At 38.6% G+C, this 144179-nt stretch overlaps 2 protein-coding genes across 2 annotated transcripts; one reads left to right on the top strand and one right to left on the bottom strand.

The window, feature by feature from the left end:
• Window positions 1-51385: 51385 nt before the first annotated feature.
• LOC134822277 (dynein axonemal heavy chain 5-like) lies at window positions 51386-143948 on the bottom strand. Its single transcript, XM_063833185.1, has 79 exons — window positions 143894-143948; window positions 143474-143655; window positions 141530-141617; window positions 131848-131898; window positions 110469-110558; window positions 108422-108587; window positions 108078-108250; window positions 107568-107711; window positions 107019-107117; window positions 106705-106830; window positions 106031-106207; window positions 105674-105895; window positions 105339-105470; window positions 104927-105126; window positions 104551-104750; window positions 104027-104223; window positions 102347-102472; window positions 99449-99556; window positions 99187-99285; window positions 98934-99036; window positions 98387-98504; window positions 97969-98065; window positions 97668-97763; window positions 97324-97433; window positions 96741-96969; window positions 96116-96254; window positions 95771-95897; window positions 95515-95629; window positions 95250-95421; window positions 94455-94565; window positions 93831-93955; window positions 93493-93730; window positions 93179-93313; window positions 92673-92820; window positions 92229-92469; window positions 85962-86063; window positions 85537-85634; window positions 85129-85282; window positions 84596-84759; window positions 84349-84451; window positions 83434-83563; window positions 82185-82398; window positions 81886-82036; window positions 80543-80675; window positions 80202-80321; window positions 78603-78701; window positions 77248-77435; window positions 76828-76925; window positions 75781-75877; window positions 75207-75303; window positions 74583-74693; window positions 74209-74456; window positions 73923-74010; window positions 73417-73799; window positions 73010-73268; window positions 71908-72194; window positions 70899-71061; window positions 70490-70595; window positions 69706-70363; window positions 69275-69559; window positions 68969-69133; window positions 68652-68830; window positions 67989-68155; window positions 63964-64541; window positions 63511-63696; window positions 61538-61704; window positions 59034-59202; window positions 58763-58867; window positions 58170-58217; window positions 57750-57779; window positions 56953-57037; window positions 56451-56521; window positions 56039-56254; window positions 55452-55589; window positions 55142-55329; window positions 54679-54869; window positions 54359-54488; window positions 52596-54207; window positions 51386-52452 (listed from the first exon to the last, which is right to left on the bottom strand). Exons 1-79 carry the CDS (start codon window positions 143900-143902, stop codon window positions 52039-52041), a joined length of 14268 nt encoding a protein of 4755 aa, XP_063689255.1. The 5' UTR covers window positions 143903-143948; the 3' UTR covers window positions 51386-52038.
• On the top strand, window positions 87179-91328 carry LOC134823123 (trace amine-associated receptor 8b-like). Its single transcript, XM_063834471.1, has 6 exons — window positions 87179-87279; window positions 87541-87679; window positions 88392-88546; window positions 88971-89094; window positions 89997-90094; window positions 91028-91328. The coding sequence occupies exons 1-6, from the start codon at window positions 87179-87181 to the stop codon at window positions 91326-91328; spliced, it is 918 nt and encodes a 305-aa protein (XP_063690541.1).
• Window positions 143949-144179: the final 231 nt, after the last annotated feature.

Below are 144179 nucleotides of genomic sequence, written 5' to 3'. Positions count from 1 at the left end.
AGATGAATTAAAATACGTATTACCGCTATATTGTTATGTGGGATACTGAATTCTAAAAAAGGATTATTAAAACAAATCTTAAATCTTAAGGGATCTTCTAAGAATAATGTAAGTAAAAACTTAAACAATGTTAATATGTTGGTTTGGCAGTACAAACCACAAACTTTAACAAAACTGGTAACTTCAGCAATATCTGGCCGTGATAACGGATAAATTACGATGATATACAGATCGAGCTGCACTTTGTCCAAATGATTTGAAACCAAGTAGGCACAGCAATATGAAGACAATGAAGAGATGTGTGAGGAGAATGATCCTTTGTGTGGTTGTGCATTACACACACTGACTATACTATAAGTGAACTAATGCGGCCTGTTTACAGCAAATAATTTCTGGATATATGCGAGATATATACGGATAGTTTATCGTATTTTGTATCACGAGACCAAAATTCGTGGCAACTGATTTTGATTAATGTGATCATTGTTTTATTTAACTTTTTACTTTTAATAGAACAGTTACTATTATATCCAGACGAAAACCTATTACCAATGCCTGTATGACCTATACTTTAGCACATTGTAGAGTTTCGTAGGAGGAACTGAGTATCAACATGTCTTTGTTTTAGAAACAGTAACGAGTAAATACGCGGCTCATTATTAAACTTCATACATAACAACAAAATGGAAACATTATAATAAAACAAAAATAAACAATAACAACCAAAGATTTTTTTAATGTTCCTTTTTTATTCCAGGGTTACCGAAACTTTAAAATCGCGATATATTGTCAACTTAATAACATTCCAAGTTACGACACTTTAGTGCTGGAAATTCCAGGAAACAGACGTTTTAACAATTAATCAGATTAATGTTTACAATGGTTCCATGCATGGGTGTATATTGCAACTAATGATTTTCCTGTCTAGATTATAAAGACGAAATTTGTACGTGATATTTTTACGTGGGGTAGGATACTCACGTGAATAGTTATTATTTCGACAGATTTTAACATGTAAATTCCCTAAAAGCCTAAATATCCGCAGCCTCTTCCGATCAGTAGGCATTTAAATGAGACTCTAATTTAAAAGAGAGCCCTCATAATTAAAAGATAGACCAAGTATTTCAAGCAATTCATCTCAAAGATATACAAAGAACGAAGCGGGTGCAAGCAGGGAACTAGGTGAACTCACGAGAAAAGATAATTAATCACCTGGTGAGCAAGTGGAATGTCGAAAACTTTTACTTTACAATTATGTGTGTCTGTGGGAGCGGATATGTTAAAGGATGCCGGTCACGGTTGTAGATAAAAACTATTTGTTGAGCTAATCAAGGGTGTTAAACCCTCGTTTTAGGGTGCCGCACTGTATTAATTTTGCAGGAAAAACGTTGTCACTTATCCAGGTTAAATAGATTGGATGAGGAATTGTTTCTTGCTTAACAGGCAGGCGTTAGTTTGAGCAAATAAAAGAAATAGTTTCAACAAAAAGTCAAGAGTTCTGAGGATAGTACAACTTTTATCACAATGTCTAGTGATATTCTGCACTACCCCATTGTAATTCCACGCCACGGGTAGGATCGGGACAGTTTCTTTAAACAAACTAATAATGGACATACCGAGACGAGCCTTGTTATCGTCCGCCATATGAGCACCAGTTGTTTATATCCACAAAGCCATACCTGAATCTATACCATATACATCTGCTCTACAGTTGATAGAATTGTAGGAGTCATAAGATTTTATCCAATTTCTCGAAAGTTAAAAACCATTCAAGTGCAAGTCCGATACCGGAAGTGCAGTTTTTCATCTAGAAGTGACCAAACTCTTAATATTATGGGAATAGGGTGGTGCACTGGTAGGTATGAGGACAGCTTGACATTTTATTTGAGAGGCATAGATACTGAAGAACCCAGATCATGTTAAATCTACATTTAATGAGTTTTTTCTTTGACTTATTGAATACTGAGTTTAACAACGGATCTTAATTATTAAGACTATGAAGGAACACCCAAATAGGATTTATAGCACTAAATCCCAAACTACAAACGCAAGTTATTGACTTAGCTTTAAGTATCATTTCCACACAATTATTATATATTGATGGAACAGAGATCTAGAATTGTGCGGAGTATGCAGGCCACTGTTATTAAAACATCTCAATATCTGTTATGAACTGGACGTGGGAACGAGGGAATACGTATAAATAGCTAGACTTCACTGGCAAGTGATCAGTATTCATGGAAATGAATTTCATTTGTGTAACATTTTGTTTAATCAAGACACTTATTATATTCGGGAGTATTCCAACAGCACAATTTTCACACAAGTGCAAACCAGCCAATTTCAGGAAGCCAAAGGATTTGCTTTTGGCCTGATCGACGGTTAAGGTAGTGGGTACCATACTTTCTTCGCCCGAGACTTTGCTGCAATGTGCAGCTCCTCATTTAAACCTCACACTCGATTTCTCGAGTATTCGAGTGAGTAGGAACGAAGGGTTGCCATAGACCATTTAGGATCCTAGCTGAACGTCAACGCACGCTTCACCCTCGACCAGACAGACAGTGGGATTCGAACTCGCAACCTCACGATTCGCAAAGCGGCGTTCGAACCAATGCGCTACCTGGCCGTAAAAGTATTCAATTATGCCTGAATCATGCTGTTCATGTCAACGAAATGTTGGCCCATAATTACGGCGATAGCGTGACTGTTGAGATATATGCTCTTGTACCCCGCATTTATTTTCAAAAATTGTTTTCGTTAATTAACAAATCTAAATCTGAAGTAAACTATTTTAATAAGAATACTGCAAACTAAAAACTCAAGCTAAACGGGGCAAATTGTCAATTGTGAGGCTGATTTCATGCATAAGGACGCGTAAATATGCGAGGTTTGTCTGGGTGAGACTGCTCTAGTGCCGTCCTACCGACTTGTAATTGTAAGGTGTTCCATTAGGTGGCCTGTATGGCAGTCCAACTTTCCTTAACTTTTCCACGAGAAGTTGGTATCATAAGGCCCCATATTTTGCCACTTTTTGCCACTTTCGTTGTATAAGTCGAATGTGTATCCAGCACGTTTAGCACGCTCGCTCTCTCACCGCACCTGCTAGTGTTATAAATCAATACAGTAAATCCCTCGATTTACCGCGCCCCGATTTACCGCAAACCCGATTTACCGCAAACCCCGAATTTACGCGGCCATTTCCTTCCCCCCAATCTCCGCGAGTATATCGGGGTTTCACTGTAGTAAGATCCGCCCCTTAATACTTTATAGATGTATAAGTACCAATTATTGTTACAATTACAACCAGAGGGCTAGAATAATTATGGTATACAATCTCAACCATCATTATTGCTTTTGAATAAGGCAACCATGAGCATCCTAGAGAGAGGTCATCAGTTTGTTTTACCACTAGTCCTTGTTAGCCTGTTTAATGTTTATTTACCCAGGCAAATGTTTGTAACTCATTGCTTCGTATTTTACTCATTAGTATGGACCACACAAATTTGCCCAAAACAATCGATTTACCGAAATAACGACCGTTCAGAAGATTTTTGACGTTTGGAGTTCCATTATGTGACCTTTACCCAGCAGCAATGTCCAGCAACGTCCACATTTGCCACTTTCGTTGTGTGTAAAGTCAAATATCTTTAGTTACGAACACCGTTGAAGGTTACGGATTTAATCAACGAGTGTTTATTTATTATCAAGTGATGTTTAAATATGGAGAAAAAACAGGATGGATTCAATGATAAACCAAGAGGGCTCGAGGAAAATCTAAAAGCTAAAGAGAGGAGAGGGTACATAGCGGACAAAAAGAAATAGTTTAACAACAACAAAAAATAAGTTTGACCAATAAAGAAATAGTTTAACATGTTCTCTAAATGGCTCTGGACAGACAATTGAAATACCCTAGCACTGACCCCAACCTAAACTCAATCCTTAACTCAGGCATCTGCTTAAACCTATACCATGACGAAAATGTCACCTACCTAAGATCGGACAAATTTAGTTACCATAAATTTAGTCAAAATTTTGCCTAACATTTTTGTAAAACCAAATTTATTGAGACTAATTTTTTTCGGAGGACTATTTAAAAAGCAGACCAAAATTTCAGTACTAGCTTATATGACAGGTTATTATTGAAGCTTAAATTTTTATTAATTTAATATAATGACATCACCGTTCCTACTGACTGAATACGTTGACTATACACGTGTAATCCACTGCTTTTTTGCTGTCATCACTCTACTTATTTCCTTTTTTAAGCATTTTATTTTTAAATTATTTGTAAGTACAAAGTCTGACTTTATGTGCGAAACCAAAAAAAATTAGCTAGAAATAATGGAAAAATCGAATAATGGAACGGGAAATAGTCTCGAAAGGTCGAAAAAAGAGACTAAAAATTGTTTGTAGCTAAAAAATTTGCAAAAAAATGGTGACTAAATGTGGATCGGATCATGTAAGACCCAATTTAGCTCAAGTGAACCACATAACAGACCCCTATTAGGGGGCCGGGGGGGGGGGGGGTGTCTACATCAAACAATTCTCTCGAAATCGACTTTATAGTTGTTCTGATCGAGGGGAGTAATAATTATCAGCTGCTTTTAGTCCCATGGAAAAAATATTGTTCCTAGCCGAAATTATCGCCGGTCTAAGGTCACCCCCCGCGTTATGTGTAATTGTATTGGCGAGCGATTTTCAATCGAAATCTGAGAAATCGAGTCTCTAAAAATCTATCTCTCCCACTATTTTTTGAGAATCACCCTGAAACTTTCAGGATATGTTTTGGGACATTTAGAAGAGACTGATAATACAAAATTTTGAGATAGGCCTTTAAAATTTTTTATTCATTTTTGATATCTTGGACCTCAAAAAATCGGAAAAAAACGAGGTCCATAGATTTTCAAAATTGAATAAAAAAAATTTTAAAGGCCTATCTCGATTGGTTTGATCGTCTCTTCTAATGTCACTAGAAAATATCCTGAAAGTTTCGGGTTGCCTTGCTCAAAAATTGTGGGGAAGATAGAGTTTTAGGACTCGATTTTCAGAATTTGCGATTGAAAATCGCTCGCGCAATACAATTACAATAAGCGCTGACCTTAGACCGGGCGATAATTTCGGCTAGGAACAATATTTTTCCAGGGACCAAAGCAGCTGATAGATATTATCCTCTATTAGAAACATATAAAAGTCGATTTCGAGATAATTTTGTGAAGACCCCCCCTCCCCCCGGCCTCTTAAGCTGTCTTTGATGAGGGTCATGTTTAACGAATAACAAATTACAGTCTCGCTGCTTGATAATGTGTGAGGTGCAGACTGGACGAAATAACATTACTGTTAACCCATGTTATTATTTTGAAAGTGGGTGGTAAGTACTATGTATGGTTTAGACGCTCTATTGTTCAGGTTTAAAACCAACTTTCAATGTGTTATGTAGTTTATTCATTATATAAATTACTCAGACGTCCATGGTGGCCGCTTCTTTTTTACACTAAACCACATCTTCATTACAGCTGGTGCCCAATTAAATTTTATAGTTGTTAAAGTAGTCAGTAATTTCTAGTTTGATTGTATAACCTGTATGGCGAAAAGGTACCGGCTAATAATAGTAGTTTCAAACAGTGAGACATTTTTGGTAGTTTCTTCTTTTTCGGTTCATGTAATTGAACACTTTTTTACACATATCTCTGAGATGTGTGTACTAGATTGAGGATAAATATCATCTACAATCTCTCCATGCTATGCAGAAACCTACGAAGGAAATATGTTTTAAATAGTCTCTCTACTAAGCTTATCCTGCTAGGCAACCACTTTGCCTGTAAAGACACGAGAAGTTGGTGAATGTGCACTATGAAGGTATGTTTTACCTCCGGGGGGTCATTTGGTTGTGATCCTCTACGTTGTGGCCTTTTGTCGGTGTGATGGAAAATTGATGATTCGTGCGTCAAACACGGTGAGTTTACACTTGTTGTTTATTCATTTTGTTTTTAATATCTGATATTGATTGTGTAGTCATATATATTGGTATCATCATTTTATTCTACTCCAACAGTTAAGATAATATGTGTTTACACCAAAGTTCGGTGATCGATCTCGAAGTTCTGGCTGGTAATCGCGATCGTTTTACTATCTGTTTGAATGAAATGCAAATATTACTAAGTTTAATTTTTATAAAAATTTCGCTCTTTCAGTATGTGACTGCTAACAGGGAAGATTTTGCTCGGATAGAAAAAGCACCTCTCTACTATTTATGACACGTCCAATCATTGATAAACAAAATGTTTTTAAAGATTTTTGTAATTCTAGATTCTAAAAAGCAGTATTTTCAAAAAGTATTTTCATTGAATTTTTATGATGACAGCGTATTTTCTGTGTTTTCATTCGTATTTTATTTTAATGAGGAAACCCTGACTTGAGTATTATCTCGTTAAATAACATGAATATCATAAACTTTCAGACCTATGTCATAAAATTTTATCTGAGGGTAGCTCTAATATTCAATGAGAGTTTGATTAAACTGCAACAAGTAACTAACTAAGTTATTCGTTATTATTACTACGTAGCTTATGGTGATAAAGTATATGTTTCTATGGTATTTATTAAATGGCACAAATTGCTGAGACTGTTGGTCACTGCTAATCTAGTTTACAAGTGCAGGGTTGGGGAGGAAGAGGGTGCAGGGGGGGGAATTTTACCAGTACATGTATATATTTATATATACTGGGTGGCCAATAGTGGATACCCACACGCAACCTCTTAATAACTCACGTAATTCGTCTCCGTTGATGATATATCAACTAAATGGGTTGAGATATAATCCCATCAAAGTTTTGGGCTTGTGGCGGGTAGCTTGTATATTGTATACTGTCTTTCTAAGTATGTATGTTCATTGTACATGCAGGTTTACATATCAACTATTCGTTAATCAACACATGCAATATAACGCATACATGCTAGTAAAGCCTGATAATTTAAGATTTAGTGAAAATAGCTTAATGAGATGTATATTACACTACACTTAAAAATGTATATTCAATACACTTATACATTGTATATACCATACACTTAACAGTTAGCAATTGCCGGGATTCACCAACGGACCGTGATCAGGTAGTACTCTGTAGCAGAGTGTAGTTTTAGAGTTTAGTGGAGGTTTAGTGCAGTTGAGGGTAGTTGAGTGTAGCAGGTGTAGCCGGAGTGCAGTGAGTGTAGCAGAGTGCAGTTGAGTGAAAACAGAGTGTAGTTGAGTGTATAGCAGAGTGTAGTTGAGTGTAGCAGAGTGTAGTTGAGTGTAGCAGAGTGTAGTAGTGTAGTTGAGTGTAGGCAGAGTGTAGTTGAGTGTAGCAGAGTGTTGTTGAGTGTTGCAGGTGTAGTTGAGTGTAGCAGAGTGTAGTTGAGTGTAGCAGAGTGTAGTTGAGTGTAGTGAGTGTACGAGAGTGTAGTTGGTGTAGCAGAGAGTAGTTGAGTGTTGCACTCAATGTCCACAATTTTTGACCAACACAAGATCTTTCATTAGGTCATCAAGTAGAAAATTATTAAAGTCACGTATAAGAAGTTTCAGTAGTTGATTCATATAGCAGTGTTGTATGTTTTCAAAGGATGTGCTATCCACACAATGTTGTCAAAAAACTCTATATAATATACCCCAAATTAAAACTACTTGCGAAGAAAAATTGTTTTCTCAAGCAGAACTTAATTACTACAGATAATATAGAGTTATAGGTTATTTATTACCCTTTTAGAATTAGTCCATCATAGATGCAAGATATTAGAAGTTTATAGTCAGGTGATTATCTATCTGGAGCGCATTTATCTAAGTATGGAGTGCTCTAAAATTTAACATATTTACCAGATACTACCAGATGAACGTTTCAACAAATAATGCAGTTTGTTTTTTTTTTTCATTACAAACTGAATTAAATTTTTCACCGCGGTTCCCTCTGTAAGAAAAATGCATCAAACTTCAGAGGCAAAATGAGACCAAAGAAGTCTAGTGGAGCTGGTGGAACTTATGAGAGGTAGACATTCTGTTTTAAAACTATGTTTAGTGTTTGGATCACACTACAATGTAGACCCGTACAGAAGGGGTATCCTAAGAACATTCTGATCTTTTGGCAGTAGAGCTTAAAATTGCTATGAACAATGAAAATGCAAATCTTATAATACACTACAAGTAGTTATGTATTTACCACACGTGGTGAAGAACTGCGCTGGATTACAAAGTTATAACTATATACACATGATGACGGACAAGGAGATGTGACCACCACGTGCAGGCTGAATCACTTGGCAAGTTCTGTATTTGGCAAGCAGCATTAACAGTGAGGACATGTTGTTTATGATTTTTAACTACTGCTATGAAACAAATGATTTGAGGAAATGAATATTTTGTGCATTGAACGTTGCGGCTTCGTTCAATTAAATATCAGAGCTCTCTTACGAAGAAATTTTCTGAAATATCGTCTTCAAGTACGTAATTTTTAACACAGCAAGCGCAAACAGGTTCTGAGTATAATATGTTCGGCGAATGTTGGATAAAAATAAATATTCCAATTCTAACAAGTGATTCTCATCATATCAGAGAAATCCTCTAAATGGTGTTGTTTTGATTGAGGCATTCCTAGTGTTGAACGTGTTTGAGTGAATGATATTATTATGTATTTTCATATGGTGCGTTTTGAACGATAATATTCAATTACGGGACTAATACAAATTAGATGAATTTAACAATAGTTAATAACCTTAGATCAAAGATTTATTAACGTGGTATTTATATATCTAACACATTCTACCAGAACAATATTATGCATTAATACTGCAGTGGTAAAGAAATATAAATTAAATTCATATATGATACAGATTAAGAATCGAAGAAGCTCTATGTTCGATTCTAACCGCAGCAAATTCTGATAGTATTTAATTAAAAGTTGGCCACCAACTCTAGCACAGACCACAGAGTTAAAGTGCTATAGGCATGTTTGTAGCGACTCCCTTGCAAACAAAATATCTCCAGACATGGCAACACACGATTCCGATAAACAAAGTATGAAATCGATTTAGAGCGTCACAAACTTAGCTATAATTGTGGGTTTATGTTTCAGGACGCCCGTCCTATGTTTAACAATACATTCTCTAAATTAAACAGCTATATGTTACCATCATCATTTGAAATCATCAGCTAGAAAACCCAAAGATGTTTAAGGAATTCACGTAAAGTTCATGTAAAATAAGTAGCCAGTCAGGAAACCAAGACGAAAAAAAACGTTAATGCGCACAAATTTTGATGTTATAAGAATAATCATTGCGAGCCCAGTGTACGTGTACCAATGCAAAACGTGCTGGTACCTCCCCAGTCCACTCTTTAATAATGGTTTAATTAACATAGTGTAGTTCAGACCAACCCAATAGAGACCAAAAATATTTTAAACCGGTGGTGAGGTGTTTAACTGTTTATCAGTTTTTAATTGTGGAGGAGTAAGATCGTGCGAAATTGGAAACCTCATGGATACTGGTATATATTGTTATAGTTTGTAAATATAGTTTATGTTTTTAGTCTTTGTTGAGTACCTTCTCGCTGTAACTTTTTGATGGGTTACAGTGTTATAATTATTATTGGTACAGGTGAGGAAGAATGTGAATAAAAAACAGCACTGACTTGCGAAATATTAAATGTTAATGGAACATTGAAGCCAGAAAATTTGAAAGTTAAACGACGGAATTACCACACTCGCTGTGAACTACCAAGGGTTATACAAGGCGACTCGTTCAAAAATATCTCGACAACGTTAGCACAGTAATCAAGATCGAGAAAATTTTAATTACCATGTTTGTTATAATGTCATCTTCTGATATACTCAATCTATTTTACTTTTCATAAGTTATTTAGGCGCAAAATACAACATTAAATTTAAAACGTTTACTCTCAAACAAAGAATTGTATTTTGCAATCAGTCATAATATCCCAACATAACAACAGCACAACTAAAAACAAAACTGGATGTAAGAAATCCTGCTTGCTGGCATTAGCCCGGCATCTTATGAAGCCAACTAATCCTAGTTCTCTAGTTCTACTTAAACCACGAGGACTTGGTCAAAGTGATTGTTAAATAACCTTAAAATGCCATTAAAATGAGATTTTGGGAGCCGAAAATGTCAAGGAAAATACACCTGTAATGCTGTGAGCATATGTGAAGATGATTCAAAAGCATCGCGGGAATACGCGGAAATGGGTTTGGTGATTAGAACGCCGTGAGTGTCAAGTTTTTACAGGAGATACCTGCACCATGCTCTGGCTGAAACGCACTGGGAGTCTTCTCACCTTATCTTAAAGAGAAAACTCGACCTCATAAAGTATTATCCTCATTAAATCTGGCAAGCAAGTTAACATGTTTAGTGTTTACAAGTTGTGTGTTAAAGGTACAAGCAAGCAGGTGAAACAGCTACAGAAATAAAAAGAGAAAGAGAGTGTCGTTTAATAAAAAATCTGTTTCTAGCACGTTGAGTGTTATTCTCAGTGATCTGTTAGTGTATACTTTGAAGCACACTGTGCAGTAACACACTGTAACATATGTAACACACTTAACAAACTGTAACACACTGTAACAAACTGTAAAACTGTAAACATAACTGTACCTTACTGTAACACACTGTAACACACTGTAACAAACTGTAACATACTGTAAACACACTGTAACACACTTTAACACACTGTAAACACACTGTAACACACAGTTACACACTGTAAGTGTAACGTGCTTCTATGTGGTGGGGAGATGTTCAAACTAAATTGTGCACGACCACACTTTATACGGACCTGCCACCCTCAGGGGGGCGCCCCCAACTTAGGTTATAACGTGATGAAACGTTAAGTGCAGACTGTTTGGAATAGGTGGGGATGATTAGTGTGTGGTATATAAGGTTCAGGGAACAGCAGCTGCTTTGAGTACTACTCGTTATGGAGTACCTTCTCCAAAATAATATGGCGCAGTTATCGATCATGTAACGTTTATCCAAAATGTACAAACTTCGAAACGAGGCCAGCAGAATGGTTGCAGGTCAAATGCATGGTCAAATAGTATGTGCAGTAAACCTTTTGTTACAAAGTAAACGAGGTCAAAAGGCAAAAATAAACTTTTAACTGCCAGAAACGGCAAAAAATAATCCTTTTAATGCTAGAAAACATGTACTTTTGTATAGATATTTTACCATTGACTATGATATTATGAAACTCTATGGTCTCCAAGTGCTAAAATTAACAATATTGAATCAGACCTGTAGTTGTATCAGTATTCAGTAAATAGACGAGTAACGGGCAGAGTACTAATATGCTTTAAACTTCTTAGTCCTTTGTTTGGGCACCTTGTATTCCTATTCTTAACGCCTTTATTGGGTGCTGTTGAATCCTGATTTGATTGACGACACTACTTCTTGATCTGTTTGATCCATAGATTTAAGATTAATTTATTATTCAGTTTAATAAAGAAATTTATTCGAACGCATTTTAAAACCAATTATCGTTTTAATATGTCCTCTCCCGGACACTTCATTAAAAAGTTATAGTTATTATAAAACAATACTTGGTTGGTTTTACTAATTCAGTTGAAAGTGGCCCTTTTTGTTGTTGAAGTTGACCCCATTACCGGTTCTGTTTTCTTATCTTTTCTTATCTATTTCATAATCAACTCATGGGCCACTCTAAAATGCGACAAAAACTTAAAAACCGCGTTAAATCATTAAGTACTGCATTGAAAATATAAATACCATATCAAGACATAACCACTTCAATATCCTCTTTAATCATTTAAAATTTCCTCGAAATAAAGACCAATCTCCATTAGCATGTGGGATATAAACAACAAAGCGAGCGTAGTACCCCATCAGCTTTTTGGTCAGAGTATAAGAAGTTTTTATAACTGGAAAGGAACACACCATGCCGTTGCATTGTATTAGCAGCATGACGGAGGCCTTTAATAGCAATTATACCGGATAATGTCACAGCGTGCCAAAACATGTTTACGGTGCTGTTTCCCAACCGTGGACGTCCAAAACACTAAATAAAACCTACACTATGCTTTGCAGGTTTTTTACTCCTGAATGTGAGGATATTTAATAGGAATATTTAATATTATGCTCGAGATGACTTTTTATACCGCGGAATGTATGTTAGGGAATTAATGGTTTTAGTATGAGGGACATTTTTTGGTAATAGGCTCAGAAAATTACGAGTGAATACGTATGATATTGAAAATTTTCCATCGATTTTTATAACAATGCATCGATACCGGGAAGCCGATCGGTTAGATCATATTCTAAGCTGTTCGTTCGCATTGGAACAAATCTAATTTACTATGATTTTTTTCTTCTGAATAGTTGATTTGAATTTTGAATAGGTATTCATTGTAGAGACCCCTGAGCCTTGTGCGTTTATCCCATTTGCTCAAAGCAAAAGTTGAGGAATGAATGATATGGGTTCATCAAAATTTGGCATGGATTTAATTTACTGATTTCTGGATATTATCCGGTTGGAAAGAGGACAGGACAAGTGAAACAAGGAGTTAGGGTAAGGGCAAATTTCGGCGTCTACGCCTTCTTCGGCTAAATTTTTGTTTTATGTAGTGTTGAAGGATTTAAACTTTGAATACTACTATATATATCCAGATTAGTATTTCCAATTCAGGAGACTAAATAAACAGCGAACTAACTCCGTTATTTGGATATAAGGTAACTGGATATAAAACTTTCATGCTTATAATATATAATCTAGATATTTAAATTAAAAGATAAAACTAAAGATCATCGCGATTAAAATCTCAGAGGTTATTGTTAGATTCTTGTGCTCTTCTTGTAGTGTATGTGCTCTTTCCCTCCATTCACAACATTTCCTCTTTCTCTAAGGCTTTCTAAGGTTGTTCGGAAAGCTCAACTTCAAAATGGTGCTTTGCTTCCTTTCGCTTTTTCAGACGAAAGCTTGGCAAGACCGGAGATTTGAGTTCGCGTTGCATAATCCTGACTTCCTCAATAATTTTCCCGTCCTCTTTTTTGGTTCTGAAGCATGCATTGTTGCGATTTCTTGACTCCTTTTCAGCTCTTGTCGTTTCTTCCGTATGTTTCTCTCAGCAATACTGTGTTTGATGAAATAAAGCGCAAAATTTTTTTTTCCAATTTGTCACTTCAGTCCTTTTTTCTTCTTGTTCGCAAACTTATCTTCCTCAATATCCGTCAGTCTGTTTGATGATCGATTTCTTCTTACGGTCAAAAGTGGTGATCATTTTGTTAAGACGGGCGTCCCAACGTCCTTATTCCATCTGGGAACGTTTACAGTTGTTAAAGTAAGAGACTAGTAATTAGGTTTAAATGATATGACCGCAGTTTGCAACTTCACAATTTAACGTTTGGAACATGTTCCCCTCAAGGGATCGGAACGGACACAAAAATACTAAACAGTCGCTACAAAAAGACTGATAAGCGCCCTCTGTCCCTTTATCGATTTCAGATTTAGCTGAACTCTTATTTGATTTGAGCGTCGACGAAAGCAGACGCCTGAGGAAGACAATTTCTAAACTTTATAATCCTGGTTTACAAGGTTCAATCGAGCTGTTTGTCGGAATTTTGATCATGAAAACCACCCAAATCCTTTGACACACGCTGGCAACCTTTTGATCGCGGTGATCAACCCCTTTTGATCACCCGGCCTACACGAGAGGTGTGCAACGTGTAGCAACCAAATCCGGCATTGAGACGTTAAGGGGAAGGATAAACTGTTGTTAAGTTTTAAATTAATCTTACATTGTTTTGGCCATGGATGAGGAGGTTAGTTATACCGGCTCTAAATTGTATCGTTTTGTTGTGAAAGAAAATCATTTTGGGCCACCCTATATTTCTGCAATTTTGGACCTAAATTACACCAAAATTCATTACTGTTTCTTTTTGTCAGTCAACTTTTTCTCCTTGTGTATCCGTTGCTCGATGACGTTGGACTTCTTCTCAACGGCAAGAAAGCTGTTTCTCCGGCAAAGGAACCACCTTCATCGGCTGTGGTGCAGAGACTCAGCAGCTCCTTTCTCGAAAGCTTTCAGTTGTTTGGAGTGTTTGCACCGGAATGACTGGCAAAGAATTTGTGGGGTCTCTTCTTCCGCATTCATTATTTCTCCTGCTCATTTTCGAGAATTTAAACCAATTATGGGAAAATAACCCGCTAATTTAATTTCCTGTGAATGTTACTAACACCATTTGTATTAATATTATAGAGAGCGGTACGACAATTCATTTAAGTTAGACTAAGGTTGGGGGAGCTGAAATTGAAATCAGTAACAGTGATCGCCTGTACACTCGTAGTCAGTGTGTTTAAAGGCTAAAGCAGCATAATAGGATAAGTTACAAACCACCAAGTGGGATCACAGATTTTCTTGCCCTGTTAAATCTCGTCAAACAAGAGCTGGTTTCAACATTAAACTTTTCTCCAAAAAACTGCTTCACAGATTCTCAGGAAAATTGTTCCATCACTTGTCTCTTCTTTGGTTTCACTGTTGTTCAATGCAATATGTAAGTGTAAATGTAATGTTATTTTAAACTTTGTTCAGGTGGTTGTCATTGACCACAAGTACTATCATAGTCATATGAGTTGCACTAAGTGACCCTATGAATAGATATGCAGAGTGCATATGATTAGAAATGTGCCAAGGAAAGAAACTGTTTTAAAAGGCATGACCTGCAACCAAATATTTAATTTGATATTTATTAGCATTAGAAGTTTTTTTAATTTACGTGCCTCACCAACCTCGGTGGAGGGCTGGCGAGAATGGGGTTTTAGTCCCGATAAGGTAATTCTTTATCAGTATATACTCTTTGAATGTTTGTAAGGCTCTCGGATAAAACTCCTCAGTAATAATTCCTGAAAGTTATGTGGAATTATGTCCAATAAAGCCATCTTAACGCTTCATACAGAATTTAGCATGGTTCAATTCTATAAACTTATAGTATTTCCCGTGCCAACGCCGTATTTTGTGTACAGAATTGATTATGTAAAAACCGTTGAGCGCGAGAAAAACTTGCTCAATAAGCTTTTCCTGATTCCAGGTTCTGCGAAGAAGTTTCTGAGTTGCTTATCGTAGTAGCAGCTATATTTGTAGCTGGTGCGTTGGGATTCCTTGAGGTCGAATGGGTGACGTGGTTGGTGTTTTGTTTGTTGATCACCCCCACCTGTTGAGTTTTGAACCATCTTCTCCTGGGTGGGAGGCTCGTAATAACCTACATTATAATAGGTTAACACATTACAACTTCGGTTTTGCATTGCAAAAAGTTATTAATATTAATCCAGAAAAATGTAGCAAACAGCTCGAACTGCAGTACTTTATAATAATAACCTTAAACGAGTCTGATCAGATAACTGTCACCAAGATGCGTTAGGCCTACAGCCTTTAATTTAGGCCTAAATCTGCGTTTAGCATAACTGGTTAGGCTATACGGCTCTTGGTAACAGTAACGGAAATTTTAAATCGAAGTAAATATTTTTCGGAGAATTATCAACAACCGGAATTTTAATCCTTGATGCATCTTCAATCCTCAATAATCGTTCATGAATACATTTCCAGGAATGTCTAAACTGTCGCGCTTCGATTTTCTCCTTTCTTGTGTGGTTTTAAATACCCTGGGCCAGAGATCTCCTTAAAAAATTTGTTGAGTTTGAAGTAATCTAAATTAATAATTTTAGTATTAGTCAACAAACTTTCTCTGTATGTGTAATTTAAATACTGATAGTTACGAAACCCAGTATCATTGATGAAGTCTATGGTAACATTACCGTGCTGTTTTTTTCTTTAACTGGTCTGGGGACTTAAATTGATTATTCGTCAGGGACGTTGCTAGCTGACACACTAGTACGGGCTTTAGTAAACGGGTGTTCAGACATTCTCGACATACATCTCTGCTTCGATCGGTGGCGGTCTCGCATTAGAATGCAAGAATGGTTGACGCCATGTCTGCTTTTATAAAAATCTCGTGGGAGAGCTTTTGTCTAAGTTCTCTGTAGCTAAAAGTTGATTTGGAGAAAATATTCCTGTAGGCAACGAGTTATGAGAACCGCATCAAATCTCAATGATGTGGCTTTCTCGAACAAATGATACCGTGTTAACTTAAATGCACGTGCATGAGCTAAAAAAGACTCCGTTTCTTAGCGACGGACTATCAGGGTGCGATCTTGACTGGCACCTAGTAAATTTATCATGGAACATTTTGTTGATGTCACGCTGCTGCTATCTTAAACATAAAATAGGCTTAAATATCACATGTAGCGATTGCTTGCGGCAGCCCAGTCTGTATCCACGTGAGAAAGGTGAACAATTTGGGCATTAAAACAGTAAGTGCGCGCCGCCGTTGAGGTTTACTCTGTTTCTTAGTTTAACTTGGGACGTTGTCAGCTAGTAGCGCTAGATGCTTTATCGTGTTGACAGCTTGGTCTATTCCGACTTTTAGGTACGCAAGTTATGCAGGTTGTGATTTGTCATTAGAAACTACTAATATGGAAGTCACGAATAAAAACAAGATTTTCTTCAATTTCAAAAGAAAACTACCATTTCTCGACCTCACAAAATCGATTGAAGCATCATTGCAATTTGCAAGGATGGCCATGCCTGGTATGCGACATTTTTCGCGGGTGTGAAAACCTTGTCATTGCAATGCTCAGTGATACTGGAAGATGATCAATTCATGACTTAGCTTAGGGATCTGCTACAAGCAACCAGCAATCTTCAAAAATCATTCGAAGCCAAAATTCGTGTTTCTCATTTTTACTAAGTTAACATTGCTATATAATTTTCGGGATTCTTATTTTGTTTGTACCATCAGAAGTCAATAAAATCTCAAGTTACCGGGTTGACATTTAAACCAAATCAATAAATCTATTTTTTGCTAATAAAAAACACTTCTCCATGGGCTTATGTAAAGTTATTAAGGATATGCTTTATAGCTCTTATAAATTATTTTCGGAAACTGAGGCAATTGAGTGATCTTTGATACGGTTGATTTTAAATGTAATTCAATTAATAACTGGAAATGACCACATAATGTTCCCATAGTATTAAAGTAATTTTATAAAATTATTTGTCCTGATCAAGTATACTGCTTCATACATTTTCCATGGCTTGCTAGTTTCGCAAAATTCTTTATTGTCTTCATTTAAATAGCTTAATCCAAATGCCAAGTTGCAGTTACACTACAAAGCACTCGTAAGTTCAAATTCTCAGAAATTGATTAGTCTATTGAAGGCATATTTACTAATAACAATTTCTTTCTCTGGATGGGGAGTTGGGTGCGTATCAAATTACTTGTTCAATAATGGACGGTAGATAGATAGAAGGGTCCAAAAAGGAATAATACGCACGTTTAAAGAATACATTCGCAAAATAGCAAATTGGAGTACTGCTACATAAAACGTAATATGAAGCCGCTTTTCTTTTTTAAAGGCATTAACCTGGGTGTAGATAATACAACTTGTGACTGTCAATCTTTTGTATTATTTGTTAGGCACTAAAACCTGAATTATCAATATTTATCTGTAATCAAGTATATTACTATTATACTGCACTGCACTCGGGTTACAATACAACCGTATTAAAAGGCGGGCATTTAATACAATCTTTCAGTTGTGTAGGCAGCACAACGTTACCATTTAATTAGAATTTTGACTGATCATTGTCTTATTTAACAATTTAATCATATGCTATCGTTTTCATATATGAGTTCAAAAGCAGTTCCTCATGTAATGGATTGATCTACGTTTTTTTACTCGGTTAACAGGCGGAGTGGGGAAAGTGATGTAGCCAACGTATATATCTTTATCACACAAAACAGTATAAGCTGCTCTGCTCAAATTAATCAAAATGACTTTTGTTTATTAAATCTCTTCTCTTTGTGTGTGTTATAGAGTATCATGATGATCAGACATGAAGACCTACTTTTAAAGTTTAAATAACATTCACCCTGGATTTACATGGGGAAATAAGAATAAGGTCTTACCTGTAGTTTTGATTATTTGCAGGTTTCTTAAATGGGCCGTGTTAATACCAAATTACTTATGTTAGGAGAAAAATCTACACATACTTAAATAAAGAGAATAAAAATCATCCGCGACATTGTTATCGTCGGATAGACCCATACTCCGCCCCATACGTCCGGAACCCTACTTTCAGCACCCATTTCCGTTTTCTCCTCGATGCTATCTGGCCCTCTCTTTTTTCTTCTCAATTGCCTCATTTCTTTGCTTCCATGTGCCGGATCATTAGATTTCTTGGTTTCCCTGAGTCCGATATGCTTGCCTTTTTCACACCCTCAGCAAGTTGAGCATACACTTCTACCTTCTTTCGTGGCGGGGAGCAAGTTTCAGTTTGGGTCGCCTGCATCTCCTCGGCGGTTGGTCTGAATCACATTTCCTCGCTCTCTGAACTGCTAGAGATCGGCTGTTGAGGTCCACCTCGGCCGGACCGGTCTCGTGCTCGTTAAGAAACCTGTTGTTGTTGCCCCGACTCTGGTAGGAGTTGCTACCAGTACCTCGCTCCCTGGTAGGGATTGCAGACCTCGTGGTTGGTTGCTACCTCTGATGGTGTGGGCTGAATCATTCATGGAGTTCGGTTTACCAACCCCGCCCACTGGGTGAACCATCCAACAGGAATCCTGGTTCCCGGAAGGACCCTTTGGGTGGTTCCCTTGGGTTAACCTACCCGGCCTCCACGGTCACCCGGTCTCTAATGAAACAGCCAATCCTCTGTTGTCCTGTCTGCCTCTCTGCTGCCTCCTCTGCTGTTAGCGTTTGTTCCTCTTGGGCCTCCCGCCATTGTCCACCATATAAGGGGACGCTCCATAAACTCAATGCTCCATGAAACGATAAAGACTTCCTTCAGCTCCTCCAACTCTTGAAACTCAACATAACAAAATCCCTTAAACTGATCAGTTTCTTATCTGATCAACCTCACGTTCTTGTTAGTCAGACCTCTGAATATTCATCTCCAAGTCCCCCTGAAACACAACCGTCGGCAGATTGCCCTCGAAGGACGATGTAAGGAAGGCTCGGTGGGCTTCGGTTTCTGTTGACCGCAGGCTGGTTGGCGACACGAAACCCTCCGCCACCTTGTCTGTTCCCGCTATTGTTACTGCGGTGCAAAACTTTTTGGTGTGACATCCTGTTGTTAGTTTGAAAAATAATTAGCAATACTGGGGTTTGATTTATTTCTTAATTTTGAATCAATGTTGTCAATTCAATATCCACTTTACTATTTATGATATTATGCTGGAATCATTAAATTTAGGTGACAAGCAAAGCCATTCATCTTTTTTTACGACGAAATTAAAACACAAACCATAATTACTGAATGATATATCGAAATATTCCTGTCATTTTTTACAAAGAAACGAGCTGGAAACTACAGCTTTTTAAACTCGACTTTCAAACATTAATGAACACAAACCCAGAACAGTCGGTGAACATAAATAAATATATCACAACCATCATTGTACAGAAATGCCCAAATGTGGAGCCACCTATCATCGGATGGAGGAAAGGCAAACATGATAAATTTATCGGTTTTTAATCCACCTAAAATTATCCAAAATTTACTTAATGATTGAGGAGCTAATATCATACAATTATGAAAACCAAAACCATTTTAATGCAAAACTCTGATCTGATAAATCTGAAAAGGTTTGAATGAATTTTTGACACTATGCAATCAAAGCTGCAGACATCTATGAATTAAAACTACAGAGGTAGGAGAGAAATAACAGTTCTAATTTCCAGTTCCAATCAGTCGACAAGATAATGGGGCTACATGATTTAAACATTATACATTTGCCTGCATTTACAATCAGAGAGTATCTCTAGGATCACGTGTCAAGGCAATTAACAGGTACAGTTATTAATTATTACTTAATATTAGTTATATATCTATCATCAATTAATTATAACTTACCAATCGTGCTAAAGTTTAACAAATCGAATAATGGTGCAATTTTTCTTTTGAAAACTGCAGCAATCCCTTTACAGTAACATATTTAATCTAATAGAAAACTTAGTTAACATACCAAAAATTACAAACACCCATGCTGTTCAGGCAACTAAATATACAAGAGCTTTTTGTTCAGCCACATTTTTTCTTGAGGAAGAAAGAAATCTCTGGAACGGTCTGTAGATTGCCGTGGGAATATATGTCCCAGGCATTAACTTGCCTAAATATAATTTAAGAGGCTAGGTGTTTTACTCTTCATTAACATCTAAAGTGAGCATAATTAAACCACGTAACAAATTGTACTGCCAATACATACATAACAATAAATTCATACTTGAGGAAAACAACACACAAAACAAACTGCCAAAACATGACCTACTGACGTTTCAGAGGAAACATGAACAATACACAGTATATGGACACGTTCATTGAAGTTTGAGGTTATTGGGAAATATTAGTGACCCTACTAAATGGTCGATGATGTAAAATGTGTCACACTATAAAATCTATATAATCCCTCAATGGTGAGGATAATCTTTTCTCTCTAGATTAAACTTTGTCGCATAACGATATCTTTATCAGGACGATAAGATATCAGCGTAAAGGCGGCCGGCAGTGGTTGTAATCTTTTGTCACACTATAAAAAGTGACGAGTTTATATGGACCCCTTGTTGCCCGTGTTGACCAAATTTTCGATTTCAAATTTATAGGATAGTTGCATATGGAATATTATCTTACAATATTTAGCGACTTTTTTCGTTATATGCGTTTTAGCACCATGTAAACTCTGTCACCATTTAAGAATTTTATGAGGGATGTTTTTATTGTTTTATGTCATCCTGACAAGAAATGCCGATAGTTCTAGCATTATTTTGTGAAGCTGAATGTGTTTGGAATTGTTCACATATTTCATTGTTTTAGGCAATTACAAATACAGAAGGCAGAAATGAGTAAACTTTGTCACATACATTTGTATAGGATCTGAGGTGGGTGTTCGTCCCGACACCACCTCAGTATCCTACCCCCGACCTGGCTCCCCTCATACAGAATATCACTAAACACTAGTGAGGCATGGAAGCCTCAGCCTCATATCAGGTCACCTCTGTTATTATCTAAAATTTACAATAAACGTGACATGACACCCGACAATTTGGACTCCAACAACAAATCGTACCGCTCTTAAAATCTTTAAAATCTAAGAAAATCTGGAATTGTATTTTCTTCCTGCTGATAGGGCAACGCCATGTTGTACTGACTCACGTCAATACATAACCATAGTTACGACACCACTTATCCTCAGGTAGTTACACCCTCTTAACGAAAGGACCCTCAATCCGTTAACCACTTTACTACAGAATGTTCCTCAAGAAAACTACCACCCGACAAGAAGGATCACGAACCGACCTATACCACAAGATGCGCAACCTACATCCAGATGGCTCAAACTTTCGGACAACCTAAGATATACCAAACCGGCGCACTTCCGTTTCCCGTAGTCAGCTTCTTCATCACCCCCACCAAGCCCCTCCCAAAAGTCCTCGCATCTTTTCCTCAACCCCATAGCCCAGAAACCCCTTACGCCTCAAGACTCTTCCGACTTCAAAACATATCGCTTCGACTCCTTCTTCAATCACCTGGCGTTACTAGAGGTGATATTTTTCAATAGCCTGTTTGTTGTCGCGCGTGACGTAAAGCTCGCTACTCTGCACTCGTGTTATAATTTGAATTCATCCATGAAGTCATGATTAACGGGTGATACTCGTAAAATATCTGTTCCACATATATATAAATATCTGTTATATATATACAGGACGGCTGACGGACAACTAGGGGAGGAACCCTTTCGTCACTGTCGACAGTTACTGACCCAAGGTAGATTTTCTCGAAATAATTTACCACAACCATTAACTGAGGATAGTTAGCTTGGATGTAGTATGTTATTTGGAGTAGATGTACCCGAGTAGATGTACCCGTCCGTCATCCGTGTCCACCAGCTGTTGAGATCCTCTCTGTCCTTAGATGAATTTGGAGAAAGCAGGCATGTTGAATTGAAACCGATACTCTTCATGTTCTCGTTTCAGTATATATACCAGAAGTGCGGTTGTATATTAACAGCTGATCAACTCTCGCACTTGTGATTGTATGTCTCGTATCACTCCCATTGCATGCTCAGCTCACATCCTTTGATCCTTGGATACGAGAACCAGCCCCTTTCGGACCCGGCTCACATCCGTAATGTGAACACATACCGAGAGCTCAAACTTCATAATACACAGCTACTTACTAAACTGTCATGTGAACCCTACCCAGGTTCTTGGTTGTCCGGCTGTTAGGATGGTTATAATATGGATCACATCACAAATGATACGTCACTGATTGGGCCATGTGATGTGATACCTGTGGGAGGCCGAAATGAGAGGTTCCTAGTTGTCGGTCACCGTACAGGACCGTCGACGAGTCCAACTCGGCGGGATTCTACTAATTCACTCGCCAGCGCGCTATCACGTGTTTTTAATGCCGTGATTTCATTGGTCACCTCTAGTAGGTTATAAACCTACAAAGTCATGACCGACAACTAATCATATTTTTTAATTTTTTAATCTTTTTTTTAATTGTTTTAATTTTTTTTATAAATTTAATTTTTTTAAACAACTAATCATATTAATTTGCAAAGTTATAAATGATAAAGCGGCGACCTTTTTGCTTTTATTCGGCCCAAAATCATACCTTTCGGAATAACTTAAAATGTACAATGTCCCCAATTTTGCTCCTGGGGAGGAAACGTTATTTTTACAAACAACAAAGCGATCATTTTTTCTAAAAACCTGAATTTGCTATATCTCTTTCGCTTTTAAGGTAACGCCCTAGCCAGTAAGGTTTTTTGGATAATTAGAACTACCAATTGTAAATTGGAAACCGAAGTGACGTAAACTGTAAACGCTATAACATATAAGAGCAGACCGCGCGCTGATTTTTAACGGGTGATACTTTGTACTTGTAAAATATTTGTTCTATATATCAGGACCGTCGACGAGTCCAACTCGGCGCGCGTCCTGGTATGTTGTAAACCTACAAGCTGATTTAAATTGTAAAATCTTATTATCTCAGCTCTACTATAATTCAGAAAATTCTGTACGTACGACCGCCCACGTGCAAATCAAACGAAAAATATGAACTTGCGTAGTCTAGTAACCATGCATGCATGGTAACGAGGGTTATTAAGTTGTAACACGCACGTGCACGTGCAAAGATTGTAAAAACGGCATTTTAATCTGTTTTGCTGATATTACGTTGTGTTTAGTGCGAGAAACTTTTTAATCGGCTGTATCTTCGGTTGTGTAGGATATTTTTTGACGCGATTTAAACTTACTAACAAAAAATACTATTAGCTTCCTCCCTGTGACCACGGGTTTTCTATATAGTTGTATTATAAAATCGTTGTTTCTTGTTTATGGACTAGCCTGGTGCGCGCTACTTCGTAGCACTTGCCTCGTGCACCTAACTGCTAACCATGTGCTTTCGCGCCACTGCGAGCGCGCTTGTTCTAGCTGGGAGGCGGGCGCCGCGGCGCGCGCCACTGTAAGCGCAAGGGCTTTAGATAGAGCAACTTGCTTCGGGCCAATTATATTTCGAGAAGAAATCGGCGCGCGCTACTTCGAAGAAATTTAGACGAGTAATATTTGTCAATAAAATCGCAAAAACGCGCCCGCTTGCGCGTTTGAGAAGGTTCAAATACGCCAGACTCTGTTTGTGAGCATAATATATAGCATGGGGTCCCCAGGTTAGTAAAACAACAAAGCACAATGGGGCCGGTCACGACGTGATACAAATATTTTTTACCTGGGGACCTCAGGCTATCATGTTCATTAACATAGAGATTCGGCGGATCAATGACAGGCTGAGCGCGGCCCAGGAAACATTTGCATTTTTTGGACAATTCTAGAAAATCTTAGTTTTCTCACCATTTATGTAGCGCGCGCCGGGCCAGACCATTAATGATTAACAATAGTCAACATTCGAACGTACTAAATCACTCTAAAATCGATCTTCGAGAAATTGTTCTAAAGGGGCTCCCGACAGTTCAAACCAGCTTGAATCGATGTATTTTCGGACGCTGATCCAGAATCACAAAATGCTCCCCTGCCGAGATATTGGCAAAAAACTGTCTTGATCACGTGATATGACCGCGCCGTATAAGGAAGTTGGTCGAATTTCTCGTTAGGGTTAGGGTTTTAGCATATGCTTTTGTTAGGGATTGGGTAAGGGTTAGTTGTCATACGTTGTATGACGGCTAATATTAAATACTAGTGGACTCTATGCAGCTCTCCCAGAGCCCCTAATTTTACTGATCTGGAGGTCACATTTTATTGAGCCAGTACAGGCTAATATTAAATACTAGTGGACTCTATGCAGCTCTCCCAGAGCCCCTAATTTTACTGATCTGGAGGTCACATTTTATTGAGCCAGTACAGGCTAATATTAAATACTAGTGGACTCTATGCAGCTCTCCCAGAGCCCCTAATTTTACTGATCTGGAGGTCACATTTTATTGAGCCTATGCAGTATATGCAATTCTGTTTTAGACATTGAATTTATTTAAAAAAGGTCTCACCCTCTAAAAAACTCCCATTGGAAATGTTTCTATTAATTTCACATTGGAAAACTTTTCATTGTGTTTGACCTCAACTTAGATGTATTTGTTTTTTTTGCTATTTTTAGCAACTCCAATTCTCTTTTGTAGAGCTGATTCTTGTTATATATAGAAGTACACTCGATACAGTTATCTTATATAACAAAATATATTGGACTGCCAAACTACTGGTATATCATTATATTGGGAAGAAAAATAATACAAGTTAGTATTCTTTTAAAAATAACTGTTCATAACATTTACTTCATTTTAGGTATGTGTGTGAAACATCAGAACTGAATAATGGACCAGAGAATTCAGAGATCTTTGGTTACCTGTTTCCGGTTTCGTCGGTTCACATTGCTGCGTTCCTGACCTAGCTTCGCCTGCATCATTAGATCATATTATAATATGCATTATAGACTATAGTTATACAGCTTGAATTTGAAAGAGCTACATGGTCGTTGTTTCGAGTGCTTTTTCATATGCTGTGACAGACAGCATCAACGGTTACCAACATAATAGGTGCATTGCAAGTTGTGCAATGCTGAATGCATACGTTTCGTCAGTGACTTCCTTCTGCCTCATTGATGCGAAACTGATAATAAACATGCAAGAGAATACAGCTATAGTTACTCTGGACTGCCATGATAGAAACATTGAAACAGATATTGACTGGCTTTAGGTATGTAAGACGTAAGTATTGAAACCTCAAATTGTTATGATCAGGTTCAACATACTTGCTATGATCCTTTATATAATAATATTAATATATTACATAAAATATAATATATTACATTGTATATTAATCTTGATATAAAATCCTCGCTTTTTGATGATTGTAACATGTTCTGTTTCGTTGAAACCTTGTCCCCTACATAATTATATAATACATCATTACTTCCATTTTTCAGGTTTTTATTGGTGTTGCAAACGATAAAACGATCACTAAATTCTGTGCCTAGATGTGAGATTTTTTGGTTCATCGAATAACATCAAACTTACAGTGTGAGTAATTCAACAATCATGCACTTCATATTTTATGTCCCCCTACTCGATGTTCACTCTCTCTCTTCATCAGTGTTACTCTACATTTCTCTCAGTAATTACTCTCCCACTCAGTATTAACTCTCTGTCTTCATCAGTGTAACTCTACATTTCTCTCAGTAGTTATTCTCCCACTCAGTATCAACTCTCTGTCTTCATCAGTGTAACTCTACATTTCTCTCAGTAGTTATTCTCCCACTCAGTATTAACTCTCTGTCTTCATCAGTGTTTCTCTACATTTCTCTCAGCAGTTATTCTTCCACTCAGTATTAACTCTCTGTCTTCGTCAGTGTTACTCTTTATTTCCCTCAGTAGCTACCCTCCCACTCAGTATTAACTCTCTGTCTTCATCAGTGTAACTCTACATTTCTCTCAGTAGTTACTCTTCCACTCAGTTTTAACTCTCTGTCGTCATCAGTGTTACTCTACATTTCTCTCAACTTAGTTATTCTCCCACTCAGTATTAACTCTCTGTCTTTGTCAGTGTTACTCTATATTTACCTCAGTAGTTACTCTCACACTGAGAGTTAACTCTCTGTCTTCGTCAGTGTTACTCTATATTTTGCTCAGTAGTTATTCTCCCACTCAGTATTAACTCTCTGTCTTCGTCAGTATTACTCTACATTTCCCTCAGTAGTTATTCTCCCACTCAGTATTAACTCTCTGTCTTCGTCAGTGTTACTCTACATTTCGCTCAGTAGTTATTCTCCCAGTTCCCACTTAGTATCAACTCTCTGTCTTCATCAGTGTTACTCTACATTTCTCTCAGTAGTTATTCTCCCACTCAGTGTTAAATCTCTGTCTTCATCAATGTTACTCTAGACATTTCCCTCAGTAATTATTCTCCCACTCAGTATCAACTCTCTGTCTTCATCAGTGTAACTCTACATTTCTCTCAGTAGTTATTCTCCCACTCAGTATTAACTCTCTGTCTTCATCAGTGTTACTCTACATTTCTCTCAGCAGTTATTCTTCCACTCAGTATTAACTCTCTGCCTTCGTCAGTGTTACTCTATATTTCCCTCAGTAGTTATTCTCCCAATCAGTGTTAACTCTCTATCTTCATCAGTATTACTCTAGACATTTCCTTCAGAAGTTATTCTCCCACACAGTATTAAAGTATTAACTCTCTGTCTTCGTCAGTGTTACTCTATATTTCCCTCAGTAGTTACTTTTCCACTCAGTGTTAACTCTATATCTTCATCAGTGTTACTCTAGACATTCCTTCAGTAGTTATTCTCCCACTCAGTATTAACTCTCTGCCTTCATCAGTGTTAATCTACATTTCCCTCAGTAGTTACTCTCTCATTTAGTGGTAACTCTCTGTCTTCATCAGTGTTACTCTAGACATTTCCCTCAATAATTATTCTCCGACTCAGTATCAACTCTCTGTCTTCATCAGTGTTACTCTAGACATTTCCCTCAGTAATTATTCTCCGACTCAGTATCAACTCTCTGTCTTCATCAGTGTAACTCTACATTTCTCTCAGTAGTTATTCTCCCACTCAGTATTAACTCTCTGTCTTCATCAGTGTTACTCTACATTTCTCTCAGCAGTTATTGTTCCACTCAGTATTAACTCTCTGACAAGTGACAAGTAGTAACGCTCTAGTTCTCTTCAAAACAGTAGACCAAGGGTTTCCTTCTCCTGAGAACAGTAAGTACTCTCTGTCTTCGTCAGTGTTACTCTATATTTAGCTCAGTAGTTATTCTCCTTACTACATTATATGTACTTTTCCACTCAGTGTTAACTCTATATCTTCATCAGTGTTACTCTAGACATTCCTTCAGTAGTTATTCTCCCACTCAGTATTAACTCTCTGCCTTCATCAGTGTTACTCTACATTTCGCTCAGTAGTTATTCTCCCAGTTCCCACTTAGTATCAACTCTCTGTCTTCATCAGTGTTACTCTACATTTCTCTCAGTAGTTATTCTCCCACTCAGTGTTAAATCTCTGTCTTCATCAATGTTACTCTAGACATTTCCCTCAGTAATTATTCTCCGACTCAGTATCAACTCTCTGTCTTCATCAGTGTAGTAAGTAGTAACGCTCTAGTTCTCTTCAAAACAGTAGACCAAGGGTTTCCTTCTCCTGAGAACAGTAAGTACTCTCTGTCTTCGTCAGTGTTACTCTATATTTAGCTCAGTAGTTATTCTCCTTACTACATTATATGTGCAAGGCGAATTTCTGGAGAATCGAGTATTTTTTTGTAGTAATAATTTGAATTATAAAGCGACAAAATATTATGTGTTCTCTCTTGGTTTGATTTTTTGAATAACAGCCAGTAATTTTAGAAGGTAAACGGTCAAGCAAAGTGTGCAAAGTCGTTGATGGAGTATTCCATGTGAAATCCTCTCACCAGTCTGAGCCCCACCAACTGAACATCAGAGGACCAACTTGCACCTGCAGAAACTTCAGCAGACTCACATCCCCTGCAGACATATTTTTCAAGCTATCGATGATGGTTTAATGAAATGGGAGGACCTACCTGAAGATTACAGAAACATACCGTTCTTCGTAAAAGATAAAGGTCTGTTAAATTGATCTGTATGCATGTTTACATTCCAATTTGAATAGACAAGACAAAATTGAGGTTCATAACTCGTTCATGTGCTATGGCCGTGCGTCCGCGTCGATGTAGGAGGTGTGGAGCCTGCTTGTAGAGAAAATATGAAGTTTCCTACAGTAAATATTATTATCAATATCAAAGGCAGGGCATTACTTCGACCTCCGAGGCGAGTTATCCGTGTGGACTCTGGTTGTTATCAGGGTTGGAAAGACAAAGATAATTTTGTCTGTTAAAGTGGGTTATCACTCTCTGCCATCAGAGTCATAAATCACATCTCCGCAGGGTTTGCAAGGTTTTCCCTATTGCTTTGCTTCCAATTCTTATAATAGTCAAAATATAAAATCCGATATTATTTTTGCAGGAAGTGATATTGGGATATGGCCAGCTGATGCAGATGTAAACAAATGCTGCGATTATCCAGCATCAGAAGACGAGGATGAAGAAGTAGAAGATGATGAGGTTGGAGGAAATGGGGATAAAAGAAAGAAGAAACGGGACATAGACTATATAAAGGAGATTGGTGGGAGCTTTCAAACAGAATAACTTCCTTCGTTAATGATCCCGAGTTTGACGTGATGGACGATGATGTCCGTGCATTATTATATAAGAAACTGTCAGATACCGCCAATGATGTGGCATCCTATATTTACAAAAGAAACTAATATAGATAACATAGATAAGATTATGTTTGATAATATATTACTTTAAAAGCCGTGCAATCATTTTAGATATTAGATATTAAACTAACCATATTATGATATTCTCCGTCTAACTATTCGATCTGTCACCATCTCACTATTCAATCTGTCTCAACGTTCATTCTCTGTTTAACTATTCAATCTTTGTCTCAGCGTTCATTCTCTGTCTCGACATTCATTTTCCGTCTGACTATTCAATCTGTCTCAATGTTCATTCTCTGTCTCGACGTTCATTCTGCGTCTCACTATTCAATCTGTCTCAATGTTCATTCTCTGTCTCGACGTTCATTCTCCGTCTCAATATTCAATCTGTCTCAACGTTCATTATGTGTTTAACTATTCAATCTCTTTCTCAGTGATCATTCTCTGTTTAACTATTAAATCACTGTTCATTCCTGTCTCGACGTTAATTCTCCGTCTCATTATTCAATCTCTGCATCAGTGTTCATTCTCTATTTTAGAGTTAATTCCCTGTCTTACCTTTCAATCTTTCTCGGTGTTCATTCTCTGTCTGACTGTTCAATTTCTGTCTCACTGTCCATTCTCTGTCTCGCTGTTCAATCTTCGTGTTTCTTTCAAAGTGTTACAGTGACAAGGAGACCGAATGATATTGTTGTAAAATAAAAAGCTTGTCCGCTTTAGTTATAGTGATATTAAAACATATACAACACAATGTATTATGAAATTTTAGATTTTGTTACAAAATATGGACAGTGAATTTGATGTTGTTGTCTAATAATACAAAGATACAAGACGTGAGGCGCGGCGACATTATAAATTTTAGAACTGCCCGCGCATTTTGCTACTTTGCCGCGGCTCCACTAGTTTTTAACGTCTACCTTGTATGACCCGCCGCGCACGAGTGCGCGGCTCCCCCTGTATCGTCGAAACTATACAGGGGTCGAAACTCTACAGGGGTTTCACAATAGTGAAGCGACAGTGGGGGTCACCACGTGATATACAAAGGGTTAGAGTTGGGATCAGATAATTACAAATTAAGAGGGTAAGGGTTTCGAAAAATCGTTCAGGGTCAGCTAGAGAACGGGTTGAAAAAGTTACGTGACATGACAGTCGATCGAGCGTAGAGTGATTAATCATCTTACTTGATAAGGTCTCCTCAATCATTCGAGTGCTAGTGGCCTACATGCCAAGGAATTGCCGCTTATGTCGTATCATCTCTCTCCAGTGCTTGCGGTTTCCTGACAACTCTCGGACCTTATCAAATACTTGTATCACGTGGTGACCCCCACTGTCGCTTCACTATAGTGGAGTTTCGACGATACAGGGGGGGGGGAGTTTCGACGATACAGGGGGAGCTGCGCACTCGTGCGCGGCGGGTCATACAACGTATGACAATCAAATACAATGTCTGGATCTCCTGTAAATGTTACTGCGTCTTCTAGGACACAGGTTCGCCAATTCTTTTTTGGCCGCCCACGTGATCTTCGGCCGTGAGCAGGTGTCCAGTCAAATAAATACTTTGGTAGCCTGGTGTCCGGCATTCTAGAAACATGTCCAAACCAGCGAAGACGGTTGGCACTGATGTAGGTTATAACCGGGTTTAATCATCATCCGTCAACATTCATGTCATAACTAAAATTTCAATAAATAACATTTTTAGTCTATGCTAGAAAATTTTTAACCGATATCTTAAAGGTATTATACTTTTTGTTAAATTTTTTTATATCTGACCGATCATAATTTTGACCATTGTTAGTGGTTTGGCCCAGCGTAGCACTTGCCATCGGGCCAATAATATTTCGAGAAGAAAGCGGCGCGCGCTACTTCGAAGAAATTTAGACGAGTAACATCCGTCAATCATAATCAAACTGTATTTGCAATTTGGTATTGATCTTAACACAACGATTTAGTTGTTTATTATAATATATATATATATATTTATTATCCATTTTATAATTCCAAAGCTACGTAATTTTCCAGTTTTAATTTTGAAAACGTGTTAAGTCCACAAGGTCGTTATAAATTAAACTACTTTAACCCATTAGGGACGATAGGGTCGTTTTTATGACCCACCTTTTCTAAACGAAAAACCAAATTACTAAACGCTATAACGAATCTATAGCATATATGCTCAAAATTTATTGGGCTACGTATAATGAAGCCCAATAAATTTTGAGTATATATGCTATAGATTCGTTAAAGCGTTTAGTAATTTGGTTTTTCGTCTAGAAAAGGTGGGTCATAAAAACGACCCTATCGTCCCTAATGGGTTAAAGTTGTGTGGAAATCATATTATATTTATAATTATAACTCCACTTTTGACCTATTTGGCGGCCACTTATTAATTCCATAATTGCACCGGTTTTGGTTGTCATACGTTGTATGACCCGCCGCGCACGAAGTGCGCGGCTCCCCCTGTATCGCGTCAGGACGATAAAGGGGTGAAACGACCGTGGGTGTCACAACGTGATACAAGGTTTTGGGTAGTTTTTTTTCCAGGGGGTGCGATTACAAAACTAATTGCACTGTTTTGAGAGTGACCGAAATCTTATTAGGTATTCATTGTATCACGTGGTGACCCCCACTGTCGCTTCACTATAGAGTTTCGACGATACAGGGTGAACCGCGCACTCGTGCGTGGCGGGTCATACAACGTATGACAAGGTATTGACGGGGCTACCGGACAACTGAACCCAATTTGGACTTTTCCTAGACAGGGTAGCTTGGGAAGTTTAGCTGCTGCCTGGTTTCTAGTGCTATAATTTCGGTCAGTTGAGGTTGGTGCTTCGGAGTGGTTGGCAGATCCGGACTTTTCTGCTCGTGATCGTTGGACAATTCTGGCGAGGGATTTTAGTTTAGGTAGTACCACGTTGATTTCGGATGGGCATGTAGATAAGGCTTCGGTGAGGAGGTTTTGTGTTGCTGGGAGGTGTTGGTCGGCAGCTTTCCGCTTCAATTCTGCTCTGAACTCTGCTTTCTCAGCTACTAAGTTGTCAGGGTATAACAAGCGTACTAATAGATGACAAGGTCTCAGGTGCCTTTCGATCGCGAGATCTGATCTAACAAGCTTACGTGTTCAAGAAGCGTGCCAAAAAGGATACGATCCACTGCTCCTCAAGCATCGAGATCCGACCCAGGGCCCTCCCAAAGCATCAGGAGTCACGAGATCTGAGTCAAGTAACCTGAGCCAAGTATCCAGCGTGCTAATGGTGCGTTCCATCAGCTTCGGAAGACATGAAACAGTGGAACTATAAGAACGCCCATCAAGATCCGTATCTACAAGGCTAACTTTCAAAGCAAGACGGACACGTTGTCAGAATGCCAGAGACACAGTTTCCCAATTTTTTACTGGATTAGAAACCAAACTATGGGAAGAGACTGAGAGGATGACTCCGTAAAGGCTGGATGGCCTGTGTTCTCGAGGATGCGGCTGACAGGTGTCGATAACATCAGCAGAGACGCAGTAAAACAGTTAGCTCTAAAACTAGTGGAACACCGTAGAAGAGATGCGTGTGATGCAGGCCACTCCAACGACTAGGAGGAGACCTCTTCAATCTTCATGTAGCATGTATGTATTGATATTTTTCCGGGGTAAGCACAGGGCTCCAATGCTCTAAAATACAGTGGTCATGATCTATCATATAGTGATAATGACCACAGTCATATCACTGAAAATCCGATCGTTGGTTTCAGTTGTCGTATTTCATTGGGTTCAGTTGTCGTATTTTCAATTTGGGCGCAGTTGTGATATGACCTGGGTTCAGTTGTCGTTTTGGGATTTAAGCTGATTGGTCACCCAATTAAGCTGATTGGGTGCCTGTTAACTGCGTGGGAACTAGGTTCAATTGGGTTCAGTTGTCTGCCACCCATTGACGGATGTTACTCGTCTAAATTTCTTCGAAGTAGCGCGCGCCGGGCCAGACCATTAACAATGGTCAAATTAGGTACGATTACTAAACTAATTGCACTGATTCCCTGAAAGATGCTGTAAATCATGGCTCAGGCAGATAATTAGATTCAAAGAGAGCACCTCGTAAAATGAGGACCTAACTCAAACCGAGTATTTTACTACTATGAGGTGATGATTCAAGTATTGACCTAAATCAACTACCTGAGGTAGTTGAGAAAGTTGATTGTTTGCTGCCGTGTTTGGTGTAGTTAACTAGTTTAGTAGATCCACATTCCACAATGTTGCTAGGCTTAAATTTTACATTTTAATATTTTAATTCACCGTTTTTTTGCCAGTTCTTAATTTTAATTTTATCTCATGCATCTATTTTATATTCGAACCATTACCTTCTTATCTATAGTTCTTCGGCCTTTTTTATATTTATCATGGCACGTCTTATGACGACAATATCGACTGGCTAACAACGTACTCTCAACCAGATCTACGCGCTAGTGTTCTGTATAAAGGTCCTATATTAGCTATTACCGAGCACAACATTAGTCGCATAACTTGCCCATCTAGCATTTTCTCAATAAGCATTTATAAGAAATCAGCAAAGCGTGTAATGATAGAACTACAAAGCTCAGGAAACGATGAAGAATGGCCAACTTTTCTGTTACATAATTTACCCGGGCTACGTAAATCAGCAAGATCAGGCACTCAACAAATCAACTACCGAGAATAACCTAAGGAATAAGTAAAACTTTAACTAGACGGTTAGCACACTAGTCACTATCAACCATATGCCACATTTTTCACTGTCTTCTCACTGTCAAGATAGCACAAGCAGGTGCTGATAAGACATGGGCTCAATTACTTTAAATATTTTAACTTCAAACAAAAAGTTTCCACTCCATAACTAACCAGGATTTCGTAAATCAAAAAGAACAGCCGACACTTAATACTAATAGCAACCTAACATATGCAGCTCAACTTTCACTATTATATCAGTGTCCACTGTCCCATCTAAATCACTTATCGTGCCATCCTGACAGCACATTCCATATTTCACTGCCAACTAGCGCAAACCTATACTGATAAAACACCTACGACATTATTATCAAGTAAATAATTTCATATAAAAGTTTAAGCTTTTAAATGTGTTTGCAGATCAGGGTCATCGACATCAGAATCAACTGATAAAATCTAGACGAAATAACTATGAGTTCGATGACATGTAATTTGCGTGCCCTTCGGGGATTAATATTGATTATTACAATTATTATATATTTTGAGTAAACATTGACTGGTGTAAAAGCCAGCCCCAAACAAACAATCAGATTTTGCGAGCCCTTTTTTTTAAGAGATAAGGTTTTTGGGAGATAAGCACTTCTGAAATTGTCACCGAGTATTCGTCGGGCTTTGAATTATTAAGTTTCTAGCGTTACGAGAGCGTTTCATTTAGTATTAGAACCATACTCTAAGTCTAAGTCTTGTTTAAATACAGACTCCGTTAGCCTTCCACCTTTCTTGTTTATAAACAGACTGAGCCATCACATCGGGAATTACAGCTCACCGGAGTTCACTGTCAGTGCTTCGTACAGCCACTATAACCGTCGCGAGTTACAGACTTCTCATCTCCTCGTTTATCGGGAGTTTAAATATTAAGATCGTATCACTATCTTGTTTTAGACAGGTACACCTGCACCCGTAGCTTGTTTCAGACAGTCACCTTTATTTGTTAACTCCTCGTTCATCAGGAGCAGCCAGTAGGTTTAAGACCTTGTTTAATACAGGTTCATTTTAGCTCTAGTAGTGTTATTTTCTCGTTCATCAGGAGTTGTCACTAACTTATCAGCGCATATCTCGATTCTCGTTTCAAACAGATACATCGTTCCTTACTCCTCGTTTATCGGGAGCTGCGTACGTAGATTGTTAGAAGTAGTTTGTTTGCAACAACTACAGTCGCCCAAGGCTTTGACCAGTCAAGCCGGTTGCCGTGTTATAGCCGTTTTCCAATTTTACACCAGTTGGGTGGTACAATAACATTTGATAGTTGCATGGAAATGTATTTTAATGCAATTGCATTTGATTGGCATTGTATTATACACATCATGAAACGGATCGTTTGCCCGCCAATTCAATTGCTTTCAATAGGGGGTCGTTCACATATTACGTAATCAGCCGAATGGGGGGGGGGGGGGGGGGGGGGGGGTTTCAAAATGATTGCTCTACTGCAATTTCGACACAATAACTATTTGTAAAACTTATTACGGAGAGGGGGGGGGGGGGGGGGTAAAAATGTTCCAAAAAATGAATTCGTAATATGTGAACGACCCGTAATATGTGAACGATCCATAGTTTGAAATAATAATATTAATACATTTTGATATTTTAATTGCAAGTAGTAGTACTGCGCCATATCCTAAGTTGGAACACACAGTCCAGCAGCACTGTGGAATTCAATGGTCATCATATGTCTGCGGCTGGGACAGAGGGCAAGAACTGAGCTGAGAGAAACCAGATACGGGGATTTGATAATTGAGGTGGTTGATGGGAACCAATTTATCACGTTGGATAAAGAACGCCTCAGTAAGACACGGCAGGGGGAAGATCCACGGAATATGAGACATGGACTATGGAGTCGGAGTTCTTTCTGCTGATCCGGACTGTTTACACTTCTGTCCCGTTGCGACCTTCTTGAAGTACTCCTCCATGAGACCAGGGGGCAGGGGTTGCCGACGATCAGGATGCGCCCATGTTTCTCAACCTGGCAAGAACAACGTCAAAAGATCCCCGTAAAGCTTGTCTGAAGGACGGTCCCTGGTTCATAAACAGCCCTTCGGGAGTGAACAAAATAGCAGGAGCTGTGAAAAAGATGGTTGTTGTCTCGGAGATTGATGTCGGGGATCGCAAAATATCCAATACCTCCATCAGGAAAATGGTGGTGTCAAGTTTGATGAGGAAAAATGTTCCGCTAAAGCAAATTATGGCCTACACCGGACATGAGAGCGCTACGTCTTTGATAAACTATATGACACAATGGATCATGAAGTCGGCACAAAGATATTTAACCTATTGTTCCAGACGAACAGCACATACGAGAGGCAATCAGCTCCGCCGGTATTTGTAGGATCACCTCAAAGTCCACCGCAAGCAAACAGAGGTTCCTTTGACAATACCAGTACCACTACCAGTGAAGATTTCACACCCAAATCAAGGAAAAGACTCTTTACGGATATATCAATGACTATCTCGCCAAAAAAGAGGAGGACTGTTAGCAGATTAATATCCTCACTGAGTGAGGCTGATAGCAGACCGTCATCTTCACATAGTAGCAACAGGCTGTCCCCTTCAAACAACATACTGTCTTCCTCACAATATTGTAAGATTTATGAAACATTGATCGACTTTTGAAATTTGTTTATCTAATGACTGTTTCATTTTTTTGTGAGTACACTCCGGAAATCAAAATAAAAACTTCTCAGCCTCTCAAAGTCAAAACAGTGCGATTAGTTTATAATCGCATTGTTTTGAGAGCAACTTTTAACAACAAAGTCGGTGCGATTACAAATAATTATAAACTAATTACACTGGTTATAACATCAGAGGCGTGGAGTTATATGCGAATCTAACTGCATGTATAATACGATTACACCAGTTATTGCACTTAACTCGGCTGCACCTCGTGACATAACTGTAAATGTAATAATCGAACTCGGCTTCGCCTCGTGCGATTATTGTATCAATTTCCAATCGGCTGCGGCTCGTGCAATTAATAGTGTAATCGCATTATACGCAGTTAGATTAGCGTATATAATTATGTTTATATACTTACTGGGCGGCGCTCAGCCTGTCATTTCGCACAATATAATTTTTTCAATACAATGTTCAAGGGTTCCCCCATCCCCCCTTGTGTGAAATTTTGAACAAATTTTTGAAAAATTTTGTTCTTCAAATATTATAATTTTGGTACCAAAAGTTGCGTCTGACTAAGCTTATTTGTTAATTGACGATGCAGATGTCAATTCATGGCAGCTCGGCGCGGCACAGTACACAGTAGCGCATTTCGCCGCCACTCGCCGATCTAGCCAGGAGAAGCCTCATCGAGTGCGCGGCGCGGCACAGTAACGCATCACGCTACATAACAAGCTTATCACAGTGCTGGCAAGCACGAGCGGTGTCTTTATTTGGGGTATACTATGTACCCCCTTTACTATTGTACCCCCTTTACTATTATACCCCCTTTGGTACACGTCGGAAGCCTCTTTAGTGCACGCGAAGCGTGCACTCCGGCCGGAGTTTTTCAGGCATTAAGACTCATCGGAAGTCGTTCAGCAGATTTATTTTTAGTTAAAAACATTCGAATTTGATGTCAAAGATGACAGGAATAAAAAATAGTTATGTTGAGATTTTTAAGAAATTTGCATAAAATACTCGCCAGCACTGTTATACGAAATTCGGTAAAAAACCCAAAATCGCCATATTCAGGTGCCTTAAAAACCATGTTAAAATTGAGTTAGAGATCTGAAATTTTTCAGGGCGTCTAGACGTTGACCAAATCGACTGCAAAAAAGTTTCAGGTTTCAGGAGCATCGGGAAATGGGTTTTCTAGAACCCCTGTTTTACGATAGATTGTCGGGATATATATCTAATAAAACAAATATTTATTTATTTAATAAAACAAATATTTATTTTTACGGCACAATCAAACAATATCAATAATAAATAAATCAGGGGAGGTTTGAAGAGGTTTCAAGTGCCGAAGGCCACTGCTTATCTTTAGGATTTGAGAGTGACCTGTGCTTGAAACCCCCTCAACCATCCACTACGTCAATATAATACTTATTATACAAATATAGAAAAATATAATTATCTAAGCTAAAATTGCTTATTGGTCTAGTTTGGTGACATAGGAGAGCCCAGTTGAGTTTTAGTTTAGGTTTATGTTTTAAATCATAGTTTGAAAGGTTAGCCATGTTTCATGGCAGAGAGAGATATCATGTGTGCAGAGCCGTACCAGATGTAGAATTTGAGATATAATATAGATTAGTTACCATATATTAGGGTCACCTCGATTTTGGAGGGATAGCAAGTGCTTTTTAAGGTTAGATTTAATAATACCTGACGAGGCTGATAAGTCTGAATTTTTGGAAGACCCCGGGATTATTATCCCATCTACATTAGCATCACATATTTCGAATACATAGGGGATGAGATCATTCCATATTTTCGTAGAGGTGTACAAAAAGTTCTGTTGGGAGATATCTAACCTCAGTAATGGGACAATCAGACGAAGTTTTTCATTTCTAGGACAGAACTTGAAAAGATCTTTAATCGACTGGGGACATCAAATTTAAGAATTTTGAATAGCTCCATAGATGTATGGTACATGTGCAGATTCTCCAGGTTCATAATTTTCTGCTCAGTGAATAGCGGTTTAGTGTGTTCAAGACAGTAGTTCTTTTTAGCCATATGTTCGTTATAAGTTCTTGAACGTGCACAGGTTAAGTAGTATTCTTTATGATCAAAATTGGGAATGTTACCAAATAGCAGTCGTATACATCGTTTTTGAATAGCAAAGATTTTATTCAGCTTATGTTTAGGGATCCCACCCCAGCAACTTATACAATAGCTAAGATGTGACATAAAAAGAGCATTGTATAGTTTCAAATATTCAGATTTGGGAATGAATTTGCAAATTCTCTTAATCGATACAATACTGGAGTTCAGCTTTAAAGATAAATGATTAAGATGTGGTTCCCAACATAGCTGTTCGTCTATTATCACCCCAAGAAATTTTGTACATTGAACTTTTTCTAGCTTTTTGCCATCTATTGAAATCGTTAGATTCCTGTTAAAGGGCCGTGTTCTAGCACAGGTCTGTGTTGCTCTTGACAAACCTGGCTGAAAATGCATAAAACAACTTTTCCCTGCATTTATATGTAACTTGTTAGACTCCATATAGTTACTGACCTGTTTCATTACATGATTAGCTTTTTCAAAAGCTTCCTGTGCTGAACGACCTATCACAAAAATATTTGTATCATCAGCAAACAGGACGAATTCAGCCAAACTTGAGGAGCTCACAATATCATTTATATAAATCAGAAATAGTAGAGGTCCTAACACTGACCCCTGGGGTACACCATACTCAACTGAACACTTGTCCAATTTTTCAGTTTGAAAAGAAGTTACTTGGCTACGGTTTGTTAGATAGCTAGCAAGAGTTTTTAGTGCAATACCTCTTACTCCATAGTGTTCAAGTTTATGCAGGAGTTTATCGTGCTCAATTGTGTCAAATGCTTTACTTAGATCAATAAATATTCCAATTACATGATTTTGCTGTTCAATCTCATTAAGTATTTTATTGACAGAATAGTTTACGGCATGAGATGTTGAGTGTTGTTTTCTAAAACCAAATTGTCGATCATAAATCACGTTCATAGCACTGAGGTAATTATATAACCTATTATAAATTATTTTTTCAAGTATTTTGCCAAATATCGGTAATGTAGAAACAGGTCGATAGTTATCAATGCATCGTGAGTCTCCTTTTTTATAAATTGGTGTAATAGAGCCCGTTTTAAGCTTGTTTGGAAAGACCCCATTGTCCAAGAACCAATTAAAGAATCTAGAGATATGACCAGACAGATAATTTACACTCTTTTTCAAGACTTTAACAGAGATATCACTTGCCTTCCCATTTTCAAGGCTACCAATAATTTTACTTATCTCTTCCTCGTCACAGGGGCTGAGAAAAAAAGAGTTCACTATTCTTTCTCTGCCCTTGAGGTATTGTTTAAACTTCGTTTTATTGAAATTGCCATCAGTTACCGTACGAGATGGTACAGAAGATTGAACTTTTGAATTAAGATTACGAGCAATAGACGAGAAGTAGATGTTAAATCCGTTGGCAATCTCACGGCGTTCAGTTACAATTCTACCATCAATTAAGAATGATGCTTTTATATCTTTTTTAGATTTACCCCTGAGTTAGTTGATCAATTCCCAGGTTTTTTAAATATTTCCTTTAGCAAGTTCAAATTTTTTCCCATAGTGGGCTTTTTTCGCAGATTTTATAGCTTTGTTTAAGATAGAACGATACTCCTTATACTTAAGATATAAAGTTTCCTCACCTAATGGGTTGATTTTGGTACACGAAGCCTTCCATCGCTTGTAGTGAAAGCCTTTAGTAAACACAGATTTAATTAACGCAGAAGTGATCCATGGATTCATCAATCTATTGCGTTTTGATTGAAAACCAGCAGTACAGTCCACTTTGAAATTCAGTTCGATTTTTTCGTGGACAGTTTCGACAAATTTTTCAAAACCTTCCTCATCATACGAAAAGTTCGATTGGTAGATATCCTTTCCAATATCATTAAGGAAACTTTTTATATTAGACTCACAGTAATCATACTTAGGTTTAAGTTTGGCAGTATTTGAACTCTCTTTAATATTACACGATATGAAACAGAAGATGGGGTTATGATGGGAAATCTTGGATTCAAGAATTCCAGATCCTAACACACGCTCAGTAGAGTTCACTAAAATATTATCAATTAAGCTTTCATTGCAACCCGGCTTGGCATGGGTGGCAATCGATATCAAAGGGATTAAATTGTTACTGTAGATAGTTTGTTCAAATTCAGCTATGTTTCGTCCCTGGGCCAAAAGATCAACATACATAAGTATAGAAGCTATGTCTTCAGTGATATCTTCAATTCCAGTCACTAATCGTTCTGTTCTTTTGGAGTGTTCTTTGAAACTGTCCTCCTTGAGTATGAGGTGTTTGATATGCTCGTTGAAGAACTCTATGGTTGTTGTACTTTCTTTGAGTTCCTCATTACACTTTGATATCTTAGAAATATTGCTAAAGAATTCTGTTAACGCTTTGGATTTTTCCTCCTCCTTCAATCTTCTTGTGTAAGGAAAGATAAAGCAGTCCGGGCACTTCCAGGAAGTGCTGAGCTTCTTTAGAGAAGTTGCTGTGAGGCCAGCAAGGTTAACACAGTTAGAATGGAAGGTCTGCTTACAAGTAACACATAAGATTGCAGGGTTCTTTGACTCTACAAAGCAGGGACACTTAGAGAGTAGCGTTCCTGGGATCGATGCTGGTTCGTTGCTCTCTACATCTACAAAGTCTCCATCAGATGTTAGATCTGCATCTGGCTCTGTGTTCCTATTATGTATTCTGCTAGTGACTTTTCGGCTTAAAGCTGGGCTCGAAATAGGGGTGGATCCAGCTGACTTGCACCCTCGAGACGTGGAATTAAAGAGGTCCGATCTCCTGTCGAGTTTCTTGTCGGTCTTTTTCATGATGATAATGGATGCGGAGTACAGGGGTGAGCTATCTATCTATCTATATACATATATTTTACCAAAACCCATAATCATGGGTAGAGTGGACCGTTGCCAGTGTCTCTCTTTCCCAAACAAAAGGAAATGATATTAATTTGATTGACCGTTCTCAAATGCAAAATGATACCGAGAATGAAATCGGTCGCTCGCTTTTCCCCATAATCTTTGGGCAACGGTCCACTCTACCCATGATTATGGGTTTTGGTAAAATATCATCTCTTTTTGATTATGATGTCAGGGTACTTTATAAAGTCGAAATATAAACTGATATCTTCATTAATAAGGAGGAAGTTTCAACGATTTCGAAATTTTTCCTTTAAAAACATTTCCTTGTGTTTAGGGAAGCATATTGGTCGATCACTGACTGAATCTGCCACTTAATACTCATTTAAGTTGGCATTAAATTCATATATAATGACATTAAACTGTCGTGGCAAAGCAGAATTTGTTGGAAATCACGAATGAGCAAAATTCTCACCTTTCGCACGTGCAAACTTTGAGCGGACGTTGCGTGCGCATTCAATATTGAATCGCCGTAAATTTTTGCATGTAATTGTTTTATATATAGCTTGATAAGCATGCAAAGTTTCAAAGTATTTCAAGAAGAACTGTAATCACAACGGCACTCTAAAGTTGACAGAAAATGACGAAAACAGCAATTTTCAGTGATTTTAGCAATTTTTTATCAATTTGGGCGTGTCTCCACGTGTGCAACTTTTCGATTTTTAACTTTAAAACTAGCCTAATGCACAATTTATACCTATAGAAAGCAGAACGGAGCTCCACAACCCAAGGCATGGCCCAACACCAGAGAATACTAAATCGCAAAATTGACGTTTTTATAAAATAATTCTTCAAAAAAGCACAAACTTCAATGACGAATATTTTTTTGAAGGAGCAAGCTAGAACAACTTTCCGGTAAATTTTCAGAATGCTTGAACAATTATCTAAGGTGAAAATTTCCTAAGATTTTGAATAAAATTACTCCTTAATGGTTTAAAATTAATTTTAAAAGTTATTACTTTGTCAAAAATCAAGTTTTAAAAACGGTTAACTTGATGACGTCATCTATTCCTGTTAAAGGGCCGTGTTCTAGCACAGGTCTGTGTTGCTCTTGACAAACCTGGCTGAAAATGCATAAAACAACTTTTCCCTGCATTTATATGTAACTTGTTAGACTCCATATAGTTACTGACCTGTTTCATTACATGATTAGCTTTTTCAAAAGCTTCCTGTGCTGAACGACCTATCACAAAAATATTTGTATCATCAGCAAACAGGACGAATTCAGCCAAACTTGAGGAGCTCACAATATCATTTATATAAATCAGAAATAGTAGAGGTCCTAACACTGACCCCTGGGGTACACCATACTCAACTGAACACTTGTCCAATTTTTCAGTTTGAAAAGAAGTTACTTGGCTACGGTTTGTTAGATAGCTAGCAAGAGTTTTTAGTGCAATACCTCTTACTCCATAGTGTTCAAGTTTATGCAGGAGTTTATCGTGCTCAATTGTGTCAAATGCTTTACTTAGATCAATAAATATTCCAATTACATGATTTTGCTGTTCAATCTCATTAAGTATTTTATTGACAGAATAGTTTACGGCATGAGATGTTGAGTGTTGTTTTCTAAAACCAAATTGTCGATCATAAATCACGTTCATAGCACTGAGGTAATTATATAACCTATTATAAATTATTTTTTCAAGTATTTTGCCAAATATCGGTAATGTAGAAACAGGTCGATAGTTATCAATGCATCGTGAGTCTCCTTTTTTATAAATTGGTGTAATAGAGCCCGTTTTAAGCTTGTTTGGAAAGACCCCATTGTCCAAGAACCAATTAAAGAATCTAGAGATATGACCAGACAGATAATTTACACTCTTTTTCAAGACTTTAACAGAGATATCACTTGCCTTCCCATTTTCAAGGCTACCAATAATTTTACTTATCTCTTCCTCGTCACAGGGGCTGAGAAAAAAAGAGTTCACTATTCTTTCTCTGCCCTTGAGGTATTGTTTAAACTTCGTTTTATTGAAATTGCCATCAGTTACCGTACGAGATGGTACAGAAGATTGAACTTTTGAATTAAGATTACGAGCAATAGACGAGAAGTAGATGTTAAATCCGTTGGCAATCTCACGGCGTTCAGTTACAATTCTACCATCAATTAAGAATGATGCTTTTATATCTTTTTTAGATTTACCCCTGAGTTCGTTGATCAATTCCCAGGTTTTTTAAATATTTCCTTTAGCAAGTTCAAATTTTTTCCCATAGTGGGCTTTTTTCGCAGATTTTATAGCTTTGTTTAAGATAGAACGATACTCCTTATACTTAAGATATAAAGTTTCCTCACCTAATGGGTTGATTTTGGTACACGAAGCCTTCCATCGCTTGTAGTGAAAGCCTTTAGTAAACACAGATTTAATTAACGCAGAAGTGATCCATGGATTCATCAATCTATTGCGTTTTGATTGAAAACCAGCAGTACAGTCCACTTTGAAATTCAGTTCGATTTTTTCGTGGACAGTTTCGACAAATTTTTCAAAACCTTCCTCATCATACGAAAAGTTCGATTGGTAGATATCCTTTCCAATATCATTAAGGAAACTTTTTATATTAGACTCACAGTAATCATACTTAGGTTTAAGTTTGGCAGTATTTGAACTCTCTTTAATATTACACGATATGAAACAGAAGATGGGGTTATGATGGGAAATCTTGGATTCAAGAATTCCAGATCCTAACACACGCTCAGTAGAGTTCACTAAAATATTATCAATTAAGCTTTCATTGCAACCCGGCTTGGCATGGGTGGCAATCGATATCAAAGGGATTAAATTGTTACTGTAGATAGTTTGTTCAAATTCAGCTATGTTTCGTCCCTGGGCCAAAAGATCAACATACATAAGTATAGAAGCTATGTCTTCAGTGATATCTTCAATTCCAGTCACTAATCGTTCTGTTCTTTTGGAGTGTTCTTTGAAACTGTCCTCCTTGAGTATGAGGTGTTTGATATGCTCGTTGAAGAACTCTATGGTTGTTGTACTTTCTTTGAGTTCCTCATTACACTTTGATATCTTAGAAATATTGCTAAAGAATTCTGTTAACGCTTTGGATTTTTCCTCCTCCTTCAATCTTCTTGTGTAAGGAAAGATAAAGCAGTCCGGGCACTTCCAGGAAGTGCTGAGCTTCTTTAGAGAAGTTGCTGTGAGGCCAGCAAGGTTAACACAGTTAGAATGGAAGGTCTGCTTACAAGTAACACATAAGATTGCAGGGTTCTTTGACTCTACAAAGCAGGGACACTTAGAGAGTAGCGTTCCTGGGATCGATGCTGGTTCGTTGCTCTCTACATCTACAAAGTCTCCATCAGATGTTAGATCTGCATCTGGCTCTGTGTTCCTATTATGTATTCTGCTAGTGACTTTTCGGCTTAAAGCTGGGCTCGAAATAGGGGTGGATCCAGCTGACTTGCACCCTCGAGACGTGGAATTAAAGAGGTCCGATCTCCTGTCGAGTTTCTTGTCGGTCTTTTTCATGATGATAATGGATGCGGAGTACAGGGGTGAGCTATCTATCTATCTATATACATATATTTTACCAAAACCCATAATCATGGGTAGAGTGGACCGTTGCCAGTGTCTCTCTTTCCCAAACAAAAGGAAATGATATTAATTTGATTGACCGTTCTCAAATGCAAAATGATACCGAGAATGAAATCGGTCGCTCGTTTTTCCCATTCATTCACGGCTTACGAATTGTATAAATAAGTTTCGATTGATTACATCAATCAGATGCTGTAAAAATCTCTTTGGGTTGCGTTCGGGTCGATACCTAGTATTTCGGGGTAAGGGACAAGGGTGGTAGTTATTACTTATTGAACAAGCTGAAGTTTATTGAATCTTCATTGCCGAGTACAGCTGCCTTTGGGTAGTTCTTCTTAATCTATTACAATTGTAAATGAATGGGAAAAGCGAGCGACCGATTTCATTCTCGGTATCATTTTGCATTTGAGAACGGTCAATCAAATTAATATCATTTCCTTTTGTTTGGGAAAGAGAGACACTGGCAACGGTCCACTCTACCCATGATTATGGGTTTTGGTAAAATATCATCTCTTTTTGATTATGATGTCAGGGTACTTTATAAAGTCGAAATATAAACTGATATCTTCATTAATAAGGAGGAAGTTTCAACGATTTCGAAATTTTTCCTTTAAAAACATTTCCTTGTGTTTAGGGAAGCATATTGGTCGATCACTGACTGAATCTGCCACTTAATACTCATTTAAGTTGGCATTAAATTCATATATAATGACATTAAACTGTCGTGGCAAAGCAGAATTTGTTGGAAATCACGAATGAGCAAAATTCTCACCTTTCGCACGTGCAAACTTTGAGCGGACGTTGCGTGCGCATTCAATATTGAATCGCCGTAAATTTTTGCATGTAATTGTTTTATATATAGCTTGATAAGCATGCAAAGTTTCAAAGTATTTCAAGAAGAACTGTAATCACAACGGCACTCTAAAGTTGACAGAAAATGACGAAAACAGCAATTTTCAGTGATTTTAGCAATTTTTTATCAATTTGGGCGTGTCTCCACGTGTGCAACTTTTCGATTTTTAACTTTAAAACTAGCCTAATGCACAATTTATACCTATAGAAAGCAGAACGGAGCTCCACAACCCAAGGCATGGCCCAACACCAGAGAATACTAAATCGCAAAATTGACGTTTTTATAAAATAATTCTTCAAAAAAGCACAAACTTCAATGACGAATATTTTTTTGAAGGAGCAAGCTAGAACAACTTTCCGGTAAATTTTCAGAATGCTTGAACAATTATCTAAGGTGAAAATTTCCTAAGATTTTGAATAAAATTACTCCTTAATGGTTTAAAATTAATTTTAAAAGTTATTACTTTGTCAAAAATCAAGTTTTAAAAACGGTTAACTTGATGACGTCATCAAGGGGTGTTTATGACGTCAAATAATTTTGTTATTCAATGTAAACTAAAGTGTAAACAATTATTCGCAAGACATGTGGTCGGAAATGGCTGTATCTTTTATACTTTTGAATCTATGGACACTTGAATACAGGCTACAATTGACTGGCAAAGCGTCTATCCCTGAATATATATATATAACTTGAATTGCTGAGTTACATAAATTTCTAAATTTTAAATTTCTTTTATTTGATTGATTGATGGATTGATATTTTGAATAAATTTACTAACATGTCTTTATATCAGGATGACTGTAAAGGTACATTTTACCGACATTTGAAGTCAAGGCGTTGTTTTACTGATAGTTGTGGCTAACTAATCACAATGCTGGCAAGCATGACCGTGCCTCTTATATTCACAATACTATTTACCCCCTTTACTATTTACCCCCTTTACTATTTACCCCCTTTACTTTTATAACCCTTTATTGTTTTTCGGGCATTAAGACTCATCGAAAGTAGTTCAGCAGGTATATTTAAGTTCAAATCATTCTAATTCAATGTTAAAGATGACAGGAACAAGAAATAGTTATGTGGAGGTTTTTAAGAAATTTGCGCAAAATACGCGCCAGCATGTTATACGAAATTCGGTAAAAAACCCAAAATTGCCATATTCAGGTGCCTTAAAAACCATGTTAAAATTGAGTTAGAGATCTGAAACTTTGCAGGGCGTCTAGACGTTGACCAAATCGACTGTAAAAAAATTTCATGTTTCAGGAGTATCGGGAAATGGGTTTTCTGGAACCCCTGTTTTACGATAGATTGTCGTGATACATATATTCAGGGATAGACGCTTTGCCAGTCAAATGTAGTCAATTGTAGCCTGAATTTAAGTGTCCGGAGATTCAAAAGTATAAAAGATACAGCAATTTCCGACCACAGGTCTTAAAGATAATTGTTTACACTTCAGTTTTAATTATATCGAAAAATAATTTAACGTCATCATCACCACTTGATGACGTCATCAAATTAAGTGTTTTTAAAACTTGATTTTTGACAAAATAACAACTTTTCAAACTGATTTTACACCATTAAGGAGTAATTTTATTCAAAATCTGAGGACATTTTCACCTTAGATAATTGTTCAAGCATTCTGAAAATCTACCGGAAAGTTTCTCTACCTTGCTCCTTCATAAAGATATTTGCCATTGAAGTTTGTGCTTTTTGAAGAATTATTTTATAAAAACGTCAATTTTGCGATTTAGTATTCTCTGGTGTTGGGCTATCCCTTGGGTTGTGGAGCTCAGTTCTGCTTCCTATAGGTATAAATTGTGTATTAGGCTAGTTTTAAAGTTAAAAATCTAAAAGTTGCACACGTGGGGACACGCCCAAATTGATTAAAAATTGCTAAAATCACTGAAAATTGCTGTTTTTACCATTTTCTGTAAACGTTGGTGTGCCGTTGTGATTACAGTTCTTCTTGAAATACTTTGAAACTTTGCATGCTTATCAAACTATATATAAAACACCAACACGCGAAAATTTACGGCGATTCAATATTGGATGCGCACGCAACGTCCGCTCATAGTTTGCACGTGCGAAAGGTGATAATTTTGCTCATTCGTGATTTCGAACAAATTCTGCTTTACCACGACAGTTCAATGTCATTATATATAAATTTAATGCCAACTTGAATGAGTATAAAGTGGCAAATTCAGTCAGTGATCGACCGATATGCTTACCCAAACACAAGGAAATGTTTTCAAAGGAAAAATTTCGAAATCGTTGAAACTTCCTCCTTATTAATGAAGATATCAGTTTATATTTCGACTTTATAAAGTACCCGCTGACATTAATCAAAAAGCGATGATATTTGACCAAAACCCATAATCATGGGTAGAGTGGACCGCTGCCAGTGTCTCTCTTTCCCAAACAAAAGGAAATGATATTAATTTGATTGACCGTTCTCAAATGCAAAATGATACCGAGAATGAAATCGGTCGCTCGCTTTTCCCATTCATTCACGGCTTACGAATTGTAATAAGTTTCGATTGATTACATCAATCAGATGCTGTAAAAATCTCTTTGGGTTGCGTTCGGGTCGATACCTAGTATTTCGGGGTAAGGTTGGTAGTTATTACTTATTGAATTAGCTGAAGTTTATTGAATTTTTTGCCGAGTACAGCTGTACTCGGCAAAAAATTCAATAAACTTCAGCTAATTCAATAAGTAATAACTTAATAATAATTAAGAAGAACTACCCAAAGGCAGCTAGCTGCCTTTGGGTAGTTCTTCTTAATCTATTACAATTGTAAATGAATGGGAAAAGCGAGCGACCGATTTCATTCTCGGTATCATTTTGCATTTGAGAACGGTCAATCAAATTAATATCATTTCCTTTTGTTTGGGAAAGAGAGACACTGGCAGCGGTCCACTCTACCCATGATTATGGGTTTTGGTCAAATAATATATATATATATATATATCACGACAATCTATCGTAAAACAGGGGTTCTAGAAAACCCATTTCCCGATGCTCCTGAAACCTGAAACTTTTTTTGCAGTCGATTTGGTCAACGTCTAGACGCCCTGAAAAATGTCAGATCTCTAACTCAATTTTAACATGGTTTTTAAGGCACCTGAATATGGCGATTTTGGGTTTTTTACCGAATTTCGTATAACAGTGCTGGCGAGTATTTTATGCAAATTTCTTAAAAATCCCAACATAACTATTTTTTATTCCTGTCATCTTCGACATCAAATTAGAATGTTTTGAACTAAAAATAAATCTGCTGAACGACTTCCGATGAGTCTTAACGCCTGAAAAACTCCTGCCGGAGGCGGCGGCCGAAGGCCGCCGCCTCCGGCCGGAGTGCACGCTTCGCGTGCACGAAAGAGGCTTCCGACGAGTACAAAAGGGGTTATATTAGTAAAGGGGTATAATATTAAAGGGGGTACAATAGTAAAGGGAGTACATAGTATACCCCCAACAAAGACACCGCTCGTGCTTGCCAGCACTGTGATATTCAGGGATAGACGCTTTGCCAGTCAATTATAGGCTATATTTAGGTGTCCGTAGATTCAGAAGTTATAAAGATACAGCCATTTCGGACAACAGGTGTTAAAGATAATTGTTTAGACTTTAGTTTACATTATGTTAAAAAGTAATTCAACGTCATCATCACCACTTGATGACGTCATCAAGTTAACCATTTTTAAAACTTGATTTTTTACAAAGTAATCATTTTTCAAATCGATTTTACGCCATTAAGGAGTAATTTTATTCAAAATTTGAGGACATTTTCACCTTAGACAATTGTTTAAGCATTCTGAAAATCTACCGGAAAGTTTTTCTAGCTTGCTCCTTCATAAAGATATTCGCTATTGAAGTTAGTGCTTTTTTAAAGAATAATTTTATAAAAACGCTAATTTTACGTTCTAGTATTCTCTGGTGTTGCACCATCCCTTGGGTTGTGGAGCTCAATTTTGCTTTCTAAAGGTCTAAATTGTGTCATAGGCTAGTTTTAAAGTTGAAAATCGAAAAGTTGCATACGTGGGGCCACGCCCAAATTGATAGAAAATTGCTAAAATCACTGAAAATTGCTGTTTTCACCAATTTCAGTCAACTTTGGAGTGCCGTTGTGATTACAGTTCTTCTTGAAATACTTTGAAACTTTTCATGCTTATCAAACTATATATAAAACACCATCATGCAAAAATTTACGGTGATTCAATATTGGATGCGCACGCAACTTCCGCTCAAGGTTTGCACGTGCGAAAGGTTCAAATTTTGCTCATTCGTGATTTTGAACAAATTCTGCTTTGCCACGACAGTTCAATGTCATTATATATGAATTTAATGCCAACTTGAATGAGTATAAAGTGGCAAATTCAGTCAGTGATCGACCGGTATGCTTACCTAAACACAAGGAAATGTTTTAAAAGGAAAAATTTCGAAATCGTTGAAATCACTTCCTTATTAATATTAATGAAGTTATGAGTTTACATTTCGGCTTTGTAAAGTACCCTGACATTATAATCAAAAAGAGATGATATTTGACCAAAACCCATAATCATGGGTAGAGTGGACCGCTGCCAGTGGCTCTCTTTCCCAAACAAAAGGCAATGATATCAATTTGAATGACCGTTATCAAATGCAAAATGAATCCGAGAATGAAATCGCTCGCTCGCTTTTCCCATTCATTTACAATTGAAATAGATTTCATATATAAATCGAAACTTATTACAATTCGTAAGCCATGAATGAGTGGGAAAAGCGAGCGACCGATTTCATTCTCGGATTCATTTTGCATTTGATAACGGTCATTCAAATTGATATCATTGCCTTTTGTTTGGGAAAGAGAGACACTGGCAGCGGTCCACTCTACCCATGATTATGGGTTTTGGTCAAATTTGTTATTACAATCCTGTAAAATGATTTCAAATATTTGATATTTTAGGAGCTATATCAATATGCATTTTAAGCAAGAAATTACCTGTTTTTCGTCCTTTTTACACTCTTGCAATGCACAGGAGGCCCACATACAGCTTGATGTTATCGTGCTACACGGTGAATTTTCATTATTCACACTGCACTTAGGGGCCACTTTTGATACCAAATTTACCAAAATCAGAAACAAAAAGTTCTGTGCCAACTCATGGCGCTTATTACATAAACTATTGATATTTCATGACATGAAGAGCCTCTTTCTACCGGACCACATAGTGGAATTCACCAAGTTCGTCGCTCCGCTATGCAGAACACGATTTCCTAAAAAGAAGAAACACGAACATTAGTGTCACAGTTCGAGACATCACCTTTCCTCCGCAGCCCCTTCATTTGCACTCTACTCCACCACAATCACATCTTTAACTCCTTTACCACACCCACACGGACATAGCTCAAGCATCTTCATTCTTCACTTCGTTTTTTTTTCTATAAGGGTTTGCGTGCTTTTCTATCTCTTTGTTAGCTATAAGCTTGGACGATATGCACTCGCCTTTAGAACGACATGACTTTCTCTTGGTTTAAACACCTTAATGGTAACGGATTTTCTACTTGGATTTTGGACTATGACTTTTTAGCAACTCTGATCTGACATTATTTCACTGCAATATAGATCAATTTTTTGTAAACTTTGTAAACTCTCTAAACCTTGTATGCCATCTATAGTTGGATGCGGGTGAGAGATTCAGTCAAAGCTGTAAAATTTTGGTCGTGGAAATTTCATCTTCAACAGAGAATGAAAGCTTCTCGCTCGAACAATCAACAACGCAGTTTATTAATCTATAACATCGAAGAGGGTAATCATGTAATGACTGAAACAAAAATATAAAGTATTTCCAATTCAAGACTGGACTATACACACGGAATTATAGTTCAACGATTTAAGATCGGTAAAACAGAAACGCTGATACGGATAACTCATTGTTCATGTTTTCGAGCGTAATGCTGTATACACTCAAATATTTTCTCCTTTTTAATGGTTCCTTTGATTAACAATGAAAAAAATCATTATTCTACTTTTATGTTTCATGTATGAAAAGCTGCTCTAAAATACACCCAACTGCATTCACTGTGAAACTATAAAGCGTAAATTAATGAACAATAAAAGAATAAACAGTTCTTATTAATATTATTTAATACAAATTAAGGTACATAAGAGTTTGCTATAAACACAATCTTTGTACAATGTACATGCTGGATAAAAATTGAACTGTCAGTGTCAATATCTGATTCTGACGACATACTTTCTTGTTTGCTACTCAGCTGAAGCTCACTTCAAAATTTGAAATTTTCACCCGAAGAACTTGAGAATCTTAAGGCAACACAAGACACCTGTCAAGATGAACAACAGTTCAATAATTCAACTTGATAGTTGATGTCATATATTACCAAAGCTTGGCCTGATGTGGACTGGTGGCTGCTCTCTAGGTCTACTTGATATCACACAAAAGAGCCACGCCCCTCATGATCCACTTCTCCACATCGGCAGTGCCGTGTCTCAGAACGACCGTAGCAATGAACGTCAGGTCCGTTCTCCGCGGCTTCTTGTAGATCGGACACTCGTACATCTTGCTATCCTTCGCCATGACCTGGTTCTCCGCGAATATCCGGATAACAGGTAGTGGAGCGGACAGGACCTTGGGAGGCGACTCTATAAGCCGTGAGTTCCGCCTGTCCCAGCCCGCTCCGTCCAGGAAGAGACCGTGAACAAACACTCCCTCGGGGGGAGGGGCCGTGATATCGTCCTTTGTTGACTTGGTCATCTCGTTATTTAGGACCACTTGATCTAACGCCCACCCTTTGTGAGCTCGCGTAACTTCCTGTCTCATAGCAGTTAAGAAACCCTGAAATTGTGTGCAAACTTAGGGGATACAATAATCCAGATTCGAGATAAACTTATCCCAATCTAAAACAAGACGAATCAAAATTAGATTTGATTATAATAGATTGTTATAAACAAAATCAGTGAGGAAATTTTATGAATTACCTGAGGGTTGAAGAATCCAGTCATCCAGAAGACGTGAGGTCTTCCATTAAAGCACCAAGTGTGAAACTGGGAGTTTCTCTCTATCAGTTCAGTGAACCAGAAGCCAATAGTGCTGCTGTCCCAGGAGATCCGGGTCCAGAAGGGCGGCACTTTGGCGTCGTAGATATTATCGAGTGCTTCCCTCAACTTCTCGCTCATTATTATGGTTCCCTCGATCGCCAACTTGAGATCTGTCAGGGTGCTCCTAACACATGTTATCACTCGCTGCATCCTGTCTATCTCTTGCTTCAGGAAAATGTTCATCGAAGAAAGAGCCCCCATCTCGTTAATCCTATCTTTGACCTGATGAGCGATGTAGTCGTCAGGTAGCTTTGACAACATGTCGTCAGCCATTCTGGAGACGGCAGCTTCCCTCGTCTCCCCCAGTCCCCCACTGCTCTCTTTTGGCTGGATATTCAGGACAGTGTCCAGGATATCTCTAGCTGTTTTACTCTGGTAGGTGATGTTCGCGTTCGGATGCATCCCAAACACTTCTGGGGAGTCTACTGGAGGGAGCTTCTCAATGAAGTCCAGGTACTGCTGAACAGTTTTACATTGTGGGATGGTATAAGGCTTGCCAGCATCGCAGTTGTTCCCAACTGGTGTGAAAAACTGGAAACCCGGAAGAAACATCTCCTCCCTGAACCAGACTTTACAGAAGGTTTTGAGGAGCCTCTTGTCCATGTCATCAGTAACCCTGCCTCCGTACTGAACCTCCCCTATCATGTACTGCACCGTGCTCCAGTTCACACCGTGTCTAGGATCCATGTCATCTAGATGGTTCTGTAAAAACTGGATAGAAGCTGTCAGATCAGCCTGGTTAAACTCGTATGGGATATTCCAGCCGAGTGGTCCAAACTTCCTTCTCTCCTGAACGACTGTGTGGAGGATTGCTACAGTGTAGAGCATGGGCTTCCACTGGGGCATGTTGGTTATGTCAAGCTGATCTTGGGTCACTCCGTTGTACGTTCTCTTAACTCCAGCTTTAACCCCTTGAGGTGGTTCGTTGGTGTATTTCAGACCAATCTGAAGGAGATTTATAGGGAAGTGAGGGTGTCCTTCTGTTGTCATCCACAGTCTGAAGGTCTCGTGTACTGGACCTGCCGGCTCTGTGATCGTCTGAAGTAGTTCGTCCATGAAGTTGAGTCCCAGATGACAGTTTTGCAGCAGGACCCATCCTCCCTGACTCATCGAGTTGGTGAGGAGGCGTCTAGCGTGGATCTCCTGACCTTGTCCCATAGACACAGGTTTACAATCCACCTTCAGTTTCTTAGCTAAGGTGTCAATCTGAGCAGTAGGATCGGATCCCATGCTCAAGAAGCAGATTAGAGGAGTCATGTTATCGCTCTCTTCCCACATCATGTAGAAATCAAGGATAACTCCATCAGCAAACCTCTGACCTAGAGCGTCCACAACGAACCTCCTAGCCTGAGCTAAAGTCCTGTCGGGACACCAGGATCTAACCAGCAGTGTTCTCTTGAAGATATCAAGTGAGTTCTGGTAACCGTCAGGAATGTTGCCCTCTTCCGGAGCATCGCTGTCATACCACTGCCTCCATGCTTTCTCGTTTCGTCTGAGGATTGGTGGTTTTCGTATCAGAGTTAAAGGATCTCAGACTTTGTACTTTAATTAAAGTGAGATGAAACTGTAAAACTATGGCACTTGTAAAACTTAGTAACGGAATTAAAACAGCTAGGAAGTTTATTAAGTTAAGATATACTCACGAGACTTGGGTTAGGATTTCAGAGAATTGAGGAATCTTTGACAGCTCGACCAGGTTTAGCCAAGTCATATCGGATATCCAGTTGTTTTTTGGTTTTGGTGCCACGGCTTTTAAGTCTAGTGCTGCACCGCCTGTGAAAAAACAATATCGTACAATATATTCAATTTGGTCTGAGAGTGTGCATTCGATAGTATATCTCGCGGGAAGTCGTGTTAAAGTAGTTGATGTCGATTGTCGTGGTGTCAGTAAAATGGCAACAGATATCTATCGTCTCGGTATATATTATAGTAAGACAAGGGGTAAAAAGCAGGATTCGCTTACCTTTGATAAAGGTCATGAACTCGTTCGGTTTGATTCTGTTGGATTGAAGGCAGATCTTGAGGGTTAGGAGCAAAGTGTACAGGAACTTGTGCTCCTCATACAGCCCTCTTACTTGGTATTTCCACACTTCATAGGTCAGGTAGTCTATGATGTTAGATATCCGCTTACTCGTGATGGGAGATTTGTCCGACCTGAAGTAGTTAAGGATTTACCGCTTGCTCAAAAATAACTTTTATAAAACTGGAATTCTAGAAATACAAAGTAACTCGTTCGATGCTACCATGATTTCTGGGTTACTTGTTTATTTAGCGCTATAACAGCGAGAATCGAGATTCTGTCGCATTCACCAAATACCTTTAAACAACTGTCAAAATAATCATTTTGTCATTACAATAAATAGCGTCATTCCTATTCGCAGGTGAGGACTGAGGAGCAGTGTAATTTAAACGCTTAAATGACTCACTTCTCCATACTATCATCAAAGAGGGCCAGGAACTGTCTGATACTTGTCTGGTACATTGAGTTAACATAGCTCATCTCCACTATAAGGAAGTAGAGGATGCTACCTCGGGTTGCTACTGGTCTGAACTCTTCTCGGGCTGTGTTTATCTTCACTTCCGTCTCCGCCGCTGTTACTAGCTTGTGCTTTACCTAAAGAGATACATTGTTAGCATACCTTGAGTGGGGAGTAGGGTTAGCATACCTTACTCGAGGGTAGTGTGCAATCACCTGTTCTAAATATTTAAAATATGTCAAAACTGTAAGGAAAATACCTCTTCAGATGTAATCTTAGTGACACCGAGCACTTCAATAAGAGACTCGTCATCAACTAAAGGACCCTGGATGCTGGTTAGTTTGAACAGCAGGTTCTCTTCCAGCTCATCCATCTTGCGTTTATTAGCTGTCACATCCTGGCAGAGGAAGAGGGAGTTTTATTGATTGTCAGGCTATTTGTTGTACACTCCGTATGTTTTGTAAAGATGCTCTTTATTAAGACGAAGCCTCAAATGAAAAAAAATTAAAGATGGCAAGGCTTCACAATTGAAAAGATAAAGACGCCACAATAGATCGTATGTAATAAAGCATATTTCACACACTGACCTTACTTCTACCAAAAAATTTTGAGACGGTTTGCGATGAATTAAAGACGGTGAAGCCTTCAAAATGGTCAAAATTGAAGATGCCGAAGCCTTCGCCAAAATTAACCATCTTTATAAAATACGGAGTGTATCTTATTAGTCTAGCAAGTGATACTGTGGAAGTAAACCGGCCACAAGACTGGCTTAATTAAACACCCAAAATGCGTAACAGCTGACAGGGCTTATTGAAAATTTCATTAAACATATTACAATCTTGAAACCTCTATCAAGTTAGTCCTCTCTTTCTCCAACTCTCCCTTCTCCTTGAGAATAACAATACCCAACAGCTGGTCCTCCAGCCCCTTTATCGTTACTGTAAAGTCGATGATACTGGTTCTAGCGGATATTTCCGGAGTGTAGGATGGGTTAGCTAGTTTTGTAGTGATGTAGATCCGGAACCCTTTCATCACATCAAGTTCCTTGTCACCCACTTTAACCTACACAAAGAGGGGTTGTCATAATTTTGCTGTTTTTATCAATTTATCAAAGAAACCTCAAATCTGCTCTTAACTTTTTTTCTGACAAATGATTTAAAGATCCAAGGAAATAAAAGATATATGGATTCCTCTCTTTACGATCAAAATCATTCATATTTGAGACTTGTCCAATAAAACATCTATAATTTGGGATTACCTTTAATGATTTGCCGCTCTTAATGAAATTTTTCTCCAGAACATTGTCAAGAATTGGGTCCAATTCCTCACCTGTGAAAGAACAACAGTAGATTCAAATTGTCATTATACAGGTATAAATTGTATACATTATACATTGTATACATTATACATTGTCATTATGAAGTAAATCTCCGATTACCGGCCTCGATTTACCACAAACCCCGATTTATTCGCGGCCATCTCCTTTCCCCAAATAGGGCTTAACATGCATTATAATGTAAACAAACAAAACCCCGATTTACCGCGGGTGTTTCCTTTCCCCAAACTCCGCGGTAAATCGGGTCAATATCACACCACTTAGACAGTATACACCCCTTGTAGTCGGGAACAAAAACCAGATCATTTTAATTAACTTTAACAGTTGGCGATTGTGACGCAGGAAAGTTTTGGAATTGATTGTGTGCGGTAACGATAGTTTGCTACCTTAATAAAATGTTTTACTGTTAAAGCGTTGAACTAACCTATATCCTCGATCATGAGAGGACGCCCTTGCGACAAACAGTCCTCCAGATGCGTTCTAAAGAACTTGTGGTTGAGCGATGTCACCTGTTAGTTATAATATGGTGACTAATTACGTATTAACTATTACGTACACAGCTACAAAATATGTGACGTTTAAAGGTTCAACAGCAACAAGCTTTCGATTACGAGCATCATTCAACATATATTTCATTTAAGGGTTGCTTTAATAGTTAAGGTAACTAAATGAGCTGAATGCAGAACAATTTAACAAAAACGGTGGTCTGACTAAATAAATCTCCAGTATTCGTATAAAAACAGTATAAGCAGTAAGTAACAACGATGCAGGTGAGTTTTCATTCTATGAAATCAATGACTTGAATGTTATCCCAGTGATAGGAAATCCATACATTATAATCTGAGTTTTAGATAACAATATTGAGATTACAGCGTTGTTTTCATTCTCTATCAGCTGATATAATGCTGATAATAAATCACTGATATGGCATGCGGAAAGTATTATCTGATATTCAAACGAGATTAGCAGCCAATTAGCGGCCAATTAGCAGCCAACAGTGAATCACTAAAGCAAGCAAGTTTTCATTCATCATCTCTTCAAAATCGATCAGCTAATTTTCCACAGATATGAATCAATCACTGATTTTTCGATGAACGAATTCATGAATCTCAAATCATATTGTGACTTCACGACTCGATAAAGATTTTTAGTCTTTAGCATTTCGTTAAAGCAATGGAAGAGTGTTCATTCAAGCTTATCAAAGACCGGCGAATGACTTACGGAGAAATCTTTTGCCTCCTTTCCCTCGCTCTAAAATGGTTAATTCAACTCGTTTGGTACAAAATTGAAAATAATGAACAAATATGTTGTTTATCATTACAATTCAAATATAAGCGATAAAGGAGAACACGGAAGAGGTTGCAGGAGACTCGAATTTAGAGTAATGTTTACAGATACTTTTACCATGAAACTATTTGAAGTTTGAACCACTCAGTGGAATTTACCACATCATTGGTGTGGCCGATGTGAGTGATGACAATGTTATTTTATTATTAAATGAACCGTTTCATCTCGATACCTTTACATTCATTATAATATACACTGTTACTTTATCGGAATGATATTGCGATCCTCGAACTGAAACTAGATATAAACTATAAAGGGAGGAAGTTAATAATTACTTAATTAGTTAATAATTACCGTAAGTATGGTATTTTCTCTGTTCTTGATCCAGATCTTTCCTTGTCCCTGAAAGTTTAGATTTTAGCTATAACTCCTAAACTTAAGCCGTGTTACCTTGGTTACGTACCTTGTTACCTTGGTTACGTACCGTTTAACTCTGTCTGTAAAAGTTCCGTACATCTTAATATTGTCAACAATCTCTCAGTTCAACTCCCAAATGTTTATCGAGTAAAATTTTGTGTCACGCATTTGATTTTCTGTGATGCGACAGGCTGGCCGAGATCAAATCCCGAGACAACTTTCAGACACTTCATATTAAAACGATAAATGGTAAGGCCAACGTTCTCCCAGTATCTTATATAGTGACACATTATAGTTGTTTAAACTGACAGAGCATATATTTGAGGAAGTAACACTATTTGAGTTGACAGTTTAGAGCTAACTCGGTTCGATTAATAATTATAACCATTGCTTTGACCACCAGTGCTTTGCCTTCGTCATCTGGTTATACAAATAAGTGCCTTATATGGGGATAATTTCGAATATTGATGGTGAACTATTTGGTAGTGAACTATTTATAGAAAGTGAGATAATTCCAAACTCATGCGTACCTGGGGATCAATAATGAGGGGATATCTGGTGGCCTTGGTGCAGATGATACCGTTCTGGATACTCAGCTCATCACTAGGCAACCCTTGTAGATTCCACTCCGATATCTGCAAATACATTTATTAGAGTATGTTGAAAATAAAACTAAACAGCAGTTCAATTGAGACACCATTGCTACAAGATTACCAACTTAATACATAGCTGTGTCCACAATTATAGAACACGTACTTAAGTACACGTCTTAATCTAGTCAATAAAAGTACTCTGACTCACAGTGGTTTTCTCAGCCAACATGCTGATGAGGTCCAAGTTGTGAGTGTATGGGATACTCCTGCTTTTATTCTCTCCCTGCCAGTTGCGCAGTAACAACTGTCTGTACTCCTGGTTAAAGGGTCCGCAGTAGGACAGAAAACCAGTCGCCATCAACACGTCTCCTGCCAACCTAGTGAGTGGAGGAGTATTAGTTGGCATGACAACCTAGTGAGTGGAGGAGTATTAGTTGGCATGACAACCTAGTGAGTGGAGGAGTAATAGTTGGCATGACAACCTAGTGAGTGGAGGAGTATTGGTTGGCATGACAACCTAGTGAGTGGAGGAGTATTAGTTGGCATGACAACCTAGTGAGTGGAGGAGTATTAGTTGGCATGACAACCTAGTGAGTGGAGGAGTATTAGTTGGCATGACAACCTAGTGAGTGGAGGAGTATTAGTTGAATGACAACCTAGTGAGTGGAGGAGTATTAGTTGGCATGACAACCTAGTGAGTGGAGGAGTATTAGTTGGCATGACAACCTAGTGAGTGGAGGAGTATTAGTTGGCATGACAACCTAGTGAGTGGAGGAGTATTAGTTGGCATGACAACCTAGTGAGTGGAGGAGTATTAGTTGGCATGACAACCTAGTGAGTGGAGGAGTATTAGTTGGCATGACAACCTAGTGAGTGGAGGAGTATTAGTTGGCATGACAACCTAGTGAGTGGAGGAGTATTAGTTGGCATGACAACCTAGTGAGTGGAGGAGTATTAGTTGGCATGACAACCTAGTGAGTGGAGGAGTATTAGTTGGCTTGACAACCTAGTGAGTGGAGGAGTATTAGTTGGCATGACAACCTAGTGAGTGGAGGAGTATTAGTTGGCAAATGGCATGGCAACCTAGTGAGTGGAGGAGTATTAGTTGGCATGACAACCTAGTGTTGAGTGTTCAGAGGAACAACTCATTTAAAATGAAGGAAGTATTTAATGTATTGGGGGCCCTGTATTGAGGAAGTTACACTATTTAGAGTTGAACTTAACATTAACAGTCGCAAATTCAGTCAGCTTAAAAACCGCAAACTCATCGAACTCCATATATTTAAATTTATCAGTCAATGGCAGTGATATGACCTGTTTCTAAATTTATTTTGTAGTATAATAATAGAAATTAGAATATCAAATAAGAAACCGCCATTAAGATTGTTCTACCGCACATATCTGCCGACAAAAGTGCTTAAGTTTCTGATAAATTTTGGCATTTTAGGTGGTTCAAAAAGGAGGTTTCTGGTAGCCGGCACGCGGTCGATTCTAATGGTTTCTGATGTTTTCATGGACAATTCTTGACGCAACAAAATAAATTTGGTCCTTAAGCATATTTGTCAGAAAACATCAGATATTACCATGCCAACTTAGCAACTCCACTTTGATATCACGAATATGCTTTTTAAAATAGAAATAGAGCAAAACTTATACTGAAAATAGATCGAACTTGACAAAATGTCCATTCGCTTCAGATGATTGATTGAACTGGTCGAAATTTGATGAAATCGCGAATGTACTGAGAATCGTGATATAATTAAATATCAAATGACATCAGCACTTAAACATAAATCGATCAGTTCAGATACATAATCTTGTTGGGCGTTGAGCTTTGGGGCTTTTATCAATCATACTTAAATTCAGGCGAGATTCATCTGTAGAAAACTCTCATTTTGATTTGTCAATTCTGATATGGACGGCTGTCGCTTTCTATATTTTACTCAATGCATCTCTAGCAATACAATATCACGCTACGAATAAGCTTTTAGTAAATTGAAATGGATCATAAACGTGTACTGGAATTGGTCGATCTTGGCAATTTGCCAATTTGGTAGTCATATTGGTACTTGAATTAGACCCAAATCTGATGAGATGGAGATCATATAGAGATTCGTGTCTATCAAATGAACTTTTTAGCCCGAAATTTTAACAGACTTTTAATATAAATACATATTACATATCATCATCTTTGAGCTTGTGCTCCTTTTAATCATACTTGAATTCGGACGTGATTAATATGAATTGGAGTTGTCGAGTTAACATGGCAATACATGCCTATATGCGCGGTGGAACAATCGTGATGGCAGTTTCTGATTTGATATTTCAAACGAATATTAAAAATCTTGCTCAGTTAGTTCATATCGTTTGACAGTTAAACAGTTTATTTTAAGTAATTTTTCAGAGGATTTGATGAATATTTAAATCCAATTTAGGGATATTGGTCATTTTTCGTTTATTCTAACTATCAGCGTTTAAAATTAAATCTCGGAAGTATTTATTAAATTTCGACGATAAGTTTAAAGTTAGGAAGTGGTTATTCATCATATCAAGCCAATCTGCCAAACTCATATTAAAAAATATTAATAAAATAGCGTATAATTGAGACATACCAGCCCACCGCGATGAAAACCCAATATTTTAAATTTTTTGTAATTTTTACAAAGATACCACCCCTCATATTATCTATCAATGAAATTATTAGCAACTCACCTCTCTATCTGAGCCTTGAACTCCTTACTCTGCTCAGTCCACCTGATCTTCTCTCCCCTCAGTCCATCTATCAGAGTTTTAGCTGCTACCATCCTCCTCTTGCAAGTATCAGCATCGTTCTCAAGATCCTTCTTTTCCCTCATAGCGTCATCGTACAGTTTCCTTACCTGAACATGAGGTTATTGGTGAGGTTAGTGATGAGTTTAGTGGTGAGGTTAATGGTGAGGTTAGTGGTGAGGTTAGTGGTGAGGTTAGTGGTGAGGTTAGTGGTGACTGGTGATGTTAGTGGTGAGGTTAGTGGTAGGGTTAGTGGTGAGGTTAGTGGTGAGGTTAGTGGTGAGGTTAGTGGTGAGGTTAGTGGTGAAGTTAGTGGTGGGGTTAGTGGTGAGGTTAGTGGTGAGGTTAGTGGTGAGGTTAGTGGTGGGGTTAGTGGTGAGGTTAGTGGTAGGGTTAGTGGTGAGGTTAGTGGTGAGGTTAGTGGTGAGGTTAGTGGTAGGGTTAGTGGTGAGGTTAGTGGTGAGGTTAGTGGTGAGGTTAGTGGTGAGGTTAGTGGTGAGGTTAGTGGTGAGGTTAGTGGTGAGGTTAGTGGTGAGGTTAGTGGTGAGGTTAGTGGTGAGGTTAGTGGTGGGGTTAGTGGTGAGGTTAGTGGTGAGGTTAGTGGTGAGGTTAGTGGTGAGGTTAGTGGCGAGGTTAGTGTAAAGTGGAGCTACAGTTCATACGCTCCCGCCTCCCCTATACCCTCTTTCGACTTTAGGTGAGTATTTTAATTCATATTAACTACTATTTTTTAATTTTGCGATTGGGGAGGCGGATTATCGTTGTGAAGTACTGTACTACTCACGAAGTACTGTACACGATGTTTTCAACCCACGAGTCAGAGAGCAAGCTCAACTGACGGCTCCCAAGGATGGCGTATGCACATGTGTCTGATCAAGAATGCGGTTGGGCTGTGATTGTATCGACCATGAGTACCAAGCAAGCAGATATTTGAATTGACTAGATTTCCACTGGTAAGCGATTCGGAAAATCATGGGCCGGCATAGTTTAACCAACTACATATTAACTACTATTAACTACTAAGTATCTTCATACTGATTTGTACAGTTTCTCCAGACTCATTTACAGTGACAGCTGTTTGAATAGTAAACTCGGTTGGCAGATAAGTCAGTTGGTCAGTAAAGTACTTTTTCAAAGAACAGCTGAGATTATTGAGACATCTTACCTGGGGACCCCAGGCTATAATGTTCATGAACATAAAGATTCTGCGGAATGACAGGCTGAGCGCCGCCCAATAATGTAACATCAAGCTAATAATAGTGAACAACTATCTAAGACGATTTTTTGGACAAAATCTTATCGTGGGATTTGGCTATTGATAACCTCTGCGACTAGAGAAACCACCCTATTATATTTCAGTCTTTCAAACTGCTGTCAAAATATTCAAGACGCTTGAACTTGGCTGCTTGTAAAGAATGTTGTCCGAATGCAGTTCATACTGATATTAATTCCAGTAGCGAATGCGATTTCGAAATATGACCATATTCAATTTTGTTTGTATCTTATATATTATATAATTAAATTCCGTAGCTCGCTGACGTCGAGTTTCCCCATAATTCCCCAGAATGTGGCACACCATGGAACCTAATGGTAACCTTAATGAATCTAATGGTAACAACGCACGCTGAGGATTGAGAAATCCTCCATTCAATTTGGTGTCGCGACTCTGGTGGCGAGGATAAGTTGATATATTGATATTGCACTTAAATAAGCCAATCCTTCAGAAGATTTGACAACTGACATATTCTCTAATGTCGCTAACTACTTCCCCGGAAGTCGTCTCCCGAAAGCGTATCGAGCTCAGACGTCTCAAGAGTTATTCTATAAATTAATCTCTATAAAAGTCCTTTTCTTATAACAATTAATCTCTATAAAAGTGGCCGTCCTTTTCTTACAACAATAGTCAGTGTAATAACCTTGTCCAGTTCAGCGTTCTTAGCGTCCAGTTGTCCCTGAGCCTGGAGCTTACTCTCGTTGGCGTCCTCCAACCTCCGCTCTTGAACTGCCAGGTTAGCTTTAAGTGGTAACACTTCCTTGTTGATGGAGTAGTATGCGGACATTGCTTTGGTCCATGAACAGAGTCCCGCCACGTTACCGCACACCTAGGAGAGGCAAATTTGTGGTTATATTTATCAACATAATATGTATGATCTTGATTAATATTTAATATTGATTTGAAATTTGATTAAGCTAGTCGCGACAAATAATCATCAGAGTGAAATCGACAGAGTTTAACCCGAATCGTTATGGGGGACAACATTTCGTGGAGACGGGTGTTAATCAGCGAAATTGTCGCAAACTTTTAAGTTTAAAAACTCTTTAACGATTGACAAACTTAATTAAAAACGCAAAATGTTCGCTGATCAAACCTTTTTGGCAACTTCAAGCGAATAGTCTGGCATCTCAAAGTAGGGCTGCAGCAACTCCACCACCTCGTCGTTTATGGTGTCCTTGTTAAAGTTCTGTAGAGACTGCAGGAAAGTGCTGCCACTCAACATCTTGAGAGAGTGGCTCCAGCTCGGCTTGACACACGGTCTGTCCGGGTCCATCTCCACCTGTTCCACTTGGCGGCCCAACAACAACAGCACACAGTCTGATATCCTCATAATGAGATGAGGTGGTTTGGGTAACTTCCTCACTGTCGCTATATCTGCTGGTTTTATAGTTAGCAGGGCCGCTTCAGCTTCTTTAAGAGCAGGTTTTGCTTTCTCCAGTTTTTCCAACGCAATCTTCTTGTCAATTGAGATGCTGTCGAATATAGACTGAGCTTTGTCCTTCTTTTTTTGCACCTCCTGTTTGGCAACTTCTGCTGCCTCAGCTTGAATAGTCACATCGGCCAGCACTTTCTCCGCTTTAACAGAGGACACTGCGAGCTCCTTTTCCTTCTCGACAAGCTCTACCGAGAGTTCCGCTACTGACTCACTTGCTTCGTTCAGCTTGTCCAAACCTGATAACAGGGGCAGTTGTTAATACCAATACTAAACCTGATAACAGGGGCAGTTGTTAATACCACTACTAAACCTGATAACAGGGGCAGTTGTTAATACCACTACTAAACCTGATAACAGGGGCAGTTGTTAATACCACTACTAAACCTGATAACAGGGGCAGTTGTTAATACCACTACTAAACCTGATAACAGGGGCAGTTGTTAATACCACTACTAAACCTGATAACAGGGGCAGTTGTTAATACCACTACTAAACCTGATAACAGGGGCAGTTGTTAATACCACTACTAAACCTGATAACAGGGGCAGTTGTTAATACCACTACTAAACCTGATAACAGGGGCAGTTGTTAATACCACTACTAAACCTGATAACAGGGGCAGTTGTTAATACCACTACTAAACCTGATAACAGGGGTAGTTGTTAATACCACTACTAAATAACAGGGGCAGTTGTTAATACCACTACTAAATAACAGAGGCAACATTGAGATGGCGGACAAGTGTAACAAGTGTAACAAGTGTAACAAGTGTAACAAGTGTAACAAGTGTAACAAGTGTAACAAGTGTAACAAGTGTAACAAGTGTAACAAGTGTAATAAGTGTAACGAATTGTTGATGATGTTGCGAATTTTCATGAAATATCCGTTAATTTTGCCGGATATTTCATGATCGCGATTTGTTCTAATGATTTAAGATTTCGTCAAGGTACTGACATTAAATGGACCGACGACAGTCGACAGTGCAGACTATTGTCGTACAAACAATAGCGATATACTATGCACAGAGAATATTTCAGCGATCGATCGAAAAAATGAAATCCTATTATCATAATTTCTTGGATTTTCTCGAAATATGTACGTTTCTAAAATTAGGCACGTTATCCTTTGAGAGAGTTTATTGCAGCGTAAAGAAAGAGCATAGCATCAAATGAGATCTTATTCTTTCTTTGCAGTTTTGTTATTGCATCTGAAGAGTAGTGATTTTTTACATTTCTGATGTACATATTTTCGATCAGTATTTGCCTTGATTTTAAAGAAAAGGAACGAGCCTTACAAACTTAACTAACATAACGTCACTAGTCAGGACTTCATAAGTTCTAGATAAAGTATACAAATTTCCATCGCGATAACTTTGCACCCATTCAAGTATTCAAAAGTAGGCCTTCCCTCACTCTCAGCAAAAAGTAGCCCTTCCCACTTTCCCAGTCAAAAGTAGCCCTTCCCACTTTCCCAGTCAAAAGTAGTCCTTCCCACTTTCCCTGTCAAAAGTAGCCCTTTCCACTTTCCCAGTCAAAAGTAGTCCTTCCCACTTTCCCAGTCAAAAGTAGCCCTTCCCACTTTCCCAGTCAAAAATTACGTATGATTCAAATTTTGGGATTCTTAAATCCTCAAAATACCTCACCTACGATTCAAATTTTGAGATTCTGGGACACCTTTCTCGGTATAATAACCTCTTTGCTCATGATTGCTCAAGAAACTGCAAATATCCTTTCCGATTGTTATATTGTCAGACAGTTAGTATCGCGAACATGAATGTGTGGCTCGGAGTACTAGCTCTATTTTTCACCATAAGTAAGTCAAATTATCATATTTTCTTTAAATTGTACCCAGTTATTATTACAAGTGTCACATAATTAACAGCACTTTTTGGGGATAGTCACTATAATTAATTTCAAACTTTCCACTTTAGTAACTTTAGTAACTCCCCCAACTCCCAGATAGTCACTACAATTAATTTCAAACTTTCCACTTTAGTAACTTTAGTAACTTTAGTAACTCCCCCAACTCCCAGGTGGATGGTGCACAGAGGAGTACCCCTACGTTTAGTAACTCCCCCAACTCAGGTGGATGGTGCACAGAGGAGTACCCCTACGTTTAGTAACTCCCCCAACTCTCAGGTGGATGGTGCACAGAGGAGTACCCCTACGTTTAGTAACTCCCCCAACTCAGGTGGATGGTGCACAGAGGAGTACCCCTACGTTTAGTAACTCCCCCAACTCAGGTGGATGGTGCACAGAGGAGTACCCCTACGTTTAGTAACTCCCCCAACTCCCAGGTGGATGGTGCACAGAGGAGTACCCCTACGTTTAGTAACTCCCCCAACTCCCAGGTGGATGGTGCACAGAGGAGTACCCCTACGTTTAGTAACTCCCCCAACTCCCAGGTGGATGGTGCACAGAGGAGTACCCCTACGTTTAGTAACTCCCCCAACTCAGGTGGATGGTGCACAGAGGAGTACCCCTACGTTTAGTAACTCCCCCAACTCTCAGGTGGATGGTGCAGAGAGGAGTACCCCTACGTTTAGTAACTTTAGTAACTCCCCCAACTCCCAGGTGGATGGTGCACAGAGGAGTACCCCTACGTTTAGTAACTCCCCCAACTCTCAGGTGGATGGTGCACAGAGGAGTACCCCTACGTTTAGTAACTCCCCCAACTCTCAGGTGGATGGTGCACAGAGGAGTACCCCTACGTTTACGAGTACGGTACCAAGTGCTGCAAGACCGACCATGAGGCTAAGTACCCGAGCACAGTGAACAGTGTCCCATGGATATCCTCCAACGTACCTACTTCTAGTTGGAAGTGTGACGGAGGACCGCTGCTCTCCTTCAGCACCTGCTGTGAGAACAATCAGAGCACCAACTGTCCCTGGGAGGAGTGGGATCATGCCTGTTTAGACCACCTGTCAGTGGTTCAACACTGCCTGCTTAAAGACTGGGATCTAAGAGGGAGTGACATCCACAAAACCCTCCAGCCAACTGTGGAGGACTGTGTGTACGAGTGTCAGAGTTTTGAGATGTGCACTCATCTCACCTACCTGGAGTCAGATAACAACTGCTATCTGAAGAGCGGGGATAGTGTGGAGGGTAAACTCAAGGGCGCTGTTTCTTTGCGTATGTCATGTATGATGGGTGACGAGGCTACCGTATGGGCTACCTCTACTATAGCCGAGATCACATTTACAGTCGATACAGTCGCTACGGATACCAGAACGCCCAGCGGTACGATACAACAAAATCTAGACTGTGAAGATTGCACAAAGCTTTCGTCAGCTATCACTTATGGCGGTGCTACAGGGCTGTTCTTTCTGGTATTCATTTATATAGGCAGATAAGGTCCACTACAATCACGATTTGGGCCTTGATGTAATAATGCAGTTCATACCATATTGTGGACTAATTGTTTGCTTTTTGCATTTATTAGATAATGTGAGAAGACTTGGACATAATGTTTCGAGCTCTTTTTTTATATCATGGACAATGACAAGCTACTAATTTTGAGATATCACTGAAATTTGCCTCTGTAGGTCCTATGAGGTTCCAGTTTTTCCCAAACTCTTTTTAAAGTATAAATTTGAGATGGAGGAAATCAACATTTCGATGCTTTTTATTATGTTGCAAAGCTGTTATTTTGCTATTTTCAATTTTTGAAAAAAGTTTCCTCACCAGTGTTCATGCGTTGCGCCATATCGTTTTTCTGCTTGCACTTCTCCATGTAAATCTCTTTGTAGTTGGCGATGAAAGAGAGATAACTCTTAGGGGTCACGTGGGTAGACCTCCGGAACCTATCAAAGTACTTGACACAAGCTTCAGCCACCCCGTCGTGAATATACCTGTAAATTGAGGGAAAGTTATACACGTATTGTCCGACACTATTGTCCGACACGCACTATTGTCCGACACACACTATTGTCCGACACTATTGTCCGACACACACTATTGTCCGACACTATTGTCCAACACACACTATTGTCCGACACTATTGTCCGACACACACTATTGTCCGACAAACCTTAGTGCGTGTCGAACTACAGTGTCGAACTACATTGTCGAACTACATTGTCGAACTACATTGTCGAACTACAGTACGTGAATCGGGTAACCTAAGCATAGTTATAACATTCATCTGGGTTCTGGGTGTGTGATGTGTTGAATGAGTCACAAGTTCTCTCTTAAATAACTTTCTGGCTCTAATGTCAGTTTTAGACCAAGACTATGTACGTGCTGAACATTAAGAGATTCTCTTTTATTTGTGAAGGTTGACGCAATGTTTTTAAGTGCAATCTGGCTGTAATGTTGTCACCAGTGTGACATGGTAACTAAACTCACCCCATACTGTATACGATCTGTTCCTTGACCTCATCAACGCATCTCATCTCAAAAGAGGACAAGAAATGCTTTGCCACAGCTATGAGGGCGTCTTTGGGCCACCTGGCAAACCAGTCCATAGTACAGCCTGATATAAGTCCTGGGAACTTGAGGGCTCTGTTTCGGAACTTCTCCCCCACCTGGGTATAAAACGGGTTAGCTATACGAGGATGAAGACAAATTTGCAACTATTTACACTTTTATTGAAGAAATTCAAGGTTGATGGAAAATAAAGTAACCGCCTTTACAAAAACCGACTTAGTAAAACACGGTCTAACCGGTGAGAAACAGAGCACGATGTGAAGGTTATTCCTGGCTCTAGAGAGGAAATACTCATAAAGGTTCTCCGGAGTCGGTGGGTGTCTGGGTAGCTCCTTCTTCATCACAGGTATTAGCTCCTGCTGAATCTCGTCCATTTCGTCACGTGCAAACAGGTTAGAAACCTGTAGAATTGGGGTTATGTAGGTTCTAGTTGAACAACTTTCTGAAGATCATGTTTCTGCCTAGGAATAGAACGTTTCTGCCCACTGTGTTTTTGCCAACAACATTTTCAACAGTTGCTAAAGAGCCATTGATTGACAAACCTCGCCAGATGAGAGAATGTTATTGAGATACTCCAGGAAGGCTTCATCTTTAATATCATTATCAGTAAATATAAAGCTCATAGGTATCCCCTGTTGTCCAGTAGCCCTGTACAAGATCTTCAGATCATCCATCAGATTACTGCTGTTGTAGGACCTGGTCAGTGTTATCTGGAATGTTTTGTAGCCCGCGATAAAGGAGGCAAGTTTGGTAAGGGACTGTTTACCTGACCCTCCAACTCCAACTAGCAAGGCATTGCCCCGGGGAGTCTGTAGGATTCTAGATACCTGTTAGAGATTGGCTGTGTAAACTAAATGCTGCCAATTGCAACCAGAGAGTGAGGAAACTTTTTAAATAAGAAACTTGATGGAAAGTAGTGTATTAAAAACATTATGTCACTTATACACTCGAAAAGCAACTTATCCTGTCTAACCTTTACGAGATGAGTCATGGCATCCTTGAAGAAGACTAGATCTATAGGAGCACCTCTAATAGACTCGTTATACTGTTCCATGAAGTTGATCAGCCTAGCTTCCAGCTGCACGAAGTCAGCGATAGGCTCGTAAATAGAGGGAGCGTCAAAGTCATGGTCATCAGGTTCCTCCCCTGTAACATCGGGAGCGTCCCGGAGGAAGCTGACAAACCAGTCATCCTCCCGCACGTAACCAGCACACTCCTCTCCCAGCTCCTCCTCAGCTATATTCAGCATGGTCTTCTGGAACCAGACTAGGTCCTCAGGGTTAGTGAATCTGTCCGCTATTACCCTGGTGCTCTCGTGTCTCCACAGCTTTAGGATAATAGCCGGCTCGCACGCTACCTCCGGGATACACTTCAACATTCCCTCCCAAATCCTGCTAAGATCTCTCAGGTTAAAGATGTAGTGGAACTTGGCAGGGGTCGGTAACATCTTGATTTTAACAGCTTGCCAAAGTTTCCTGGTCAGAGGAACCACCTGCTCAACAAACTGCATGACACCCTCCGTGAAGCCTCTCTCCTTGCAGTAGTAACCACAGCCAATAGTCTTGAAGATCTTGTCCATGCTGGCGTTGGAAGGCAGGCAGCAGTTGAAGATACTGAAGTGTCTCTTTAACCTGAAGTGAGTGGAAACTAAATACCTGGAATGTTCTAGAAGGTCCTTATCTGGTATCTAGACTTGATTACCAAAAATACTGAGAGACGTGCGGTATGACTTGTACAGATTAAGATATTAGCTTTACCTTTGAGGGATGTCATTTCTACCACCTCCCGGTTGAATCATGGCTGCCATAAAGAACATATCTGTAATCGTTGTAAAATCTCCGATTTTCTCTAAACTGTAAAACCCTGAAATGAACCAGTACAGTTTAATTATTCGAGCAAAACTAGATGGTCTATAGGTCAGTAAGCCGTAAGGATAAACAAGAGACAATTCCGTCGTATCAAAAAGGTGATTAATCAGCAGATCACGTCAGTAGGATAGCTGACAGTAGGATAGCTGTACTCTGCTGATTAGTATTAGGAGTATTGCCATTAATATCAACAAATTGTTCTGTTTTATCACCACAGGCTCTTTAATGCTCACCGCCCATCGCAACGCCAACAAATAGTTGCTATGAATGGTTGCCATCGCAACAAATAGTTTCTAACCGTTCATTTCCATGAGCTGTCTGACGATCTCGTTGGTGATCTGATCTAACCACTCGTTGATAACAGGCATATTGATGTCATCAATAAAGACAGTCATCTTCTTGCCGGCTGGTGGACCATACGTGTTCCCCATGCGCTTGTCAACGAACGCTTCCACTGTTCTCTGGGGAGCGAAATAGATTGTTAACAGTGTTAACAGTGTTAACTCTGGGGAACGGTATACAGTGTTAACTCTGGGGAGCGGTATACAGTGTTAACAGTGTTAACAGTGTTAACTCTGGGGAACGGTATACAGTGTTAACTCTGGGGAGCGGTATACAGTGTTAACTCTGGGGAGCGGTACACAGTGTTAACTCTGGGGAGCGGTATACAGTGTTAACTCTGGGGAGCGGTACACAGTGTTAACTCTGGGGAGCGGTATACAGTGTTAACTCTGGGGAGCGGTACACAGTGTTAACGATGTAGAGGTTTCTTTTTAAAGTGGCTTCTGAGATTTGGGAGGAGGTTTAGAGTTAAAAAGGCATACAAAGTGGGGAAGGTTGTTCTGGAAGGTTGTTCTTTTCAGTAGCCTCAAGGCCAATACTAAAGCATGGGTGTGATGGTTTGCGGAGGGTTTGCGGAGGGTTTGGGCACGTTATAATGCTCACATGGAGCCCGTGCGGTTAAACTACCAACATTTTAATTTGTAATTTGTTTATGTAAACTGTTCCTGCAGGTCACAACAGTGATTTAGCCTCTAAAACATGACTTCTAGTTTCAACTATTTTCACGTAAAATTGATGGTAATTTTTGAAATTATTCCACCACTACCATTACCACCTGGGTACATGGGAGCAGAACACCAAAATCTATTAAAATATAACCACGCATTTTAAGCTCAAGTCATTACTTCAAACAAATTCGCCTCAGCATTACAGGTCGATGGTAGTTCATTAGATTTAGCGAATACCGAATTCTGCTTGAGCTATTTATAACACTCTGTTGATAAAGAGAAAAGTATTAGAAATACCTGGAAAAGATAAGGAGTAGTGGCGGATGAGAAGTTAAAGGATTTAAAGAGTTTTAACTCAGGGGCTTCCTTGACAACGTTGCTCCCGAACGACTTGAGAATAACAGTTTTAGCGGTCCCCTGCTCGCCAATTAACATCACAGCTTTGTTCTGCTTGTGTATGGTCTCCACTAAGAAGTTCATCCTCACGTTATCCACATTTGGAACCAGGATAGAAGAGTACTCCGGACAGTGGTCCGTGGGGTACTGGTAATTCTCCACCCTCTCCAACCAGTGCTGCCAGTTACCTGCGCGATATTAGTATTAGATAGCAACGAGTTACCTGCACCGTGTTAGATTTAGTGTTACGGTACATAGCGATATCAATGTTACCGAGCGACCAGTTTTCTGATCGAGATAAGTGTCAGTTGTCAACCAGTTTGACCAATAGTTGTTGGTGAGAAAATGTTTAAACCGTTATGAAGCAAGCATTTAACATATCAACCCTCGCTAGTCAGTAGGCCTAGGGAAAAACTTCAGGGCCAATATGCAATTTTCAGAGATCAAATATGAATACTAGGTAATGAGAATTGGTCGAGTATACGATTGACGTAGCCCGATTTGTTTCAGAAAATTCCCAGTTCATTAAATTTATATATATTAAATTCCTTCGGCTTCCTGTAATTGGCTGGTTGCACTTGTGTAACATTGTGGCTGTTGGAATACACCGAAGTAAAATAAGTGTCTAGATAAAAAATACGAGCTACAGGAAGACAAGATTATATGGACTGTCAAATTTTTGGGTGCATTAGAATTATAACGCCCGGACCATGAAATCAAGAATCAGGGAATGGTTAAATTTAAGCAATCTTTGCTTCAGACAAAATGTTTCAATATCGTGACGTTTGATAAAGAGTCACGGAGCATAAAGGGATCGGGCAAGATAATCAACATCTTCAAAGGATCATTAAACTTCACTGCATTTTGTTTTGTCAGTTGCGCTTGACACTTCATAACTTCAGTTGACAGCCAAAATGAGAATACGATTATTTTCGAGACTTAATGACGCATAAAAGTTCAAAGAAACTGTGCCACAATTTTTGCACCCTCAGTAATAACCAACCTTTGTCGTCAACGAGAAACTCGAATATAGTAGTTCCGGGTGGATGTTTGTTGAAAGGAGGCATGTCAACAGAGCACCTGTCCACCATGAACTCCTGCATCTTCTCCCTGTCCTCCAGCTCTAGCAGAGCCCCCAGAGACCACATGATGGCGAACACGTAGAGACGACCTAAGTGCTCCGGAGAAAGGACTGCTATCTCCTCCCGACCCGAGTTCAGGTCTATCTTTACAGGGATCAGTCCTTCTAACAGATCACAAGCCTGGAAAAGGTCAGTGTTATATTGATCCTCTTTACACGACTGCAATCATTAGGAAAGTTTCTTATTTTTACTTTGCTATATTCCTGTGTAAAAATATACTATCAAATCTTGTAACCGTGTATTAAACAGGTTGATAGCGAATAGATACCTGTCGTATGTAGTTGCACTCCAGTGTTTCCATCCTGGGGTTCAGACTCTGCCACACATAGGTATAAACAGCAGTGAAGCTGCCCTCGAACAGCTCCATCAGGACCTTCCTCTCAGTGGGGGGTCGGTGGTTCAGCCAGCCCTCTAAGATAGGGTGCCAGTCCAGCGCACTGCTACTCATGTACACCATACCGTTACGGGATACTGTGGCGGGGGAGGCGTTGTCAATGTTGTGGGGCTCAAACACGATCTTACAGTTGGGGGACATGGGGATGCGGTCTCCGTTTGCTAGAGTTAGGGTCTTGTTGTCGTCCAGCACTGAGTTCAAGTTCTCGATCCAGATAGCGTCCACTGGTCCGTCTAGGACAAGCCACACATTTTCTCCTGCATTAATTATTGAGTGAGGATATAGGGTTTGTCAGTGAGCGAACCCATGTTAAAGGCCCTTGGAAGATAATGTATTTGCATGTGAGAGGTCGTTTTCTGAAAGAAAGCACGAAAAATAACCTTTCTTGGTTTTGAGAGTTTTTCTCCATAGTGTAGAGAATATTCCGTCCGTCCAATCGTTGGTAGCAACGTCAAGCCTACCAAACATCTGCAACAATATTTTACTTTTAGGGACTATAGCTACAGGTTTCATTATAGTATGAGTAAAATAACCGGTATCAAAGCAATTAACAGCCTACAGAAAACCCGCTTTAAAAAGTTTCTTTTCTCAATCTATTACCAACTACCACCGTGAACAGATAAATCAGAGATTCTAACAATGTAACATTAGCCCTCTTAACAGTACCTGTGGTGAAGAGATAGCTTTAGGGTTCATCCTCATCTCTTTAGTGAAGCTACCACACGTGCTCATAGCTTTCATCAGCACGTGTATACACACAGTCTTACCGGCCCCACTGGGGCCCAAAGCCATCATCCCGTGTCTCACTCGCTGAGTCTCAAATAGCTGGATTAGTTTCAGTACCCAGGGTAGATGGTAGATCAGCTTCTCCTCTTCACATTGGTCCTTGATTGCTTTCTCAAGAGCTGGATACCCTGGCGAAGTTACCAGTAAGTCCTGGTTACCCTGGTTACGGGTTACACCCTATCTGAGATACCTAGAGTTGAAGTTTTTACCACCAGTTTTCTCAATTTTCCAAGCCTAGCACAATATTAACAAACCAGCAGTGTCGAGTGTGATCGCAGGGAAGAGATCAGATATGAGAGATAAGAAGAGAGGCTCGTCTTCATCAACCAACTTGGAGAGGTTCATGTCCCGCAGCACTCGCATAACTGGATTGGGAAGAACAAAATCAGTGTTTAGAAACATTAAGTTTATCAGTTGTGATACCAGATCAATGGTGCCAACTGACAGATAACAGTTTGTATGTCTGATAATTATGGTGGTTTATCGGTAAGATTAGATAATAATTTCAAATACAGATTTTTGCTAGGTTCGGTATTGAAAGTGTTTGGACTAAACAGTCTGTTTTGGCACCGTTATTGGTAAATAGGTTTTGGAGGGCCGAGAAGCTTTCGGTCTGTGCCGGTCCATTACCTTCGTCTGGTTGAACTTATGAACTCCAAATTTTAGACACTTGTAAAAAATAGTAGTGATCCCACCGGGTGCAAGCTATTAGCAAACGCTCTGTTGCCCTCAAATATTCAACGGTCGAGAAATTTGTTAGATACTCGCATGTCTAGTTTCTTTCAGAAGATAAAGCCTTTTCTTTTTACGACATTTGTTTTCAAAAACAAATGTCGAAATATCCATTTTGTTGTATAAGAATCTGGGCGGGAACGTACCTATTTTGCTCTCAGGATCTGAAGCATTGTCTCGTTTGTTTTGTCCAAGGGTTCTCAACACCGACAGGATATTTCGTAGCCCAAAATCGTAATGAACCTGCGTCAACAGTGGTAGTTACTAAGGTTACAGTGGTAGTTACCATGGGGAGGTGGTAGTTACTGTGGAGACGATACTGAGTGGTAACCGTCGTTACTCGTATTGCAACATATTGACGACATATCAGTAATATCAGATATTGTGGGTTTAATTGTCTCTTCTTAAAGTTAATCTCAGTGCTCTCCAGGATTATAAATTGCACCATGATAGAGATAATATCGGTGCAGCAATAACCGCACCTCTTCCGACACTTTATCACGCTTCAGTCAGCTAAATTGTAGTTTAAATGACAGTCATAAGATATTCTCGACGTTGAAATAGCTAAATATAACTATTTAAGGAGTGCTTGGTTTTATATTTAGTTTTATATTGTCAGGCTTGACACCGACAATTTGTACCTTTAATGGTCTAACTTGTCGGAATGGGCGAGGTTATCATAGATTGGGGTATAAAACTGCACTGCATTCCCTTTCAAACCTGTTTGGTGAGTTGCTCCTCACAGAGTTTGTAGAGCGTGTAGAACTTGCTCGCTAGTGATAGGTTCTCAGCAAATCCACAACTAGCCAGTTTCACCCTGTTAGAAATATTGGTGATTATTTGCGGCTGAAATATCGTTCTTCAGAATGCTGGTGATTTATTTGCACACATTTCGGTATATAGTGGTATAGTCTGGTTAGTTATGTAGAAAAATGAACCTGTATTTCATAGTAGAGGCCATCACAGCGTTCCTAAATGCTGGTAAACGGCCTTTAAAAAGCCCTCTAATATGAGGAGCAGTAAAACGCGCATAACTGAACAGACTAGCATAAATTGTCGCCAGTCTAAGACCATTTAATTGGGGAACCGGACACGAGGGCGGAATACTCAGACACAAGAGTTTCGGTATTTTCAAATGACTCACTTTAACGTGGAAACGAGGGCCATCGTGTTCTGTTCCCGACGCATTGACCTGTTTAACTAATTACTAATGACATATTGACATCCCTCGTAATTGCATTACAACTTTTGGGGCTGGGTATTTGTGAAATTGAATCAAGGGTTATCGTGCTCAGTACTACTATTTTGATATCGATCGAAATTACTAAATATTCTATAAGCACTATTGTAATTGCAGTTTTACATCTCTAAATGCTTCATGAATACCCCTTGTAGGTACCACCCGTATTTACACTCAATCCTTGATCATTTCCCGATACGAGATCTCTTTTCATATCTTATGAAGTAATTCATTTTTTATAAAATTCTGTATTTCTGCGATACTGAACATTTTCCAGATAAGTCGGGAAATGCAATTTAAATCAAAACGATAAATCAAATAATCCAACGTATCTGAATGCAGTTAAAGATTAACCATTCACATGCATATTTATACGCTCTCCTTCTTGTTATATGGCCGTTTCTGTCATAAAGATATTATCGAATGTCAAATCAAATAACATTACATTTCAAAGCATAAATAAAATATGAACCTAATGATAATCTGCCTGTCTGGCACCATCATAGCCACGGTTCTGAACAACATACCTAATGATAATCTGCCTGTCTGGCACCATCATAGCCACGGTTCTGAACAACATCTTCAAGTTCTCAGGCAGTTCCTGTCTACCCGCGTAACCTGGGTTCTGTAGAATACTTGGGATTAGATGATAGGTTCAGTATTATATTTATAGGTTTGTGGTGAAATGCATAGTGCGATATGTTTGTAGTATAGCTAACAGATAGGAGGATATTTGAGTACGTTTCATAATATTATCAGTTTTGTTATATATGCTAAAAGCTGTTGTTCGTACCACCGCGATCGCTGGTCTAGACGAATAAAAGCCTATATATTTCATCAAGGATAAGTTCGTGACTAAGTAATGATTCCATTACAAATTGCCCAGTTTCATCATCCTCGACTATTCACGGCAGTTGAAACTTATTTTTAGAATCTAAATAGGTTACCATGGTGATAAACAACCCGAACTCAGGGTTGAGATCCACCACGTCTCCGTCCGTGAAGATGAACTGTCGTTTCCGTTCCTTCCTGCATGCCAGCACGATAGCGATCTGCTGAGCCGCTACTGATAGGACAGGCAGGTCTATTCTGTTGAACTCGTCGAAACACCCCCAGGATCCTGACTGAGCTAGTCCTGCGGGCACGATGCGGTTAACAAAGTGCGGGCACGATGCGGTTAACAAAGTGCGGTTGTGATGCGGTTAACAAAGTGCGGTTGTGATGCGGTTAACAAAGTGCGGTTGTGATGCGGTTAACAAAGTGCGGTTGTAATGCGGTAAGTGGATGTTATGTGTGGTTTGAGTTTTCTGTGGAATGTGGTGACAGCAGGTATTCAAGCTAAATCCGAACTGAAGTTTAACAGGAATCCATTTTTATAGATGGTAGGCAATTAAGTGCAGCTAATTAAGTGCAGCTAAACAATCGCTGGAAACCAACAGAGGTAATCTAGTGGTTCTTTAAATTGATCTTTTATTCCAGGCTGATAAATGGCCCAAACTTTGTGTTTCTAAAATTCGGGTTAATAACTACTTCCGTTCTTTGCTATGAATTTAATCTATCCATTTAAGAATTCTTGCGAACCAATCATTTTATCAGCCATTCGAAGATATGCCAGCGACAGATGTGATTATCTAATCTTTGTTTTCGCCATTTAAGGTTATGTTCATATAATCTTATTAAATATTACGTATCAGTATCTGATATTTATCAGTTTTCTGGTAATTCGTATAACTAACATAAAGTATTATGCAATATGCGTGCTTTAATCAATAACCTGATACCAGCTGTGATCCCATCAGGCGGTACCAGGTCATCAGGTGCGAACTGGAACCTCATTATCTACTCGATTGCTTGAGTCTCGACTGAAGTTTCGTGTCACAAGACAACAAAATCAATTATGTTACGCAAATTGCTTTACAATAACCCGGGCTCTGTTTGACATGGGTATAACACATGAGGGCGGAGGATAAAAGGACGGAATACACCTTGAGTCCCTGCCCTTGAGTTTAAGCCCACGAGTTTCTGCCTAGGCCCCCTAGCCCCCCGCCTAGGCCCCTGTGTATATTAATGGGGTCCTCGTGTGACCCATGGCTAACTCTAGGAATGTGTAAACCCAATTTAAAGCGTCTTAAACTAAGCAAATTTTTGAATTTTGTACAAACATTAATATAATTTAAACATGGCTCATGGCTGAGGTAAGTCTAGTTATTACAAGATCTTGAAATTATAATTATCTTCAAAATAAAGTATAATTTTCGGTCTGATTTTCATTGTAGTTGGTACTCGGTATAACATTGTTTACCTTTGTAGATCTTTCCTAATCCTCTGTAATCCATCTGATCGGAACAGTTGAACACCACAACAAACTTCCCCAGAGCTTTGCCCATATCTTTGGTTGTCTCTGAAATGATGTTACAATAACCTTTATATATTTTTAATATCATCAGTTGAACTGCAGTATATCTCTCACAATTTTCGCCGAAATTCGTGTTAAAGTTGATGTTGTGATGTCAGTAAAATGGCAACAGATATATGTATATATATTTTAATACTTTCAACACTACTATATAACAAATTATTTGAGGATGACTGTTAAGGTATATTTTACCGACATTTGAAGTCAAGGCGTTGTTTTACTGATAGTTGTGGCTGACTAACAATATATTATATATATATATACATATCGTCTCGCTTTATATACTGTAAATATCGTCAGTTGAACTGCTTTGACTGTACCTGCTAGGAGTCGGTTCTATTTTAGTGCGTCAATGTGTTGATGGAGCATTAGGTAAATGGACTTGTTGGCCAACTCCTGCGCATTTAATGGCACAACCTCTGATGTGCTGGTTCTATAAATAATCTGAATGAGCAAGGTGACAAACACGAAGATATTGATAACTTAATCTTGCTTCCACGACGTTAAAGCAATATAATGGCGTAGGTAGATTGAAGTTTTATTTGATAGCTGTTCACAACAACTCATTTCCAGGTATTCCAACTAATGGGTGACACCCATCAATGTCATGTCACACCACCAGCATACTTATTGCCATGAACTGCACGAGATATTTCAATAGCCCCACTCCCCCTCACTCATCCCGTTGTCATGTTTTATGATCATATTATAGGAGTTCTAGCATATCCAGATAAGATGTTATGTTCAATACTTTATTGTCTTTTGAACAATACAGATAAACCCACATTTCGATTATTTCGAACAATTGAATTATCGCGAGGTTACTTTCTGAAGTCACTTAGGATTTTAAGTATCACTATTATTATCACTACATAATATATACATGTATACCATGCTCGCAAAGAAGCCGGCCTCTTAATTTAGAACTTTTGATATAGTTCCGATGTGTTTTGTTGAGATTCAATTTCCATAAACATAATATATTGACAAACTTTAAACTAATACCCATTAAAAATCCTGTAGTCGAAAAGTGGCCCCATCGGCTGCGATAGTCTTAAAGTTACAATTTAACTCCTGAGCAACGTGGGCTCTTGGGCAGTATAGTAATTAGACCACAAACGATTCTAAACAAAAAATGCCTGGCAAGGTTGAACATAACAAACTTCTAATAACCTTTATTGTAATTTCATGAACTAAAAATAAACGTGGGAGAGGGCGCAAGTTTGTTATTAACACGTGAAACCACGTGACAGCAATCACTTTGGATCGTTCTCCAATCAAATCCAAACATTCCCACCACAACAAAAACCTGTTCCAGTACCTCACTATTCCCCACAAGCTCTTTCCCACGTAGTATTTCGCACATGGTCGAGTTAATAAAACGATTGAGGTTATACAGTTCCAATCTGTTAATAGTTATAGAAGGCCAGATGGGCAGTTCCTATATGGTTCGGGTTGTTAATGTTATTTTAAAAGTTGACTCACCAGTTTTACCAGTACCGGCTGGACCGGCAGGGGCTGCTCCCATGCTCATGCCAAGAGCTTGAGCTAAAGTAATGTAGCATCTGTCAGTGAGAGGAGTTATCACCAGTCTTTCTGTACAGCCTAGAGTGGGAGGGTGTTGCAGGGGGGGGGGGGGGGTAGAGGATCGTTATAGCACGGGGGGGGGGGGGGGGGGGTACAGGATCGTTATAGCACAAAGGGAGACCTTCAAAGTTTACAATACAAAACACAGAATCTGTCTAAAAGTAATATTTCGGGTTTCATTCGGTTTATAATCAGTAAATTGAGATGAAATGAGTTTGTTACTGAATACATCTTCTTACCCAGGAACTCGTTTTGGTAAACAAAGTCGACGTTAGTGATGCTGATTTCACATTTATCCACGTCATCCTTGAAGTAGAAGCGGCTCTGTTTCAACCACTCGAAATCGTGTGCATACTTTACATTCTTTTTGTGCTGAAGGTATGGTGGTATGTTGAGACCAATAATAAGTTAAATTATTTCTTGAAATCAATATGTCGAATCTTGAACAATCTATAACCTTTAGAAGGGCGTAAATAATTGCGATTGTGTCGCGACAATCGGCTTCACACATCCCACTTATCATATTACTAAACTCAGTTAATTTCTGTGCGATCCTATCCGACAAAATCACATGACCTAGATCGAGATCGGTAACCCTAGAAGTCATGACATGTTCTGCTTTTAGCATATCTGCCGCTAATTTATATCTTAACTAATAAGTTATGATATCGTCTTGTTTTGGTTAAGAACAGAATCTCGGACAGTATCTTAACGAGATGTGATCGTGAATTTGCCCTCCGCAAATCACATGTCAAAATATAATGAGATTTTGATCCCCCGACATTATCTGATATGATGCTCTTTAATCATCAATTCATCTGTCGCAAGTCAAAAAAGCGCCGGATTCGGTTCCAGACAGTATGGGCACTGACAAGTTGAAAGCTCATTTAGTTTTACTTGACCAATTACTCCGCTCAGTTGCTCAAATCCGATCAATGTATTTGTCAAGGAATTTATTGGCAGCCAAATTTGAATATTTTTGAAGTTCTGATTTTTTAACTCTGACAATTTAGTTACAAATTAACTGATACTATATAGGTTCTTAATTTATTTTCAGTCAAAGATTTTACTTCTTGCGTATAATAAGGAGACATTTAAGTAAAGGATATGACCAGAGGATCATTTCATGAGACGCAATTCTTTATAACAACAATTCACAACGGTGGATTTCTTCCAAAAGTTATGCGGGAAGTTTGTGCTCAGAAATCCTGCATCAAAGTCATACTCTTAAAGAAATATCAAAAAAGCCCTGGACTTTGTGTCCGGGCGATTTTAATGGCCGTGAAGTTGATTGACACGGTGTGACGTCATTTCACAAGACCGTTTTAGTGACTTTAGGTGGCTCAAAGAAATATAATATTGCTATAATAGTCCGCGTGTGGAGGCATACTATTTGTGATTTCAGTACAGGGCATCCTGTTCAAGTTCTGAAGTACAGGTACTTGGCAGGTAATGCGCTCTCCACGTCCTAATTTGATAACAAACTACTTACCAGCTGAAATACAGGTGCAGGTACTTACCAGCTGAAATACAGGTACAGGAACTTACTAGCTGAAAGTGAAATACAGGTACAAGTACTTACCAGCTCCTCAAATATGTCGTGCTGATGTACGTGGATGGTAATGAGAGTTTCGAACTTAGTTCTCTGTACTCGAGTCAGGTTGGTGGTTGTTTGGGCGATCAGCTCGTTCAACTGCTCGCTGAACAACTGCTTAGTCGCTCCCATTATTTTCCTGAAGGTTTTAAGTTTATTATTATTTTCTTATGTGTTGTTATAGTGCCTGCGTTTTAAAGTGTAATCATAACGCTGACTGCTTTTGATAAAACCAAGTTTAAACTGTGAAAGAATGCCATTGGTACCCCCCCCAACCAAGTTTAAACCTGTCATATTTAGCGGTTTTGAGGGCCTCCTCTGATTTCTTAGTCCACAAGAGCTGGAGCCCCAACAGGCCCACTTGAGCTGGGTAAGTGTTGAAGAACTCCAGGAACACAAAGCTGCTGGCCTCGTTTATAGCCATGGCCGCAGTTCTGATAACAGTGTGTAAACTCTGCTGGGCCATCTTCAGGAGACTTGCCAGCCAGATCTCTACGTTACCTGTAAATTAAAAACATTTTAAATCCGTTAGGTTAACTCTCTGTTAGACCCTATTGGGAGGTATTTAACGAGAGCAGAACCCATTAGGTTCATTTACTCTCGTGCTTTTTTTCTGACACGTTTGTAAGTAACATGGCTGTTAAATTCGCCAAATTTTCGCCAAAAAATACGGCGCATTTAGTGTTCTCCAAAAATACGCAAATAATTCGCTAATTTAATAATTCAAGTTTTAATTTTTAGGGCTGTTAAATTCGCCAAGAAATGCGCGGAGAATTCGGTAAAAATGCGGCTGTGGGAACACACAGCATTCTCGGCAATTTTCAGAGAAAAATTCGTATGCGAATTTAATTCGAATAATCGTTTAGTATTGGTAAATAACCCTGTCCAATACGCGCTATTTATTAGAGTGCTGGCACTTGATCTTCAAACATACCCTTAACTGAGTCAACATACTATCCGAGTAACTGGTATAATTCACGCGTCGTTGCTTCATGTGTCAAATAAAGTGGCTCTCATAAAATTATCGTTTAGTATTGGTAAATAACCCCGTAAAATACGCGCTATTTATTAGAGTGCTGGCACTTGATCTTCAAACATTCCCTTAACTGAGTCAATATACTATACGAGTAACTGGTATAATTCACGCGTCGTTGCTTCATGTGTCAAATAAAGTGGCTCTCATAAAATTGAATTTGAAACTTTTAACTTTCAGTTATGCAGACGCAGTGGTAGATGTTTTCAAGTTTTCAAACATTTATGTGCATTTAGTCTGAGTTACAACTTGAAATAGAGTTGCTTGTGACCGACAAAATAGATCGAAACAAAGTGATTCGCTATATCAGGCACCCCGCATCATTTATACTTATTCGATTGACGCACAATTTGGAAGTGAAATCGAAACTTACCCTGCGCCATGACAGGTTTGGAAGTGAAAGTGAAACTCACCCTTCGCCATGATGTGAAAGTGAAACTTACCCTGCGCCATGAAGTGAAAGTGAGACTTACCCTGCGCCATGAAGTGAAAGTGAAACTTACCCTGCGCCATGACGGGTTTGTCCAGTTCGATCGTCTCCTCCTCTTTAGAAACGATAGCCGTTATCTTTTCATAATCCTTTTCGTGGAATTTGACACTCTTTGTGTTGTCGAATACGCTTAGTAGATGTGCCTGAAACCGGAACATCAGATGAAATGAGAATATTTTGTACATCAGAACAGTTTTTACTGGCTCATTACTATTGGCAGCAATAAGCACGACTGCCCAGAGTTACCATGACAAATATCATCAAATAGATGAAATTGCAATTTTTCATTTTGTTCATTTGAGTTATTCCGTTGAGTCATTATTTCTGTGCGGAGCTTTATTTCGTTCATCGATCGTAGGGACAACTGTTGTAGCTAAAGTCAATTTTATTCATTTCACAACTCTCCGTCGAACACAAACAGATTCGAACTACGTAGACCGGGGGCAGCATATTCTCAGTGGAACCAACACCACTGCAAGGCAGTGGGTAGATTGGAACCAACTACCTGTCGTAAAGGGGTGAACGATCTTGCCGTTAAGTTCAATCTTTATTCTTTAACTTTTAAATAATCACTTTGCTTAACCCGCTCTTGACAGCTCTCCGTCGAACAAAAACAGATTCGAATTAATTTTAACAATTAATGAAATTTGATTAATTTGATTTTGAAACTTCCCTGTTTTCAAAGTAACTGAATGTGGGGTACCTACAATCCAAACTCCCAAACTTTATGCAATGGTAGGTGTTTAACTTGTCAGGGGGGGGGGGGGGTTTTAAAGAATCTTCAAACCCCGCTCTTTAATAAAGATGAGCTCGCTCAAATCTGTTTTAGAGATTGCAAGTTATCAAAGTTAAAATGTTAGCTTTTAACATTTCCCCGATCTTACTTTTTGTTCCATACACTTTGTTCTGTACATCATGTACACTATACCTGTATAGTGTGAGGGTCCGAAGCCTGTCCCAAGATCTCCAAGAGAGCTGGGTCTGATACGAAGAAGAATCTCGGGAATAAGAGTCGTTTCTTCTCTAAGTATCTGAGAGAGAGAGAGTTAGGGTGGTTAGACAGCCAATTCTGATCGTTAACTCTGTACACTCAATCGGTATGGCTTTGAACTTTAAAATCTGCGTTTTCAAATCTAACGTTCCATAAGACAAATGTCATAAAATATCTGACTGACCCGGAGAGAGACTTCTGGCAGAGTTCCAGCTGCTCAAGTAGGTGAGGGAGGAGCTGTCCCAACATCTCGTCCCCAACACAACAGCTCACAACACTTGGTGTCTCGTGAGCTCGCGTCATGATCTTCACCCAGCTCTTGTCTATACTCTGGAACCTTTTTGCTTCCTGTACAGAAAACCACCGTTTTTACACGTGTACAGGTCCAGTGATTGAGCTACCAGCCAGCCATTAGCGTTTTTGATATGACGCACGCCCAAAGTAAAACGCTATTGTCTAAGTGAAAATATTTCTTCATAAGCAGACTTTATTTTTGGACCGTTACTTTTGCTCTTCAGTTCAATCACGCTGATTATAGCCATAGAATTTCAAAATTGACAAATTTTCTCTCCATTTTTAGTGCGAATTCTAATCGTAGCAGTGCGTAACAGTGAGTTGTATCTTACTCGTCCAAGTAGAGTTCCCTTCGCTGTGATTTGAAAATCCAAACCACCCACCTTTATGACATCTAATAAATGATGTAACTGTGTACCGTACCTTTGGAAGCTGTTTAGCGATGTCGCCTCCCACGAACACAGCCTCAAGGTAGATCCAGAGGTTTTGAACGGACATCCAACTCTCAATGATATCAGTTGAAGAAGAGAGCTGGGTAACCCACTTGTGGATGCTCTTCTTAAATGGTGCGTTGTATCTTGGGAAAAGGTTCTTGTGAGAAATTACATGTTATTGAGTTATTTGACTTCAAGGTAAACTATTTAGAGAGAGAGAGAGGGAGAGAACTATTTAGTATTTAAGCTTTGATAAAAGGCGATTTTCTGTGGGCGCTTTATATGTTTGATTAAAGTCAATAACAGTCAGTCTAAAGACCCTCTTATTAAAAAGAGGCAGCTAAAACCCACCACCACCCAATACCAACACTACCACCAACAGCCAATGTAAACGAACCTGTTGCTCATTAGAGAGCCCAGCATCATAAGACTATCCTCCATTTTTGACACGATATCTGACACTTGTTGACCTTTAAGCAGTAGCTCTCCCCGGTTCTGGTTGGAGTTAAAAGTGTTGAGAGTGGGGGGGGGGAGAGAGAGAGAGAGAGAGAGAGAGAGAGAGAGAGAGAGAGAGAGAGGGAGGGAGGGAGAGCAGAATTGCATCGTCACTCTCAGTTCTCACGGCACGTCACGACACGCGTGAGGCGAGAGCACGGTGATCATGCGCCTTGACATGATCGATATCTTCAAACAAAATAACTAATCAAACATAAGAGTTTACTGTTTGTTTGATCCACGTGCCCGATGGGATGCTATTGTTAATTATTTTCAACATCATTGTTGATGATCGTTCGTGTGTTTTTATTTTTCATTTTTATTTACCTTAAACAGAGAGAAAGTCAGCTCCTCGTGGTTCCACTCGCTTATAACCATTTTTAATTTAGCTTCGATGTCTTTTTCTTTCACAGCAGAGATGCATATATCCTGAAAGTAACGTTTTGAGTAAATATTCAATTTTTTCCTCATTTTGAATCTTGAATGATATTGAACCGTAGAGTTGCATTAAATATATGAACATATAAGATGAACTTGATTGTTATCATAATTCTCATCTTCTTCTTTATTAGGATATAGTAAAGATGACAGGGTACACTACATCCTTTACATTCCCGGACTACACCACCAGTAACCCAGATTACCTTTTAGAGAGGCTAATACAGGTAGATAGTAATAACAGTGCTCACAATTTCTACTTTTAATACATTCTTTATCCTAATCTATTCATTTATCTATCCAATATTTTACGCAGTTTATAAACCGAAAATAAGCATGTATTGGAAATATTTCAGAAAAATACCCATCTTCTACAAACTATATTTAACCTACAGTAAAATCAACCTATCCAGTCCGCAGTAACCACTGGTAACCACCAGTAACCATGGTAACCACCCATAACTCCACAGGGTCTGTACATTGGTATCATGACGATCCTAGCAGTGGGAGGTAACGGGCTGATAATCTTCATAGGAACAGCTAACCACAGTATACTCAGCAATGTCTCAACACTGCTCATTTTCGTTCTGTGTATGAGCCATTTCCTCCAGGGTATAGGTAAGAAACTTTCCTTTCTGTTAATCCGTCAAGAGTTAAAAGAAAATATTTTCATGTGTCCAAATATTCTGTAGCTCCGTTATAATATGCGGCTTTAAAATCTTTAAATGCCTAAAATTGAAGTGCCTAAAATTTAAAATTTCTTTCCAATTAAATCACTTGGTGGACATGCGCCGTGTTGGCTTGTTATAGTTAGCCTATACTAACTTGATTTTGTAAGTGTAAAAGTTAGCATTTCTGATCACTTGAGATGGGAAGACTGGCCCGAACGAACAGCTCCTTGAATCTCTGACTTTAGAATCGAGATGGGGAGGAGTCCTAACTCTCCTCACGTCCGTAAATGGAGTTTTCTTTGTATCATATATGATTATAATGTTCATTGTATTTCAGGTAACATGTTGTGGATAACACTGAGTCTGATGACCGGCTCCTGGCTGGGAGGAGCTGAGGGGTATTGGTGCAAGCTCTCGGCTGCTTTCCCAAACTACATGGTCCACGTGGCCTACCTGCTGCTAGCACTCATTTCAATCGAGTGCTGCTACGCTATCTCTAGACCTTTTAAATACCGCATCTACATGTCTTTTAAGAAGTGAGTTCATTTCTATAGTAACCCTAGTAACTTTGCTCATGCTCATTGGGTAGTCTTTTCTGACCAGTATTTAGGGATACTCGAATTTAGGCTTATTTTCGGGTAAATGGTTCAAACTTCAAAGATATGGACGTCATTAGTTTTTACTAAAAGCCCATTATTTCACGATATTTAAAGTGAAGCTTATTTCCCCGGTAAATAATTCGTAGAAAGGGATATTCAGACTATTTAAACTTATAACTAAAAACTTATGATTTTCAGCGTTTCGCTGGGTGTGGCCTGCTGCTTGCTGCTCCCAATTCCCGTAAACACAGTCATATTCATCGAGATGGACGTTCACTTCAGTAGCTACCAGGGCCAGTGTATCCAAGTGTGGGACCCCGCTAACCAGAGCCACAAGGTATGGAACATTTCGCTACATTTGAATAGGGACCAAGTTACTGATTGGGTACCAAATTGGGACCAAGATACTAATAGGGGATCAAATTGGGACCAAGTTACTGGTTGGGGACCAAATTGGGACCAAGTTACTGATTGGGGACCAAATTGGGACCAAGTTACTAATTGGGGACCAAATTGGGACAAAGTTACTGACTGTGGACCAAATTGGGGCCAAGTTACTAATTGGGGACCAAATTGGGACCAGGTTACTGACTGTGGACCAAATTGGGGCCAAGTTACTAATTGGGGACCAAATTTGGACCAAGTTACTGATTGTGAACCAAATTGGGACCAAATTGGGACCAAATTGGGACCAAGTTACTGACTGTAGACCAAATTGGGGCCAAGTTACTGATTGGGGACCAAATTGGGAACAAATTTGGACCAAGTTACTGATTGTGAACCAAATTTGGACCAAGTTACTGACTGTAGACCAAATTGGGGCCAAGTTACTGATTGGGGACCAAATTGGGACCAAGTTAATAATTGGGACCAAATTTGGAACAAGTTACTGATTGTGAACCAAATTGGGACCAAGTTGTTGCCAGTAAACTCACTGGCGAGGCACTTAAATTATGAATATTATGAACTGTATATTGAGCAATATTTATAGTAGTACTAGTAGTCAACTTATCTTTTGTATCTGCAATTTTAACAGTTTACCATTTCAGATTTACATGCTAATGATGTTTATCCCATTTGCGATAATCCCCATGTTTGTTATGGTGGTGTCGTATCTCCTGATATTTAACGCAGTCTCGGCACGTCAAAGTGTCGTCTGTCCCACCTACACCAACAACAACCAGCTAAAATCTGAACTCAGAAAGTGAGTTACTAACTTTCTAACTTTCTAACTTTCTAACTTTCTAACTTTCTAACATTCCCGTTCATGAAAGTGAGTTACTAACTTCCTAACATTCTAACATCCCCGTAACATCCCCGTAACATTCCCGTAACATTCCCGTTCATGATCACGGGAGATTGCCCATTTTCCATAACCAAATAGCAAACCATCAGTTTAATATCCTAGGCTATAAACTGAAATGCGTATGGTTACTCGGTTTATTCCATTTTAAGTGCTTCTTTGCGTCAAAGATCTTCAACTAATTTGGATTTGAAGTGAGAAACTTCGTTGAAGAATTTCAACGTAGTTCAATTTAAGAGTGCGATTTAATGATCGAAATTAAAAGCCGATCCCATACTTATGCAAGACTTGGATATTAAATGTAACCATCTGTTATAACCCTCAGGGAGTTTAAGGTGAGTTGGAAGATTGCCAAGATGGCTCTGATAATGATATTCTGTTTTGTGATAACCTGGTTACCAAACTGTATCCTCTCCCTCGCCTTCATGTTCCGGCCTGATGCTCTTAAGGTACGTGGACACTGTTTTTAATTTCATTATCTAGTCTGGGTCAGATTGCTTCATCAAGTCTTCTCGCAAATTCCATACACATTTTTAAACGCGTATTACAATTATAAAACGTTGAATTGCCTTAAGTTGGGTTTCCAAAGAATGATACTGAAAGTTAAATTTACCAAATTTAACGATTCACCCATCACGTTACCACATGTCACCTGCAAGTAGAAGCTGCCTGATCAGAAGTCATTACTCACTTTAATAACGCTCCATCTCACCATTATCTCATACCCTCGTTATAGCATTGCTGCTCAAAGTAGCTTAACAGGTGACAGGAATTGAGGAATTAGTGCGCTGCAACTAATTTTCATAAGCCAATTTGGAAAATGTAACCCCATTGCATGAGTCGGTTACATGGCAAATACCTTGCTGGCCGCTAACCACGTTATCGTGAGTGATAATGGCAGATCTATTATGTATTAGTTCCTAATATAAAGGAGGGGTGAAGCATTCACGAGACACATTATACTGACAGTTACAAGTAGCGGGGATTCAGCTATTTAGCGTGCGTTGAACAGGTGATTAAAAGCACACGTGCGTCAACATGATTTACGAGCTAACATTTGACAGGATAACCATTTCGCAATTTATAATCTCTCGAACAACCGCTTCACCATATATATATAATTTGTCAATATTATCTCATCTTATCATGAATTCACTGAAGTTTAATGTAAAATGCAGTTCACGATCAACTATTACTAAGTCATCTTATAACTTCTAAAAACCATAATACTCATTTTGACTGAAGACGATTTACACATGTATTTTGAAAGCTCCTGCTAAAACAACTTTTCGTATCGTTATATGTTTTAAACAAATCCCCCTCCAAGTAAGTAATCAGTTAACCTCCGCAGGCAATACCCATGTGGCTGATAGACGTGTCAGGCTGGCTTTACTACGTATCCCCCGCAATCGACCCCGTTATCTACACTCTCAGAAACCAATCTCTCAGGTGGGTTCAAATATAGTAACCATAGTAACCATAGTAACCATAGTAACCATAGTAACCATAGTAACCATAGTAACCATAGTAACCATAGTAACCATAGTAACCCGCAATCGACCCTGTTATCTACACATTCAACTCTTGACTTTCTTAGAATGATTGGAGAAGTTGAATCGTTTCTCAGAAATTAATCTCTGAATCTCTCGGGTGGGTTCAAACATCTCGAGATCAGTCAATCTTAAGTTGTTACCAGATGTCAATCTTAAGTTTTAATAAACTTGAAGTTAGCGATATAGCAACTCTCAAGGTGGCTTTAACAGACAGTTTAAGTTTAGCTACTAACAATCTACCAGGAATGCGACCTCTTTATTATATAGACGGAGATTTGGTGCAAAATGATTATTTTGACAGTTGTCAAAGGTATATGAGCGCTTATTGCGACAGATTCTTGCTCTGGTGCTGTCACAGTATAAGAACAGAGTGCAGTTTCCATCGTGACCTCTTGCCATAGAGAAGAATTTCAAAATATTTCATTTTTGTGTTTCATGAAGGCATGTAGCAGTCCTGTAGTATGCAAGACTTGGAGTAGAGGCGTTTAATCTTAATGTTTATGGGTCGATTAAAGATACCGAAAATGGTTATGAAATGGTTATGAAATTGTTATAAAATGGTTAAGAAATGGTTATGAAATGGTTATGAAATGGTTATGAAATGGTTATGAAATGGTTATGAAATGGTTATGAAATGGTTATGAAATGGTTATGAAATGGTTAAGAAATGGTTATGAAATTGTTATGAAATGGTTATCATTATGAACCCTATTTCCTTTAATAAACATGATGAAGGCTTCTTATTTTCTAACTTCTAATATCCGATCTTCTCTAGATCCAGTTTTTCTTTAACAAGTAACTGTGCGGCTAACGCTCCCTTCTGATTCAGGTACAGTATCAGAAGACTAATAACAGGACCGTGTCTGAACATCATGCACCTCTCTAAGAACGTGTGCCACAGCTCCATGAGTGAGCCCACACGCCTCACCTCCTACCGGCCCTCTATCCGACCCTGTCACACCAGCTCCAGGGTAAACTCTCTTAACGACAACCTGCTCTTCAGACCCAGAATAGAGCTCTGCAAGCTGCAGCCCAACAACGAGCCAGATGACAGGAGGTTCAGCATGCCTCAGAACTTTTATAACAGGAGCTCAACCCGGGCCACTTTCAACTCAACTGCAGTACTGTGAGGATTAGAGGACGGTGATCCCCCGACATTTGTGATGAGAGAAGTAAGCTTGTAGAAAATTATGCAGCAAATTTATCGAATGAGGCAAGGAGAGAAGTAGAAGACTAGATTACTTTGCCTGGAGAAGAGGAACGTGAATAAGGAACACATTTAAGAATTAGATAGATTCGTTGGGAAAATTAAGACTAAAGACTCGAACAATAAGACTTGATATTGGTAATGAGGAGCGAAATGTGGCAGCCGATTCAAGTGGACTCTGAGAAGAATTGGAATAGATTTAGCTGTGGTTAAATAATAGTTCCATTTACGCCTCGATTGTTTTAGATGTTCAGAATCTCACCAATTGTCCACAAAAAGTTTATTGGACTAAAATTTGAACCTCTATTTCTAAAGTAGACACAGCTCTTAAACATTTTGTAGCATAATATGATGCCAGTAAAAATTAATTGAGTTATTTATTAGTGACCATTTTAACTACTCTTTGACAGATTTCGACAAGTATATCGTCAAAAGAAAGTTGTTATTACGTTATTTGTTTTATGTTAAATTATCTGATTCATTCGTGTATATTGTATATTAATGACTGCTGTACATTTCCGCTAAAAATATGTCCCTTTCTTCTCTATCATAGTATATCTATCTATCTTATATAATACATTAGTAATCTCATATTTAGCATAATTTAGCACAACTCTCCTTTCTTTGAATGAGAGTGCTATACGGAGATCCACTACTTCGATAATTGACAGTAACAACTAACCGTAGATACTTTAGTTGCTATATTTAACCATAGTAACCATAGTAACCATAGTAACCATAGTAACCATAGTAACCATAGTAACCATAGTAACCATAGTAACCATAGTAACCATAGTAACCATAGTAACCATAGTAACCTTACCTCAATGTCCTCCTTAAACTGAAGTAGAGGCGCCTCCATGATATTTCTCAGCATGAAAGTATCTGACTCAAAGTCGAAGGTGTGTCCGGTTAGTACTGATATCCGTTCCCAATGTCTAGCTTTCAGAGCCTTGTTTGTCATTAGCTCCAGAAGAGGGCAAGTTTCGTTGAAGTCGTCTATCTTTTGCTTGAGAGCGTTGTAAGCTGGCCAGTCCTTCAGTGCTCGCGGCAACTTGCGGCATCTGGAGGAAGGATATTATTGTAGCTTAGCAAATGTTTCATAGCACACTTATTTAAGGGTGGAATAAAATATAAGCAATTCCGCTAGTTTATTCTGTGAGTATTTAGAAGGGAGAAAGTTGTTGTGTGTAATATGTTACCGCGACACTCATATATAAGTCACTCTGCACTAAGACTAACTGCAATAAAAAAGTTTGGTATTAACCTGTTCTGGAAGTCATTGAGTTCGTCATTTATCTTCTCAATATCAATATCTAGCCAGAGGATATCGTAGTAGCCGTTAACCGTATCAATGACCGTGTTGTACAGTGTATAGAGTTTCTGGAGCAAATTCAGCTCTTTCTTCATCTTGCCTAAACAGGAGAGTCGTATATAGAATTTTAAGATTTACGCTACATTTCGATAAAGATCGATTAAACTTCAAAGTACTCGTAGACAGGAAGGGAGTGTCAAATAAACCCTTACGTGGTTACGTGGGAACTGAAAATAGCGATTTCTTCGAGACTTCTTGTCACTTGACAGGTGTTGTAATTATGAACAAAATAACCGGTGAAGCAGAGAAGTAGATTTAAATTTCATCAGAGAATTGTCCAAGAGTCCCACTCCAGGTTTAGGTGCACATTTGGCCGATCATAAAAGAAAAAATCACAAAAATAATAATAATCATGCTGTGTAATTTATCTATTAATAAAGAAATAAAGTATTTGGTACCTAAGATGGGGTATTCCTTAACGGGAAGTCCGAACAAGCCCTCCCCGCTGCTGTACGTGTCGTACTTTCTCCACAGGTCATCAAACGTAGATTGGAATATGGTGAGTCTCACACTAGCCTCCTCTGGTGCCAGACCTGGAGGGTAGTAACCATAGTAACCATGGTAACCATAGTAACCTTAGTAACCTTAGTAACCTTAGTAACCTTAGTAACCATAGTGTAGTGAGTGAAGATGTGGGACAAACTAGGTAAACCCTTTGGGCAGCGATAAAAAATAACGTCCAACAATCAAGAGAACAAATTTCGCCTCTTACCAGTAACCATGGGACCGTTAAGATCGTAGTCTTTAGCGAAGTTTTCCACCTCTGTTTTGAAATTAACGACATTTACCAGCAGTGTTTTCTTGAAGGTGGGCTGAATGTCCACGAGATGGGTCTGTACCTCTCCGCCCTGACTGAGAACCTTTTCCCAGGCATACCTCAGAGTATCCACCCTCTCTGCCTCCTCCTTCAATAGTGGTAACTCGAACTTGTTCAACATCGCGTACGAGTCCTGGAGTGAAGGTAGGTTAAACCAGCTTTTAGATCAGCTACCAATTTACTATTTTTCTAAGCTAACTCTTATTCCTAACGACCATGAGATTGGTCTTTACCTCGATTGGGCCGATGACCATGTCGATCTCAATCTCCTTACTCCGGATCTTAGCAAGAGCTGCCATACTATCCCTCACATCATCTAAATCACTGATAGGACGGCTAAGTTTCTTGCTCAGTTCCTCTGTGGTTATTAGAGGTTATTAGAGAGTTAGAGGTTATTGTTATCAGATAAAAAAGGTTAAGAAATATCAAATAACGGAGTAGTTCGCTGTTTATTAGTCTCATGATTGAAATACTGATATCTGGATATTATCCGGTTGGAAGAGACAAGGACAAGTGAAACAAGGAAGTTAGGAGTAAGGGCAAATTTTCGGCGTCAACGCCATCTTCAGGCTCAAATTATTTCTTATACAGTAGTGTTGAAAGTATTAAAATTTTAATACTTTCAACACTACTGTATAAGAAATAATTTGAGCCTGAAGATGGCGTTGACGCCGAAAATTTGCCCTTACTCCTAACTTCCTTGTTTCACTTGTCCTTGTCTCTTCCAACCGGATAATATCCAGATATCAGATAAAAAAGGGATTGGAGAATGAATATTGTCAATTGTTTACTGTTTATCAATCAGTTCATTCTTTAAAACAATAAATGGTTGATTATGCTCGAAGCTGCACACTCACCGACAAGCTCAAATATTTCCTTCATTCGATTTCTGTATTTCCTGTTCGCCAAACTACCGTATAAGAGTTTCCACCCTTTAGCTTCTGCTATCAGCGCTTCTTTCAGTACAACTGAGAGTTGTTGAAATTTACGATTTGATAAATAATCATAGCGTCTGCATTACGATTAACTTCACGAATTATCTGCCTTTTGCAACATTAGTGACAAGACAAACTTGACAATCCCTCTCATGCTTGTCTCAGAGCAAGCAAGGTGACCAGAAACTTGATGCGCAATTTGCTAAATTTGACAGTTTGATATAATTTAAAGGATCGCCACAGTTTCTTGTGCTGATGGTTTGGAAAGGAGCTCTCTCTCTCTCTCTCTCTCTATCTATCTCTCTCTCTCTCTCTCTCTCTCTCTCTCTCTCTCTCTCTCTCTCTCTCTCTCTCTCTCTCTCTCTCTCTCTATCTCTCTCTCTCTCTCTCTCTCTCTCACTCTCTCTCTCTCTCTCTCTCTCTCTCTCTCTCTCTCTCTCTCTCTCTCTCTCTCTCTCTCTCTCTCTCTCTCTCTCTCTCTCTCTCTCTCTCTCTCTCTCTCTCTCTCTCTCTCTCTCTCTCTCACTCTGGACAGCCAAACACCAGTCCACATAAATTAAACTAGATAGCCGAAATTAAGTCTATTTTCCTTATTTTTGTTAAACTAAAGACTAAAAAGTCTAGACACCAGACAAATATTGTGAAATATCGAACCACTTCGTCTTGGACTCAATTTCAACGTAATATTAATAATTAAACTTATCCCCCGCCACACACCAGATTCAAGAGCGATAGCACCAACTGGAATGGTCTCCGGTATATCAGCTATCTGGTCTATCTCTGTCTCGTACTGCAGGATCATCCCCTCAAACTCCCCTAAACTAGGGTCCTGAGTTAGGAACTCCTGCTCCACCTTCTCCTGGTCAGTGTCCCATAAAGCGTGGTATGGCTGAAAACAGCGTTGTTAATTGAGGCAAACGCTGGATAAAATATACTCTAGAATTAATGGTTAATGAATTTCTGCCTTATATTTAGGTGAAACCTTGAACTGCTCGAGAGCTTTGCTGATTTCAGATTTGGTGGCGTTGATAGCCGTGCTGAGAAGACTAGCCATCTTGGAGATATCCTTGTTTTCACTGATGCTCTTGAAATATGTCCTGCACAGAAGAGACATGTTAATGAAAACTCAGTGGTATTGTTTACAAGAAGTAACATTCGGTGATGGAGGGTTAACAAGTCTGTTACAAAAATTAAAAACAAGTCTGCTTTTTTGAGTTATGGACAATAGAATATCGGACCTGGCAGCGTCAGGTTTGGTGGAAGGAGCAGTAACCACGGTGATTCTGGGAGACTTTGTATCAGGAACAGGGTTGCTGGGTCCCGGATCAGGTGGTTCTATATCCTTCTGTCCCCATTGTAATATACCTAGATTGAGGGATGTTTATTAGAATACAGCGTGATTGAAAAAGAATGTCGGATTTTCAAAATGACAGTTTGGACTTTGGAGTTATATTTCTTTTGTAGAGTACTTCAGGAAACCTAATATGTGCGGTGATAACTTCTTCTAAAGAACTTCAAAAGCCCATCAGATAATACAGAACTACATTATATCATAACTTAAGAAGAAGATATCAGGTGTGTACATCGGCTGACGTTGAGTATTAGTCGGATGCTTGTGTTGAGTCCTTGTTGTATTTCGTCCAGCCCCGGTAACATGACTATTGCTGGTATGGAGAGGACTATGTCCGCCTTGAAGAGAGGAGTTTCTGATTTCCTGCTTCCCTAAATATCGGAGAGTTATTTATTAATGCTTTTCATACAAGTTAAAACAAAGTCTTCATGTTATGGAGCTAGCGTTTGGACTGGATTTTACCCGCTTAAAATATTCCCATCACGATACACAATTTACTCAATAAATGTAATAGATTTGTAGTGTTGTAATTAGTTTAGTATGATGTAATGATCATTTCTAAACGATATGACTAGACAAGCGATTTGCAATGAGCACATGTTTTTAAACATGTGCTCCCAACAGTTTAAAAACAATCCCAAAGGTTTTACAGTTCATTTAACATTATGTCATTTAACATTATGTGATTAAGTATGATGTAATGCAGCGAAATTCACTTGCAAATTTTAGCCTCAAACTAGTCAGATTTTAATAAAGCTAAACGCTCCAAATCTGTCCTCCTCACAATCAACCCAAGTCTAGGTCACAAATCATTAAATCAAAATATGACGCAAATATCCACAGAGCGATGATCTAACCTGTGCGGGAGTAACTTCGTACATATGCAGAGAAGACACTTGGACCCTCTTTTTCAGGGTCTCTAGAGTACTCCTTGTAGCCCGGAGTATGGCTTCCAGGTTCCTATGTTGGAAAGTGCTCCTCAGCTCCTTAGCTTCCTCTTCAAGACTCTCCCTCAGGAGCCGTTTCCTTAATCTGCTCCTTGCCCCGGGCCTCTGGTCTTCCTCCGATTCTGGTAGCCCTCTTACTCTGAGGAAGAGGTGTTTTATCATTACTGAGGGTGTGATCAACACTTCAATATTCATCTTAAAACATTATCAATTATTCGTTAGTAAAGTAAGTAAGATTCCTCCTCTCCTTATATTACCCTCTAGCGGCTTGGTTTACCACTTTTAGCGGTTGTAGGAGGTGTGGGAGTATGTAATGTGTATAGCTAATGTATAGTTAATGTATAGTTAAGTAAGATTCCTCCTCTCCTTACCCTCTAGCACTGTAGCGGCTTGGTTTACCACTTTTAGCGGTTGTAGGAGGTGTGGGAGTATGTAATGTGTATAGCTAATGTATAGTTAATGTATAGTTAAGTAAGATTCCTCCTCTCCTTACCCTCTAGCACTGTAGCGGCTTGGTTTACCACTTTTAGCGGTTGTAGGAGGTGTGGGAGTTCTGGAGCTACTAGGTCGCGTTTCTTCGTCCTGAATCTCGTCCGTTAACTGCTAGATTCACAAAGTTTCAATTTGGAAGAATATACGGAGCTGGCAGCTCATTATTTTAAAAGTGTTTTGAGTTTTTGACTACTATTACAATTTCCCTCTTCAAATTTAGCCTAGCCCTGTGCTTCAACAACAAAGCAGTCATAAGTTGTAATTATGTGCTACAAGTCCAAGTTCATTAAAAATCTTGGGAAAATTGTTAATCTTATTGTTAATGTTAGTTCACAAATTACTCACTGGGTAACTCATCATCATGTCTATAAGTTCATTTGTAGCTTTCTCGACTTGTTTGCTTTTCAACTCTAATTGTATTGCAGCCATGTTGCAAACACTCTGAAGAAGGTAGTGTTAAAAACATTCTCGTACATTACGTATATATAGTACGTGTCCTATCGTGGGATTTTAACCGTTTTTACTTTAACTCGACCCCTTTATTAAAGTCATCAATATATGACCTGCCCTACACAGTACACAATAACTATTAAACTTCAAGGAACGTAGCAGCGACCATTATTAGATGATATCCTAGAAAACTGACCTCTGTTCTAGAGAGAAACTGTTCCACACTCCAAGCAGTTTGGTCAGGAAGTTCACAGAGCAATGTCTGCCCCATCTCTTTCAAAACTGAGTCTATCCTGTGCAGTAGAATATGTTAGAGTAGTGCAAATAATTACATGGTTATTACGGTTATATTACGGTTATATTACGGTTATTACGGTTATTACGGTTATATTACGGTTATATTACGGTTATTACGGTTATTACGGTTATATTACGGTTATTACGGTTATATTACGGTTATTACGGTTATTACGGTTATATTACGGTTATATTCAGAGATCAGATTGGAATAAGAAGCATAAAATATAACCCCTACCCTACAATAAATACACACATAAAAGTGAGTATTTAACTTTTCAAGAGAAATGTTGGGAAAAAGTTTTACTGTTCAGTACCTGAAAGTGCACAGATCGTTTATTCGGTTGATAAGAAGTTCCAACTTTCTCATCTCCCTGGTGATTCTGCCGACATAAGACTCCATGTTAATGCTACTCCACGTTAACATAGTTAGTCCTGGGGAGATGAGGGATTAACACGTACGAGGGTCAGCCGGATGAAGCAACTAGTTCTTAGTGTCTAACAAACTAAAACATAACAATTCGAACGTCTTAGCAACGAACTCATGACAATAGTCGCCCACCCCCAATAGTTAATGTATTCTCACCAGTTCTGATATAGTCCTCTACGTATGCAATGTGTATAGTTAATTTATAGTTAATGTATAGTTAATGTATTAATGTATAGTTAATGTATAATTAATGTATAGTTAATGTATAGTTAATGTATAGTTAACGTATTCTGACCAGGTCTGATATAGTCCTCTACGTATGCAATGTGTATAGTTAATTTATAGTTAATGTATAGTTAATGTATTAATGTATGGTTAATGTATAATTAATGTATAGTTAATGTATAGTTAATGTATAGTTAACGTATTCTGACCAGGTCTGATATAGTCCTCTACGTAGGTAATGTGTGGCTGCATCAGGGGGATGAAGCTGGACGGAATTAGTCCCGTTATTCTCTTCCACTCGTTCAACATCGACTGAGGGGATAATATTTAACACGTGAAGACGAATGAGCCGGGAAAAGAAAATCTCGCGATGATTATTATTCGGAAAAGACATTATTTGTGATACAAAAAATAACAGTAACGAAATAATTAAACCATAAATAAATTTAAAATAATGCTTACGTTGAGAAGGGAATAGCTGGCTTTGATGGATGCCTTTTTCTGTTTGATAAGAAGTGCGGTGGAAGGAATGTCCTGTCCCATTCTCTCCATGCAATCTACCTGTTAACGTGTTAACATGTTAATGTCCAGTACGCCATATTTATATTTTCAAGGCTTCTGGACATCAATTTTAGCGTATTAATTAATAGGTCCGCTTCATTAGCACAACGTTCATGTTTGATTAATAAAGCAGATATGAAAGATAAGTAAGGCATATGAATACCTCTCTAACGAGTTCCAGGATAGAGGGGTCGAAGTTGACGTAAAGAACACCAGTGTCAGGGTGCCTCACCAACAGAGAGGAGTTCAAACCGGACTTGATGACGTCTATCTGAAGGAATGTAATTGTGTTGTCATTAATATATAAATAACTTAAATAACTATAAACTATCACTATAAACTAATAACATTGTCTTCATAATTTTGAAAAATGCAGTTATTTAAGAGTTGTTTTTGTCGGTCGATTGCTTGGCCGGCTAAGTATTTCGCTAAGTATTTCGGCTAATTACTTATATGAGGCATAATTGTATCTTCATATTAATGAATAGAAAAGCTAGACTTGCGGCACCTGCATAATCTATGACACAAAAGAGACACAAAAGAGACACAACAAGACGTTGGAGCATTTGTTATGAAGCAGCGGATTTATTTCCGTGCACAATAGCCTATCTATGTCGATAGAACAGATCTTCATTGTTTTTATTTTATCATCAGCAATGTATGACTGGGAGAAATGGTGGAAGAATGGTTCAACCCGTCGCTTGACACACAGTCACCAAAATAGATGCAAGATGGGAAGTCCGTATTGTTTATCACCTATTCTGTTTCGTTGATATGCTGTTATTGTTGCTCAGATAGTTTCTTTTTAGCAAACGCAAATGTGGTTTGATTTTTGTTGAACTGGACAAATTTCCAATCCTCAGATGGCCGCATGAAATGTTACCACAGTCCCATATATAGGTTTTAAAATTCCCATATTATGTAAGTGTTAAAATGCGGTTACCCGCTTCTATTGAAAACGCATTACGGTTAATCATAATGTGACTAAACTTATTGTTTCAGTTGCAAAATCAGGCGAAATTACAATGATTAACATGACAATGGAACACGAAGCCGACAAGGCGATATTAATTGTTAGTGGATTGATTATGATTCTTGGGGCAGCCAGCAATGCTTTGTCTTTTTATTACTTCTGGCAAGTTAAACCAAACCCTCGACGAAGACGAAACACTAGCACTTCAACCAGGCACCTCTTCAAGATCCTCAACTGCTTTGATCTGCTGATATGTGCCGCTAGTCTATGTCTGTTCATCACAATGTTGTCATCTTCTCGATATATGGAAGACACGTTTCAGCATGTGTTGCGACATTTGTTTCGGTCAACCTTTTTGCTGTCAGTAGGATTTACATACTTTGTAACATGCCTGCTTGCTGTCAGGAGAGCAATCAACCTAACCTGGCCCATTTATATGGTCAAGAAGAAGGCATTGCACAGAGCAATAGTAACTTTCATTTGTGTCATGGTCACATTGGAGGTTATCTATTTAGCTAACCATTTTCAAGAAACAATCGAGCAGGAAAAAGTTGCTTCCGCACATCCTTCCCAAATAATACAAGGCGCGGTTCTCTCATCTTTATTCATCGTCATAATTTCTGCAAGTATATATACCTTCGCAACACTCCGCAAATCATACACCCAAGACCACCACAAACTGACGAGGTATGCCACCGTGACTGTCGGCATATTGTCGGTCATTTTTTGTGCCTGCAACATCGGGCCTCTTTTCGTCCTTGCAACGTTGAAATTTGTGGATTATAAAGATGATATAAAGAACTTCTGCCAGCATGTGTTAGTGCCACTGAACTCTGCTCTAAATCCAATAGTTTACTTCACCAGACGTGCTGAGATGAGATCCTTCCTCATTGACACGTGGGGGAGACTCTGCAAGACTGGGCCACAAGACGAAGAGGACGACGGAGATGATGATGATGATCTCGAAAGCAGGAGATTTTCTCTTCACGAGTTGCAACGGAGGGGAACAAAGATAACGATACTAGGGCGCTCGCGTACAATATTAGAGGTGGACAGAAGTAAACTGGCACGTTTGGAAATACCAGAATAGTAAGGAGATACCAAAATAGCAAGGAGATACCAGAATAGCAAGGAGATAAGAAAAAAACAGATCTGGTGAGAGGCAGCAGATCGATGCCTTCCATGAACTGCCGTACTTTATGTTCACTCCAAAATTCGAGGTTTTTAAACACTTTTGTCACATTTTTGGCCAGATTCGGCATTTAAGCGGGTACCCAAAAGGAGGATATTGGGGGCCAGTGATTGGTTCTGATGATTTTCAGGGATATCTCTTGACCCAAAAAAGAGATTTGAATAAAAGATTCCAAAATTTCAAAAATTTTCTTTAACCACATTTGTCAGAAAACGGCTAAAGTATTCCTCCTTATTCGATAATTTGTCTTTGATTTGATGGATGTGACTCTTTTTACCAATATCCAATCTGATCTAATGTAAAAGAGGGATGTTGGGGATTGCAAGTCTGATGCTCCTTTTTTACTGATTTCTGATTGAATTGAATTACTTTTTCAAATACATGAATTTTATTCTTCAACTTCCCACCATTAGTCATTACTTATTTATTTATAAATGCAAGAATGAAATTCTTTGTCCTGTTTATATAGACTAATTGCTGTAAGACAAGTATTGAATAAAATCAGCGCAAAGGTAACCCTAGTCATCACCATGCATTGTATCTGATAATTCCAACGAAAGAAATGTCACGAGTAAAAATGTTAGCAATGAATAATAAATCCACGACAACAATACTGCGTATGTAAGCCTGTGAGTCAAATATTAAATGCGATTGCTCGATTTGATTTACGAATTTATTCGAATAACGATGCACACTCCGTAGGGATTGAGTTTGGGAATATGTTTAATAATAAACAATATAGTCCAATTCATTGGCCGGGCACTACTAAAGGTGGTGTAACAGCACTACTGTCCGAGCGAATCTGGAATAAAGCATTCCTGTTCTAAAATGACTGGAGAGGAATCGTATTAACAACCATATATTTGCAACTCTGGTAAAGATAAGCTAAAAGGTACCTGTTTAAGCCATGCTTGGTGGTATATGACCTCGTACTCTAACAACACTTTAGCCACTTTGTTGTAACTCCTGATAATCTTCCTGGCATCGTCACTCTCCAGCACTGCTGGGTATTGCTGGAATACCTGAAACATAGGCTGTACACCCGTTACTCTGGGAACCGTTACTACGGAAACATAGGCTGTACACCTGTTACTCTGGGAACCGTTACTATGGAAACATAGGCTGTACAGCAGTTACTCTGGGAACCGTTACTATGGAAACATAGGCTGTACACTGTACAGCAGTTACTCTGGGAACCGTTACTATGGAAACATAGGCTGTACAGCAGTTACTCTGGGAACCGTTACTATGGAAACATAGGCTGTACAGCAGTTACTCTGGGAACCGTTACTATGGAAACATAGGCTGTACACCCGTTACTCTGGGAACCGTTACTATAGAAACATAGGCTGTACAGTGTACAGCCGTTCCCAGAGTAACGGGTGTACACTGTACACCCGTTACTCTGGGAACAGTTACTATAGAAACATAGGCTGTACACCCGTTACTCGGGTAAGTCAGACTAACTACTTACAATCTACTTTGGGTAAAAGACACAAAGCCTTTAGCAATCATAAGGTTTTCATCTTCATGGAATCGATTTAAAACGAGAATTTCGCCGCGGTAACACCGCGCACGATTAAATTTCCCTACTGCCTACAATTTAATTGTTCTACTTTATTGTATCCCAGAGTGGTGTTTGGCGCACGTGATAATCGTTTTCATTATATTAGGCGTGCAGAACTTGAAAATTCTGCGCGCATCTGAAGTGTCGCCGTCGATCTATATGTGGTTTGGTTGTAGATCATTTCATATGTTGCGCGGTTTTGTTTCGTGTTAACGATGCGTATGATCATGTCACGTCATATTACTGCATCGTATGCCAACTTTATTGACTGTAATAAAATATTCTGTCTCATCTTAGTTATTATTTGTATCTAACATAAACTAATACATTTTGATGCTTACTCGACACATCTACAGCACCATCGACTATATAGGATTCTTTAAAAGCATACCGCAATCTTGATCTTAGTTGCTTCTTGAATGTAAATGTAAAGTAACATCTGTTCTTGAATATGTAATCGCTTTTTACCATTCAGTTTCGATCAACTGTTAAATAATCGGCCACGAGTTTATCAGCTGATATAATAATTTAATTTGTTTCGACTTGCTGAATTTTATCACTCGGTAATTTATTAAGCTTGTTTCAACAAAATAACTAAACACTTATATTGATGATTGATCCGCTCAGATGACTAATATGCTATATTAATGAATTAGAGTAAATTTTAACCCGATGGAAACCTGTGTAATAGTCGTCAAGCACCTAAAACTGGTTGCTATGCCAGTAATTAATTAACACATAGCTGGCGTCGCGCGCGCAAAATTGCCTCCTTTTATACACATAATTATAGGGGAGTGGTCTATATTGCGAAGGAGCAGACTTTTGTCGTCAACGTAGGACCGTCGGGCCACCTCATATATCCAAACCCGATTACTTATTCCCTACGATCTTTTTGCCTTCGGCAAGAGCAGGGAAAAAAATTAATCACGATATATATAAATCAGTGAAGGTAAAGAAGTAAGCTAACAAATGACGGTGTATATGTGAATACCCCGTGGTTAGTGCTTACCAACATTGGCTGTTCAATCTTCCTGAACAGTTGTCTTGCCCACGCTATCTTCCCAGAGATAGGAGGCAGCATCCTCCCACAAGGTGGGTCGTTCTTCTGCTTCTGGTACAACTTCTGCACGTTCTCAATATCCTTCCCAAACCCCTGGAGAATCTTGCCAAACTTCTGCTGGGGGTCCAGCGACGATATCTTTAGACCTACAACAATATCTGTCGTACTGTCAGCTCTCTTATATCTTATATGTCTATATCTTATTCTTATGTTTAAATACAGTAACGGAAGGATGCAGAATGGAGATAGGACACGGATAAGAATACAATGAACACTGAATAGGCACAAATATTGATTTGGTAGTCGAAGAATTTGAATGAAAGAACGTTAACATGGTAGTGTAAAGGCTACGGTGTACATTGTACATTGTACATTGTATATTATACATTGTATATTTTACAGTGTATATTATACATTATACATTGTACATTGCATATTATACATTGTACATTGTACCTCTAACATAAACTCACTCTGATACTTCTTAACAAGTTGTAACGCAGCCTGAGTAGTGCTGGGTTTGTCTAGACTGTCCTCCATAAAGCGCTGGATGTCCAACTCAATGTCTCCCACTTGGGTACAAAAGTCATCGTAGTCTGTATCAAAATCCATCTTGCGGTGGTCCAGCAGGTCATATGATTTCTTTTTTAACACATTTATTATCACCATGAACCTGAGCATAGGATTTATTGTTGCAAAATCGCGAACATATCATTCATTTTGGATAGGATTGGGAGCAAATATGAGAGTAAATATAACCAAAAGACGCTGTTAAGCAATATAACGTTATAGTTCATGTTAGTAATAATTGCTGGGACAGGAACAAGACAAGATGAGCAACATTCCAACCTGGTAGAGTACCGCTCAATGCCCTCAATCTTACTCTCCCCTAACTTTGAGTAACTCTCTATCAGCTCGAACATGTGCATTATCTTCCCCAGCCGTTTGGAGAACGTATCGAACTTTCCGAATATGTACATCTCCGAGAACTCGAACTGTCTCTCCTCTGGACTCTGTTCTAGCCTTTTTTTCGTTTTATGAAACGCTGCCTGAACACGAATAGATGGTTTAATCTCAAAGATTTTATCGATCAGCACAGCTGAAGTAATAGAAAGCTGAATTGGAGTAGATTCTAGAAGTGATGTAAACTCTTTTCAAGCGAACTATTGAGTAAACATTATTGTTTCACCTAGAGGACGGAACCTCTATTTTTAACGGTTTACCTGAAGGAGGGGGAGGGGGGGGGGGTTGGGGAGTTTACCTGGTACTCCTTGTTGAGAGTCATGCAAGCTCTGAGTTTCTCCACCACTATATCTCTGTCCTCGTGCCAGAGCCTAACGCTATCATTACATGTTATATAGTTCTTACATGATGTTATCATCTGATTCGTTATCTGCGAGAAGATATTGGAGTCAGTCATTAGAGAGTGATAGTTTAACTAAAATTTCAGAGTTCTGTGATATTGCAGTGCAAATACTCCTAATTTGATCGGTACAATATGATGTTAATAATTGTGCAGTTGTGCACCAATTATGATGATCTACAGGGGTCGCACAATGATTATGATCACCACGCTTTCTCTACAGAGAGTCCTACCTTGATGAACAGGCTGGTCATGCGTTCACTGGTGTTGTAATATCTAGATATACTGTGGATCATCCTAACAGCGTTGAGCAGACCTGCAATGTGGTCCACCATGCTCTGAGGATCGTTCTTGTAGAGGGGGTCACAGAACTTCTCTAAAGTATACAGGAACTTTACGTTATCTTTAGCTTCGTTAGCTGAGTCCGTTATCTGTGTGTCCAACTGCTTCCATCTCTGTGAGAAAATAATTTTAAAAAGAGGGTATTTTCTCCCCTTCTTTTATTAATTACGCCAAATTATTCTTGCAAATTTTCCGTACGTACGCACCGAAAATTCAAATGAAAATACAAACAAAGAAGTTTTAAAAACCTTGATTAATTTGCTCTTTGCAGCAATCATAACTCCAAGAGCTGCCTTGCACTCCTGTCCCTTAATCTGGTCTAACAAGGAGTTGAACTTAGCCATCCTCTTTTTCCAATGGTCAAGTTCTGCTTTTGGTCCAATGTCGTCAGCCTCTTTCCTCATCTGATCTGACTCAGCCAGCACCTGTGGAGATGTATTTTAGTGTTCCCATTCGTTTACACGTTAGTCAACTGTAACCACAGAAACTTTAACCACATAGAACGTCGTTATTTGAGTATTTACCAAAACTGGTAATATCTTTTTGACATAATGTAAGCAATTTTATCATTTCTAGCTATAAGTACACGAGTATATAGACAGTGTATAATGTATACGAGTGTATACGAGTGTACAATGTATACGAGTGTATAGAGAGTGTATAATGTATACGAGTGTATACGAGTGTATAATGTATACGAGTGTATAGAGAGTGTATAATGTATACGAGTGTATAGAGAGTGTATAATGTATACGAGTGTATACGAGTGTACAATGTTTACGAGTGTATAGAGAGTGTATAATGTATACGAGTGTATACGAGTGTACAATGTATACGAGTGTATAGAGAGTGTATAATGTATACGAGTGTATAGAGAGTGTATAATGTATACGAGTGTATAGAGAGTGTATAGAGAGTGTACCTGTTCGATCTGCTTGCACCAGCCTACAAAGCAGAGTTCCACCAGCTGGAGATCCTCAGCACTGTTAGCTACCTCTATGTAGTCTGCTGCTGACTTGTACGCTGTCAGGTCTATCGTATCACATTTCTGCAGTGGGATTAATGAAACAGGTTATAATGTTAAAACATACTGACCAACACAACTCTGTGTTAAAACGATCAGGCATTATCGGTCTAGCTCGGAGCAAAATAGATCTGGTTTGCTTGTTCCTTCTTCTTGTTTAGTTCTGACTAGGCAAGAAATATACAGAGATCTGATGATTATGAAGAACATACCCTAAGGAGAATATTGTCCTCCAGGCTCCCTGAAGCGTTGTTCAGCATTCCGCAGAATCCCTCTAGATTACTCACAATCTCCCACTTCATCTGCTCTCTCTGTGGAGGGGGGGGGTTGTCAGTTTGTCAGTGTGTCAGTTTGTCAGTTTGTCAGTGTGTCAGTTTGTCAATTTGTGGGTTTGCGGAACTTGGCGATGAAGATTTAATGTTTCGAATTTTCAAGATGATATTTGGATATTTGAAATAACTGTCAACAAAGTACAGATTAGAAAATACTTTTTGTAAATGGCACAACAAACAGCACACCAAATAGCTGCTGTGCTCAGCTATGTGTATATTATAACCTTTATTTCGACTAGTAAATATATATTTGAGTAAACATTGGCTGCCACTTTTGGTCAGTTCCCAGCAAAAGGTGACCCACCTGAAGACCGGGCAGATCACCCCAGGTCATATAGTTAGTGAGGGCAGGAATTAGAGTGTTAGGGGGGGGGGGGTACAATAGAGCATTAGAGTGTTAGGGGGGAGGGGGTACAAAAGGTGGCCCACCTGAAGACCGGGAAGATCACCCCAGGTCATATAGTTAGTGAGGGCAGGAATATAAATCATCTGCAGCACCCTAGCCACCCCTTCTATCAAGTGTGCTCCTTTTGCTTCTGTCTTCGTCAGCTCCATGTATCCGAAATTCAGCCACTGTTGTGAAGAGAAATGTTAACTTTAGAATATACACTGAGCAATTCAACTAAAGATAAAAAGCCTTTGTTGTATAGATTTAAATAAGTGACTTAAGAAAATCTTCATAACGATAGTTTTAGGAGTTAAGAAGAATAAACAAATAGCCGCATGGTATGTACCTTACAGTATGGTGCTTATAGTATGTGCTCATGGTATGTACCTTATGGTATGTACCTTAAGGTATGTGTACGGTGCCTATAGTATGTGTACGGTGCCTATAGTATGTGCTTATGGTATTTACCTTATGGTATGGTGCTTATATAGTATGTAGTTATGGTATGTACCTTATAGTATGTACTTATGGTATGTAGTTATGGTATGTACCTTATGCATGAGCATGCTGGATTCCAGTGTAACTGGTTTCTCCACCGTCTTTATAAAGTAAAGTATGGTACAATCAGTCTCAATCTTCTCATTCTTCCCATCAGTTATGTACACTTTAACACGTGCTTTAGCTGGCTTAGCTGGAGGGGCTGCCGCTGCCACTGGGGATATTGCTACTAGGGTTAGTAAGAATAGTAACACATCTCTAGACTGAGAAATCTTACTGGATATATCAGGAACGTCTTTCATTTAACACACAAAAATCACACAAAGATAAGAACAACCTTGCAATTTATTCTGAAAGGAGAGAAACTGCAGACAGTGTATCTTATAAGGGAACTCACCAGTAGTAGTGGCGGTGGTGGCGGTTGTGGTGGCAGCCGCTTCAACCGGCTCTAGTTTCGGTGCACAAAACATTATCAAAGAGACGGAGGGTTTCAAAAAGAACTGATCCATTAGCTCAATCTGGAAGCCCTCGAGTATACTGTCCTCGAGATCAGCTTGGGGCAACTGAGGATTATAGCATGTTAGCTTATCTGGATATTGTTACCCCTAAGTTCCATGCCCGAATTTTCACTCAAATTTTTCACCCAAATAAAATTTGCCCGAATTTTTAACCCAAATTTTTTGCTTCAACTGAAATATTCGGGCTAAAAAAATTCGTGAACTTGCGCACGAATTTTTTAAATTTCACTCAAATAATATAGTCGCTGCGGTTGTAATCAATACTATAATTGCATTTCGTTGTCCTAAATGTTTCTGGGATTACCTAACGCATATCATAATAACACTAATGATAACAACGCTATTACACTACACATCGATTGCACGATTAGCCATTTTATTGAGAAGCTGCAGTGAGTCATTTTCGGGTTCCCATTTCAAGAACCAATGTTTTATTATCTGATATTTAGGACGACTGAGGAGAAGGAGGAGGAGGATTGAGGAGGACTCAGGAGAACTCAGGAGGAGGAGGACTCAGGAGGAGGACTCAGGAGGAGGAGGACTCAGGAGGAGCAGAAGGAGGAGGACTCAGGAGAAGGAGGACTCAGGAGGAGGAGAAGGACTCAAGAGGACTGAGGAGGAGAAGGACTGAGAAGGAGAAGGACTCAGGTGGAGGAGGACTCAGGAGGAGGAGGACTCAGGAGGAGGAGGACTCAGGAGGAGGAGGACTCAGTAGGAGCAGGAGGAGGAGGAGTCAGGAGGAGGAGGACTCAGGAGGAGGAGAAGGACTCAGGAGGAGGAGGAGGACTCAGGAGGACTGAAGAGGACTGAGGAGGACTGAGGAGGAGAAGGACTGAGAAGGAGAAGGACTGAGGAGGAGGAGGAGGAGGAGGAGGAGGGGGAGGAGGAGGAGGAGGAGGAAGCATCTAACTGTTATTTCCACAACATTATTGTCTGTTTTTGTTCCGTCCTTGACCGCCCTACTTTTTGTCCGTTTTGAAAATATAGGGTACCAAACGGACAAAACGGACACAAAACATGATCCCCTCCCCAGTCCTTTTATCTTTATATTAATTTAAGTTGGTCAAACATGTTAATTGCGAAGGAATTATTCTTGACTATGAAAGTTCAAACAACTTAATTTAGATAATATGTCAACCCTATTTTCTAAAATTTACACAAAAAAGTTTATAGAAAATATATGAAGGACACTAATTTGCTTTTGCACATTGGTTGTTACACTAGTTTACGTTATGTTTACGTAATTTTCATCCTAATTTAAACTTGGGTGGTCGCAGTCTCGATCTCACCCGACGCAACCGATACGCGTATCGATTTCCGCACGCAAATTATTTGGGCATGGAACATGTCACCCGAATAAATTTTTTTCACAAATAAAATTTGCATGAATTATTTTACCGTATTATTTGGCCATGGAACTAGAGGGTTACACGTTTTTGGGGACAGAACCAGTTTGGAGTTTGGTAGGAAACTGTGTTAAACAATACTTATCAGGATACCATAACACGAAATGTTAAAGTAATATCCTACTATATATAAAGCGAGACGATATATGTTTATCCGTGCCATTTTACTGACACCACGGCATCAACTTTAACGCTACTTTCCGCAAAAACCATAAAAGATTTACAACTGAAACTTTTTTGACTGGGCCAAATGCTTTAATGGCCTCCAAATCAGCATGAAAAAATAAAAAATTGGCCAAGAAATAGAAGTTTTAGAGCCCCAAATTTGGACCCCCAAGTGGTGTCAAAAACGCGAATTAAATAGATAATAATCATTTTAGTCTCTTGAGTCTTGACACCATTTTAGGGTTATACGGGTTCCTGCTAGTTTAAATAAATGTTAAAGTAATATTTAAATAAATCTTAAAGTAATATTTAAATAAATCTTAAAGTAATATTTAAATAAAGTAATATTACAAACCTGAAGGTGCTCAGAGACAGTTCTGAGCAAATAATTATGTCTAGCATCAAGCCTTCCTCTTTTGTGTTCCTTCTCCTCGCGAGCCTTTTGCTGAAGAGAGAGGAAGATAAGAGAGAAAACTTTAACAACACTGTGAATCTACCAATTGCATAATTAGCAACAAATTGACATTACGTTGTATGGTATTTATTTTGTCAAGTGCTGTTACACAGCAAGGTCCATATTGTCATATCCCCTCCTGAACATTATCAGATCACGTACTGCGCGCCACTAAGTACCTTTGCCAACTTGGCATTTGACACCATCACAGCCACCTCCATCACACCAACACACAGTCACTAACACAGTCACTAACACAGTCACTAACACAGTCAAAATAACACGTATCACAACAATAACAACTACTGACCAATTGTAACAAGATATAACGATAAATCAAGGAGTTAAAATACTCGATCAAAACATACAACAGAACAATTCATTTGAGTGAATTGAAGCTGGCCGTAAAGTGGGAGCTGTTCCAAGTAAATAGATTAGGTGTGATTACAGAGTTACAGGGTGCATGATCCTGCCATATGGTTACCGGGGTTACCATGGCAACCGATATCCCGCCAAATGCACCTGCTAGACTTTCATTTTTGAACATACAGGCAACATATAGAAAATGTACGTGATTGTATTGTTACACGGTAATATGAATCCGCGAACTTAGGTTAACGTTCACGACAAATATCTTTCAAAAGAGGAGATCTGCAACTGTAAACTAATTAGAACATTTCAATGTTGTTTTAACAGACTTAACAGTCTAAGCTTGTTGGTTATTATTAGTAACACACTAGTAACTATTAGTAACCCAGTTGTAACTATTAGTTACCCACCCTAAACTGTACAAGAACATCCTGTGCTTTCTCGATGACATTAACAGTCGGTCTTTTTCCCTTGTTGCTAAATACTGGTCCCGCGTATTTCTTGTCTTTATCTGTCGTCATGGTAACAGGATATGGATGCTGTAGTTCCCTCAGTGGGTGATCTAAGAGTGAAACTAACTAAACTCACTCGTCAGAGTATATCTTCCCAGGTCTACTAGCGACTCTCTGGTAGAGAGGTATCCAACTACTTCCAACAACAAATAAAAGTGCCGACTAGAATGCAACCAAAAAAGCAAAAAAAGGAGAGAAACAAGCGAGGTTTGCACAGTAGGTCACACTACAGCTAGTACGTCGGAAGTGAGCAGTTAGGTAACGAGGAGCAAGACACGGCCACTACTTCGGTAATGGGAACATTTTAGCGGCAAATAATGGGCAATTATTGTCTGAAAGCTCAGTAAACACTAGTGAAGATATCACAGAAAGTATCAGTATTTAGGTTGTCATGGCAACGGGAGATGATGAAATACAACCCGGGCCGAGCAGGGCTCACAAATTTTATCTTGCACGGTAATTGTTGAAATATTGTCACGCTCTGTTAGGTGAAGTTGGGTTCCACTGCTTCACAGGAACTACTTCGGGGAAGTTACTCAGAACACCTTTCTGTAAGTAACATTGTAGAGAGGATTAGAGAGGATTAGAGTGATTGGTTTCATTACATTGCGGACTTTCAGCAGTCAGGAACCCGAACACAAACTATTTAGAAACTAATGAATATACTTAGGGTACATTCACACCTTCAAGTATGTTCAAATAAGGAGTAAACACTAAACAGTCAGCTTTACACAGACCTGACTAAGGGCGGGGAGTTGGTAACAACACTCTTACGCCACCTCCCCACCATTACCCACCTCTTTAGTCACGTGACACTAGTGTGAGCTTGTAACATCACCTCTTTAGTGAATTTGTCACGTGACACTAGCTTTTAACATTGTGAGAGTTTGGACATTCATTATCTTGTACAATGTGACACAGCTGGGTTGTGACCCGTTCTTGTTTGTACGTCACTCATTTCGAATTACCGATACTGAATTTGTTTACAATTTGCTTACTAATCGCTCTTCGATTGTCATGGCTGGTTTTTAGAAACGACCTGTTCCCAGTGCATCAAATAGTGCCGTACAATAATTGTCTCATGAGCTATTGAAATTCGCCGCATAATCATCACATAATTGGGTAATATCTGAAAGTCTGAATCTTAGTTAGTTAGAGTCGACCAGCTGTTTGGATACGTGGTATTTAACCTAATAATATAACAACTGGTGATGTAAAATCATAGGTACATAAAGATTCAACCGTGCCCTTACACAGAACTAAACAGTGCTCACACTATGGTATATTTAGACTTGTACCATCAACCTTAACTACCAGACGATTGATAAGTTGGGGATCTAGCCTATTATTTCTTTTAAAGACACTCAAAACTACCCAGATATCTAGGAATATGATGTTGCAGGCGGGACATTTTTAAAACTTAACAAAGTACAGTTTTTGAAGGAGAATAACTTACCTGAGCTGCGTTTTGCCGAGCTCGAGAAACAGTTTTCCTAAAGAACAGGGTAATGCCAGTCAACCCTCCTTTTGTCTTCATGGTTGCTCTTTGAGGTTAGGCGGTATTTTACAGTGGTTTCATAGACTATTCATACCGTCGTGTTTGTCAGTCATCAGTCATCAGTCGTCAGTCATCAGTCATCAGTTGAAAAGTCGTCAGTCGTCAGTCATTATTGGGCTTTTCAAAGCTTTTAGCATATTTTTGAGCTTGAGTTAAAATCAATTTTCAGATAAATTCCCATCACTATAACTTTACGTGCAACTTATCATGAATGAGAGGTGAAACAACAAGTGTTTATGTAGTAGTGATTAACCGATATTGTGTCACGCATCCAGGTCTTTGAGGAGAGTTCCGCCGAAAAGTGCTTCACGAGAATCTTTTTATAACTTGATGGTTTTAACTAACACTAACGCAGTTCATAAATAAAACTAACGCAGTTCATGACTAAAACTAACGCAGTTCATGACTAAAACTAACGCTGTTCATGTTTTAACTAAAACTAACACAGTTCATGACGAGACGACGGGCGTAGTACGCGGAGGGGTCCTTCCTATCCTTGGTGAGAGGCTCCAGCCCAACCTTGTTCACTACCGAGCTCAAAGTAAACTTCCTCGTCATACCGACAAACGAATAAAACATAAATACCAAACAAAATTAGCGGTAGAACCTGTCAAATTGCTCACCAAATCCAGTCGGGCCACGCGGACCCCCCGGACAGGCCTGGTCCATCAGAGGAGATTAGTTCCTCATCAGACTGCAGTGTCGGTAGTGTAGCGGCAGAGCGTGCTGGGACTGTGGGAGAGGACCGGAGTGTGGGGAGAGCACAATTAGACAAGCTGCAACTCTATTTGACCAAGCACAAGCAGGTCGGATATTTTATGAGGGATATATTGTAGCGGTCAGCTCGGTGGGAGGCAATTTAGTGGTTGTTAATTAGCATGACAAGTGCGATCATAGCACAGAGAGCGCTCAAATAGCTGTCGGACAAGTGCACGTAGCTGCTGGGACACTCTGATGAGAATTCTGCGGAAGTTCATCAAACTGGCCTACTTCTTATATTCTAATTTGGGATACTCAGCAGATAAGAACTCTGCAGGAGTTTATCAAATAGGTCTGCTTCTTAAATTCTAATATTCTGAATATTCAATCATATTATTACGGAGTGCTGAACTAAAGCTTAACTGACTGGGAGTCAGACATACAACGTCGGAAATATAGTATAGGAGAATGCTACAGAAGTACTCACAACTTTGTGAGTGAAACAGAAGGTACTCACAACTTTGTGAGTGAAATAGAAGGTACTCACAACTTTGTGAGTGAAATAGAAGGTACTCACAACTTTTTAAGTGAAATAAAAGGTACTCACAACTTTGCGAATGAAATAGAAGGTACTCACAACTTTGTGAGTGAAATAGAAGGTACTCACAACTTTGTAAGTGAAATAGAAGGTACTCACAACTTTGTGAGTGAAATAGAAGGTACTCACAACTTTTTAAGTGAAATAAAAGGTACTCACAACTTTGTGAGTGAAATAGAAGGTACTCACAACTTTGTGAGTGAAACAGAAGGTACTCACAACTTTTTGAGTGAAATAGAAGGTACTCACAACTTTGTGAGTGAAATAGAAGGTACTCACAACTTTTTAAGTGAAATAAAAGGTACTCACAACTTTGCGAATGAAATAGAAGGTACTCACAACTTTGTGAGTGAAATAGAAGGTACTCACAACTTTGTAAGTGAAATAGAAGGTACTCACAACTTTGTGAGTGAAATAGAAGGTACTCACAACTTTGTAAGTGAAATAGAAGGTACTCACAACTTTGTGAGTGAAATAGAAGGTACTCACAACTTTTTAAGTGAAATAGAAGGTACTCACAACTTTGTGAGTGAAATAGAAGGTACTCACAACTTTGTGAGTGAAATAGAAGGTACTCACAACTTTGTGAGTGAAATAGAAGGTACTCACAACTTTGGCCCTCATAGTTGACCGGAGCCACATGACCGTGGAAAGTTTCTTGATTCCCGCTGACCTCTTTGTCATCTTGGGGCCGCCTCTTTGACAAGCTCAAGTAAAAAACGAAACTCTATCTACAATATAAGGGAGTCAGCTGCAAACAGCTGTACAACCAAACGTTAACGAGTTTTTCTATTTCGTAAAAGAAGACATGCTCAACAGCTAGCTATAATATAGATTGAATAGGGATGTGGGACTAGGAGAGGGAGCCGTTATAAATGATCAAATCAATTCATATAATTCATTCTCAGATTACCCAGCCCGCACCGTAATACGGAATTCGAAATGCTGGCCGGCTGGACACACAGAGCCAGAGTTAAACTAATAACTATAGAAAAACGGTTTATGATTTATAAGCGGGATCTAGTTCTGTGTGGCTGTGCGTGGTGCGATACTCGCACATTTGGCAACAACAGGTGCTTTTTAGGTATCCATAGCAACAATACAGTTCAGCTAATATCGAATTACCGGTGCATAGGTTAACTGCTAAACACCTGTTGTTGATTATACAATAAGGACACATCAAGTCATTGCCTTCATTTTTCCTATCTACTAATGTCAAAATGCTCCAAACTTATCTCTCATAATATATAATAACACTAATATTCTCATAAATGTATTCTTATTTCTCATACTCTGACGTCGAACATTGTGTAATTAATTCTTCATCTACTGACGACTAGACAATAAGTTTTCATGAAGGTTTAAACCACGGATACAATTTAAAAATCGCGCCAACTCTCCATACTACAGAATATTCAGAACAACTTGACACCAACTACCCCACAACACTCACCACATTGAAACTAGACTGTCTGTTGATGGTCCTGAGTCGCGATACAGTCAACTTCTTCACTACAGAATACATCTAGAACGAGATTCTGCATCCAACCACGATCTTTTAGTAGCGAATAAACAAAACCACTAACTAATCACAACAAGTGAGAAGTTGCTGCAAAATCATAACCACGTAATTGGCATGGAATTTAAGCATGCTGAAGTTGAGACCACTATTTAGCACTAATCCATCACAGCCAACAGATGGAGCAGCTGATGAGTTTGTTTCTCTGAGAGCTAAAGCTTGTTATGTCTCACGAGGTCCCTGCTCGCCTTCTCTCAGCCTCTCAGTACGAGTCACCGCTTCTAGATGGGTGCCACTATGTGTTACTTCAGCTTTCGCTTGCCTGCTTATCATCAAACATGATACGTTATAAGTCACAAGCCACATATCCACATTGATTAGCAGAGGGATCCACATATTACGTGAAGTGCCAAAATTAAACAGGATCAAGTAAACACACGTACACGTTGCCGAAAGCAACGTCTGTAGTCAAAAAGTCAGAACTTGTGACATGTGGTCACAACACTAAGTCTGAGAAACAGTAACATCACTGAGTCTGAGAAACAGTTACATCACTGAGTTTCAGAAACAATAACATCACTGAGTCTCAGAAACAATAACACCACTGAGTCTGAGAAACAATAACATCACTGAGTCTGAGAAACAATAACATCACTGAGTCTGAGAAACAGTAACATCAGTGAGTCTCAGAAACAATAACATCACTGAGTCTCAGAAACAATAAAATCACTGAGTCTCAGAAACAGTAACATCACTGAGTCTCAGAAACAATAACATCACTGAGTCTGAGAAACAGTAACATCAGTGAGTCTCAGAAACAATAACATCACTGAGTCTCAGAAACAGTAACATCACTGAGTCTCAGAAACAGTAACATCACTGAGTCTCAGAAACAGTAACATCACTGAGTCTCAGAAACAGTAACATCACTGAGTCTCAGAAACAGTAACATCACTGAGTCTCAGAAACAATAACATCACTGAGTGTCAGAAACAGTAACATCACTGAGTCTCAGAAACATTAACATCACTGAGTCTCAGAAAAGTAACATCACTGAGTCTCAGAAACAATAACATCACTGAGTCTCAGAAACAATTACATCACTGAGTCTCAGAAACCATAACATCACTGAGTCTCAGAAACAATAACATCACTGAGTCTCAGAAACAGTAACATCACTGAGTCTCAGAAACAATTACATCACTGAGTCTCAGAAACAATAAAATCACTGAGTCTCAGAAACAGTAACATCACTGAGTCTCAGAAACAATAACATCACTGAGTCTGAGAAACAGTAACATCAGTGAGTCTCAGAAACAATAACATCACTGAGTCTCAGAAACAATAACATCACTGAGTCTCAGAAACAGTAACATCACTGAGTCTCAGAAACAGTAACATCACTGAGTCTCAGAAACAGTAACATCACTGAGTCTCAGAAACAGTAACATCACTGAGTCTCAGAAACAATAACATCACTGAGTGTCAGAAACAGTAACATCACTGAGTCTCAGAAACAGTAACATCACTGAGTCTCAGAAAAGTAACATCACTGAGTCTCAGAAACAATAACATCACTGAGTCTCAGAAACAATTACATCACTGAGTCTCAGAAACAATAACATCACTGAGTCTCAGAATCAGTAACATCACTGAGTCTCAGAAACAATAACATCACTGAGTCGTCTGTAGTCAAAAAGTCAGAACTTGTGACATGTGGTCACAACACTAAGTCTGAGAAACAGTAACATCACTGAGTCTCAGAAACAGTAACATCACTGAGTCTCAGAAACAATAACATCACTGAGTCTCAGAAACAATTACATCACTGAGTCTCAGAAACCATAACATCACTGAGTCTCAGAAACAATAACATCACTGAGTCTCAGAAACAGTAACATCACTGAGTCTCAGAAACAATTACATCACTGAGTCTAAGAAACAATAAAATCACTGAGTCTCAGAAACAGTAACATCACTGAGTCTCAGAAACAATAACATCACTGAGTCTGAGAAACAGTAACATCAGTGAGTCTCAGAAACAATAACATCACTGAGTCTCAGAAACAATAACATCACTGAGTCTCAGAAACAGTAACATCACTGAGTCTCAGAAACAGTAACATCACTGAGTCTCAGAAACAGTAACATCACTGAGTCTCAGAAACAGTAACATCACTGAGTCTCAGAAACAGTAACATCACTGAGTCTCAGAAACAATAACATCACTGAGTGTCAGAAACAGTAACATCACTGAGTCTCAGAAACAGTAACATCACTGAGTCTCAGAAAAGTAACATCACTGAGTCTCAGAAACAATAACATCACTGAGTCTCAGAAACAATTACATCACTGAGTCTCAGAAACCATAACATCACTGAGTCTCAGAAACAATAACATCACTGAGTCTCAGAAACAGTAACATCACTGAGTCTCAAAAACAATAACATCACTGAGTCTCAGAAACAGTAACATCACTGAGTCTCAGAAACAATAACATCACTGAGTCTCAGAATCAGTAACATCACTGAGTCTCAGAAACAATAACATCACTGAGTCTCAGAAACCTACCACTTGTGATTGAAAGTTACGGAGATGTTGGAGTTGGTTTTTCTGATAGCACCTTACTGAGATAGCCATGGTTTAGTCTTCAGATCCCTCCAATACTGTTGACCAGATTTTTAGGGAAAAGGCAGATTGAACCAATAACGATACTAACTTTAATAGCTGTACGGTCACTTGTGCTCTTTTATTTTTTATGAAGGCACAATGAACAGTGAAACAACCCGAAACTATTTGGTAAATTTGCTAAATGAAGCCTCACATAAATTGACAAGATGAAGAACAGAAGTATAACACCTACAGGTGGCAGGCACATGAACCAATTTATTTTGAAATCTAATCCAAGGCAGCACCTTCCTTCCTTCATTATATTACCGCTAATTTTGATTAAGAGTTGTTTTGAACCTTTGTAACCTGATGAGGACGCTAATAGATGCACTTTAATCTTACTTTAACCCTAAACTCATCTGGAGTAATGTTGTAACATCTTAAATTCTGGGAGGTGAGGAAAGTGAGAGGCTCTGGGTTAAATCTAATTAGTTTTGGGAGCAAATGCTTCATCTAAAGTGCTCGTTTGGATTTAGTGAAACTCACCTTCATCAAGATTATAAGAAGCATAGCAAGATAAAACCGTATTTGGAGTTTCTGTGAGATTTCTGGTGGCAATCAATATTAGTTTGACAGTAGTGCTGGTATAATCAATCTCTGGGGATATTTATCCACGCGCATTTCCAATGAAATAACCATATTTCATTTTCCCCTAACCAAATCCATTTAACTTCATTTCAATTAATTCTCTATGATGGTTGGTGTAATTGTGATGGATTATGATGACTGAACTGTACACTTAAAATAATTTCTCAATTAAATTAGAATAAGTTAAGTCTTGTGTCATAGTCTGTCAAAATATCCATCCTTGGAACAAATAAACACTCCAACTATGTAATTGAGCACGAGAAAACGACAAAAACGGTTCCACAGAACAACTTTTAAAAACTACAAAGCTGTATCGTTAACAAGATGAGACCGGTGATACTGCAACGTGTTCTACAACACAGCACATATGACTAGATCAGGTCAGTCAGAGTACTCGGATATAAACCTGGGATATAGCACAACTACAAGCTGTGGGGGCAGGCTCTTTATTTATAATGCTTAATTAGCACATCTGTTAGGTCTAAACGCCTGTTGTAAGGGGTGCGCTCCTATGAAGTTGTCATGGTTACGTGGTATGTATGTCTAGAGTATCTTCACTATAGTTCCGGTAATTAGTGTATTAATTAACTCTTATCGGTTAATAAATACACTAATCCTAACTAAAAGTCCAACTAATAGTTGAACTATAAGCATTAAGCCCAACCTGAATAGATTTAATACGGTCTAAGATCACAGTAGAAACACAGTTCAACGTTTGGACGGAAAAACGCAGAAATTTACCATGTACAGTTTTGTTTAGAACCAGTACTAAAAGAATCCGCCCCACGAAAATTGGCCTAAATGAAGCCAACACAGATAAACTATATGAAATGAATAGAAGTTACAGAATGGTAGCCTAGGTTAAGTAAGTAAGTTATTTGTTTATCATTTAGCTCCACCTTTCAGTCTTTGTAATCTGGTAACAATAAATCTAACCCTATCTGACTGAAGGAAACTAACCTCGGACAAGTACATGTTGTGTACAGTGGATACCCTGGAGACTCTTCTGCTTGGTATTTTAGGGATCAGCAGACTGCCTAGTCCACCTCCTAATCCAGCTCCTAATCCAGCTCCGAGTCCACTTCCCAATCCAGCTCCGGGCCCAATTCCGAGTCCACCAACAACAGACTGCAGATTCAGCCCCAGTCCTGGATGAACTATCACACTTGGGCGCCCCCCGTAGTTTGCCACACTTGGGCGCCCCCCAGGCCCGGAGCTCACCACACTTGGGCGCCCCCCAGGTCCGGAGCTCACCACACTTGGGCGCCCCCCAGGCCCGACACTAGGCCGTCCGTTCATGTGCTTTTCCTTGTCGCAACTCTTCTTTAAACGGTGGTTATATGAATTCAAGGTGAACTTAAAACCACAATATCATATAAAATATCATATATACATTATACAATATCATATACAATATCATATACAATATCATTTAATACCAATTCAAACACGACAAATGACAGCTTAATCGATTTCCGTCTAAAATCCGTCACAAAGCCAAGTATCCAACACGAAACGTTCGACTCAAGTTCGGCGGAGGAACACAGCAGCGACCATCATTGTAACATGTTATAATAATCATTATAAATACGGTGCTGGTATCTCCAGGAGAGGGTTAATCTGTTATATTAATGTCAGATCCAGCAAGGAGCACATAACAAGGAGATCAGATCGTCAAATTAATGGACCGCCGCACTAACGGTGGTCTATTTGATTACTACACAAGTATGCTAAGTATGCAAATGTCGCTAAAAGCTATCAAAATGATCCTGACACTGAGTTGGTTAATAAGGAGAAACAAGCTGTTTCAAACAGGATTATTCAAACGTGACTAAAGAAAGTCACTGAGGACACCAAAACAAGCAGATGGAAAGTTCAGCAAGTAAAATTAAACAAAGTAACTAAGAGTGACTGCTGACCACGGAAAGTCAGGACTACTAAGTTGAGATTGGTAAGAATATTGGAGCAATAAAACGTTAGTTGGTAACCGAACTAACGGTATAATGATATGATCTTTAAGCTGGAACTGCTTAGTGAATCATGTAACTCAACCCAGCAACTACAGACGAACTGTAATGGAAGTGGTAGCCAATATCCACAAATTAACCACAATCAATAGTACACAATAGTAAAGCAAGTTGACTAGAACTGATCAGTACACCAGAAGGTGAAACAAGGCACCTTCAACGTGCTTAGTCGGAAAATTTTTCAGAAGAGTTGCGAGCGTTGCCATGGTAACAGTGAACTTTGGTGATCACTAATTAAATGCGTTGGAACTAGTGAGTCTCATAATGTCATTACTGTGTAACTAACTATACCCACTAATAAGATCTAGTTAGTTTCACTGCTGGATCACGGTGCAGATTGTTGAAGCTAAAACTTCAGAGTATATTTTACTCTTGACTACATGGAAACACTAGATTGACTGCAGGCATCTTATAGCTGTTAGGATAACTCGGTAACTACTAACTATAGAATAATACTGGTAGGTTCAGCATGATGCGTTCCTGTTAATCTAAATCTCGTGCAGTGTTTATTTCTTAAGAAACATAATATTATGATCGCGTTTATAAATACAATATTTACATATGTTTGTTTACAATAAGCCGGTTCGATTTAACACGAGCTCTCCAAAATGTTGCTCTCATTGCATGACCACAACATTATATTGTGTCGTGCTCGTTTATATCTGAAGTTTTAAACCTTAACTTTAAGTTTAAATCCTTTGGTTTCACTGAATTTGGCACATAAACATTATGATGAAGGCCCGGCGAATGACAAAAGTTAATGACCCAACCACAGTCACAACCCACGGCAAGTTACTTGCATCTTCTTAAAATACACTTTTAAAATTAAATTCGCTGTAACTTAATCTAAAATACTCATAAGAAGTTTATTCGCCGGAGTTTTATTATAATGTTTATGTAATGCGAAATCAAAAAGAAGTCTGTCTGTCTGTCTGTCTGTCTGTCTGTCTGTCTGTCTGCCTGGCTGTCTGTCTGTCTGTCTGTCTGTCTGTCTGTCTGTCTGTCTGTCTGTCTGTCTGTCTGTCTGTCTGTCTGTCTGTCTGTCTGTCTGTCTGTCTGTCTGTCTGTCTGTCTGTCTGTCTGTCTGTCTGTCTGTCTGTCTGTCTGTATGTCTGTCTGTCTGTCTGTCTGTCTGTCTGTCGGTTTGTCTGAATGTTTGTATATTTGTCTGTCTGTTTGTTTGTCTGTCTGTCTGTCTGTCTGTCTGTCTGTCTGTCTGTCTGTCTGTCTGTCTGTCTGTCTGTCTGTCTGTCTGTCTGTCTGTCTGTCTGTCTGTCTGTCTGTCTGTCTGTCTGTCTGTCTGTCTGTCTGTATGTCTGTCTGTATGTCTGTCTGTCTGTCTGTCTGTCTGTCTGTTTGTCTGAATGTTTGTATGTTTGTCTGTCTGTTTGTCTGTTTGTCTGTTTGTCTGTTTGTCTGTTTGTCTGTTTGTCTGTTTGTCTGTTTGCCTGTTTGTCTGTTTGTCTGTTTGTCTGTTTGTCCGTCTGTCTGTTTACACTCCACTAACCTGTATAGCAAGAGAGACCACGCTCATCCTTCTGTTGACAACCTGTGTGCAGAAATGTCACTCAGCTGACAAAACCATAAACTCAAACATCGCCAATAAAATAATTATATTAATAGCACCAAGCTGGTTACAACAAAAACAAAATTTTCAAAATTTACGGCGCGCAGAAAAAGTGCAAATTGCAGAGCAAGAGCGGCACCAACCTGCCACCAATCGGTATAGTCGGGTTCAATATTCGAATCTTTGAATTCCACCTACTTAACGTTCAATGTTCATGTGGCAAGCCAAAAGACAGGAATCTCACAATACAAGTCTATATCCGAGAGAAATCGAAAATTTTCGTCAAAACCACGCTGTATAGGTGCACAGTGGCTCATTGGGTCAATTGGTGACGGTTAGTTTATTGAAGCGGCGACATGCACCGAGCTGATATCTAATGGCAGATGCTGAGTAATAACAGTATTCACGAACTGTTGCCAGCAGTAGCACTGCAGTCACGTGCTCACCAGTCACGTGGTCAGAGGTCACGTGATCAGAGGTCACGTGGTCAGGACACTTGGAGTAATGGAGTAGGCACAGTGGGCACACATGCATATTAGCAGCTATTCGTCCAGGGGTCCCCTGTATCATTAGTCTTCACTTTTCTCTCGGGGCTTATTATCATTAATATTAGTGAGCATTACTCATTAGTGTGTTACGGATTAGAATATAAGAGCATACTGCAGCTGTGTGGAAGAAAAGAAAACTTAGAAGTTGATAAAGCCCGAGCCGAAAAACTCTCATCGAAAATGTTTGACAAAGGTTCACTAGGAATAGAATTTTTGCCGAATCGGTTAAAAAACAGCCAAAACCTGGATTAAAATTGCGGTTATTTCCAAGTTAGGAGACAGGGAATATAAAAAAAGATGTCCACGAATTACAGACCAAAGTGGGTACAAATGAAACGGTAGAATTCCAGTTTTAACGAACAAGGACTAGGGAAACAAGGACTAGGGAAATAAGAGTTCCAGTAAATGACAGCACAGAAGGATGCTCGCTGACGTTTTGTAGGGACGCGTACGTGTGCAATTCAACGCATTGTTCAAGCACTATATGTACCGTCACAATAGTGACTTTAATATATAACGCTCTTTTAAATTTGGATTAATTGTCTAATTTCGCAAGACATGAATCAGAAAAACATGCTATTTTAGTTTTCCCACGAAATTAAATAAAGGATGCGATCTATTATATATACTTAGACTATTGGCATCTTTTTCGTAAATACGTACCTTAGGCATGTTCAGTCAAAGTAATCAAACAAGCGACTTCAGCGCCACAACTACAATTTTAATTCTCCTTATTTGGAAAGCGGATAATACTGAAAAACTCGTTTACATTCACGGAAACTAAACAAAAAGCCGTTAAAGATGAGCTCCATAAAGTAGGCCGGCTTAGTTGCTTAGAACATTTTTAAATAATTTAACTAATTTAATAACTTGATCATTTATATTTAATAAGTTTTCCCGTCTTAGGTGTTTAGTTCTATTCATTAATTTAAAATTGGATGAACTTCAACAAATTGTAACTATATATTTTGTATCATATGCATCTGAATGTGTATATGTTTGATGGACCGATTGTGGTTAAAACAGTACACAATTAAACAAATTTGAAACAATTAGCAAATGACCAAGTGATTTGCCATTGAAAAGTGTACCTTTACTTATAACACATCATCTAAGGAGCCTTAATCAGCCGAAGAAACTGGATTACTTGAATTCTGAAAATGGCTTGCAGACAGATGCTGGAATACCACTTGGTGAAAAATTAGGAGCCCCCTATCTAATGGTGGATTCTTACAATTAGGAGCCCCCTATCTAATGGTGGATTCTTACAATTAGGAGCCCCCTTATCTAATGGTGGATTCTTACAATTAGGACCCCCTATCTAATGGTGGATTCTTACAATTAGGAGCCCCCTATCTAATGGTGGATTCTTACAATTAGGAGCCCCCTATCTAATGGTGGATTCTTAAAATTAGGAGCCCCCTATCTAATGGTGGATTCTTACAATTAGGAGCCCCCTATCTAATGGTGGATTCTTACAATTAGGAGCCCCCTATCTAATGGTGGATTCTTACAATTAGGAGCCCCCTATCTAATGGTGGATCCTTACAATTAGGAGCCCCCTATCTAATGGTGGATTCTTACAGTTAGGAGTCCCCTATCTAAATTCTAATGGTGGATTCTTACAGCGCTATAAGCGGGTGGTGGGATTATGCATAGCGGGGACGGCGGGGCCCTTCGTTACGATACAGGGCTCGTGTTTATCTGGAATCGGACCAAACACTGCTACTAGGATACACTTACCTGCTTGGCTGCACAGAAGCGCTGCAGAAACTGGCGTCTCGGCATGCAGTTATATGATTGCAATACCACCTGCAGTAGTAAAGAAAAGAAGCAACGCGGAAGTAACTTCTTTCTACTGAACGAACACTGCAACTTCTCAAGAAAACAAAGTGCAAAATCCAAGATGATGGGCAGTGTTGGACGGACAGAGAGGCATGTCTTCCATCTCTATTAGTCCTCATAATAAGTTGACGTGAGGAGACGATATTAATTAATTCTTCAAGTTCGCTATCAGCAGATCGTGGCCAGTATCCAGGAGTAGAGCGGTACTAATAGCAGATATGTTTATCGTGATTAGTAATGCAGCGTGCTGTGTTGATGGAGGTGGGGCTGGTCTCAAGCAGTGCCGTATTTCTGTAGAATTCTTACCTTAGGCTGCTTGATGTTTGTACTACATACTAAGATTTCGGCAGGATACATTTCTTTTAATAAACAATTTACGATAAAGGAATGGAATATGTGTTTGTTTGTTTGTTTATAGAACCCGTCCCCAATCTCGTATCGGAAAATGACTAAACTCAGGTCTGAGTGTGAATACGGGTGGTACCTGCAAGAGTGTTCATTAAGCATTTAGAGTTCTGTAAAACTGCAGTTACAATTGTGCTAGAGTATTTTTAGTATATACGATTGGTATCAGATATATATCCCTACATGCTTCCAAAATTTGTAAAGCCGTCTTACATACATATCACATTACACCGGAGCCTACACAGTGCAATCTCCTCCAGTCGATCTGCGCCGCGTATGTTTATATAAGCGCGCTGCGCAGACTGGAGGAAACCACACTCTGCAAGTTCGATCCAGTGCAATGCTACATGTACGTACTACGGCTTCATCTCCAACTTTCTGCACAATGTACTGGAATGTTTTGAAGGAAAAGAAAGAACAAAAAAAAGTGATATACATAAATAAAATCATTAGGAGGGTAACTTTAATTCCCTGGTTTCTAAAATCAGCTTTAAAATAAAAAATAATAAAGTATGTAACGTCGATACCAAACCGATTATTGAGCGATAATAACTGAGTAGTTGATTCCTGGGTTGCGGAGTCATTTAGATGTTCCAGTTTTCGAATTTGGTTCTTGTTCAGTTCTTGACCAGAAGTGTCTAATGAAGTAAGTCAGACAAGCAAACTCTTCCTTTAATGCTGATATAAGTCGTCTCAATCCCAGAAATTATGAATGATGACCAAGTGTAAAAGTGCAGAAATCGGCCGAAAATAACAAAGACTAAAAACAGTTAAAAGGTGACAGGATTCAAACACAAGGAAAATTAATAACTTAGAGCGTAATAAGGAATATCTCCAAACGGAGTTTTCTGAGAGGGTGAGAGGTTCTTTAATTAGAGCTAATGATTAAATGAGACCCACTAAAGGTACTAAATTAACCGGACTGCTAGCAAGGAATCGAGAGTCGAGTGGGAATAAAAATAAAAGCGGAATAAATTTTAAGATAATGAAACAGAAACTGAAAGCTTTTTCTGAGAGGGTGAGAGGTTCTTTAATTAGAGCTAATGATTAAATGAGACCCACTAAAGGTACTAAATTAACCGGACTGCTAGCAAGGAATCGAGAGTCGAGTGGGAATAAAAATAAAAGCGGAATAAATTTTAAGATAATGAAACAGAAACTGAAAGCTTTTTCTGAGAGGGTGAGAGGTTCTTTAATTAGAGCTAATGATTAAATGAGACCCACTAAAGGTACTAAATTAACCGGACTGCTAGCAAGGAATCGAGAGTCGAGTGGGAATAAAAATAAAAGCGGAATAAATTTTAAGATAATGAAACAGAAACTGAAAGCTTTTTCTGAGAGGGTGAGAGGTTCTTTAATTAGAGCTAATGATTAAATGAGACCCACTAAAGGTACTAAATTAACCGGACTGCTAGCAAGGAATCGAGAGTCGAGTGGGAATAAAAATAAAAGCGGAATAAATTTTAAGATAATGAAACAGAAACTGAAAGCTTTTTCTGAGAGGGTGAGAGGTTCTTTAATTAGAGCTAATGATTAAATGAGACCCACTAAAGGTACTAAATTAACCGGACTGCTAGCAAGGAATCGAGAGTCGAGTGGGAATAAAAATAAAAGCGGAATAAATTTTAAGATAATGAAACAGAAACTGAAAGCTAAAATATATACCGTTCTAGAATGCCTCCGCAAACTATTGCTCCTTTGTAATATGCACGTGTTACTGTTAGTAAGTGTAGTAAAAAGATAAAAATAATAAAGCTATAAAAATGAACGGATCGGTGAAAATCTGAGAGGGTGAGACTGAGAGGTTCTTTAATTAGAGCTAATGATTAAATGAGACCCACTAAAGGTACTAAATTAACCGGACTGCTAGCAAGGAATCGAGAGTCGAGTGGGAATAAAAATAAAAGCGGAATAAATTTTAAGATAATGAAACAGAAACTGAAAGCTAAAATATATACCGTTCTAGAATGCCTCCGCAAACTATTGCTCCTTTGTAATATGCACGTGTTACTGTTAGTAAGTGTAGTAAAAAGATAAAAATAATAAAGCTATAAAAATGAACGGATCGGTGAAAATCTGAGAGGGTGAGACTGAGAGGTTCTTTAATTAGAGCTAATGATTAAATGAGACCCACTAAAGGTACTAAATTAACCGGACTGCTAGCAAGGAATCGAGAGTCGAGTGGGAATAAAAATAAAAGCGGAATAAATTTTAAGATAATCTAATGGATGGAATATGTAATAATTGGCAAATAGAGATATAAGATACGGTATCTAATTTAGATACCTGTAGTTCCGGGAAGACTGCTGCGAAACAAAGACCTCCAAACTTACAACAAATGCCGACAAACTATGCGTATAATGTAGAGTATTAGAGTAATAGTATATGTTGTACACCGTACATAAAACCATCAAACTCTAACGTTTGAACTTTAAAATATTGATGAGCTTTTATTAGGTTTATCGGAATTACCGCTCAAAGGTATATTTAAAGGAGATCATTATGCGCTTAACCGCCGTGGCCTAGGATACCAGAATAAATTATCCCTCGACAGACATATTATTATTAATGCTCTTTCAAAAACTACACGTCTGACCGGACCCTGTAAAATATTAATTGAAGTTGGAAGTTAGAACAATTAGGAGCGTTATATCCACTCGGAGCTTGAGACCCTTAAGTTCGCTGTTCGAGACCTGCTTTAAACTAACTGCGAGGCTGGCCATGGTCTGATTAGGACTTGGTAGTTAGGACGATAAGGAGTGTATCTTGAAGTTTGGAACTTTAACAAAGCTCGAGCCCAAAACTCTGTCAACATAACAGTAGAAATGATCAGATTGGTTACCCCATAAAAAAAATGAGAATTGACGGAACGGGTGCAAAAGGGGGCCTTGTGGGTCATGTGATTGAAACCACAATCTCAAAACGAAATACCGGTAAAAAGTTGAGAAGTGAACTAGGTTCATAATTTGGGACCTACACTCTAGTTGTAAATTGATAACTGGTTACACGCGATTTGTGACGTCACACAGCCGCGCGCACGTGCGGGATAAGGCTATTTGTATTACTATTAAAAGAGTACGTATGTATGTTGTGTCCCATATCATTATTATTATTCACAATGCTTATTCGCATTCATTTCAGCTGCTGTTTCTTTGATTCTTTATAACTTCATCGGGAAGAAATGCTCTCCTCGATTCTGTCGTATATGGACACGTTCATTTGAGTTTGAGGATATTGGTAAACAAAAATAATAGCGTTTTTGACGATAGTGGCTTAATTTTGACATCTATTAACCTAGCACGTTCAGAAGTTCTGAACATTAGCCACGTAACCCATACTCCCATATGCACCGCTCAGAAAGAAAATCTATTGTTGTTCAGTGGCGTAACATTGCCTGTTGGCGCCCCCCTGCCGAAAAGGCGCCCCCCTGTTGGCGCCCCCTCTCCTTTTGGTGCCCCTCCCTAAAATTGAACAAATTAGGCGATTTAAGAGGATACGCCGGTAAAATCTCTAAAAAAGTGTGTATCTAGAGCAAAACGCGCAGTTTTGCTAGTACTTTAGTTAAGTTTTCGAAATTTTCCCACATTCAAACGACGATTTGGCGCCCCCCCTAAGACGGCGCCCCCCTGCACAGCGGGGTCAGCAGGGCCCTTCGTTACGCCACTGTTGTTGTTAGGCACTATAATGTTTCAAATGTCACATTTTGTGTGACTTAGTTAACTGCAGTTGTCTAATTATCATTCCTTGGTCTGAAATATAGTAGATTAGGTCAATCTAACAATTATGATACAACATTGGTTAATGGGCACGGATCGAACGGTTACAAGGCAATATTTGGGTAACTTTGTCACACTCATGATACCATACCTCTATTCTACTGTGAGGTGTCCTAAAAACCCTTTCAACTCATTATTTTATGGTTGCTCTACCAAGCATAGCCCTAAAATATGTTATTTTGAATAGTTAGCTAATACAGGCACTTGGTTATTGGGAAATGAGGTTAATTCTGTCACAATATATGAAATTTAAAATTTTGGGCGAATAATTTATATCTGATTTTGGTTTGAAAGGCGGGAAAATTTTATATGATGACAATGTAGTTGATGCAAGTTAAGATCAGTTGATGTTTACATTGTCACAAAAATTATACGAAATCGTAAATAGATTAAAAACAATGATTATAGAATGAAATAGTCTCTTATAATAACTCTTATAATAACTGATGTGACAAAGTAAACATTTCTTGCCCCTATTTTGAAGAACTATACCTCTATTAGAATACTATGTAACTTTATCATCAAAAAAAATTCGATAAACTAGTTATTTTGCCAGCAAGGAGCTAACAGAGTTATAATAATTTTTTGTGACGAAATTACCCTATTTTTGACCATGTAGCGGTAGTTTAATTGTGACACTGTTAACATATTACCACCTGATAATGATTTATGTGACTGGTGCATGGTACTAGCAGTGTTGTTTGATCCATAGTACGTATAATATAAGGGGTTTAAGCTGGTATATCATTATTTGTTCAATTTCACACATGTTCAGATATCATCAAGATTATGTGACAAAGTAAGCTTGGTTGTGCCTTCTGTGTTTTAATTCCTTACGACTATATGATATAATAACAATTCCCAGCACTTCCAGGCCATCAAATAAACTTACACTACTCAGCATTGCTTATCAGGGTGCCTTAAACATTCATCACATATTTTCTTTAATGTGTGACAGAGTAAACATGAATGCACCATCTAACGAAAAAAGTCGTCAAATATGTTGGTAATGGTCATATGTACCCATCCAATCAACTGGACACTCAAAAATTTGGTCAAAAACGGCAGCAAGGGGTCCATATTTACTCCGTCACATGTTTATAGTGTGACAATGTAACCATTTCCGTGCCGGCCGTATTTAAGCGATATCTTATCACCTGATTAAGATATCGTTATGTGACAAAGTTAGCCTAGAGGATGAGACGATTATCCTAACCATCAAGGGTTTAAGTAATTTCATAGTGTGACAAAGTCAACTACACTGTGCCTTTTAATAGGGTCACTTATATTTACCAATATCCTCAAACTCAAATGAACGTGTCCATATAAAATATAATAAGTGATAACTGATAAACAAGATTTTACCGAACTTTTAAAATAAGAGGCTGTAAATGTGGCCCACTAGGTCACAATATTTCACCAGACACCCATTAATTAACTAGTATACAGTATACACTATTCACGAGTAATCGCGAAAATGTGATACTTTTTATTAGATCGGTCAATGTTTCCCTTACTCTTAATTAAAAAGTATTCAAACAATATACACATAAAATGACACCGTCATGTTTCCCTTATATTAGCTATCAGACGTTGCCTGACTCATCATCTCATCAATGAAATGCCAGGACGTTAGCTGACTATTATATAGAGATCTGAGATGGTACATGCGAAGCCTTGCAATCTCTTAATCACAGTCATGTCACAGTTAAGAGTAGAGAGGTTTGACTGTATTATATTTTCAGGTCACGTGGTATGACTGCAAATTTTTGAATTTCAAGCTTTTGAACTTTTACGCAAATATATGATCAGTAAAATCTAAATATTAGCAATGATATTAATATCATGAGAAAAGTACGTACCGATTTCTCGAGAGACCTCTGGCGGCCGTGGTCCCTCGCGATAGAAAACAGTGTGGGTCTTTCCTCGAATCCGGCCGGGAAAAGGGCCCTCCTCTTGTTCCGATTAATTCCTGCGTTGAACTCGCTGCTGGAACCCGGTACCTGGGCCTTCTCCATAAACGACGAGACAAACGTCCGAAACGACATCGCTTTCTCGTTCTTCCGCAAGCAATCAAACGTAAAACGTACTAGTACAAATCCAAAAGCAAAAAATTAATTCTGCTCATGAAATTATGGTTGGAAATAAGTTGAAGCATTATATCTTATGAGTGTAGTCATTTCAAGGGTTCTGTTCATCATTTTAACCTCGCCTGTCCACTGTCTGATATCGTGTCACGTGATTGAAGGAACCAATAGCAATTGCCATGGTAACCCACGTGACTAAGACTCTGATAGCTGGTAACCCAACGAGTAATGATAGAATGCCCCCACTGAGAAGCGATTAGTTCGATATAGTAAAGTTTTATAGTGCAATTAGTTAGTTGGCTAGTACAGCATATTAATGTGAATATTATTGGAGGTCGGTCCTGCTAGAAAAAAACGTGTGTTGTTATCGGAAATGAACTTCCAGTTGCTGGTCTTCTTGATATGACCAAGATAAATAATAGTAGACACACAATTACGTACTGGGAATACAAAATCACAACACAGAAACAACATCACCACACATTGACAAACTTCACGGTTCCGGAACTCACCTCTTTGGACGCCTCCCTGAGATCATAGACCGCAAATCGCTGGGGTGACAACTAAAAATATTGCCAACAATAATATAAGACAGTTATAAAAAAACGACAATACATGACGAAACCTACTAGTTCCATATCTTTTCCCATCCATTTCACGATTAATATTATAGATAAATTAAGTGGGTAGAGAGACCAGCTGGATAAGCCGGTAGGTTACGATATCATCATGGTAACAAGACTCTATCGTCATGGTAACAAGACTCTATTGTCATGGTAACACGAATCTATTATCATGTCTTTTTAGGTTTACGGTTCTGGTATATTTATTGATCCGAATTCTTCTTAGATTACTGCACGTCTACAGCCAAGCTTGGTTGTACAGTTAAGTTTTGAAGAACGTGGAAAGTCATTTGGATTCTGGGTGCTTAAAATAGCAGACAGCCCAGTCAGGTTAATCCCGGAGACCTACAGTTTTACGAAAGCAGTTTCAAAATGATGGATTCGTAATTTGATGGTTAAATGATTTGGTGGTTGAGGGATATCTTGGGTTAAAGGTTTACGGCCGCTAGAATTCAATACTTATAGAGCTCACCCTTTTACTTTTAGTCTGTCCTTACTTTCCGAATTAAGTATGTCAGACAGATTTAATTTCTAGCTAAAATAGAAAACGAACTTATAGTTAAACACGCGAAAGCGTCAACTTCAAGGATCTGAGTACGGAGTATGTGCCAAGAAGGCCCCCCCCCCCCCCCCCCCCCCCCCAAGAAAAATTAGGCGTAATGGGGGAGGTCTTAATTTGTGCTTGCAGTTGTAAATTGACGACTATTGACTAATATCAAGCTCAACTTTCTTTATAATAGTCGAATGAAGTTCTTGATACTGATAATACTCTAACGATGCCCTTTCAAACGCGTACACTCATGTACGATGTACATTGTACGATGTACATTGTACAACATCAATAAGTCTTGATTGCATTGCAAACGATTTGGTATGCCAAAATTTAGAAATATAGAATCATAGAAATCATAGATAAATTGACATTCAACGCCGCAGTAGGTATAATTATTTATAATTCATAGCGTTATCGTGGTCTGATTCAGATTGGATCGATCGATTCACCAGGGACGTTCTGATTGGATTTCTGTTCACGTGATAATATTGGGAGCCAATCAACAAAAAACACCATATATTCGGACTACCAAAATTTAGGTCACCATCATTATTTTCCCCAAATTATTTTTCACGTATTTTCTTTAATATTTATTTTTTCAAATATTGGGTTTAATTTTTTGTAAAATAAAGAAATGACAGAGTCGAACTTTAGTGCGTGTCGAACTATAGTACGTGTACCATAAAAGCGTCTTATCTCATATTATCTTTGCATTTATTGTCGTTTAGTAAGGAGGAATATTGCAAAGAGGAGGCAGCTGTGTATACCATCTACACTTAGTTAAAACTTAATGCAACAATAGGGAAATGTTAGAATATTTCCTGACATTATTACGACCTTTTAAGCCCCTGATAGACCAATAAAGCAAGAATTTGTGACTGTTCGGTGTTCACGTATGTTCTTGTTCTGTCAAGTTTTTGTAGGCTGAAGATAAGTTTTTTGGCAATTATGATATCAGTGAAAGTTATAGTTACTTCAGGATGCTTGTACTTGAGCTTCATAAGTCGGTGGCCAATTCGCTTCGTTAAATTAAGTTTGTTTCCACTAACTGAATTGGGATACTCCACGCGAATGCCGTGAGATTATAGGTATCATTGTGCTATCCTATATTCAATAATTAGGTAGATTGGATTCGTTTCAACGAGATAAAACAGTGACTGTGAAGTAGTGACTTCTCAACCTTTCGGAGAGCTTCTGACAACAAGTCACCTGCCATAACGATTAATGTGAGATACTCAAAATATCAACTTACCCTGTCGACAAAGGACATGCCTCTTCTAAGCAGCATCCCACTTCTGCTGCTTCTCGGCAGTTTCATCGCTACCAGGTCCGAGAAGGAGTACTTAACCTTTTGGTTGCCCTTCATTCTGCTCGATGCCGAATTAGAAATACACAAAAAGCCCTAGTATAGATAATCAACTAATGTTGGTTGCAAGTGCCAGCACGTCCAGGCAGGAGATGTAATGGTTTCAGGCAGGAGATGGGGATAACTCCTTATTCCGGCTCCTCAAAATCAATCGTAGTTTCTACATCTGTTGATCTATTGAACGGAAATGAAATTATGATCTGAAATTCGTCACAATACTTCACAGAAAGAAGGTGTTGTGCGTGATACTCTATATGCTAAACTTGGTGGAATAAAAACAAATCCACTGAGCTACCAAGTTAAAGTTAAACTACTCAGCAATATGTTGGCCTGGCACTAACTAAAATAAGCTCATCTTATGTGGTCCTACATAGATAAACTGAAGTGGGCTAACTTAACGTGACGAGTCGATACGGCAATCATCGTTAAGCAATAACTTAAGAGCTCAGCTTCTGGTGTTACGAACCTCCTCGTTGCTGGACTAATATGTGTAAACAGTGATTGCCGTTCAAAAACACCGGTACTGTGCATTAAATAATAGCCGCAAGATGTGGTCGTTCTCACATGATCACCGGTGTCAACACTTTATATGATATGCTTTTAAGAATAAGTTATTTCATTAGAGATGGATATCTTTACTGGAGCAGAGTTAAGTCTGTGTCATGTGATCTTAGTCATGTGGCCAGCTCACAGCTTTAGGGGACCGTATGTAGCGATATTGTGGCCAGCTCACAGCTTTAGGGGACCGTATGTAGCGATATTGTGGCCAGCTCACAGCGTTAGGGGACCGTATGTAGCGATATTGTGGCCAGCTCACAGCTGTAGGGGACCGTATGTAGCGATATTGACTTTTGAAACGCACGCTTGCTTTTACTGCTCTTTTATAGGTAAGATTGCGACTATAACATAAAAGATGTAAACTTGAGCTTAAACAACTTAACTAAATCAAGGATGTCAAATGAAGTTTTCAAGCCACAATCATCACATCGTTATCGTATGTACTATTATCCTATTTGACAAAAGAACAGACAATTGAGGTCGACGCTTAACATGTTGTCAATTCTAATTAGTGCTGAAGATGAAGTGCACTTCAACCGAAAGTTATTGATACAATATTAGTACAGTCAAATCCGTCCTAATTTAAGCCTTTGTCGGACAAAATTCGCAACAAAGCGATTTTAACGGGATATGGTCGAGACAGGTCCCAGGACTCATTCCAGAGAGTTCCCAAAATCCTCGACTTCAGGAAAATCCACAATTACCACTTTTTTACCACCTTTTTACCACTTTGGTTTTCTGTAAATAAGTCACGTTCTGAATATCCTAGAAGACTCTAGTTTAAAGCATTGTGTTAAGAAAACAAAGAAGAACAACTTTTTCTTTAACAACTTTTTCAAAAATAAATTATTTAATTAATTAATTAAATAATTAATAAATTTTCAAATATTTCAAAAATATATTTTCATAAAAAATGTTCACGATTACATTCCACGTATAATGAACTAATTTTTATAAAAATTTTCACTTTCAATATTTTGGACTTGTAAAATTTTCGAAATTTGTAAAGAAAAACCACTATTTACCACTTTTTACCACATCGAATCTCCGCTAATAAAACGACTTCTGAATTTCGTATAAGGTTCTAGATTGAACCAATGTGTTCAAAATATAAAAGAAAACAATTACTTTTTATATGACAACCTTTGGATTAGATAATTAATTGATTTATTAATTAAATAATAATTAAATTTTTTTAAATTTCAAAATATAATTTTTATCAAAAATATTTGCCGTGACGTAAAACGTAAAATGAATTTACTTGAATAACAGAACATACACCGTCACATAGATTAGATAACAGATTAAAAAATCCAGATAAATGGAATAAATGGTAAAATATCCAAATTTGTACGATACTATTATAGCTTATAACTATTTACACAACATATCTCTCGACTTAGTGTTGTGCTTAACTAGATTGTTAAACTGGTTTGTTTGGAAGCTTCAGCTTTACTTTATGTTGACTTCTCTTCGTAAAAAAGTTGAATCTGCTAAAAATCGAGGACTAAAATCACACGAAATAGTTAATATTTTGACAAAAGAAGAACACATCGTGTGCCTGATACTGTACGCGTGCAGATTCTATGTAAGTAGCTGTCAACTAATATACAATGATAGTAATCTGTTTTTACCGTTTTACTTTTAAGTTTTATGTCAGCGGAGAGCGCAACTAGAGGCATTCTTAACCAATACAATGTTTTAATTTACCAGGCAAATGAGGAGTTAGTTTCGGTGAATAGCTTTAAGAGGGCGAATGATCGACAATGTAAATTTGTATGGAATGAAATATGGAAAGGGTTGCTGTTCCCAGGTACTATTTAAACTATTTATCTTTTAAGTAAGTACACTAACTTTTAAACTATGCCCAGCAAATTTGAAACGGATACGTACAGTCTTATTCTTTATCCTGACGCCTCTCATACCTTGTATAAATAAACAAATCAATGCACCACAGGTTGGATCAACAACCCCTGGTCACTGAACGAAATTAAACGGCAGTACAACGGCATGACTGATTCAGCTCAGAGTGACGTCTTGTGTTTATTATTGCAGACAGTGACCATAGACCAGTTCCAAAGATTCATATCTAGCCTAGCGGTTAGAGCATCAGCCTTCTGCGCAGAAGGTTCAGGGTTCGAATCCCAGTGTCACCTAGTCTAGGGAGTATCTAAGGATCCATTGGATCTATGCGATCTCAACGGTCGACTCAACCGAATGATAGGAAACTTAATTGAGGGTTAAATGAGGAGGGGTACCTGTTAAAAGTTCAAGAAACTTCCTAGGATACCCCTTCAGTGCATACTGTAAACATAGTGCTATTAACTATTATATCGGCCAATGAAGAGGAGTCCGTTGTAACAGAGTCAGGACCATCTTTAGTCCACGAACATAGTTTAAACAAATGTCCATACTGTAACGTAGAGATCGCAAATGATAAATCCTCAAACCGGATTACAGACATGCTAAGTTATTGTGCGGGGGAGGGGGGAGGTGGTATAGTACACATACGTTAGGCTCTTATTAAGTTACTAATTCGCTCGCCCAAAAATTTCACGTGACTTTCTCCGTAGCTTAGTGCACTAGATTCCCACTATCGGAATCGTTCTGAATAGCCGATCCATACCTACTCCGTGGATCCGACTGGTGGTGTCTGATCCAGTGAAAGCGTGGCACAGAAATCGTGCAGAAAGCCCAATTACGGTATCCTAGCACCCTGTCACGTGATAAGCGATTAGGTAATTATTGATAACCCAATCAATTTCGCTAACGAGATAAACAAATTGCTTGATAACTTCGTCATTTTCAATCCGTTTCGCACATCGTTTTGCAGATGTTTTGATTTGCAGAGAGGCAGTTGAGTGGTCTAATCAAGTTGATCTTTCTGTAATTTGTGATGATACTGATTTGCTTGTCATTTTACTGCACATGACAAAACACTTTGCATTTGACCACCAACTGTTTCTCACCACCAAAAGCTACATCTATGACATTGAGAAAATTCAAAGTGCGACTGGTAGGAGGTACGAAAACATGATACTGCTGCATGCCACGCTTTCACTGGATCAGACACCACCAGTCGGATCCACGGAGTTGGTAAGGATCGGCTCTTCAGAACGATCGCATCCATCGATGAAAGTGTAATAGATGCTTTTTATTCGGCAAATTCTACACCAGCTACCATAAAGCATGTCGAAGAACTTTTGATGCTGCAGCCGATTTCATCAAAATCGAGATCACTAGATGAAGCTAGACTTTCAGTTCTTGAACAGAAGTCGCAATCTTTAACAGCAGACATCAAGTGAGAACAGCTCCCGCCAACATCTGGGGCAGCTGAACAACATTCTTATCGTGTTTACCATCAGCTGCAGGCGTGGGATAAGAATGACCTAGATCAGATAAGCTGGGGATGGAAGATGAACAATAGGGCGCATGTACCAGTGACCACTCTTATGAGTACAGCTCCGAAAAAGCTCATTCAAAAAATCAGTTGCAACTGTTTAAAGTCAGGTTGTGGCAATGCTTGTTCATGCAGAAAAGCAGGAATACATTGTGGATCAACCTCAAATGTCAGGACAATTGCACCTATGTGCCAGCTGAGGACTCATAAGTTAGACTCTTATCTAGTATATATGGTTATATAAAGTACCACTTCGATTTCCCGATTAATTTAATGAAAATTTGTTAATTATTCGTGATATGTAATTTTAAAATATTTTGATCAAAAATAATTTGTATAATTTTTGAATATTTGTTTAATAATCGAATTAACTAATTAATTAATTATCTAATCCAAAGGTTGTCAGATAAAAAGTTGTTCTCTTTTATATTTTGAACACATTGGTTCAATCTAAAACCTTCTACGAAATTCAGAAGTCGTTTTATTAGCGGAGATTCGATGTGGTAAAAAGTGGTAAATAGTGGTTTTTCTTTACAAATTACGAAAATTTTACAAGTCCAAAATATTGAAAGTGAAAATTTTTATAAAAATTAGTTCATTATACGTGGAATGTAATCGTGAACATTTTTTATGAAAATATATTTTTGAAATATTTGAAAATTTATTAATTATTTAATTAATTAATTAAATAATTTATTTTTGAAAAAGTTGTTAAAGAAAAAGTTGTTCTTTTTTGTTTTCTTAACACAATGATTTAAACTAAAGTCTTCTAGGATATTCAGAACGTGACTTATTTACAGAAAACCAAAGTGGTAAAAAGTGGTAAAAAAGTGGTAATTGTGGATTTTCCTGAAGTCGAGGATTTTGGGAACTCTCTGGAATGATTCCTGGGACCTGTCCCGACCATATCCCGTTAAAATCGCTTTGTTGCGAATTTTGTCCGACAAAAAGACGGATTTGACTGTACTATATTATCCGGACTAGAGTATGCGGATTGTGGTGGCATCACATCCAGTTTAAGTAAGAACCAACAAACAAGCAGTATTCTTGGACTGCTTGCAATAACGATGACATCCAATGAGCTTTGGCTACTTCAAAACAAGTATCAAATAATTCGGCTCATTTGAGAGGACAGAAGCTGTTTTAAAACGTTTTTAGCGGTTTTACAAGCGAAACGATCAAGTTAAGTGCTTGAATGTACGTGATGGTTTCTCTTAACACTTACTATTTTAGCAAAGTTTCAAAGGACAGTTATAGCCTGTCAAAAGCCGAACAAAAGAACAAACGTCAGCCTTATTAATATTATTGTTTTTAGTACAAGTACAACAAGATAAACATGGAGCAAGATCCCACAAGTAAACGGCGGACAAGTCTTTTGTTCGTCGGGTAGTTTATCATGGTAACGGGGTGTACATCTTTTGTTAGAGCCGCTGATGACCAGTAATAAATTGGTGGTCCTCAACACAATATCCCAGTATAAAACTTTTAGTCTCCAAAACAGGGTCCCTTTTATCCAGCCGGTCTCGATTTAAAAAATAATATTATCCTTTAATTAATAAACTTGTAATACTAATATGAAATAGGTTTTTTTTGTTGATAAATTTCGATAAGTTATTTGACCAAAACCCATAATCATGGGTAGAGTGTACCGCTGCCAGTGTCTCTCTTTTCCAAACAAAAGGAAATGATATTAATTTGAGGAACCGTCCGCTAATACAAATTGATACCGAGAATGAAATCGGTCGCTCGCTTTTCCCATTCATTCACGGCTTACGAATTGTAATAAAGCTTATTAAATGGGAAAAGCGAGCGACCGATTTCATTCTCGGTATCAATTTGCATTAGCGGACGGTTCCTCAAATTAATATCATTTCCTTTTGTTTGGAAAAGAGAGACACTGGCAGCGGTACACTCTACCCATGATTATGGGTTTTGGTCAAATATCATCTCTTTTTGATTATAATGTCAGGTGGATCGTTGGTACCATTAAATCGATTTAACACCGCAATTCCAGTCGCAAGCCTGGGACCACTACTAGCATAGTCACAACATCTACAAAGCTGCCATATAGCCTGACTGACAATTTTCTCGACTGACTGACAATGTTTCTTCTTTTTCCCCATTTAGAATACAAAGATTAGTACATTTTAGCTTATGATTAATATTATATTTTACCTATAGTTTACTTAGATTACACAATCGAAACTTCATTAACAAGGATGTAATTCCGACGATTTCGAAATTCTGCCTTTGAAAACGTTTCCTTGTGTTTAGTTAGGTATATCTGTCGATAACCGACTGAATATGGCACTTTTTACTCATTCAAGTTGGCATTAAATTCATATATAATGCCATTTAAATATCGTGGAAAACAGAATATATTCGAAATCACGAATGAGCAAAATTCTCACCTTTCGCACGTGCAAACTTTGAGCGGACGTTGCGTGCGCATACAATATTGAATCACCGTAAATTTTTGCATAGTGGTATTTAATATATAGTTTGATAAGCATGCAAAGTTTCAGAAGATTTCAAAAAGAACTTGGATCACAACGGGACTCCAAAGTTGATAAAAATCGTGAAAATCAAAATTTTTAGTGATTTTAGCTATTTTAAATAAATTTGGGCGTGTCCCCACGTGTGCAACTTTTCGATTTTTAACTTTAAAACTAGCCTATAACACAATTTACACCTTTAAGAAGCAAAATTGAGCTCCACAACCCAAGGGATGACCCAACACCAGAGAATACTAATTCACAACTTTTGTGTTTTTATAAAATTATTCTTCAAAAAAGCACTAACTTCAATAGCAAATATCTTTATGAAGGAGCAAGGTAGGAAACTATTCCGGTAGATTTTCGGAATGCTTGAACAATTATCTAAGGTAAAAATGTCCTCAGATTTTGAATAAAATTACTCCTTAATAGCGTAAAATCGATTTGAAAAGTTGTTACTTTGTCAAAAATCAAGTTTTTAAAACACTTAATTTGATGACGTCATCAAGTGATGATGATGACGTTAAATTATTTTTCAATACAATGTAAACTAAAGCTTAAACGATTATCTTTAAAACCTGTGGTTCGAGATGACTGTATCGTTTATACTTTCGAATCTACGGACACTTAAATGTAGGCTACAATTGACTGCAAAAAGCGTCTATATTATATATCTTCACGACAATCTGTTGTAAAACAGGGGTTCCAGAAAACCCACTTCACGATACTCCTGAAACATGAAATTTTTTTTACAGTCGATTTGGACAAGGTATTGACGCCCTGCAAAGTTTCAGATCTCTAACTCAATTTTAACATGGTTTTTAAGGCACCTGAATATGGCGATTTTGGGTTTTTTACCTAATTTCGTATAACATGCTGGCGCGTATTTTGCGCAAATTTCTTAAAAACCTCCATATAACTATTTCTTATTCCTGTCATCTTTAACATTGAATTAGAATGTTTTGAACTTAAATGTACCTGCTGATCTACTTTCGATGAGTCTTAATGCCTGGAAATCAATAAAGGGGATATAATAGTATAGGGGGTAAATAGTATTGTGAATATAAGGGCGACGGTAATGCTTGCCAGCATTGTGATCATTTTCCATGGGTGAACCTTTTATGTTTATACATGGAGAACCTCCAATGTACGGTAATTAAAGAATTGTATTGTAGTATAAATGCCAGTAGTATACTCACTGCGGCGGAGAGGATGAGTCTGGGAGCTGCATCTGAGTTGGTTCTCCTCCAGCTCTTTACCCGGGTCAACCCTGGGTTTACTGCTTTCCTGTGAAATGTGTTTAAGTTGAGTATCAGGAATTTAGAGTTGAGTATCAGGAATTTAGAGTTGAGTATCAGGAATTTAGAGTTGAGTATCAGGAATTTAGAGTTGAGTATCAGGAATTTAGAGTTGAGTATCAGGGATTTAGATGCGTGAACCGAAAAATAGACTGGATAGAAGTGAAGGTAGAAACCAGAAGATGGTGAAATAAACATTGCTAACTATCAGACATCACAATAGTGTCAAGATTCTGGTCGAATTGAAAATAAAACATAAAAGTAGCAGAGCTCTTTTCTGTTCTAAATCTAGAACAGTACTATACATAAATGGAGTAAAGAAGGTGTCGCATCTTCCTAACTATCATAATAAGCGTTTTACAATTTCATCGCTAGAACATTGATTCAATGTTCTAGTGATTAAATTATTGAATATTACCCCTCGTTGTCCTCTAATTGATCTAAGATTTCTTGGTCGTATTCGAATTTCTCTTCTTGAACTGGAAGTTGATCAACCATACAAAGTTTTACCTCTTGACCAAAACTGACGATTTATTGTCGTATCTTTTTAATGATATGTAAGCAAGACGTTTAGCAATTCGAGAGCAAACAAATATCCTGTAAAAACTTAAACTTAAAGTCAGCGTTTCTCTGCTGGCAATAATGAAATGTTTAACTAAAAAATAATTTCAAATAGTTGTTTCAAAAAATCCTAGCAAGTTTGTTATTAATCTGCTTCTTAAACTCCGTTGTTTTGATTGGCGCTGGAGTTAGTCACGCGACTAGTTTAAAGTCACGTGCTGCTGCATGACGGATAGACTGGGTAACATATCTAATTATCTATTATCTAGCTGTTCAGCTCGAACGAATGCGAATGTGGTTTACTGTTGCTGTAAGCATTCAAAAATTTGAAAGTACACCTAATCAAGAAAACAATGCCAATTGATCTACAAAAGTGTATGTGCATGAAAAATGGAAATTTAAGCTCGTCTTCTAATACTTGCGACCTCTAAACAAACCCAGCCTACTACGTTGGTTTTTACGTAATTTAATATACGTTGCATGCACACTAACCAGGCTACTACTAAATACAGTTTCTTTCAGATTTGATAACCATCGTTACCTAATCTATTCCCTGTTTCTAGAAGACTAAGCATGGAAAACAGTATTCTGCAGAATCTGCACTCGGGTAAAACAGTGTCGGTCTAATGTCGTCATGTCAAAGTTAAAACGAGATTCAATCTTCAACTTCAACTTCAAGTGTCACACAGTCACAAAGTCACAAATAATAAGGGTTGACGGCTTAAAAGCGTTTTACATTGACGTTAAATCTCACGATGTATCGAATTTAAACTCGGATGAACCCAAAATGAACGTCAGTACTAGTACACAAAGGATTCGGAAATTAAAATAATCACCCCAGACGGGACCATGCCGCCCGAACCACAAAATTCAAAATCATACAGATAAATCAGTAAATTAAATTAATTGTAAATCTAAACCCGTCTAAATCTGCAATATGTAATGTTTTATTAGATTTTAAATCCTCTAGTAGCGACATTCGACAGCTTTAGATTTAAATATCATGTCATGATTCAAAGTCATAATATGCAATTTTACATGCTAGATACCTATTCTCTAGTTTCAGCAGCACTTTCTAGAATTACCGACGGATTTGGTGGCAGTACAGTAATTATTACATTTTATCATGTTAACATCTCGTTATCATGATCGCTGCAATAATATTCCATCATTTTACTCCACATATTCAGCCAGAATCCTTCTATTTGTTGCCCAAAACTCGAACAAGATAAGTTATGATATAGTGTAAATGTAATCGCCACGGTGTCAATCTAAATCACGTACTTGTTGGTGGTCTGGTTGCCAGGGGTACTGCTCTGACCAAACAGTCCCTTGGTTGCTTTCTTCACCACATTCTGCCACCTGTTGAAGGCTACGGCGGACCGAGGCCGCTTATCTGAGGTAGAAGTCCCTACCGGCATCATTCTGAGGACTAAGCCATGGTTGAAGCGGTAGTTTGTGGTCTTCTGTGCAGTGAGAATATGTTAGAACATAGAATGGAGAGATATCGTGAGGCAATTTACTGACTGATTAATAAGGGGTCGTTCACATATTACGTAATCAGCATTTTTACCCCCCCCCCCCCCCCCCCCTCAGCTGATTACGTAATATGTGAACGACCCCTAAAGTCTAAATACAACGTTAATGTAAGCTTAATTCCAATTCACACTTCCAATTGAAACTAAGTTTTTATTCTATATTTACGTTATCCATTGGCGTCTTGTGAGGAAACAGTCTAGACTCAAAAGCCCAAAATGAGAAGAACTAACGTCCAGAATGCAGAAGTACTGAAGGCTTGAAAACCGTTCTTGGCATGCAAACTTCGACAAAAACTTTGTTTAGCAAAAACCAAATCTCAACATGATTCGAATCGTTTGAAACCGAATTTTACATAATATAACATTCTCGCCATGCATTATAAAAGTCCAGCCTAAACTTGTTTTAAATTAGTCCAGTATGTGGCATGTGCTTGTTGCAAAATAATTTTATT

Source organism: Bolinopsis microptera, chromosome 1 (assembly GCF_026151205.1).
Source record: "Bolinopsis microptera isolate Bmic1 chromosome 1, MBARI_Bmic_1.0, whole genome shotgun sequence".
Lineage (NCBI taxonomy): Eukaryota > Metazoa > Ctenophora > Tentaculata > Lobata > Bolinopsidae > Bolinopsis > Bolinopsis microptera.
The sequence above is the reverse complement of the archived record's forward strand: the minus strand, read 5'-3'. Positions and strand labels throughout refer to the sequence as shown.

What these genes read in the sequence shown, in the direction of transcription:
- LOC134822277 (XM_063833185.1), bottom strand. An exon ending in GGTGCAAGCAGATCGAACAG is followed by an intron (nt 106,208 to 106,704) that starts GTACACTCTCTA and finishes ACATCTCCACAG; the next exon opens with GTGCTGGCTGAGTCAGATCA. An exon ending in AGAGGACTATATCAGACCTG is followed by an intron (nt 98,505 to 98,933) that starts GTCAGAATACGT and finishes TCATCTCCCCAG; the next exon opens with GACTAACTATGTTAACGTGG.
- LOC134823123 (XM_063834471.1), top strand. Translation starts at nt 87,179, where the DNA reads ATGGTCCACGTGGCCTACCTGCTGCTAGCACTCATTTCAATCGAGTGC. An exon ending in ATCTACATGTCTTTTAAGAA is followed by an intron (nt 87,280 to 87,540) that starts GTGAGTTCATTT and finishes TATGATTTTCAG; the next exon opens with CGTTTCGCTGGGTGTGGCCT. An exon ending in TCCGGCCTGATGCTCTTAAG is followed by an intron (nt 89,095 to 89,996) that starts GTACGTGGACAC and finishes TAACCTCCGCAG; the next exon opens with GCAATACCCATGTGGCTGAT.